Below are 144,179 nucleotides of genomic sequence, written 5' to 3'. Positions count from 1 at the left end.
AGACCCACAGAGAGAACGTGCAGCTAGTTCTCCAGAGGCTTAGAGAGAACCGTCTGTACGCCAAGTACGAAAAGTGCGTCTTTGAAAAGTCGTCTCTTCCCTTCCTGGGTTATGTAATCTCGGACACTGGCCTGCAGATGGACCCAGAGAAAGTGTCTGCCATCATCAACTGGCCTCCTCCTTCCGGACTGAAGGCTATCCAACGCTTTCTCGGCTTTGCGAACTATTATCGTCAATTTATCCCGCACTTCTCTGCCTTGACTGCGCCTCTCTCTGCCTTGACTAAGAAAGGAGCTAATCCTAAGGACTGGCCACCGGCGGCCGATGCCGCGTTCTGCTCCTTGAAACAGGCATTTGCTTCTTCCCCGGTTCTCCATCGCCCTAAATTGAACCGACATTTCACCTTAGACATGGATGCCTCCTCCTCAGGAGCCGGGGCAGTGTTGATGCAGAACTCCTCCTCCGGAAAGATGGTCACTTGTGGATTCTTCTCCAAGAGCTTCTCGGCACCCGAACGCAACTACACCATCGGGGATCGGGAGCTACTGGCCGTGAAGCTGGCCTTGGAGGAATGGCGCTACCTCTTGGAGGGAGCAGTATACCCTGTGATCATATACACGGACCACAAGAATCTGGAGTACCTGCGGTCAGCCCAAAGACTGAACCCGCGACAAGCCCGCTGGTCCTTGTTTTTTGCTCGATTTGATTTCCAACTCCATTTTCGGCCTGCGGATAAGAACGTGCGGGCAGACGCTTTGTCCAGGTCCTTCGTGCCCGTGGAGTCGGAGGAGGAGACGTTCCAGCCCATCATCAACCCCAGTAAAGTCATTCCGGTGACTCCTGTCGCTCTAACTCAGATACCCCCTGGGAAAACCTATGTCTCAGATACTGACAGACAGAGAGTCCTGCACTGGGGCCATGCCTCGAAGATCGCCGGCCATGCTGGTCAGAAGAAGACTTGGAGTACGATTGTCCATCACTACTGGTGGCCGTCCCTCCGTAAAGACGTCGCAACCTTCGTCTCAGCCTGTCCATCCTGTGCCCGGAACAAGACACCCAAGCACCTACCATATGGACGTCTTCTGCCTCTGCCCATTCCTTCCGTTCCGTGGCAACATATTGCAATGGACTTCATTACGGACTTACCCTTATCCTCCGGACACACGGTCATATGGGTTGTGGTGGATCGCTTCTCAAAGATGGCTCACTTCGTTCCCATGGCCGGCTGCCCTCTGCACAGGAGCTAGCTGACTCCTTCATACAGCACATATTCCGATTGCATGGCTTCCCCGCACACATTGTGTCCGACAGAGGAACTCAGTTTACCTCGCGCTTCTGGAGGGCTCTCTGCAAACATCTGGGAGTATCCTTGGACTTTTCTTCGGCCTACCATCCTCAGTCGAATGGCCAAGTGGAACGGGTCAATCAGATCCTGACCTCCTTCCTGCGCCACTACGTCAACATCCATCATGACGATTGGTCCACGCTCCTACCTTGGGCTGAGTTCTCCCACAACCAACACATCAGCGAGTCCACCTCCAGCTCTCCCTTCCAGGTCGTTTACGGACTTCAGCCTTCTGTCCCATTGCCAGTATCCTCGGCTTCCGATGTCCCCGCAGCAGATGCTCTGGTTCGGGACTTCTCAGCTATATGGAACTTCGTCAAGTCTTCCCTAGAACGTGCTTCTTTGCGGATGAAGAGACATGCGGACAAGAGGCGCCTGGATCCCCCGTGTTTCTCCCCAGGTGATCTGGTCTGGCTTGCATCCAGATATGTCCGATTGAAGTTACCCTCGTACAAGTTGGGTCCTCGTTACATCGGGCCATTTAAAGTCATCAGCAAGATCAATGCAGTCTCCTACAAGCTGCAGCTCCCGGCCACGATGCGGATACCCAACTCCTTCCATGTCTCCTTGCTCAAGCCTGTCGTCCTTGGTCCCTTCTCCGCTGCTGCCAGTCCTGCTCCTCCTCCTATCGCTGACGATGACATCTATGCGGTAAGGGATATCGTGGCCATGAAGACCGTACGAGGTCGGCAATACTTCCTGGTGGACTGGGCGGGTTATGGTCCCGAGGATAGGTCCTGGGAGCCCTGGGAGAATGTTGGCACTCCTCTGATTCGTGCTTTCCTGTCCCGGTTGCGGGGAGGGGAGCGTGGGGGAGGGGGTACTGTCACGCTTCCCGGTCCCCGTGCCCCGCTCTCCGGTCCCCGTGGCCCGCTCCCCGCTTCTTGGCGGCGTCCCCGACTCACCACCCCGGTCCCGGTCTCTTCCTCGCCTGCGCCCTCCATGCGTCCAGCTCCCCGCTCCCGGCGCTCCTCAGCGACGTGGGACACCCTGCCGGGCGCCCCTGCTTCCTCTGCACCGCTCCCTGGACTGGCTTCTGGCACTCGGGCCTCGCGCATGCGCATTAGGGCACGCGCGCGGTCATTGACCCTTTCTTAAAGGGCCAGCACCTTCTAACAGGAAATTGCATAGACAGGTACAGGGTATATTAAGATTCTCCTTCCTGGTGGGCGGGGCCTGTTCTACGTGTTTAGTAAGCTAGGAGTTTAGGTCCCCGTATTGCTTTGCCCTGTATTAACCCTGTCTGTCTCGCAGAGCCTGTCCTGCCACGCCAGCCGCTCCGAACCACGTCCATTCTGGTACTCTGACGGTGACTTCGGTGGATGTTCCACCACCTCTGCAGCTTCGCCAGTCTCCAGTCCCTGGCTCCGTTGGGTGACCCGTCCCATCGCTCAGCAGGTTCCGGATACCGCCTGACCCTTCAACCCGGCCTTGAACCCTGAGCCTCGTCACTCGGACTACCGTCCAGAACTCCGTGTGTTCAGCAACATCCACCTTTCCAGCTCCCCTACGGACTGTCTGGCTACCAATAGTGCTTCGGCTGCCGTGCATCAAGACCCTCCGGCGGGGTGACCGGCCTGGCTGCCTTCTCAGGGGAATCCGGTGTACGGTCCAGAGTTTCCACCACCCAGACGCAACAGCATTATGTGCATCTAAATATACACTGCTCAAAAAGTTAAAAGGAACACTCAAATAACACATCCTAGAATGAATGAATGAATGAATGAAATATTCTCATTGAATACTTTATTCTGCACAAAGTTGAATGTGCTGACAACAAAATCACACAAAAATCATCAATGGAAATCAAATGTTTTAACCAATGGAGGCCTGGATTTGAAGACACACACAAAATGAAAGTGGACACAAGTCAAAATGAAAATCAAAACAAGACAAAAGAAGACAAAACTAAAGTGGAAACAAGTCAAAATGAGGCTCAGTATTGTGTGTGGCCTCCACGTGCCTGTATGACTTCCCTACAATGCCTGGTCATGCTCCTGATGCGGTTGCGGATGGTCTCCTGAAGGATCTCCTACCAGACCTGGACTAAAGCATCCGCCAACTCCTGGACATTCTGTGGTGCAACGTGACGTTGGTGGATGGAGCGAGACATGATGTCCCAGATGTGCTCAATCGGATTCAGGTCTGGGGAATGGGCGAGCCAGTCCATAGCTTCAATGCCTTCATCTTGCAGGAACTGCTAACACACTACAACTACATGAGGTCTGGCATTGTCCTGCATTAGGAGGAACCCAGGACCAACGGCACCAGCATATGGTCTCACAAGGGGTCTGAGGATCTCATCTTGGTATCTAATGGCAGTCAGGCTACCTCTGGTGAGCACATGGAGGGCTGTGTGGCCCTCCAAAGAAATGCCACACCATTACTGACTCACTGCCAAACCAGTCATGCTGAAGGATGTTGCAGGCAGCAGATCACTCTCCATGGCGTCTCCAGACTCTGTCACCTCTGTCACATGTGCTCAGTGTGAACCTGCTTTCATCTGTGAAGAGCACAAGGTGCCAGTGGCGAATTTGCTAATCCCGGTGTTTTGTGGCAAATGCCAAGTGTCCTGCATGGTTTGGGCTGTGAGCACAACCCCTATCTGTGGATGTCGGGCCCTCATGCCATCCTCATGGAGTCAGTTTCTAACCGTTTGTGCAGACACATGCAGATTTGTGACCTGCTGGAGGTAAGGCGGAGGTAGCAGTCCTGGTGCTCGGTTGTTGCCCTCCTAAGGGCCCCTCCTGGTGTACTAAACTGTCTCCTGGTAGCACCTCCATCCTCTGGACACTATGCTGGCAGACACAGCAAACCTTCTTGCCACAGCTCGCATTGATGTGCCATCCTGGATGAGCTGCACTACCTGTGCCACCTGTGTGGGTTGTAGAGTCCGTCTCTTGCTACCACGAGTGTGAAAGCACAACCAAAATTCAGAAGTGACCAAAACATCAGCCAGAAAGCATTGGTACTGAGATGTGGTCTGTGGTCTTCACCTGCAGAAACACTCCTTTATTGAGTATGTCTTGAAAATTTCCAATAATTTCCATCTGATGTCTATTCCATTTACACAACAGCAGGTGAAATTGATTGTCAATCAGTGTTGCTTCCTAAGTGGACAGTTTCATTTCACAGAAGGTTGATTAAAGGGGTTATCCGGCTTCTTTGACTTTTTTTTTTATTTCCCTATTGGGCTACATTAGGGCAGGTAAGTAGATAGAGACCACTTACCTGCCCTGCTGTCAGCCCCTCTCCCCCCGGCTCAGAGCGGTCATGTGACCGCTCCTGCCGCGATTTTGCTGCTTCCGGTCATTTCATGTCAACATGGGCAGGGCCATGTTGACATGCAAATCTGGAAACAGCATGTCGCCGCCCTGCTGGGCTGTACAGTGCGTGAGTCCCCGCCCCCTTCCCTGCACCCTCCCACACATTCCCCCCGCACCTCTTTTACTCTCCAGTAACCTCCCCCTGCACTGCTGTGGGGTCCGTGACTTGGGGGCGGGGCCTGGCGGCGGCTGCCGTGGTGTCAGCGCCAGCACCGGGCCCCCTGCTCAGGATCACACATTCAAATGTACTGGCATCACAGATCACAGATGGCGGTACATTTGAAAGTGCTGATGAGAAGCAGTGCAGCGCTGCTTCTCCTCACTCTCCCTCCCGCTGTCTGTGCTCTCTTCAGCACAGCGGTGACGTCACTACTGTGCTGATATGGCCAGAGCACAGACAGCGCGCGAACGTGCAGGAGCGGCGGGGACCGAGGACGGGTGAGTATGTATTCCCTACATGTGTTTCCTATGGGGTTGGGGGGGTGGTGGTGCAGAGCCATATGTGTGCGTGTGCAGAGCCATATGTGTGCGTGTGCAGAGCCGTATGTGTGCGTGTGCAGAGCCATATGTGTGCGTGTGCAGAGCCATATGTGTGCGTGTGCGGTACAGAGCCATATGTGTGCGTGTGCGGTACAGAGCCATATGTGTGCGTGTGCGGTACAGAGCCATATGTGTGCGTGTGCGGTACAGAGCCATATGTGTGCGTGTGCGGTGCAGAGCCATATGTGTGCGTGTGCGGTGCAGAGCCATATGTGTGCGTGTGCAGTACAGAGCCATATGTGTGCATGTGCGTGTGCAGAGCCATATGTGTGCGGTAGAGAGCCATATGTGTGTGGTGCAGAGCCATATGTGTGCGGGTGCGGTACAGAGCCATATGTGTGCGGTGCAGAGCCATATGTGTGCGTGTGCGGTACAGAGCCATATGTGTGCATGTGCGGTGCAGAGCCATATGTGTGCGTGTGCGGTGCAGAGCCATATGTGTGCGTGTGCGGTACAGAGCCATATGTGTGCGTGTGCGGTGCAGAGCCATATGTGTGCGTGTGCGGTGCAGAGCCATATGTGTGCGTGTGCGGTACAGAGCCATATGTGTGCGTGTGCGGTACAGAGCCATATGTGTGCGGTGCAGAGCCATATGTGTGCGGTACAGAGCCATATGTGTGCGTGTGCGGTGCAGAGCCATATGTGTGCGGTGCAGAGCCATATGTGTGCGTGTGCGGTACAGAGCCATATGTGTGCGTGTGCGGTGCAGAGCCATATGTGTGCGGTGCAGAGCCATATGTGTGCGTGTGCGGTGCAGAGCCCGATGTGGGGCTGTTATGCAATGCTGTAGTGATACCAGGTCAGGTGCTGGGGAAGAATACTGACAGGGAATGTGTGTGCAGGGGGCGGGCAGAGGGTGGGGCTGGACACTGGGGTGGGGCTGGACACTGAGGCTGGGCGGTGACAGCTCTGACTGAGGTTTTGCACAGGAAGTGGTCATGTTTGCTGGATCTGAATGTAAACAAGAAGCTGCAGAGAATAAAGGTATAATTCAAGAGGAACAAAAGTTAGAAAACAAAAAATAACAATGTAGGGGTGATTTATATGACAATACAGCACAGATAAGCTTAACAAAAATGTTTGCGTTTATGTCGGACAACTCCTTTAACTGGAAGTTAAATTCAGTTGGTTAAGGCTGCTTTCACACATCCGGCTTGAGCTCTGCGGCTCAATCCGGCTGTGCAAGCTATGCAACGGATGCGGTGAAAACACCGCATCCTTTGCATAAGTTTTTCCTTTGCGGCCAGTCCGGTTTTTGCCGCTTGCGGCATGCTACTGAGCATGCGCAGTGGCAAAAACCGCATGCGGCGGCCGGATGCGGTTATTGCCGCATCGCGCCGCATCCGGCCGCCATAGGCATGCATTGAAAAATGCGCCGCATCGGCCGAATGCGGCGCGATGCGGGGTTTTTTGCCGCACGAAAAAACGTGCCAGGCAACGTTCCATCCGGCCGCCGCATCGGCTAAATCTGCCGCATGCGGCAAAAAACGGACGGAACGCAAGGCCATGCGGCACAATGCGGCACTAATTAAAGTGTATGCAGGAAAATCGCAACCGGCAGCAAAAAAAACCGGTTGCAATTTCCTGCAAAGTGCCGGATTGTACCGCATTGCAGAAACCGGAGGTGTGAAAGCAGCCTAAGTGTTCCCTTTAATTATTTGAGCAGTGTTTATATACATCTTGTATGTGTAGCACATGGAAACCATGCGGAATATCACCCTCAATCCTTCCAGCTGGTTTTATGTAGGAAGACTTGTACCATTAAATATACTGAAAATGGGGAAAATTCAAAGTGCAATGAAATGGTAAAAGAAACGAGAACATGGGGGAGGGGAAAAGAATAAGAACATGGGGGAGGGGAAAAGAATAAGAACATGGGGGAGGGGAAAAGAATAAGAACATGGGGGAGGGGGTTGATGTCTCCGATTAAGTACTGAGGCCTTAAGGTCCAGTCACACTAAGCAACTTACCAGCGATCCCAACAACGATAGGGATCGCTGGTAAGTTGCTAGGAGGTTGCTGGTGAGATGTCACACTGCGACGCTCCAGCGATCCCACCAGCAACCTGACCTGGCAGGGATCGCTGGAGCGTCGCTACACAAGTTGCTGGTGAGCTCACCAGCAACCAGTGACCAGCACCCAGCGCCGCGTGGAAGATGCTGCGCTTGGTAACTAAGGTAAATATCGGGTAACCAACCGATATTTACCTTGGTTACCAGTGCACGCAGCTACACGTGCAGAGAGCAGGGAGCAGCGCACACTGAGCGCTGGCTCTCTGCTCTCCTAGTTACAGCACACATCGGGTTAATTACCCGATGTGTGCTGCAGCTAAATGTGCACAGAGCAGGGAGCAGCGCACAATGCTTAGCGCTGGCTCCCTGCTCTCCTAGCTACAGCACACATCGGGTTAATTAACCCGATGTGTCCTGCAGCTACATGTGCACAGAGCAGGAGCCGGCACTGACAGTGAGAGCGGCGGAGGCTGGTAACAAAGGTAAATATCGGGTAACCAAGGACAGGGCTTCTTGGTTACCCGATGTTTACATTGGTTACCAGCCTCCGCAGAAGCCGGCTCCTGCTGCCTGCACATTTAGTTGTTGCTGTCTCGCTGTCACACACAGCGATCTGTGCTTCACAGCGGGACAGCAACAACTAAAAAATGGCCCAGGACATTCAGCAACAACCAACGACCTCACAGCAGGGGCCAGGTTGTTGCTGGATGTCACACACAGCAACATCGCTAGCAACGTCACAAAAGTTGTTCGTTAGCAGCGATGTTGCTAGCGATGTTGCTTAGTGTGACGGGGCCTTTATAGTGCGGAGAAGACGAGATGAACAATAAGTTGTGAGTGCAGAGCGTCCAGACGGCTCCATATAACATCACCCTGTGCAGGAGAGAGCGGAGCATTCCTTCATCTTCAGGAGGTCAAGGCCCTAAGAACACGGCTTCGCTCCGTACACCTCGTATACACACATGGCTCTGCTCAACACACATTGTACACTGGCCAATTTTCTCCATGAACGTCATATACACACGGCTCTGCTACATCCACACTGTAAACCCCTCCTGACCCCACACATAACCTTCCCCTCATCCAGCCCCATGACACCCAGCACAGCAGAGTCCTGCATGCACTGAGGAGCTGATCATGTGACCCTGACTCCTCCCCTCCATGTGACATCATCACAGGTCCTGGAAGCACAGAGAAGCCATATATCTAGTGTGCGCCGTGCGGTCCTGCAGCTGGAGGTAGGTGGAGAGTGGTTCCTGGTTCTCTTGGGCCCCAGGTGATAGAGTCTCATTGGGCCCCATGCACATACACAGCTACATACATACGTATATATATTTGAAGAGAAATTCACAAATACATAGAAACACACAGCTCCATATATATTAGGACACTCACATAAATTTAGGTTTCTTACCTGTTTACTAGAGATGGGGGAACCTGAGGTACGCTGTGCTCAGGTACGCCTGGTGCTCAGGTACGCCTGGTGCTCGGATATGCCTGGTACTCAGCACTGTGCTCAGGTACTCCTGGTGATCAGGTACATCTGGTATTAAGGTACGCCTGGTGTTCAGGTACGTCTGGTGCTCGGGTACGTCTGGTGCTCGGGTACGTCTGGTGCTCGGGTACGTCTGGTGCTCGGGTTCGCCTAGTGCTCGGGTTCGCCTAGTGCTCGGGTATCCCTGGTGCTCAGGTATCCCTGGTGCTCGGGTATCCCTGGTGCTCGGGTATCCCTGGTGCTCGGGTACGCCTGGTGCTCGGATATGCCTGGTGCTCGGGTACGTCTGGTGCTCGGGTACGTCTGGTGCTCGGGTACGTCTGGTGCTCGGGTTCGCCTAGTGCTCGGGTATCCCTGGTGCTCAGGTACACCTGGTGCTCGGATATGCCTGGTGTTCAGGTACGCCTGGTGTTCAGGTATGCTTGGTGCTCGGGTACGTCTGGTGCTCGGGTACGTCTGGTGCCACCAGACAGATCTACCACCAGGAGGCCTTTAGCAAGATTTCCCTTACACATGGATCAGATTACCTTCACTAACACAGAGCAGCACTTTTACGGCTTCAAATATCAGTGTGCGGCGTGCGGCCCTGCAGCTGGAGGTAGGTGGAGAGCGGCTCCTGGTTCTCTTTGGCCCCAGGTGATAGTCTTAGTGGGCCCCATTAACATACACAGTTACATACATGGAGATAAATTAGTAGGATTGTCCAGCAAACAGGTCCAAAATTTAAAAGTAAACATTTTTTTCTTTATTTCATCATCATAAAATTCCATCATATCAAGTACAAAAACATAGAGCAGGAGGACGCGTTTCGGGTATCACATCCTTATTCTGTCTCCATACAGACAAACAGCAAATCCTGCTATGCAGGCAAAATGTGCAGCCCAAATCCTGTAAATTGTAGTTGTATAGCAAGGATTAAAATATAACTTTTAGGGGGGCGTGGCTTGCTGATGGCCGAGTGAGCTGCACTTGCTGGGAGCTTTGTCCTGAACTTCCCCCATTAGCCTCCATTAGAGCACATTAACATCTCCCTGCTTATGGGCAGATCCAGGAAAGTCACCCGACACCGAGGTGAGATAAAGGAGACCGTGAGCAGCATGGATCGTTTCCTCAGCCAGAGCACCTCAGCAGCCGTCAGGAACACTAGATCAATGATGGCGTCTGCCTCCCTCATGGAAAACTCACAGCCCCGGGAAAGTCAAACACAGACACAGCAGGAGCCGGGGAAATCACAGCAGGACTTCTCCAGCGAGGAGGACAATGAGGGAGATCTGCCTAATCTACATGAGATAAGTAAATCTATCAAGGCTTTGCCTACAAAAAAAGATTTGGACAGATTTGCTAGCAGGCTTGAGAATACTTATAAGAAAGAGCTGCAGGCACTGAAGTCTGAATTCACATACAGGGTAGAGGAAGTGGAGAAGTCCCAGGAAGCCATCACTGCTGAGTTGTCCCTACAAAGGAAAATATTACTTAGCCACTCAGCAAAGATTGATGAGCTCACTTCAGGGCAAGAGGACTTAGAGAACCGCAATCGGCGAAATAATGTCCGTATCCGTGGCATCCCTGAAAGTATTGGCACGCCTGAACTGGAGGCCATGGCACAGAAGCTCTTTGCTCAAATTCTGGGAGAACAAAGCTCTGGGCCGATTGAGTTAGACCGCATACATAGGGCCCTGGGTCCCAAATCCCCTCCAGATTCACGTCCAAGGGACATAATATGTAGAGTCCACTTTTATAAGGTAAAGGACTCCATCATGTCCGCGGTGCGGCAGGCAGGATCCATCAACTACCAGGGGTCCCAGGTCCAGATATTACCGGATCTGGCTAGACGCACTCTGCAGCTGCGAAGAGCATTAAAACCCCTGCTCCAACACCTCCAGGACAGAAACATTCCATATAGATGGGGTTTCCCCTTCCAGCTGACAGCGCATAAGGATGGGAAATCAGCAATCTTTCGCAAACTCGGAGATCTGGCTAAGTTCTTGGGGACTTTCGAGCTTCCTATGGTAGCACTGCCGGATTGGCCCTCAGGCCCCCAACTCCCTGTGGAACCCCCAGTATGGCAGCCAGTCCGTCGCCATGGGAGACAAAGAGGTCCTGACAAGAGCAATCCGACAGGGTAGCGGTCCTGTGTAGCATCCCTGTTTCCTACTGGGGATAACCTTCATGGGCCCTTCCGGCATGATAGCCAATTATCCCTGGAGCCACAGGGGAGGGCCTTACCATGAAACTGCATCAAAGGCATCGTTGCAAGTTACTGTGATTTGTTGAAAGTCTTTCTCCTGTCACCTAATATTGCTTCTTTCCAGACTAGCATTGTGTTATTTCACAGGTGTTATCAGAGGTTCTGACATTGGGTCAAGTACTACTTAAACCTCATAGGAGGAAGCAGTAAACTGTTTGTGTTATACATCCACTTGGACCCTCCACCTGGTGGACCTGGTTTGGAGTGTCTTCCCCTAGCCTTTACTGACTGGACCCTGTGGGGCTGGACCGTCTAGAGGCGAAGATTTGGGCCTTTTGAGAAATAAGCCCGGGAGACCCATGTGATTTTCTTGTTTTTTACAATTACTAGAATCTTGTCCCTGATCTGAACACTTTGCTTACCTACCGGGAATGCTGATTGGGGTCAATGCCTAGAATAATAGCCTGTTATGATGTTTACTTTTCTTTAGATGATAAAGTTTTAGCGGGAGCATATAGTTAGTGCGCTTTATAATGATATATCATATTGTATTAGAGGCGGGGGGTAAGGAACGGACTCGCTGCCGTTCTTGGCTTCCTCTAACCCCCCTTAGTGCAAATGGCAATCCATTGCCATGGAAATTTTGCACCACTTAATACTAGGGTTCCTTACCCACCTTTTAGGTCCTTTGACCTAAACCTTGCTCTTTCTTTTCTCTGTCTTTCTTTCTTCTCTATCCTTCCCTCTCACCTGACTGGACCAGCCCCCAGATACCACATCATGCTTCCAGCTGACCTGCATTATGGATAGTGTCAAGTTTTGCTCCTTCAACGTTAAAGGTTTGAATGTCCCTGAAAAAAGAAAACAGATAGCATATTCCTGTCATAAGCAACGGGTGGCCATCTTGATGCTTCAGGAAACTCACTTTAGGTCAGATGCAATTCCTAAGTGTTCCTCGGCTTACTACCCGATTTGGCACCATAGCTCGAATCCTGATGCTAAGTCTAAGGGGGTTTCCGTGGCATTTCATAGGTCCTTCATACCAGAGGTGTTAGACTCCTGTATCGACCCCAAGGGAAGATATATTTTCTTAAAGCTTTCTTGGAAAACCAATATCTTTGTTATTGCTAACATGTACTTTCCTAACCAGGGGCAGGACAGATTCTGTGCAGACGGGAGGAAAATTCTGGAAGATTTTGCGGACTCCTCTCCGGTGGTATTAGGAGGCGATTTTAATCTACCAATGAACCCGGCCCTCGATGTGTCCTCGGGTAAGTCGTCCTATCCGGCCTCAGTCATACAAAGGGTCAAAAAGCACATGCATGGTCTGAGATTGGTGGACATATGGAGGATTCTTCATCCGGATACCAAAGATTACAGCTTCTATTCCTCGGTCCATTCTGTCTATAGCAGAATTGACTCCTTCCACATTTCTCATGCCCTCCTAGACATGACAGTAGAAGCGACCATAGGTAATATAATATGGTCAGACCACGCTCCCATTTACTTATCGATTCAGTTAGGGCCTCGTGTCAAATCAAATTTCACCTGGCGACTGAATGAAAACCTATTACAGGATCAGTTATGCAAAGCGGACCTTACCCAGTCAATTCATAACTTTATTAGAGATCATGAATGTGATACCACTTCTCCTGCAATCCAGTGGGAATCACTGAAATGTGTATTAAGGGGCATTTTGATCTCACATGGTACCCGCCTGAAAAAAGAAAGAGCCATTGAAATAACGCAGTTATCTAACCAGATTACCTCACTAGAAAGCAAACACAAACGGGACTCATCTCCTACAACCTACGCACAACTCTCTAAAGCCAGACATAAATTACTAGAGGTATTAGACCAGAAATCCAGGGGCTTAAGAGAACATCTCAAAAGCCGCTTTTATCAACTGGGAAATAGAAGTGGGAAGCTTCTTGCAAGGGCCCTCCATCCCCGCTCCATGAATACTTACATCCCTTTCATAAAAGACCCAGGAAGTGATGGTCATTTGCATAGCAACCAGGACATTTTAGCAGGCTTCCGCACATACTACAAGGCGCTTTATGATATTAGGGGACAATCTGGACACATAGCGACATATGGGACTCAAGATGATGTTAAAGCTTACCTGAAATCCCATAATCTCCCTTCCATCTCAAATGATACCTTACTGGAGCTGGAAGAGGACTTCTCCCTGGAGGAGGTCAATGCGGTAGTCTCAGATTTGAAGTCAGGGAAAAGCCCAGGTCCAGACGGATTCTCAGCGGGTTTCTATAAACAATTTTCAGAACTTCTAAATCCTCTGTTCCTATCGGTCTGTAGATATATATCTGCAGGGGGTGCGTTCCCTCCCCAGGCGTTGATGGCCCACATCACAGTTATACCAAAACCAGGGAAGGACGCATCTCTTTGCTGCAACTATAGACCGATCTCGCTCATAAATCTAGATATCAAGCTTTATTCTAAAATGATATCAAATAGGTTACGAGACCTTCTTCCCAGACTGGTAAATCCAGACCAGGTGGGTTTCGTGCTCAGAAGAGAAGCCAGGGACAACACCCTGAGGACCATCTCCCTGATTGACGGCGCAAGACGTCACAGGATCCCCATGTGCATCCTGTCGGTAGATGCAGAGAAGGCGTTTGACAGGGTGCACTGGGGTTTCATGTTTCAGGTCCTTAAAAACATAGGGTTGGGAGAGCACATGATGAACAGAGTTACAGCACTCTACTCTTCGCCCACAGCACAAATCAAAATAAATGGCTCCCTCTCAGATTCCTTTACAATATGTAATGGAACAAGACAAGGGTGCCCCCTTTCCCCATTATTATATATTCTGACCATGGAACATCTGGCTGTGGCATTGAGGAGCAATATATCAATTAAAGGGGTTACATTTCACAAACAGGACCATAAATTAGCTTTATTCGCAGATGATCTGCTCCTGTACGTTACCTCTCCACTCATTAGTCTACCCAACATAATGGCTGAATTGCGGAGGTTCGGATCTCTGAGTAATTTTAAAATAAATACTCATAAATCCGAAATACTGAATATATCTCTTCCTCCAATGCTGGTGACTCAGCTCAAAGCCTCTCTCCCCTTCAAATGGCAGGTGGATTCATTGACATACCTAGGAATTAAACTGACGGCAGATCCCCTTGACCTCTTTAAATCAAATCACCGCCACATTTCCAGGAAGTTAGAATTAGACCTCAATAACTGGAACAAACTCCAGCTTTCATGGTTTGGGAGGATAAATGCGATCAAAATGGACCTGTTACCGAAGCTGCTTTATTACTTCCAAACCATCCCCTTAGTATTGCCGGCCTCTTTTTTCTCACGTCTGAAATCTAGCATAACCAAATTTGTCTGGGCACATAAACGCCCACGTATTTCCCACAAAATATTGAGTAGATCAAGGGATATGGGAGGAACTGGACTCCCTAATCTCCTTTTGTATAGCTACGCCTCTTTAGGGACGTGCGTTCTGGATCTATTTAACTCAGGTGAAACGAAAAGATGGGTGGAAGCCGAAAGCGCGCAATCTGATGTTGATCCGAAGGTAGTTATTTGGACCAGAGCACCACCCAGCTCCAGCTCTATCACAGTACCCTTTATCACAAAGCAATTGCGGAATTTTATGTCCCGAGGTAATAAATATCTTGACTTGTCCTCCATTCCAGGCCCATTGACACCGGTCCATAGTAATTCAGATTTTCAGGCGGGTTTCCATAGATCAACATTCCTCCATAAAAGGAAGAGTGACCATCCTATTATTCGTGACTTTATCTCAGACACAGGTATTACACCCCTAGATAATTACTCTTCAGATATCACCAAATCTCAAGATATGTGGTTCTTCTTCGAACAGCTGAAAAGTTTTATAGTGTCTATGGCTAGGAGGGTAGACATCTATAGGGCACTCACACCCTTTGAGGCCCTTTGCCTAGCGAAGGATCCTCCAGGCCATACCATTTCGACCTTGTATGACTTGTTTCTCAGATGCAGAGGTGCGAGGGACGGCTTGCCTGGGTACTTTGGGAAATGGGAGAGAGAGTGGGGGAGGTCATTCTCGGCTGAGGAGCGGACCAAAATCCTTCTCTTTATTGGTAAAACTTCGCTGAATGTGATATCACAGGAGAGGTGCTACAAGATCCTATCTAGGTGGTATAGGTGTCCTGTGAGTATCCATGCTGCCTTTCCATCAGCCTCTGATGTGTGCTGGAGATGCCAAAAGGAGAGGGGAACCCTCACTCATATCTGGTGGTCATGTCCCCCGGTGAGATCATTCTGGGAGAGCATTTTCCAGTTACTCAATAAACTCTCCTCGAGGCAGATCCGGCCCACAAAAGAGTTAGCTCTCCTGTCCCTCGGGAATGTTTCTGCTTCAGGGTTTAGGAAAGGTTTATTAAGACATTTTTTAACAGCTGCCAGAAACCTAATTCCAAGATATTGGAAGCAAACTAGAATCCCATCACGGGATGAATTCATAGCAGAGTGCAACGAGATCTTCAGGATGGAGACCTTGATAGGTCAGACACTCGGCAACAAGGACAAAGTTGATGCTACGTGGGCCCCGTGGATCATGTTCAGGGACTCACCGGATATGGGTCTATGGATTCACGGGGGGGCAGGTATGTAGGTAATTTTCCATTCCCTTATTTCTGTACCTATAAGGTTAGCCTTGAAAATGTGGTTTTGATGTAGGAGGGCGCGTCCACTCGGGTGGGAACTCTTTGTACCCTTCCCCTTTCATCTTACTTTCCCACGTTTCTGTTGTCTTTACTGTCTCTAAATTCTTCTTCCACCTCCTCTTCTTTAGCTCTTTTTTTTTCAACTTGTTCTTCCTATTTCAAACACATACGAATTGTACTTGTTATTTTTGGTCGCCAGTGGCGCAGGTGTAGTCAAAGAACTGTTGTGTTTTTAGCAGCTAGCTTGGATATATACCCTCAACCTGCGCGCTGTGCAATTGTTTGATTATCTTCTTCTATTCTAATAAACTTTGATTTGAACAAAATATAACTTTTAATATTTGAAATCTAAAACAGACAATACATAATAGAATAATAAAGTGCAGTGCATTAAATTGTAAACAAAAGGATAGATCTCACCCGATTCTTCTCCACAAGTAGATCATACACCACCGGATATACAAAGGCGGAAGAGAGACAGCTTGAAAAAAGGGGGGACACGTTAGTAAATACTACCCCTGTCATGCCCATGCAGTAACTTCCGCCCTTACAAGGGCAGCACCCAAGTCAGATAGGCTACCCCAAACAGAATTAACCCCTCCAAATGCGTTTCCCTCTCCAAATAATCAGAGTGCATCAGGTGAGAATAGGGACGTATTCCCTGCAATGGCAGGTGTATACACACACAGCACGTTTGTAGTGTATGTGTTCACACACAGCTTGCTTTCTGCATGTGTGCTAGTGGCCAGTGGGACGTTGTACACTGCTGGACCCCAACCATATATACCTCTCAAGGGTCCCTCGCTATCAGTAATTAGCGGTGCCACATGTTCCAGCAGCCACCTCAGTCGAAAACCGATGCACCACAGATGCCTCATACTGCATATAATCAAAACGACATTCATTAATGCAGAATGCCATAAGTACTCACATATCCCCACTGTGCACGTGTGAGCAGCGATCGATCCATCTAGTCTGATCAGCCCCATTGCACTGCCGCATTCTATTGTGGAGAGCACACAGTGCTCGCAATATGCTAATAATGCCTGCACAATGTGAGCGGCGATCCATAGATCTAGTCTGACCAGCATCACTTTACTTCCGCGTTCCATCATGAGACGCACCCAGTGCTCATGCGCCACTCGCAATCGGCTAGTTATGTCTGCACAAAGTAAATTTTATTTATAAATCAAAGTTCAAACCGCTTAATAATATTCAAAAACAAGCGCATTTGAAATCAGTGGCCGATCCTATAGATCATAATACAGATCATGCTACATTATGAAATAATTTATTCAGTGGGGGATTACGCAGTGGGGGATTATAGTGTAATTAATACCTAGGAGGTAAAATATGTGACCATAATGATCCTGTATAGTTAAAGAGGTACCAAAAGCACCATACAGCATTAAATTAAATACCACTGCACATAAAGGGGATATATGAAAATATTTGGGACACATAAAACATATGTCCAATAGAAATTTATATTTATATGGGGGATTAGAATAAATTCAAGATACATAAAAACCCCTCATTGATATGATCCCCACGCCTAACAGTACAACATCCAATAATATGGTGTAGGCTCAGTCATAGTCAAACCGGGCTAGAAAATGAAACTTGATCAAATGGCTAAATTAATCTGACACATGAAGTGGACAGATACCCCCAAACCCCCCCCTAGCCAGGGAAATTTATATGAAACAACCAAAATTGATCTGGTCAATTAAACCTTCAGGGCGACATGTCCGTAATTTGAAAATCATTCTTGCCTCTTTCTGGAGTAGCAATATATCAAAGTTGCCCCTTCTTGGGGATGATCTCACTTTCAATATCCCCATGAAGGAAATTGCTTCTTTATTGGCATTGTGTTGTGAGTTCATATGTCTAAAAATGGGGGTATCACGCTCGTTTTTGATATCCCCCATATGCTCGCCCACTTGTCTGCGAAATTCCCTTATGGTCTTACCAATATATTGTTTTCCACAATGGCAAGTGGCTAGATACACAATACCTTTAGTTCTGCAATTTATAAAATCTCTGATGAAACATTTTCCTGTGACGGTACCTGTATATGTTTTGCCTGTCTGAATATGATCACAAGCCACACATGAGCCACACTTAAAGCATCCCATTGGTTTACTTGGGAGCCACGTTATTGATTTTCTTGGAGTTACAAAGTGGCTGTGAGTAAGACGTTCACGTAAAGATCGATTTCTCCGAAATGTCACAGACGGTTGTGCACCAATCACATCCACAATATCATTGTCCATTTTCAAGATCCCCCAATGCTGTTCCAAGTATGTGTCTAATTTGATTCGCCCCTTGGAAAAGGTGGTGATAAATCTTATTTTCTCGTCACTCTCTTCCACCCTTTGTTTGGGAACCAGAAGTTGATTTCGGTCCTGTTTTAGAGAGTGGTGATAGGCATCTCTCAGGATGTAATTCGGATAGCCCTTATCACGGAAGCATTCTCTCAGATCCTTTGCTTTTTCAACGAATTCCTCCCGGCTGGAACAGTTCCGTCTCAGGCGTAAGTATTGACCCTTGGGGATCCCACGCCTGAGGGGGAACGGGTGGTAACTGTTCCAGTTCAGGAGGGAATTCGTTGCAGTGGGCTTTCTGAAAATGGTTGTCTGAAGTCCCCCCTGGTGATCTGTCGAAACCAAGAGATCTAAAAAAGATAGTTGTTTTGGAGGAATCACATATGTAAATGTAAGACCTATGGAATTACAATTTAAATCCTGTACAAAGTTTGAAAACACATCCTTGGGACCCTTCCACAATAGAAAGCTGTCGTCTATGAAACGAGTCCAAATTTCGATCATACTGGTGTATTTAGACATCGCCTCGGAGAACACACAGGTGTCCTCCCACCAGCCCAGGAACAAATTAGCATAACAGGGAGCACAAGGGCTCCCCATAGCTGTGCCCCTGAGCTGGTGGTATACAGAACCGTCAAACATCAAAAAATTGTTATGCAAAACAAAGTGTAGAGATGCCTATCACCACTCTCTAAAACAGGACCGAAATCAACTTCTGGTTCCCAAACAAAGGGGGGAAGAGAGTGACGAGAAAATAAGATTTATCACCACCTTTTACCAAGGGGGCGAATCAAATTAGACACATACTTGAACAGCATTGGGGGATCTTGAAAATGGACAATGATATTGTGGATGTGATTGGTGCACAACCGTCTGTGACATTTCGGAGAAATCGATCTTTACGTGACCATCTTACACACAGCCATTTTGTAACCCCAGGAAAATCAATAACGTGGCTCGCAAGTAAACCAATGGGATGCTTTAAGTGTGGCTCATGTGTGGCTTGTGATCATATTCAGACAGGCAAAACATAAACAGGTAACGTCACGGGAGAATGTTTCAACATCAGAGATTTTATAAATTGCAGAACTAAAGGTATTGTGTATCTGGCCATTTGCAATTGTGGAAAGCAATATATTGGTAAGACCATAAGGGAATTTCGCAGACGAGTGGGCGAGCATATGGGGGATATCAGGAACGAGCATGATACCCCCATTTCTAGACATATGAACTCACAACACAATGCCAATAAAGAAGCAATTTCCTTCATGGGGATATTGAAAGTAAGATCATCCCCAAGAGGGGGCAACTTTGATAAATTGCTACTCCAGAAAGAGGCAAGAATGATTTTCAAATTACGGACATGTCGCCCTGAAGGTTTAAATGACCAGATCAATTTTGGTTGTTTCATATAAATTTCCCTGGCTAGGGGGGGGTTTGGGGGTATCTGTCCACTTCATGTGTCAGATTAATTTAGCCATTTGATCAAGTTTCATTTTCTAGCCCGGTTTGACTATGACTGAGCCTACACCATATTATTGGATGTTGTACTGTTAGGCGTGGGGATCATATCAATGAGGGGTTTTTATGTATCTTGAATTTATTCTAATCCCCCATATAAAATATAAATTTCTATTGGACATATGTTTTATGTGTTCCAAATATTTTCATATATCCCCTTTATGTGCAGTGGTATTTAATTTAATGCTGTATGGTGCTTTTGGTACCTCTTTAAATATACAGGATTATTATGGTCACATATTTTACCTCCTAGGTATTAATTACACTATAATCCCCCACTGCGTAATCCCCCACTGAATAAATTATTTCATAATGTAGCATGATCTGTATTATGATCTATAGGATCGGCCACTGATTTCAAATGCGCTTGTTTTTGAATATTATTAAGCGGTTTGAACTTTGATTTATAAATAAAATTTACTGTGTGCAGACATAACTAGCCGATTGCGAGTGGTGCATGAGCACTGGGTGCGTCTCATGATGGAACGCGGAAGTAAAGTAATGCTGGTCAGACTAGATCTATGGATCGCCGCTCACATTGTGCAGGCATTATTAGCATATTGCGAGCACTGTGTGCTCTCCACAATAGAATGCGGCAGTGCAATGGGGCTGATCAGACTAGATGGATCGATCGCTGCTCACACATGCACAGTGGGGATATGTGAGTACTTATGCCATTCTGCATTAATGAATGTCGTTTTGATTATATGCAGTATGAGGCATCTGTGATGCATCGGTTTTCGATTGAGGTGGCTGCTGGAACATGTGGCACCATTAATTACTGATAGCGAGGGACCTTTTGAGAGGTATATATGGTTGGGGTCCAGCAGTGTACAGCATCCCACTGGCCACTAGCACACATGCAGAAAGCAAGCTGTGTGTGAACACATAGACTAGAAACGTGCTGTGTGTGTATACACCTGCCATTGCAGGGAATACGTCCCTATTCTCACCTGATGCACTCTGATTATTTGGAGAGGGAAACGCGTTGGGAGGTGTTAATTCTGTTTGGGATAGCCTATCTGACTTGGGTGCTGCCCTTGTAAGGGCGGAAGTTACTGCATGGGCACGACAGGGGTAGTATTTACTAACGTGTCCCCCTTTTTTCAAGCTGTCCCTCTTCCGCCTTTATATATCCGTTGGTGTATGATCTACTTGTGGAGAAGAATCGGGCGAGATCTGTCCTTTTGTTTACAATTTAATGCACTGCACTTTATTATTCTATTATGTATTGTCTGTTTTAGATTTCAAATATTAAAAGTTATATTTTAATCCTTGCTATATAGCTGTCTCCATACAGAACATAATGAAACAAGCCTTTTAAAAGCACAAGTAAACAAGACATGAGGTCACAATTGCAGTAGCAGATTAGGTTAATTAATTAATTAAACAGCATATGTGTACAAAGGGGAAAAAAAACAAAACACAAACATTCAATACAGAAGCATTAAATCATTTTTAAGATTAAGACCCGGAGGTGATCTAGTTTTCATGTCCAGAATCCAATGTGCTTCTTTACGTTGTAAAATATTTTTTAGATTACCCCCTCTTTGCGTGGTAACAGAATTTTTTTCCAAAGCATTCACCTGTAAACCATCAAGGTTACCACCATGGACTCTCAAAAAATGTGCGCGTCTGAAGCCGGCGAGTGAACACCCGGAAAAGAAGCCTGCCGCAATGCGCGCAGGATAGAATGAGCGACGGGAACGTCACTCATGTAACTTCATGGTTATTACTTTCATATTATACAATTTTACCGCACAGGGATGGGTAGGGAGTAGAGTTGAGCGGATAGTGAAAAATCCGGGTCCGGCGGCTACCCCGCGGGTTGAGAAAGAAGTCCGGATACGATCCATCCGGAGTTTGGCCCCATATATGTCAATGGGGACGAGAGAGAGAGAGTGAGAGAGAGAGAGAAAAAAAACCAAAACCAGATCCGGATCGTGCACCCGGAATCCCGCGTCCGGGTCAGACTCGGATCTGCCGCTCAAACCGTGCGGATCCGGATTTTGCTGATCCGGGTCCACTCAACACTAGTAGGGAGGTGTAATTAGGGCACACATGCGTCTGCTGATAGGTCAGAGCGCATATTCTAGGTGACAGGTTCCCTTTAAGCAAATTTAATACATGTTTGCTGTCTTGCACAAAACCTGGGGACGCCCTAGCCCAAGAGCTGCAGATTGTAATCAAGCCACGCAGACAGGTGTTCAGTGATAGAACCTATTGCTGATACAATTGGACGGAAACTAGGAGGAAATTTTTTCTTGTGCGTTTTTGGTAACGCATGTAGCAGGGGAGTTATAGGATGAGAGGGAAAGAAATTTTTTTTTTGTTTAGTAGATATTAACCCTAAAGAAGCCCCCTCATCTAACAGAACGAGTAGTGATTTTTTTTATTTCATTAATTGGATCAATTTTTTTATATCTCACTTTCCTGCAACATATGACTCCACACATAAACTTCCCCTCATCCAGCACCATGACACCCAGCACAGCAGAGTCCTGCATACACTGAGGAGCTGATCATGTGACCCCTGACTCCTCCCCTCCATGTGACATCATCACAGGTCCTGGCAGCACAGAGCAGCCACATATCTAGTGTGCGCCGTGCGGTCCTGCAGCTGGAGGTAGGTGGGGAGCGGCTCCTGGTTCTCTTGGGCCCCAGGTGATAGAGTCTCAGTGGGCCCCATGCACATACACAGTTACATACAGTACAGACCAAAAGTTTGGACACACCTTCTCATTTCTAGAACAACTGTTAAGAGGAGACTTTGTGCAGCAGGCCTTCATGGTAAAATAGCTGCTAGGAAACCACTGCTAAGGACAGACAACAAGCAGAAGATACTTGTTTGGGCTAAAGAACACAAGGAATGGACATTAGACCAGTGGAAATCTGTACTTTGGTCTGATGAGTCCAAATTTGAGATTTTTGGATCCAACCACCGTGTCTTTGTAGAAAAGGTGAACGGATGGACTCTACATGCCTGGTTTCCACCGTGAAGCATGGAGGAGGAGGTGTGATGGTGTGGGGGTGCTTTGCTGGTGACACTGTTGGGGATTTATTCAAAATTGAAGGCATACAGAACCAGCATGGCTACCACAGCATGCTATGCCATCCGGTTTGCGTTTAGTTGGACCATCATTTATTTTTCAACAGGATAATGACCCTAAACACACCTCCAGGCTGTGTAAGGGCTATCTGGCTAAGAAGGAGAGTGATGAGGTGCTACGCCAGATGACTTGGCCTCCACAGTCACCAGACCTGAACCCAATTGAGATGGTTTGGGGTGAGCTGGACCGCAGAGTGAAGACAAAAGGGCCAACAAGTGCTAAGCATCTCTGGGAACTCCTTCAAGACTGTTGGAAAACCATTTCCAGTGACTACCTCTTGAAGCTCATCAAGAGAATGCCAAGAGTGTGCAAAGTAGTAATGAAAGCAAAAGGTGGCTACTTTGAAGAAACTAGAATATAAGACATATTTTCAGTTGTTTCACACTTTTTTAAGTATTTCATTCCACATGTTTTCATTCATAGTTTTGATGCCTTCAATGTGAATCTACAATTTTCAGAGTCATGGAAATAAAGAAAAGGTGTGTCCAAACGTTTGGTCTGTACTGTACATACATATACATATTTGAAGAGAAATTCACAAAAATACATAGAAACACACAGTTAGCTCCATATATATTTGGACACTGACATAAATTTCGCTTTCTTACCTGTTTACTAGAGATGCCCATCAGTGATTCTGAACCTCCTCGGGCAAGGTTCACACTCATGAACGCTCGGTTTGTTTGCTGCCAGCGAACCGAACCTCCAGTGGGTCACTCATCTCTACTGTTTACTGAAACATATTCAGGATATAGTTCAATAATGGACATAAAGTCCGGACTTTTCGCTTTGAGGGTATTCACATTAAAATTTGATGAAGGGTTAATGAGTTTCAGCTCTTCATATGTACCATCCTGGTTTTAAAGGGCCCAAAAGTAATTGGACAATTGACTCTCTGGCTGTCTCATGGGCCATTTGGGCAATTCCTTGGTTATTTCATTCTCAATTAAGCACATAAAAGGCTTGGAGCTGATTTGAGGTGTGGTGTTTGCATTTTGAAGCTTTTGCTGAGAAGTAAGCATGCGGTCAAAGGAGCTCTCCATACAAGAGAAACAGAAAAAAACCATCTGAGAAATTGCTACAATATTAGGAGTGGCTAAATCTACAGTTTGGTACATCTTGAGAAAGAAAGAAAGCACTGGTGACCTCAACAATGCAAAAAGTCCTGGAGGTCTACGGAAGACAACATTGGTGGATGATTTTTGAACAATTACCATAGTGAAGAGAAAGCCTTTCACAACATTATTATTTTAGTGCCAGTCATTCCATAGCTCTTTACATGTTAAAATGGGGGGCATACATAGACAAGTACAATAATTATGAACAATACAAGGCACAGACTGGTACAGGAGAAGACCCGGCCCATTAAGGCTCACAATCTACAAGGGATGGGTGAGGATACAGTAGGAGAGGGTACAGCTGGTCGGGCAGCGCTTTAGTGGATTGAGGGTTATGATATGTCTGATATGTTGTGGTATAGAGTTCCTGAGTATGGGGGAGGCACGGTAGAAATCTTGTATGCGATTGTAGGAAGAGGCGATAAGAAGGGAGAGAAGCAGATCTTGTGAAGATTGGAGGTTGTGTGCAGGTAGGAACTGTGAAACTAGGTCACAGATGTATGGAGGAGACAGGTTGTGGATGCTTTGAATGTCATTTTTAGTGTTTTGAAACCGAGTCTTTGGGTAATGGGAAGTCAGTGAAAAGATTGCCAGAGAGGAAAAGCTGGGGAATAGCGAGGGGACAGGTGGATTAGTCGGACAGCAGAGTTTAGCATAGATTGTAGGGGTGCGAGATTGTTAGAAGGGAGGCCAGAGAGCAGGAGGTTGCTGTAGTTAAGCCCTGACATAATAAGGGCATGAACTAGTGTTTTTGCAGATTCTTGGTCAAGGAATGTACGGATCCAGGAAAAATATTTTTGAGTTGGAATCGGCAGGAGGTGGAGCGGGCTTGGATATGTTGCTTTAAGAATAGAGCAAAGTCAAGGGTTATCCCCATGCAGGGTGAAACGCATGACTGGGGTTATTGAGCAGCCATCCACTTTGATGGACAGTTAAGGCCGGTTTCACACATCCGGCTTTTCGCCGGTTTGCCGGATCCGGCGCTCTCCCATACAGTGACTACAGTACAGTGACAGCGCAACAAGCGCCGGTCACGTGCTGTCATGTGACCGGCGCATGTGACCCGGAAGTTACAGCGCTGTCACGGTACTGTATTGTCTGTACGGGGGAGCGCCGGATCCGGCAAACCGGCGAAAAGCCGGATGTGTGAAACCGGCCTAAGATGGGGTGGCAGGGTAAAGATGATGAATTCTGTTTTGACCATGTCAGTTTAGAAATCGAGCAGAACAGGAGGATGAAATAGCAAACAGACACTGTGGGATTTTGGTTAGTAAGGAGGTGGTATCAGGTTCAGAGAGGTAGATCTGCATATCATCAGCATAAAGATGATATTGGAAGCCATGGCACTCTATGAGCTGTCCCAGGCCAAAGGTGTAGATTGAGAATAGCAAGGTTCCTAGAACTGAACCTTGGGGCAGGGTCGGACTGGGACTAAAATTCAGCCCTGGCATTTGGTGGTACCCAGGACCACTTTTCGCGTGGTGAATGTGTAATATATTTCTGCACTTGTATATGTGAGTACTGTATGACGCGATGTGACACTGTATGGCTCTATGTGACACTGTATGGCGCTATGTGAGTACTGTATGGCACTATGTGAGCACTGTATGGCACTATGTGACACTGTATGGCACTATGTGACACTGTATGGCACTATGTGACACTGTATGGCATTATGTGAGTACTGTATGGCACTATGTGACACTATCACTCTGTCACACTGGAGCTATGTGACACTATATGGCACTATGTGAGCACTGTATGGCATTATGTGACACTGTATGGCACTATGTGAGTACTGTATGGCATTACATGTGACACATTTTTGCAGTGTGTAGCAGACCTTGATGTATTTCCTGCTCTTTGCTTCCCTGATTTGTGGATTGTTCCGCCACATACCTGTGTCCCAATCATTCTACAAGCGCTGCAGTCACTACAGGGGATTCTACCTGTCGGACAGGTCCTGGACTAATATAACTGATATCCCACTAATTAGTCCTCGATTAATGACTCCGCGCCCCCCCCCCCCCACACACACACACACAATACAATGCACCCCCATTACCCCTACACACACACACACACACACTAAAATGCAGCCCCATTACCCCTCCCCACATACACACACATACAATACAATGCACCAACATTAGCCACACAGACACACACACACACACTACAATGCACGCTCCATTACCCCTCCCCCACACACAATACAATACACTCCCCATCACCCACCACACACACACACAATACAATGCACCCCCATTAGCCACACACACACACACAATACAATGCACCCCCCATTACCCCTCCCCCCACACACAATAAAATGTACTCTCCATTACCCCGTCCCCAGACATAATACAATGCACCCCCCATCACCCTCTACACACACAAATTACACTACCCCATCACTACACACTCCTGCCTCCCCCTCACCCTTCCTCGGAATACAGTACTCCCCCTCTGCCTGTCACAAAGCTGTGTTCCTTCACAAATGTTCCCCGTTATGTGTCTTCAGCCCCTCCCCACTCATCCCCATTAATTAAACCTGTCTATTTATCTCCTCCATGGAGCGCTTACCGCTTCCTGATGTCTCCTGTGTGTCGGCGCCCGCAGCACTGTGAAGACGTCGGCAAAGTGCTGATCTCATCACGTTGCTGCACGTTGGGGGCGGGGCCCAGTCCCGACGCACTGTTCAAATTTATTTACATCCGAAAGACGCAAATACATTTGCATAGGAAGGAGGAAGCTGTGGTCACCGGCACCGGCGCGCTCCTCAGCAGTGTGTGCATGCCGGGCCGGCACATCAGCACACAACAGGGCCGACACAGGACAGCGCTGCCTCCTGGTCCTGCTGCAGCTAGTGTGCCCGGCCTGCAAACACTACTGAGGAGCACGGCGGTGACTGCAGATACAGCAGCCCACTACAGGCACCGGCACACTACAGGGACCGGCTCATCTGGCATTTGCCAGAATTGCCCTATGGTCAGTCCGGGCCTGCTTGGGGGGACACAGACAGGGGGCCGGATGAGGCGGTAGTGTGAGGGTGGGAGACACTGAAAGTCTCATCCGTTAGATAAAAAAGTGATCCAGGATAGTGCCAAGTCTGTGATACCAAGAGATGAGGGAATCTGTAGCAAGAGGGAATGGTCCATGATGTCAAAAGCAAAAGACAGGTCTAGGAGGAGAAGAACAGAGTAGTGTCGCTGGCTTTGGTGGTTAGTAGGTCATTTGTGACTTTAATTAGAGTAGTTTCAGTGGACAGATGCCAGATTATAGCCAGTCATAGAGGGAGCGGGAAGGTGGGAAGACAGTTCAAGATGGACATGTTGTTCCAGTATTTTTGAGGCAAAGGGAAGACGTAATAAAGGCTGATAGACACAGGCTGTATCAAGGGCGAGCTTTTTGAGGATGGGTGTGATAGAGGCATGTTTAACCCCTTCACGACATTGGACGGATCTATCCTTATGGAGCGTGTGAGGTTAAGCCCCGCCCCCTGCCGCCGGCAGGTTGCGGCTATCGGCGCACATATCAGCTGTTTTTAACAGCTGACATGTGTGCCTGCATGTTCCGAGTAGAATCGCTTTCCACCCGGAACATTTAACCCCTTGCATCTCACTGCCAAAGTCTGGCAGTGAGATGTATATGCGCGCGGCCATGATTTTTACTTACCGCGGCCCCCACCGGAAGTCACGTGCGCGATCACGTGGCTTTCGGTGGTTGCCATTGTAGCACAGGGTCATGTGATGACGCCTGTAGCTATCATGACTCACTTCCTCTCAATGCCGGAATACAGCCGGCATTGAAAGTAAAGCACCGTATCTGCAGTTCTCAGCTGTGTAGCTGAGATCTGCAGATAGATCAGAGCGATCGGATTGCTGATCGCTATAGCCCACTAGATAATAAATAAAAAAAAGTTTAAAAAAAACCAAAAAAAACTAAAAGTTCAAATCACCCCCCTTTCGCCCCATTGAAAATTAAAGGATTAAAAAAATTAAAAAATATACACATATTTGGTATCGCCGCGTTCAGAAATGCCCGATCTATCAAAATATAAAATCAATTAATCTGATCAGTAAACGGCGTAGCGTCAAAAAAATTCCGAACGCCAAAATTATGTTTTTTGGTCGCCGCAAGTTTTGCGCAAAATACAATAACAGGCGATCAAAATGTAGCATCTGCGCAAAAATGGTACCATTAGAAAAGTCAGCTCAAGACGCAAAAAATAAGCAGTCACTGAGCCATAGATCCCAAAAAATTAGAACGTTACGGGTTTTGGAAAATGGCGCAAAACATGCGCCACTTTTTTTGGACAAGCTTGTGAATTTTTTTTAACCCCTTAAATACAAGTAAACCTATACATGCTTGGTGTCAACAAACTCGCACCGAACCTGAGGCATCACACAGATACATCAGTTTTACCATATAGTGAACACGGTGAATAAAATATCCCAACCACTATTGTACGATCACACTTTTTTGCAGTTTTTCCACACTTGGAATTTTTTTGCTGTTTTCCAGTACATCATATGGTAAAACTTATGATTTCATTTAAAAGTACAACTTGTCCCGCAAAAATCAAACCCTCATATGGCAAGATTGACATAAAAATAAAAAAGTTACGGCTCTCGGCAGAAGGGGAGCAAAAACGCAAAAACGGAAAGTGCCCGGGGGTTGAAGGGGTTAAAGCATGAGGGGAAGACACCAGTTATTAGAGAAAGGTTGAATAGATGGGTTTGGTGCTGGATGAAGACTGCAGTGAGTTTGGGATGGGATGGGAGTGGGTCAATTGCACAGGGGGTGAGATCCAATCTAGAGAGGAGAGATGATCTGTCATGGTGAAGAAGCTTGTTATGGAGGAGCATCGCTCAGTAGTTATGAGGAGGGGCTGTGGGGACTGTGTGTCAAAGCTTCCATTGATGTCTTCGATCTTCTGCTTGAAGAATGAGGCAAAGTCTTCAGCTGAGATTAGAGGAGAGGGTGGAGGTGTCAGGGAATGGAGCAGAGAATTAAAAGAGTTGAATAGCTGTTTAGGCATACCTCCCAACCGTCCCGGATACAGCGGGACTGTACCGGATTTGTGCGGGTGTCCCGGTGTCACGTTGGCGAGCCCTGTGTCCCGTGGCTCCGCCCACCCGCTCTCTCCCCATCTGACTTTCTCCCCCCTCCTATCCACATGAGCAGAGCCAAGCGCTGCTTCACTGCTCTGGCTCTGTGTGCTGCCGCTGTTATGGGTGGGCGGCAGCAGCACTTTCCTGGCTGCCGGCGCTTTAAATCTGGCACCTGCAGCCCAGTGCACTGCTCTCAGCTGGGCTGTTTGTGTACAGAAGTTCATCTGTGGGCGGAGTTACCGCCGACATGCTGAGCTCTGTCCACAGATGAAGAGACTGGAGGGAAAGGAGCTGCAGCACCAAGGAATGCTGTATGTGACCCCCCACCTACCCAGAGCTGTATGCCCCAGCCCCCTCCTCACCAGAACTATATGCCTCCAGTCACCCCCCTCACCAGATCTGTATGGCCCCCTCAACAGATTTGTATGCCCCCCAGCCCCCACACCAGATTTGTATGCCCCCCAGCCCCCACAGCAGATTTGTATGCCCCCCAGCCCCCACACCAGATTTGTATGCCCCCAGGCCCCCCACCAGATCTATATGCCCCCCAGCACCCCCCCAGCTCTGTATGCCTCCAGCCCCCTCCCACCAGATCTGTATCCCCCAGCCCCCCCTCACCAAATCTGTATGCCCCAGCCCTCTCCTCACCAGAGATATATGCCTCCAGCCACCCCCCCCACCAGATCTGTATGCCCCCCAGCCCCCCACACTAGGATTTTTTATGCCCCCTCACCAGATATGTTTGCCTCCATCCCCACCTCACCAGATCTGTATGCCCCAGCTCTCTCCTCACCACACCAGAGCTATATGCCTCCAGCCACCTCCCCCACCAGATCTGTATGCCCCCCAGCCCCCACACCAGATTTTTATGCCCTTTAGCCCCCTCACCAGATCTGTATGCCTCCAGCCCCACCTCACCAGATCTGTATGCCCCTATCCCCCTCCCACCAGATCTGTATGCCCCCCAGCCCCCACACCAGATTTTTATGCCCCTTAGCCCCCTCGCCAGATCTGTATGCCTCCAGCCCCACCTCACCAGATCTGTATGCCCCTATCCCCCTCCCACCAGATCTGTATGCCCCCAGCCCCTTTCATCGGAGCTGTATGTTCCCCCATAGCTGTATAAGTCCTAACACCAGAGCTATATACCCCTTTGTAATATCTATGCTACCAGTAATTTGTATGCCCCACAGTAAAGTGTATTTCCCCCAGTAATGTGTATACCCCTTAGTAACGTTTATGCCCCTCATTGAAAAACACAGACGTTCTTCACTGACGTGCATATGCCCCTTCATACTCCGTGATTCACAGCACACAGTGGTTGTCCATGTGCAATCTGTGATACGTGATCCGTTACTCCGTGATTGCACATGGACATATACTCACCTGCCCCCGCTCCTGCTCTCCGTGGTGCTGAAGAGTCCCGCGATTCAGCATCCAGCCACCGCTGTCTCACCTCTGCAGCTACTTCCGGGTCGGCTCTGGCTGCATAAATGAATATGCATGCCATAATGAACCAGGCAGGAAGAAGCAGAGAGCAGCTGCCGAACTCAGCATTGCTGGAGAAGGTGAGTTGAAAAAGCTTTTTATTTTAAATGTCCGTGTTTTTCTGATACGTGTTTCACGGATCACACCATAGTGTGGTCCGTGGGACATCAGTGATGCCAGAAAAAAAATGGACATGTTTCTGTGCGGCAATCACATACGCCGCACGGAGACACGGTCAGTGAAAAATCACTGATGTGTGTGCAGACCCATTGATTATGATGGGTCTGCATAGGACAGTGATTCTGGTACGTATATAAACTAGCACATACATACCAGAATCACTGACATCTGAAACAGGCCTAATATGTATGCCCCCTCAAGTACTGTCTATGCCCCAAAACCCTCCTCTGCTGTATATACTATAATCCCAGCCCCTCCTGTGCTGTATATACTGTAGCCCCCAGCACCTCTTGTGATGTATATACTGTAGCCCCCAGCCCCTCCTGTGATATATACTGTGTATGTATGTATGTATGTATATATATATATATATATATATATATATATATATATATATATAATTAGTATGTAGTATATAAAACCCCTTGTGATACATACACAGCAGTGTCAGTGTGCACTGTGCGTGGCTAGGTCTGTTAAAGTGATGCCAATTGATCACATGCCGAGGAGGAGCTGGACAGAGACGAGCGCGGGGTAGGTGAGTGCGGCTGCTGCCAGCTTTCCCGTATTATTACCTCCAATGTGTGTATATGTATGATGTATATATCTATGTATGTCAGTGTAGATGACTGTGTATAGATTTGTCTGTTTATATGTATTTTAGGGAATTTGTCTTCAAATATGTACCGTATATGTGCGTATGCCTGTACCCACGATCAAGACTCACTGTGTCCTGGAGGCAGCGGGTCCTGACCTGCGGGGCTGCACGTCTCCTCTGCAGGAGAACGCAGGAGACCGCAGCTGCCTGTGCCCATGATCAGGACTCGCCGTGTCCTGGAGGCAGCGGGTCCTGACCTGCGGGGCTGCACGTCTCCTCCACAGGAGAACGCAGGAGACCGCAGCTGCCTGTGCCCATGATCAGGACTTGCTGTGTCCTGGAGGCATCGGGTCCTGACCTACGGGGCTGCAAGTCTCCTCTGCAGGAGAACTCAGCTGCCTGTGCCCTCGATCAGAGTTCAGTGCGCTGCGGTCTCCTGCTGTGTTCTCCCTACGGATGACGCATGCAACTGCAGCAAACAATTGATATGCTGCAGTCTGGAAAGACGCTCCGCAGGGCAGTGTTTGCTGCAGAAAAAACAAACAAATCTAGAAATCCCTCCACTGTGCTTGTACTGTACAATGCAGCGTTTTGGACACAGCAAAAACACGCTACAAAATGCTGCAAATACTGATCGTGGGCACGCAGCCTTAAACAATGTGATCAGGAGTGCTGAAAAGGATTGGATGTGGGCGTTACAGATTGCAAAATGGGTGTGGTTAGGGGCGTGTCCTAAAATTGCCACGGCATCTTTAAATGTTGGGAGGTATGGTTTAGGGTTGTGTAACAGGGAGGATATGGGGGATGAGAAGTAAGTTTGTTTTGCAGCAGTGAGTATGGACTTGAAATTGGTGAGGGCTGTTTGTATGCGATGAAGTGTTCTGTGGAATGGCATCTCTTCCATCTCCATTCAGCCGCTCTGGAGGCCTGTCTCAGTTCTTTAGTCAGGCTGGTATGCCGGGGTTGTCTGTTGATTTTGTGCATTTTGGTATGCGTGAGGGGGGCAGCCAAATCAAGAGCTGTAGTTATTGTGGTGTTATCTAGAGTGGCAGCAGCATCTGCATCATGTAATGTCAGCAAGAGGGAGGAGGAACTCAGAGTGAATGTAAGTCAAGGATTTTAAGATTTCTGCGAGGGAGTGAAAGTTTCCAAAGTGGGGGTTGAGTGCTAGGTGAGGAGAGGGAAGAGAATGTAAATAGGTTGTGGTCAGATAGGGGGAGAGGTGAGTTTGAAAGGTTAGATAGGGAACAGAGGCAGGTAAAGATGAGGTCCAGCATGCGGCCATCTTTATGGGTGGTCAGGGCCGGCGCCAGCACCCGGCAAACCCGGTCAAATGCCGGGGCCCTGAGCTTCCGGGGGGGCCCACTCGCGGTAGCAGGAGTGGCGCATCGCTACTCAGGGGGGCCCGGTGGCCGTACTGTCACCGCCCCCCGCCGAGGATCGCGCTTTCAATTGCATCGGCATCGCAGGTGCCGATACAATTGAGAGCAATGATGAGAGAGTGAGCGGCGCGCTCCCTCTCTTATCATTCTCCCCGCTGTGACTGTCGGCGTTCTGACAGCTCTGCAGCAGAGCGCGGTGACGTCATCACTGCGCGCCTGCTGAGAGGTCAGAGCGAGCGACAGCAATGGACGACGCGCCGAGGAGACCGGATCAGTGGGGGAACGAGTGAGCCGCCCCTCTACTGACACTGGGCTCCCCTGACTCACAGGCCGGCCACTACACAGCGGCACTAGTACACATAGGGGCCCGGCAGCCGCTCTGCAGAGCCGGCTGCCGGGCCCCTATGTGTAGTGCCGCTGTGTAGTGGCCGACAATGCGACCGTCAGGGGGCCGGCCTGTGAGTCAGGGGAGCCCAGTGTCAGTAGAGGGGCCCCTGACCTGGAGAGGCCCACCAACCGTTTCTGAGCTGCAGGAGTGCTCCTGACCTGCACAGAAGACGGAATAATCCATCCTGCAGGACCTGCGATGATGTCACGCCCATGTGACTGTGTGGGAGGAGACACAGGATGCTGGGCAGAAAGCAAAGATACTGAATCCTGAAGGAGATTTGGACACATGATGACTGGTAATAAGAAAAGAGGGGACATGAGGGGAAAGGGGGCTGCAGGGTGAGTGGCATATGAGGGCTGCAGACTGTGACAGAAGGATGTGAAGGGGTGCAGAGTGTTTGAGAGGGGTAAGTTGGGGTACAGGCTGTGTGAGATATGGGGAGCAGGGTGTGTGAGATATGGGGGTGTAGTGTGTGTGATCTGGGGGGTGCAGGCTGTATGGGGAGCAGGGTGTGTGAGATATGGGGGTGTAGTGTGTGATATGGGGGTGCAGGCTGTATGGGGAGCAGGGTGTGTGACATATGGGGGTGTAGTGTGTGTGATCTGGGGGGTGCAGGCTGTATGGGGAGCAGGGTGTGTGAGATATGGGGGTGTAGTGTGTGATATGGGGGTGCAGGCTGTATGGGGAGCAGGGTGTGTGACATATGGGGGTGTAGTGTGTGTGATCTGGGGGGTGCAGGCTGTATGGGGAGCAGGGTGTGTGAGATATGGGGGTGTAGTGTGTGTGATATGGGGGTGCAGGCTGTATGGGGAGCAGGGAGTGTGACATATGGGGGTGTAGTGTGTGTGATATGGGGGTGCAGGCTGTATGGGGAGCAGGGTGTGTGACATATGGGGGTGTAGTGTGTGATCTGGGGGTGCAGGCTGTATGGGGAGCAGGGTGTGTGAGATATGGGGGTGTAGTGTGTGTGTGTGATATAGGGGAGCAGGCTGTATGGGGAGCAGGGTGTGTGAGATATGGGGGCAGGGGAGTAACTACCGCGGTCGCAGGGGTCGGAAGGAGAAGAGAGGTACTTGTTTTTTTATTTTGCTGGCTGCATGACACATGGAGGCCTGGGGGTGCTGGCTGCATGATACATGGAGGTCTATGGGACTACATAATAAACATGAAGGACACGTTATACATGGAATATAGGGGTGCATTATACATGGAGGAGTATGGGGCTGCATAATACAAAATGAAGGACACCTTATACATGGAATATAGGGGTGCATTATACATGGAGGAGTATGGGGCTGCATAATACAATATGATGATTTATGGCGCTACATTATAATACATATAGGACTATGGGGGCTACATTATAATATATGGAGGAATATGGAGGCTACCTTATACATGGACTATGGGTGTGCGTTATAAAACTGGAGGCCTATGTGGTGCAGTATAATATATGGAGGCCTATGTGGTGCAGTATAATATATGGAGAACTATGGGGTGAATTATAATACATGGAGAACTTTGGGGAAATGCATTGTAATACATGGAGAACTATGGGGGTGCATTCTAATATATCAAGGGTTATGTGGGACCCTTTATATTATACGGAAGGCTATGTGGGGGCCATTATAGTATTTGGAGATCTATATACAAGGGGGGACAAAGATACAAGTATGGGATGGAAATGTTTTGTCCTGAGGGAAAAAGGCTCTTTCCTCCAGCACCCAGCTTTCCCATGCTCTGCTGTACATCTTCTCTCAGCACCCAGCTTTCCCATGCTCTGCTGTACATCTCTCAGCATCCAGCTTTCCCATGCTCTGCTATACATCTTCTCTCAGCACCCAGCTTTCCCATGCTCTGCTATACATCTTCTCTCAGCACCCAGCTTTCCCATGCTCTGAAATGGGAAAGCTGTGTGCTGAGGGAAAGATGTATAGCAGAGCATGGGAAAGCTGGGTGCTGAGAGAAGATGTACAGCAGAGCAGAGCTGGGTGCTGAGGACAAGATGGATATCAGAACATGGGAAAGCAGGGTACTGATAGAGGGATTTCAGATCATGGGAAACCTGGGTGCTGAGGGTAAGAGCCAAGTGTCAGCGTCATTATCCTGTACCCCAAGTGTCAGTGTCATTATTCCGTACCCTAAGTGTCGGTGTACGTGGAGGGGGGCCCCGGTCCAAATTTTGCACCAGGGCCCATCAAACTCTAGTTACGCCACTGAGTATTAATCACTGTATTCTACATGAGGGTGCCTACTGCTATCTGGCTCTGCACTGTGCTGTATACAGGCTGTGCTATGTTATATAGCACAGCCTGTATATAGCACAGTGCAGAGCCAGATAGCACAATAGGCACCCTCATGTAGCATACAGCTTGTATATAGCCTATATACAAGCTGTATGCTACATGAGGGTGCCTATTGCTATCTGGCTCTGCACTGTGCTATATACAGGCTGTGCTATATACAAGCTGTATGCTACATGAGGGTGCCTAATGCTATCTGGCTCTGCACTGTGCTGTCTGGGTCTGCACTGTACTATATAGGTCTGTGTACTACATGAGGATACCTAATGCTATATGGCTCTGCACTGTGCTATATAGGTGCTGTGTACTATATGAGGGTGCCTAATGCTATCTGGCTCTGCACTGTGGTATATAGGGGCTGTATACTACATGAGGGTGCCTAATGCTATCTGACTCTGCAATGTACTATATAGGGGCTCTGCACTACATGAGGGTGCTTAATGCTATCTGGCTCTGCACTGTGGTATATAGGGGCTATATACTACATGAGAGTGCCTAATGCTATCTGGCTCTGCACTGTGGTATTTAGGGGCTGTATAGTACATGAGGGTGCCTAATGCTATATGTGTCTGCATTGTGCTATAAGTGGGCTATATACTACATGCTATCTAGGTCCGCATTGTGCTATATGGGGGCTGCTTAATGTTATATGGGGGCTGCATAGTGCATATGGGGGCTACATAATACTATATGGAGGACAATGGGGGCTTCATAACACAATATGGGGGCTGCAAACTACTATACCCCCAGAGTTGTATGTCCCCTCCACCCAGGTGCTGTATGCCCCCCAGAGTTGTATGTCCCCTCCACCCAGGTGCTGTGTACCCCCCAGAGCTGTATGTTCCCTCCACCCAGGTGCTGTATACCCCCTCAGAGCTGTATACCCCCAGAGCTGCATGTCACCCCCCACCTCACAGCTGTTTGTCCCCCCCACCTCAGTCACTGCCCTCTAGAGCTGTATGCCCCCCATTGCTGTATACCCCTTTCCTCAGTAATATATATTCCCCCAGTAATGTGTTTGTCCCCAGCCTCTCTTGTGATGTATATACAGCAGTGTTAGTGTGCTCTATGTGCGGCCATGTCTGTTAGAAAAGCCGGGAGGTGAGTGAGGCTGTTGCCGGCTTCCCAATATTAGAAATATATATACAGGATAAATATATAAAAATAATGTGTGTGTGTGTGTGTGTGTGTGTGTGTGTGTGTGTGTGTGTGTGTGTGTGCTGTATGATGTGTATCTATGTATGTCAGTGTATATGACTGTGTCTAGATTTATGTCTATTTATGTGTTTTTGTGAACTTCTCTTTAAATAAGTATACGTACATATGCCTGTATGTGTATGTATCTGTGCATGTCTATGTGTGGATGGGGCCCACTGAGACTCTTTCGCCCAGGGCCCACAAAAACCTGGAGCCGGCCCTGTGGGTGGTCATGGAGTATCATTGTGTGAGGCCGAGGGAGTAACTTAGTATTAAAAGTTTAAAGACATCCAACATCCAACCAAGTGGACAACACTCTCCAGGATGTTGGCGTATCATATCCAGATCAACCATAAAGAGAAGATTGCATGAATGAAAATACAGAGGGTTTACTGCACAGTGCCAGACACTCATAAGCCTCAAGAATAAGAAGGCTAGATTGGCCTTTACTAAAAAATATTAAAAAACCAGCACAGTTCTGGAAGAACATTCTTTAGACAGAATGATGGAAAGAAAAAAGTATATTGAAGGCATGGTACAGCTCATCATCCAAAGCATACCACATCATGTGTAACACACTGTGGAGGCAGTGTGATGGCCAGGCATGATACAGCTCATGATCCAAAGCACACCATATCATCTGTAACACACGGTGGAGGCAGTGTGATGGCCGGGCATGGTACAGCTTATGACCCATAGCATACCACATCATCTGTAACACACGGTGAAGGCAGTGTAATGGCCAGGCATGATACAGTTCATGATCCAAAGCACACCACATCATCTGTAACACACGGTGGAGGCAGTGTGATGGCCGGGCATGATACAGCTCATGATCCAAAGCACACCACATCATCTGTAACACACGGCGGAGGCAGTGTGATGATCGGTCATGATACAGATCATGATCGAAAGCACACCACATCATGTGTAAAATACGGCGGAGGAAGTGTGATAGCTGGGCATGCATGGCTGCCAGTTGCACTGTTTCCCTAGTATTTATTGATGATGTGACACAGAACAGAAGCAGATGTATGAATTCTGCGGTTTTCATAGACACTGTGTGCTCAAATCCAGCCAAACTGATTGGTCGGCGATTCATAATACAGATAGACCATGACCCAAAACATAAACCCAAAGCAACCCAGGAGTTTATTAAAGCAAAGAAGTGGAATATTCTGGAATGACCATCACCTGATCTAAACCCAATACAGCCGCATTTCACTTGTTTAAGATTAAACTTCAGGCCACAAACAAACAGCAACTGAAAACCGCTCCAGTAAAGGCCGGCAGAGCATTAACAAGGAGGAAAAACAGCGTCTGGTGATGGCCATGAGGTCAAGACTTCAGGCCGTCATTGCCAACAAAGGGTTTTCATCAAAGTATTAGAAATTTACATTTTATTTCCAAATATTTAATTTGTCCATTTACTTTTGAGCCCCTGAAATGAAGCGAATGAGTTTATAAAATGCTTTAGTTCCTCACATTTTTATGCAATCAGATTGTTCAACCCACGGAATTATAGCTGAAAGTCTGAACTTCACCTGCATCTGAATTGTTCAAAATCCATTGTGGTAATGTACAGAAGAAAAATGTGGAAATGTTGTCTCTGTCCAAATATATATGAACCTAACTATAAGTCTATACAGTCATATACACTTACATACATAGATACATATCGTACATGCACACACAGACACATTAGAGATACTTGTAATATGGGGAAGGCGGTAGCAGCCTCACTCACCTCCCCAACTTGTCTCCCGTCTTCCTCCGGCATGTAGCTGTGCGGGCTGACCCTGTGTGATGACCGTCACTTTAGCAGATATGGCCGCACACAGTGCACACTGAGGCTACTGTATATACATCACAGGAGACATGGGGACATATATATCACAGAGGAGGCTGGGGGCATAGACATTACTAGGGGGCCTACATTTTACTGTGGGGACATACACATTGCTAGGATGGGGATAGAAAGCTCTGTGGGGCGTGCATGTTGCTGGGGAGTTCCAGGCAGACAGCTCTGGGGGCATACATGTTGCTGGGAGGGGCAGAAAGCTCTGGGGCATACATGTTTCTGGGGGGCTGGGCAGACATCTCTGGATGGGGGATACATGTTGCATGGGAGAGAGCAGACAGCTCTGGGGGCATACACATTTCTGGGGAGGCAGGCAGCTCTGGTGGGCATATACGTTGCTGGGAGCAGACAGCTCTGTGGGGCATACATGATGCTGGGGCAGACTGCTCTCGGGGGGCATACAAGTTGCTGTGGGGGCTGAACAGACAGCTCTGAGGGATGCTGGTGCTGCGGCTCCTCTTCATCTGTGACACAGGAGTGCATCACGTACTAAGTCCGCCCACAGGTGAACTTCAATGCACACAGCATTCAGCAGCGATCACACAACTGCTGGTTTAAGGAGCTGTCACCCAGCAAAATGCGGCTGGCGACTCGAACACTGCGGTGCCCAGAAATTTGCCATGGGGCCGCAGAACTGATCACCGTTCTTTCCGATGGCGAGTGGGCCCCGTCTGTTCAGAGCCCCAGCACTTGCCAGTTACTGTCACCGGCCCAGGCAGAGAATCCCCATTACTGGGCTCAGGCTCCATACACATTAGATGCTGGGGGGAGAACAGTCGGTCGCTCGGTGGTTTCTCCCGTATACAGGAACGCTCGGCTGTCGGCTCCTGTGTTCTCTATTCTCTGCTGACAGAATCATGTGGAGAGTACACAGGGGGTGCAGCAGTTCGATTATATAAGTGCGGTTGTGTTGTTCTCGGGCTGATGCTCCTGTGTTTCCTTCAGTCTCTGATGACATCACTGCAGCTACGTCATTGGTCACAGCGGTGATGTCACTATGTATGACAACACGTGATCTCTGTTGCCCTTGATTGGCTGTAACTTTTGTGATGGTGACATCACTGTGACCTCAATCACTGAGGATTCGTCCTGACTGGATATTAACCTTATATTTCCCTCCACACACAATCTACATGTTCTGTCTCCTCATATGTTTCCCCTTATTATCTCCAGTAATTGCGTTATTACAGCGGATTCTTTATGATGTTACATAATCATATTCTCCCCATTCAGGTCCCTACAATATTGGATCCTCGCAGTGGAGATCTTCTATAGAAGAGAATTCTCCTGATTGCCCCGTGAAGGATAGATATGGACTGGGACAAGATGGCGGAGAGGATATTACACCTCACCCTAGAGATCCTCTTCCGGCTTACTGGAGAGGTGAGAGATTCTGATGACGTCACATTACATCATTCTTATCTATGGGAATAACAGATGGACAGAACTGCAGAGGTAAGAACTCTGGAAATGTCTGGAGTGAGATTTCTTACTGTGTCTCTCCATAACCAGGATTACACAGTAGTGAAGAAGACCTCTAGTGAGCGCTGTCAGGCCCCTGTGTCTGAGGGATGGGGAAGACCCCTGAGCCCAATCACGGGGCCTCCACCTCACCCCCCGATACATGAGGACATCAATGACCAGAAGATCCTAGAACTCACCTACAAGATGATTGAGCTGCTGACTGGAGAGGTGACACTGCTGGGAATGCTGGGACATTATACAGTAACGCTATGAAGGGATCGGGGGTGACGGTATCATTGTATGTGTCAGGTTCCTATAAGGTGTCAGGACGTCACCGTCTATTTCTCCATGGAGGAGTGGGAGTATTTAGAAGGAAACAAAGATCTGTACAAGGACGTCATGATGGACGATCCCCAGCCCTTCACATCACCAGGTAATAGACAGGACTAAATACACACGGCCTATAATTATCTGTATGTAAGGAATGAATTCAGTCCCTGTATGTGTCTCCTCCAGGTCTATCCAGTAAGAGGACAACACCAGAGAGATGTCCTCGTCCTCTTCTCCCACAGGACTGTAAACAAGAAGATCCCGATGTTCCTCAGGATCATCAGGTAGATGGAGAGAAGGTGCCATGAAATCCCCCTATGATGTGTAGACGCTGTGAAGGTCTTGTGCTCAGTCTTGTTTTATCCTCCAGTATTATATGTGTTATACTTGTGTAATGAGAGCGGTGGAGATGGCAGGATTAGAGCTGATCATAGATGTGACTTCTCCATCGGTCTGTGACTTTTACAATATTTGTTTCAGGGGGAAGATCTGACCCATATTAATACTACAGAGACATATGTGAGGGGTGATGAGCGGAGTAAAGAGGAGATTCCTACAGATAACCGCCCAGGTGAGTAGTGACCACTAAATGCAGAGAAGTCACAGATTCTTCTCAGTCACCGGCTGTGCCTGCTTTATCGGGGTCTTCTAAGAAGAAGGAACAAAACTTATTATCCTAAAAATAAGGTGTAAGAGGTTTCCCGTATATCCTAGACACGGGGAATGTGCAGTTTATAGTGGAATGAACACGTCCCATATAAAATGATGCCTTTTGAGTTTCCATATCCTGATATGGAATTAACATGAAAAAAGTGCAAACTATTGCAAAATGAACACATATTTCATAAAAATAGATGGACAGGTGCATCTCAATAAATTAGAATATCATCTAAAACTTAATTTATTCCAGTAATTCAGTACAAAAACACACATACATTGAGTCATAATATATTCTATAGAGTCATTACACACAGAGGGATCTATTTCACGTTTATTTCTGTTAATGTTGATGATTATGGTTTACAACCAATGAAACCCCAAAAGTCATTATCTCATGAAATTAGAATAATTACCACAAAACATCTGCAAAGGCCTCCTAAGCATTTAAAATGGTCCCTTAGTCTGGTTCAGTAGTCTAATCATTCATGGGGAAGACTGGAGACTTGACAGATATCCAGAAGGCAGTCATTGACACACTCCAGAAGGAGAGTAAGCAACAAAAGGTCATTGCTAAAGAAGATGGCTGTTCAGAGTTTTGTATCCAAGCATAATAATGGAAAGTTAAGTGGAAGGAAAAAGTGTGGTAGAAAAAGGTGCACAAGCAACCAGGATAACCACAGCCTTGAAAGGATTGTTAAGAAAAGGCCATTCAAAAATTTGGTGGCGATACACAAGAGCCACCACACACAGACGTATCTAGGACATGGGCTACAACTGTCGCATTTCTTGTGTCAAAAGCAACTCATGACCAATAGATAACGCCAGAAGCGTTTTACCTGGTTCAAGGAGAAAAAGAACTGGACTGTTGCTGCGTGGTCCAAGGTGTTGTTTTCAGATGAAAGTAAATTTTGCATTTCATTTGGAAATCAAAGTCCCAGAGTCTGGAGGAAGAGTGGAGCTGTTTAAGGGTTAGTGTGAAGTTTCCAGAATCAGTGATGGTTTGAGGAGCCATGTCATCTGCTGGTGTAGCTCCACTGTGTCTTATCAAGACTAAAGTCAGCACAATCGTCTACCAGGAAATTTTAGAGCATTTCATGCTTATCTCAGACCAACAAGCTTTTCGGAGATGTAAATGTCATTTTCAGCAGGACTTGGCACCTGTCCACACTGCCAAAAGTACCAATAACTGGTTTACTAACCACAGTATTACTGTGCTTGATTGGCCAGCAAACTGGCCTGACTTAAACCCCATAGAGAATCTATGGGGTTTTGTTAAAAAAAAGATGAGGGACACCAGACCCAACAATGCAAACAAGCTGAAGGCTGCAATCAAAGCAACCTGGGCTTCCATAACACCTGAACAGTGCCACAGGCTGATCACCTCCATGCCACGCTGCATTGATGCAGTAATTCATGCAAAAGGAGCCCCAACCAAGTATTGAGGCATTTACTGTACATGCTTTTCAGTAGGCGCCAACATTTCATGAGTTTAAAATAATTTTTTCAGTTGGTGTTATAAAATATTCTAATTTTCTGAGATAATGACTTTTGGGTTTTCATTGGCTGTAAGCCATAATCATTATTATTTATTATTATAGCGCCATTTATTCCATGGCGCTTTACATGTGAAATGGTTATACATTATAGGGACAAAGTACAATAATCATAAACAATACAAGGGACGGACAGGTACAGGAGGAGAGAGGTCCCTCCCCGCGAGGGCTCACAGTCTACAAGGGAGGATACAGTAGGTGAGGGTAGAGCTGGTTGTGTGGCGCTATATCAGACTGATGGTTACCGCAGGTTGTAGGCTTGTCGGAAAAGGTGGGTCTTCAGGGTCCTTTTGAAGCTTGTCAGGGTAGGCGAGAGTATGATATGTTGTGGCAGAGCATTCCAGAGTATGGGGGAGGCATGGGAGAAATCTTGGATGCGATGGTGGGAAGAGGAGATGAGAGGGGAGTAGAGAAGGAGATGCTGTGAGGATCAATGGTTATGTGCAGGTAAGTACCGGGAGACTAGGTCACAGATATAAGGAGGAGACAGGTTGAGGATGGCTTTGTAGGTGATGGTTAGGGTTTTGAACTGGAGTCGTTGGGCAATGGGAAGCCAGTGAAGGGATTGGCAGAGAGGAGAGGTCAAACAGTAGTGGAGGGACAGGTGGATTAGTCGGGCTGCATAGTTTAGAATAGATTGTAGGGGTGCTAGACTGCTAGAAGGGAGGCCACAGAGCAGGAGGTTGGAGGTTGCAATAATCCAGGCGGGAGATAATATGGGCATGTACTATGGTTTTTGCAGCTTCTTCGGAAAGGAATGTACGGATCCGAGAAATATTTTTGAGTTGGAGGTGGCAGGAGGTGGAGAGGGCTTGGATGTGTGGCTTGAAAGAGAGATCAAAGTCTAGAGTTACTTACAGGCAGCGAGTACGTGGGACTGGGAAAGTGAGCAGCCATTGACATTGATAAAATACCAGGTTTTTATCATGTAAGAAATCCTACCAAGATGAGTAATTTCAGAACTTTTTCCACCTGTAATGTCATCTATAATATCTAGAAATACTTGGAGAAACAAACTGAAATCTGTTTGAATGGAAAAATAAAAAGCTAAAATAATGTGGTTGCATAAGTTTGCAAAACCATAAACTAATACTGTCTTGAAATAACCTTTGAATGTATGACAGCATTCAGTGTTTTTTGAGCCAGAGCCCATCTCACGGCAGATCTACAATTGGCGATCTTTGACCACTCTTCCCTTCAGTAGCTCCACAGAACTCCCACTGAGTATTGAAGACCATTGAGACGCTAATCTTGCCACTGCAATAAGACAACCTTGGGTAGGTAAGGCAAACAGGTGGGAAAAGACAACAAAAAGCTCTCCAAGGTTTCTTCAGCAGGAACTTCGCAGCTGCAACAGTAACAACTCCACATCTCTGCAGAGTCAAGCTCCTTCAAGATGGACAGCATAGGAATGAGCTATAGCCAGCATAGGGAGGAGTGAGAAGCAGATATTTATAGCAGAATGGAGTGGCTGCAGCTGAGATTACAACTACCTTTTAAATACGTGTAGAATGGAAATGCACCTTAACCCCTTCAGTATCGGATGGCATTAAATACACTCCACCGCAAGGTAAACCATGAACAGGCACTAAAGGGGATCTGCAATCAATAATACGCTGTGAACTTCTGATCCCCTCTCGAAATCATATCAGGCTGTGACACACTTGTGACAAGGAATTAGGTATACGTTATGAGGTCAGAAGCTTCAACTTGTAAGAGACAACATTCATTTGTTTAAGAACCTTTAAAGGTCCAATGTAGCAGGGATCCAACTTGTAGGAAGGCACTTTGAGATGGATGTATCTTGATTAGAGCCATAGGTGGGTCCAGACATCTCATATCTGCATGCCTCTTCATGCTTTTGGGCAATTTCATCAGTGTGCCTCTGGTGTTTTCCCAGATTTTGGAGAAACTTTTAGCGAAGTTGGTAACCACAGGGATCCCCAAAGTAATGCCCACAGGGAAAGGGATGTTGGGTTGATGACCATACACAATGAAAAACGGGCCGATGCGTTGCTCAAATGGTTGTTGTACGACAACTTTGGCCAAGGCAAAAGCTTGACCAGTCCCTGTGGTGAGAAGTGACAAAGTGGCGCAGGAAGTAGGTAAGGACTTTGTTGACACACTCCACTTGACCGTTGAATTAAGGTTGGTAGGCAGTAGTCCCAGGAGACATTCAGCAACTTGCAGGTAGCCCTCCAGAACCGAGAAGTAAACTGGATGCCTCTGGGTGATATGCTGTAGAGCGGTAGACCACGCAGGCGGCAAATATGCTGAGTGAACTTCTCAACGAGTACTAGAGCAGATGGAAGACCAGACAAGGGAGTAAAGTGGGCCATTTTAGAAAATTCATCTACCACCACCCAGATGATGGAGTAACCGGAGTATACCAGAAGGTCTGTGATGAAGTCCATTACAATATGCTGCCAGGGAGCGGGCAGCACAGGAAGTGGTAGTAACTGACCTGATGGAAGCCCAGCATGAGCAGCCAACTTAGACGAGTGACCCCACTATAGAGCTAGCTTCCTGTTAACCTCTAGCAGAAAAAGCTCATGCATAAAAGGCGCGCAACCCAATTATATAAATAACCAATGACTGGTCCATATACTAATCTAAATACAATTTTATTAGGTCCAAAAGCACACACAACACAGAAATATCATAAAACCAATTAAAATGTGCAGAATAGCACAGGTGCAAACACGTTCCCCCTGGGATCAGGTGAGAAAAATATTGCCACACTTAAGATCATGCAAAGAACTGAGCATAATATTCACAGAGATGATTGTCTATACCTCCTGTTTTATATCAATGATAGCTGGCGTAGCGAAAATTATCGCTACGCCAGCTTCACATGCACTCACCTGCCCTGCGACCGTCGCTCTGGCCGGCGACCCGCCTCCTTCCTAAGGGGGCGGGTCGTGCGGCATCATAGCGACGTCACACGGCAGGCGGCCAATAGCGGCGGAGGGGCGGAGAGGAGCAGGATGTAAACATCCCGCCCACCTCCTTCCTTCCGTATAGCCGCCGGCGGCAGGTAAGGTGAAGTTCCTCGCTCCTGCGGCGTAACACACAGCGATGTGTGCTGCCGCAGGAACGAGGAACAGCATCGTACCTGTCGCTGCAGCATAATTATGGAAAAGTCGGAGAATGCACCGATGATACGATAACGACGCTTTTGCGCTCGTTCATCGTATCATCTAGCATTTACACACTACGATGTCGAAAGTGACACCGGATGTGCGTCACTTTCGATTTGATCCCACCGACATCGCACGTGCGATGTCGCAACGTGCAAAGCCGCCCTATGCCTCTGCAGGACCTGGTTGACTTTCCTCCTGTGTGTGGACAGATCAGGGGAGAACACCAAGATGTCATCAAGGCATACTACCACACGAGTAGATAAGATCACAAAAAATGTAATTTACAAATTCTTGGAAGACCTCAGGGATATTGCTGAGCCAAAATGGCATTAATAAATACTCACAATGACCGTTCCTGGTGTTAAAAGCGGTCTTCCATTTGTCCCCCTGGCGTAAGCGGATCAGGTTATACGCTTCTTGAAGATCGAGTTTAGTCAAACTTATGGAGCCTCTGAGATTATCAAACAATTCTGGTATTAGGGACAGCTGATATTTATTCTAGATCATGATTTCATTGACATCCCTCTAGTCAATACAGGGCCAGAGAAAGCCATCCTATTTCTTTACAAAGAAGAAACCAGCTGCAGCTGGGGTGGAAGATTTCTGGATAAATCCCCCACTATATTTTCTTTGATGTACTCAGATATGGTTTGGGTTTCTGCCTGGGACAGAAGGTAGATATGACCTTGAGGAGAAGAGGAGTGGAACTGGGAAGTAGATATATAAGACAATCATATGGTCTTCAGGAGGTAGAGTCTATGCTTCCTTCTTATCAAAGACATCCGTGTAAGACCAATAAGCAGGTGGCAAGCTCAGTAGTTTGACGGAGTAGCCGGTGGTCGAGGAGGACGGTGGGAACAAGACATTTTTTGTGGCAAGACTGGACCCCATGAAGCACTTCTTCGGACCTCCAATCCAAGATTGTCTCGTGCCATGGCAGACGCAGAAGGAAAGAATGGGACAGGAAGGGTAGCACATAGGTGATCTTTTCCAAATGCAACATTGAATGCACCTGAAGTTCCACCAGCTCAGTAATGAATTGATCTTTCTCAGACAAAGCTTTCACGTCAACAGATGACCACACCAAGGGACTTTGGAGACATTTAACAGGAATCTGATACCCGTTCAACCCCGCCTGTTGCATAACGTTTCCTGCGGATTCAGAATCCAGATAAAACTCAGATAGGTGAGCCGGGTGTTACCACAGGAAATGGCCACTGACACAGGCGGAGAACAGATTCTCTTGCCCAGGGTAGCCTCTCCATCAGACCCTAGGCTTGGGAGTTTCTCGATTTCTTTGAACAGGAGTGGATTAGATGTTCAGGACTGCCACAGTAGAAGCACTTTTCTTCGAGGCGATGGACCTCCTGGCGATGTTTTAGCCAACTTCATTTGGTCTACTTGCATAGGTTCAGGAATAGCTATGGAAGATGAAGTCTAACAAGAAAGTAGCACATCTGCAGCACCACCCGGCAGCCAAGGGTCTCACTCACCGCAATCCTGACTGCTCCGCAGGACTTTCTGGATGCAACTGGAGGTGCTCTGCTTGTCAAACTCAGGAATGGGTAAAGCAGTAATCCAGGAACACAATACAACAGCGGCACACTTCAATCGTAAAAGTTTTCTTCTCTTATTGATCTAGGCGTGTGAAAACAGCAGCCACAGATGGTGCAAGCAGGAGCACTGAGCAGGAGGACGATAACTTTGTGCCGATCGGTGCTTCTACGGGTCCACCTCTAGGCTGACGTGCTCAATACAATTCAATACCTGACAAAGGTGAGCACTTCACATGACTTCAATGTGATACAAATACTGACAACCATTAAAATAAATGAACAAACAAGTCTTCTATCGGAGGCAATTAATTTACATATGTAAATAGCCATGATAGTTTTTTTCCTTTTTCTGCGGCCTGAATAAAAATGGCCAGAAATGATCTATCATTTAACCCTAAGGGGCCTTATGCATTTGAATTTATTATCCAGAATGCCTCTTTTTGTAAAAGTGCTTTGTGGCCATCTCCACATCTCGAGAGAGGTTTCAATACTTCAAGACCAGCAAACCAAAACATTTTTGGGTCACCTGAGATTTATTAATCTAGTTGAACTTTAAGGGCAGAGTCACTCGCACAAGTGCAATGTGAGAATCTCACATTGCACTCAGCCCTATTTAAGACAATGCTGCAGCTCAGATATGTGAGTTTTTCCTCAGCCCTAACAGACTGAGGAAAAAATCTCAGCATACTGCGATTGTCTGCGAGAGCCGTGTTACTCATACCCATACAAATCTATGGGTGCGAGAGAAACATCGGACTGCACTTGGATGTTATCCAAGTGCAGTGCGATATACGCACAGACTGACAAAGGAGGAGATTAATCCCTCCCTCTCCACTGGAGCTGTCATTTGATCTCAGAAACAGACCACATTCGCGTGAAACTCGGCTCACACACGTAGCAGATCAGGAGCCGAAGGTCATTAGCATATCGCATCTGATGCTCTCACATCAGAAGAGATATGCAGGTGTGAATCTGCCCTTACCTGTAGTCACTGAACGTGTATGCTCTCTAAAACGTACAAACATGGAGCACATATCTGTCGTTCTTTAGTTTTAGCCAAAATGTCTTTCTGACTTAATAGATTACCGTATTTTTGATTTTATAAGACGCAATGGATGATTATAAGATGCACCCCAAATTTAGAGAAAAAAATATGGGGTCTGTCTTATAATCTGGTGGTATCTTATGTCTTACCGGGGGGTGGACGTAGCAGTGATGGATTGAGGTCTCAGGAGGCTGGGGTGGTGTTGGAGTAGGGTGATGCTGCAGGCGGTGCCGCTGGTGTCCCGGATGCTTGCTGTGGGAGCTGTGAGGCAAGTGTATCCAGAAACTGTTGGCGGTGCGGGCTTCAAAGAAATGACACCCAGAGTCGGTGCGTGCGCAGATTGAGCTATTTGCTCAATGACGAGATCTCATCTGCGCACGCACCACTTCCGGGCACCATTTTCCGTAAATTCTCCGCTGGGAGATCAATGGACTGGTAGGTGGAGTGTGCACGGATTAGTTCTTGAGGCAAGAGTTCAATCTGCGCATGCGCCGAGTCCTGGCTCCATTATACTTGCAAAAGAGGCCAAGAGTAAAGTAAGAGGATTTGGGGGTATGTCAAAAGCAAAAGAAAAGTGAAGGAGACCATTGCAGTCCTGCAGAATCAAAAAGGTGAAACAGTCAACAAGGTGGAACAGCAGGTGGAACTACTAAATTTGTATTTCGTATCTGTTGTCTCCCAAAAAACTAATGCAAGCATCAATGATAATCATGATAGAAATGATGGTCAGGAGGAGTCCAAGTTGACAATAAGCAAAGAATTGATATTAGAACACTTAGCCAAGTTAAAGGAAACCAAGTCCCCAGGTCCAGATAATGGATAATTACGCCCTAGAGTCTTGAGATACCTAAGGAAGTAATAGTACCACTGCCATAATTGTCAATATGTCACAGGAAACTGGAGTGATCCCTCTAGATTGGAAAAGGGAAAATGTCGTTCCTATCTACAAAAAGGGGGAAAAAGGAGGATCCAGGAAATTACAGGCCAGTAAGCCTGACCTCTATAACAGGAAAATTCTTTGAGCAACTTGTCAAACAACATTTACTCAGGTACCTGGATGGGAAGGCATTAATTACCCAGAGCCGCACAGCTTTATGACTAATAAATCTTGTCAGACCAACCTGATTTCCTTCTATAACAGTCACTGAATGGTTGGACTAGGGGAATGCTGTGGATTTAGTATACCTTGACTTCAGTAAGGCATTTGATAAAGTATCACATGATATCCTCATTGAAGAAATAATCAAGTATGTAATCGATAAAAAATCAGATGGATTCACAACTGGCTTAATCATCGGGTGCAATGAGTAATACTAAATGGATACACATCAACCTGGAGGAAAGTCAAAAGCGTGGGCCGCAAGGCTCTGTCCTGGGCCCTGTGCAGTTTAACATCTTTATAAATGATCTGGAAAATGAAATTACTGGGAAACTCCTAAAATTCGCAGATGATACTAAGATAGGAGCAGTACACTACACTATAGGAAAGAAATTGTATTCAAAAGGATCTAGACACACTCGAACAATGGGCTGAGGAGAACAGGATGGTGTTTACCAGGGACAAATGCAAATTCCTACATCTGGGTAAGAGAAATGTAAAAAACATATATACTATCGGAGGAATAGAACTAGGTGATAGCACAGGGGAAAAGGACTGGGGCAGAGTATTGGATCCTAGATTCAACATGAGCCAACAATGTGGAGATGCAGCTAAAAAGGCCAACAAAATTCTGGAATGTATCAAGATAAGCATTGAATCTAGATCAAGAGAGGTAATTATTCCCCTATACTCTGCCCTGGTCAGACCCCACCTGGAATACTGTGTACAGTTCTGGGCATCCCAATTCAAGAAAGACATCGATATATTGGAGCAAGTCCAGAAAAGAGAAGCCAAGATGATAGAAGGTCTGCAAACCCATGTCCTATGAAGTTTGGCTAAAAGATCTAGGAATGTTAGTTTGCAAAAAAGTTGGCTCAGAGGAGACTTAATAGCGGTCTACAAATATCTGAAAGGAAGTCACAGTGCAGAGGGAACTACCGTATTCTCAGCACAAGGAAGTCCAAGAAGCAATGGGATGAAACTAAAAGGAAGGAGATTCAGATTTGACATTAGGAAAAACTTTCTGACAGTGGGGGCAGTCAGGGAGTGGAACAGGCTAAAACTGGAGGTAGTGAGGGCATTCAGAGAGTGGAACAGGCAGCCACGAGAGTTAGTGAGGACAGTCAGAGAGTGGAACAGGTGACCACGGGAGGTGGTAAGCTCTCCATCAATGGAAATCTTCAAGCGGAAACTGGATAAACATATAGCTGGGATGATTTAAGAATGCCTGCACTCGCAGGGGGTTGGACCCAATGGCCCTTGAGGTCCCTTCCAACTCTACCATTCTATGAGTCTATGATATGAAGGGCGCACCACCGACATTTTTAGGATGGCCCTTGCCTCACCCCCTGCAGCAAGCACAGCCCAACGCAGCCTCCTGTAACCCCTCTCCACCGTACCCCGGTAAGCTACATTCGACTTCTAAGATGACTCCCTCATTTTCCTCCCAAATGTTTGGGAGGAAAAATGTGTCATATAATCCGAACAATATGGTAGTTTGATCATGTGCTTCATTTAATAAACATTTGAGATACCTGCATTTAAATTTCTTTTTCAATTGTTGCGCCTGTCTTTCGAAACTTCTATATGTACAGATGATCTTTTTTAGGCGTAATAATTGGCTATATGGTAGCGCTTTTTTGGGAAATTCTGGATGTGCACTTTTATAATGTAATAATGCGTTTTTTGCAGGTTTTTTTCTAAATGTTGTCTGGGTGTCATTGTTCTTAGTTTCTATATTTATATCCATCAAATTCAGTTCGTGTCCCCAAAAATAGATGTAAAATTCATATTCATTTTGTTGATTTTGTTCTAATAGTGTACAAAATCATTGAATTCAACTGCTGAACCTGACCAGACAGTACAGATATCATATATAGTATATAACGGAGGAAAAGTTTGATATATTTTAAGAAGGGATTAGATGTCGTATAGATGACCATTCCAACAAAAAGAAAACAACGTTTTGTTGGGTCCTGTATCAGGACCTGACGAAGCGGCGCTGTAAAGGCTCTCTGCATGAATTGATGCTACAGAAAATACCTCTTGCCACTCAAAATCCTGCAGGGTTAGTAAGGAATCACCTGTGTCTTTTATGAAAGATGGCATTGTACTCAGAGCAGGTTTTAAAGGGACTTAGTTAGCAGGTGTCTGCAGTGCACAATGAAAACCGTATGCTGCAAGGATTAAAATAGAGACTTCAGCCCAGTGTCTGTTATCTCAATCTTACCTGCAGCACAATTTACCTGCAATGTTAGCTTAAGCCTCTCATATTTATCATTAGTGGGTCTCAGCAGCATATGAGCTCAAGTCCGACTCAGTTACACAGATTGAAAAAAGACCTTCGTCCATCTTGTTCAACCTTCATCCACCAATTATATATTTTGTCATTAAATTATTTCTAACTGACAATGTTGTGTGTACTGAGGAAATCATCCAGCCATTCTTTAAAAGTTGTTATAGTATCTGCCATTACTACCTCTTGTGGTCGGCATTCCATAATGACTAACTGTAGAGAACCCTTTCCTATATAGCTGCCCTAATCGCCTTTCTTCCACTCGCAGTGTATGCCCCCTGGTCCTTAGTGTTGCTTTTGGAAGGAATAAGTCATGTGCCAGTCCTTTATATTGATCACACATGCATTTATACATATAAATGAGATCTCCTCTGAGATGTCTTTTTTTTTCTAAGCTAAACAAATCCAACTTTTTCAACCCCTCATCATATGGGAGGCCTCCATTCCTTGCAATAATCTAGTTGCCCTTTTTGAACTGACTCTATCTTCTTAACCCCTTCACCACCGGCCACTAAAACACCCTAATGACCAGGCCATTTTTTGCAATTCTGACCAGTGTCACTTTAACAGGTTATAACTCTGAAACGCTTTAACGGATCCTAGAGATTCTGACATTGTTTTTTCAGGACATATTGTACTTCATGTCAGTGGTAAATTTAGGCCAATATTTTGTGCGTTTATTTGTGAAAATTTTACGAAAATTTCGCAATTTTCAAACTTTGAAATTTTTTGCTTATAAATCTGAGAGATATGTCACACTAAATAGTTACTAAATAACATTTCCCATGTGTCTACTTTACATCAGCACAATTTTCGAAACAAATTTTTTTTTGTTAGGATGTTAGAAAGGGTCAAAGTTCATCAACAATTTCTCATTTTTCCAACAAAATTTATAAAATCATTTTTTAGGGACCACATCACATTTGAGGTGACTTTGAGAGGCCGAGGTGACAGAAAATACCCAACAGTGACCCCATTCTAAAATCTGCACCCCTCACACTGCTCAAAACCACATCCAAGAAGTTTTTTAACCCATCGGGTGTTTCACAGGAACCAAAGCAATGTGGAAGGAAAAAAATGAAAACTTTACTTTTTAACACAAAAATGTTACTTTAGCCATCAAATTTTCCATTTTTACAAGGGAGAAAAGAGAAAATGCACCATACAATTTATTATGCAATTTCTCCTGAGTACACTGATACCCCATATGTGGTAAAAATCAATTGTTTGGGCTCACGGCAGCGCTCGGAAGGGAAGGCGCGCCATTCGAATTTTTGAGCGCAAAATTAGCTGGACTCATTAGCGGACGCCATGTTGGGTTTGGAGAACCCATGAGGTGCCTAAACAATAGAGCTCCTCCACATGTGCCCCATTTTGGAAACTATAGCCCTCAAATAATTTTTCTAGATGTTTGGTTAACACTTTGAATCTCTGGGGGCTTCACAGAAGTTTATAACGTTGAGCCGTGAAACGATATCAGGAAAAACTGAGTACGCAGATACCCTATATGTGATGGAAAGTAATTGTTTGGGCACATGGCAGGGCTCAGAAGAGAAGTAGCGCCATTAGACTTTTCAAGCGCACAGATGTCGTGCTTCACTGATCGGCCACAGCAGGACGCACGGTCGGATGAGATACAAAAAGCGTCGGGGATACGGAAAAAAAAAAGTCATGCCAAAAATTGGCCGATTCGTTATGTGCATCTTTGATCAGCGCTCGGCCGCTGCAGGACACACACTCAGATGAGATGCAAAAAAACGACGCAAGCTACGGACAAAAAAAAAAGTCCCGCCAAAAATTGACCACGGATGCAGATACGTTATCTGCATCACTGATCAGCGCTCGGCAGGACGCACGGACGAATGAGGTGTAAAAACGGACAGGGGATACAAAAAAAATAAATAAAAATATTATACTCGCAGTGCCCAGAAGATTTGCAGGAGGATCACTGACCAGAGGAACTGCAGGAGGAATACAAGGCAGAAGGTGGACAGCTTCTTACAGAAGCAGGAGGCAAGCAGTTGGACAGCTCATCAGAAGACCCAGGAAGGACCCAGCGATGGAGGAAGATGTGATCGGGCCAGTGCAGACCTCGGACGACCCGGTGGAGGCGAGTAGGGGATGTCTGAGGGAGACCAGATGGAGAGGGGGAGGGGGAGACCGGAGAAGCAGAGGCAGAATGAGAGCAGAGTAGAGATCACGGCGGGAGGCAGATCGCGGCAGGGGGCACATCGAGGCAGGGAGCAGATCGCGTCAGGGAGCAGATCGCGGCAGGGGGCAGATCGCAGCAGGGGGCAGGTCCATCACGGGAGCGCGCAGGGACCATCAGGGGGAGCGCACAATACTCACGTGGAGCAGGAGCGGCGGTGGCGGCAGCAGCGGCGGTGTGGTACAAGTACCAGCCGGTGCACGCTGCAGACATGTTGGGGGAGGGCTTCCCAGACCACCATAAGCTTGGGAAGGGCGGTCACCTCCAGATCAGACCGCCCCACTGCACGCTGATTGGAGCGATTGCGCGTCATAGCACGATTGCTCCAATCAGTGCTGCAGGGGCTGGGGGGCACCATGTTTGAGCTCCAGCTATGATGTGCTGCAGCTCCTCATAGCAGGATCTCACGGTATCGCACTGGTTCAGGCATTGTTTTAGCCGAAACCAGTGCGAACAATGTGGTTGGCGGTTCAGATTTGAACAGCCAATCACAATGATCGTCGATGGGGGGTTGCGATGCCACCCCCATGGGGTCAAGCAAACATCTCCTGCTGTAAGAAACAGGGGACATTATTTGAAAGCCGTTGCTATGGCTACGGCATTCAAATGAATTTTAGGCAGTAAAGTTACGTCTCTGGTCGTTAAGTCACGTAAAAATAGCACGTAACTTTACTGCCCGCGGTCGTGATGGGGTTAATATCCTTTTTAAAATGTGGAGCACAAAATTGGATTCCATATTCCAGATGTAGCCTTACAAGTGATGTATAGAGGCGTAACAACACATTGGGATCACGGGATCTAATCTCTCTTTTTATACACCCTAAAATCTTGTTTGCTTTAGCAGCTGCTGCCTGACATTGAGTGCTGCTGCTCAGCTTATTTGTAATCAGAATACCCAAGTCCTTCTCCTGTTCTGTAGTCCTGAGTTTACTTCCATTTAATTTATACGCAGCTATAGGATTACTCTGTCCTAGGTGCATTACTTTACATTTATCAACATTAAATCTCATTTGCCAAGTATCTGCCCATTCCGATATCTTATTCAGATCATTTTGTAATATTGTACTATCACGGTCAGTTTTTAATATCCTACATAGTTTGGTGTCGTCAGCAAAGACTGACACTTTACTACCAATCCCATCCACAAGGTCATTAATAAAGAGATTAAAAAGAATCGGTCCTAGCACAGATCCCTGCGGTCCCCACTGCTGACTATAGCCCATTCAGAAAACATACCATTTATGACTACTCTTTGTTTCCTATCTTTTAGCCAATTCCTTACCCAGTTGCATATAGTTTCCCCTAGTCCTTGCTTCTGGAGCTTCAGTATAAGGCTATTATGTGGTACAGTATCAAATGCCTTTGCAAAGTCCAAATCACATCTGCTGAATTACCAATATACAGATTTGCGCTTACCTCCTCATAGAAATCCAACATGTTGGTTAGAGATGATTTATCTTTCATGAATCCATGTTCTCTGTCAGTTATTATATTATTCTCTCTAATATATCGTTGCATGTCATCCCTTAAAATGCCCTCAAAAACCTTGCACACCACTGATGTCAGACTTATCGGACTGTAGTTGCCTGGATCCACCCTCTTACCTTTCTTAAATATCGGTACCACGTCAATCATTCTCCAATCCTGAGGAATCAACCCTGTTACAAGATAAGATATAGCAGTCTGTCAATTACTGAGCTCAATTCCCTCAATATTCGTGGATGAGTGCCATCTGGCCCGGGGGATTTGTCAGTGTTTAACTTACTCACACGTAGGCGTACTTCTTCTTGTATTACATTAGTTATATTGGGGGGGGGGGTGCTTTGATTTTTTGACTTGTTGAATGATTTCTGGAACTGTCAATTCCTTGGTGAACACAGACGAAAAGTACCTGTTTAATATCTCAGCCTTTTCTATATCCTCTATAATAATCCTGCTATCATCTTTTATGCAGTCGATACAATACATTTTTTTTCCCTTTGGCATTGATATTTATAAAAAATTTTGGGTTTAGTTTAATGTCTTTGGCGATTTTTGTTTCAGTAGCTAATTTTGCTAGTTTTATTTCAATTTTACATTTCCACCCCCTTTTGTGATTAGCAGCTCCTTTCTAGGTAAATGTGCACTGACAGTCTGGTGTGGACGGGCTGGTTTCTGGCCCAACATTATCCTGCTAGCGGGCCAGGCTTATATCTAACAAGGAACTGGTGGCAGACTACCGAAACGGAAAAATCCTGTTTCACTGGAGCTAATAAAAATGGTCTGTCGGCCTGTCCAGGTTGTGAGCGAGCAGGGTGTTGCATCGGTGGTTGCACAACCCACTCTCTCTCCCATCCTGTTCCTCTCTGTGCCCGCGTGCACAGGGTGTGTCAGTGCCAAGCAGACTTTACATACACATTGCAGCCACGGAACATCACGTGTTGGTGGAAGTGACGAGGTTATATCACGTAGCTCTGACGTATTAGAGACGTCAGGGTGGGGCTGTGAGGTGTACACACGGGTCGCTCCATAAACACACGAGTCCGCTCCGTACAGACACAGCTCTGTACATCTCCCACACACGGGTCAGCTCTGTACACACACAGCACTGCTATGTACATCTCGCACATACGGCTGCGCTTCACACACACACATACGTACATATACATATTTAAAGACAAACTCACAAAAATACATACATAGATACACATCATACATGCATACAGGCACACACAGCTCTGCTGCATACACACAGACACACACACAGCTCTGCTGCATACACACAGACACACACACACTTCTGCTGCATACACACAGACACACACAGCTCTGCTGCATACATACAGACACACACACAGCTCTATTGCATACATACAGACACACACAGCTCTGCTGCATACATACAGACACACACAGCTCTGCTGCATACATACAGACACACTGCTCTGCTGCATTCACAGACACACACAGCTCTGCTGCATACAGACACACACACAGCTCTGCTGAATACATACAGACACACACAGCTCTGCTGCATACAGACAGACACACACAGCTCTGCTGCATATACACAGACACACACACACAGCTCTGCTGCATACAGACACACACTCACACACACACAGCTCTGCGGCATACATACAGACACACACAGCTCTGCTGCATACAGACACACACACACACCTCTGCTGCATACATACAGACACACACAGCTCTGCTAAATACATACAGACACACACAGCTCTGCTGCATACAGACAGACACACACACAGCTCTGCTGCATATACACAGACACACACACACACAGCTCTGCTGCATACAGACACACACTCACACACACACAGCTCTGCGGCATACATACAGACACACACAGCTCTGCTGCATACAGACAGACACAGCTCTGCTGCATACAGACAGACACACAAAGCCCTGCTTCATACAGACAGACAGACACACTCGGCTCTGCTACAGACAGACACACTCGGCTCTGCTACAGACAGACACGTGGCTCTGCTACAGACGGACACACGTGGCTCTGCTACAGACGGACACACGTGGCTCTGCTACAGACGGACACACTCGTCTCTGCTACAGACGGACACACTCGTCTCTGCTACAGACGGACACACTCGTCTCTGCTACAGACGGACACACTCGTCTCTGCTACAGACGGACACACTCGTCTCTGCTACAGACGGACACACTCGTCTCTGCTACAGACGGACACACTCGTCTCTGCTACAGACGGACACACTCGTCTCTGCTACAGACGGACACACTCGTCTCTGCTACAGACGGACACACTCGTCTCTGCTACAGACGGACACACTCGTCTCTGCTACAGACGGACACACTCGTCTCTGCTACAGACGGACACACTCGTCTCTGCTACAGACGGACACACTCGTCTCTGCTACAGACGGACACACTCGTCTCTGCTACAGACGGACACACTCGTCTCTGCTACAGACAGACACACTCTGCTACAGACACACTTGGCTCTGCTACAGACAGACACACGTGGCTCTGGGTGGCCCACACACGCGGCTCTGGGGGGCTCACACACGCGGCTCTGGGGGGCCCACACACGCGGCTCTGCGGGGCTCACACACGCGGCTCTGCGGGGCTCACACACGCGGCTCTGCGGGGCTCACACTCGCGGCTCTGCGGGGCTCACACACGCGGCTCTGCGGGGCCCACACACGCGGCTCTGCGGGGCCCACACACGCGGCTCTGCGGAGCCCACACACGCGGCTCTGCGGGGCCCACACACGCGGCTAGGCGGGGCCAGGCCATACATCTCAGCGGGGGGGAGAAGCCCATACAGCTCATAGGGGCCCATAAACCGGGGGCGGGAAGGGCACATACCACTCAGGTCACGGAGGAGAGGGGGCCCACAGTCACACAGCGCCGTGGTGGGGGTCGCTGGCTGGCAAAGCGCCTCCTGGCTCCTTCATCTGTGGGACTGAGCAGGACGCCGGGCGGTAGCTCCGCCCACAGATGAAGTTCAAACCAGGAGGTCTGCGTGCCTTAAAGGGACGGCGCTGCAGATTACTGCCGTGTACTGCGGTCCCCGGAACTCGGCCTGGGGGCAGCAGAACTGACAGCGAGTGGGCCCCGGCCAAGGGGCAGCAGAACTGACGAGGCCGAGTGGGCCCCCCCGGCTCTCCGGGGCCCCGGAATTTGCCCGTATGTGCCGCGTGTTGACGCCGGCCCTGTCCACACTGTAAACCCCTCCTGACCCCACACATAACTTTCACCTCATCCAGCACCATGACAACCATCACAGCAGAGTCCTGCATACATGGAGGAGCTGATCATGTGACCCCTGACTGCTCCCCTCCATGTGAGATCATCACAGGTCCTGGAAGCACAGAGCAGCCATATATCTAGGGTTGTGGCTAAATCCCAGTGGGTAGAAGGACCTTGGGCATGACAGGCTTGGTTGGTTGGCATGGTGATGTTTCCTCCCATCCACTATACTGATGCAAGGTGGGGCTTCACCCCCCCATCTGGAGCTCTTACCTCCAGACCCCCGATTCTATTATAACCAACTCCATGCGAACGTGGACTTTAAAGAAAAATGTATCTTCCTGGTATCAGCTATGTCGGCGGAGGTCCCGCCCCTTCTGGTCACATGGGCGTGACATCAGCAGAGGTCCCTTTGGCCACTGGGATTTAGCAGTTACCATATATCTAGTGTGCGGCTCTGCAGGTGGAGGTGTGTGGAGATTCCCCGTTCTTCTCTATCAGGTTTGGTCATTATTCACACTCGCCTTCATTCTGTTTCTCTTTTCTTTTGTGAGACATTAGTTTTTCATGGTGATTAAAAAACTCTAATTTCTAGACATATGAAGTTCTCTACCAGATTTATACTGATGTCATCACGTTAGGATTTTTTCTTGTACTTTATGTTTTTACATCAGCTCATTTGCTTCTCATTTCAATTATTATTACATGAGATACTGAAAATTAATCTATATAATTTTCAGAACTATCATGGATGGATATGGACAGAAACAAGATGGCGGAGAGGATATTACACCTCACCCTAGAGATCCTCTTCCGGCTTACTGGAGAGGTGAGAGATTCTGATGACGTCACATTACATCATTCTTATCTATGGGAATAACAGATGGACTGGAGAGGTGAGGACTCTGGAAATGTCTGGAGTGAGATTTCTTACTGTGTCTCTCCATAACCAGGATTACACAGTAGTGAAGAAGACCTCTAGTGAGCGCTGTCAGGACCCTGTGTCTGAGGGATGGGGAAGACCCCTGAGCCCAATCACGGGGCCTCCACCTCACCCCCCGATACATGAGGACATCAATGACCAGAAGATCCTAGAACTCACCTACAAGATGATTGAGCTGCTGACTGGAGAGGTGACACTGCTGGGAATGCTGGGACATTATACAGTAACGCTATGAAGGGATCGGGGGTGACGGTATCATTGTATGTGTCAGGTTCCTATAAGGTGTCAGGACGTCACCGTCTATTTCTCCATGGAGGAGTGGGAGTATTTAGAAGGACACAAAGATCTGTACAAGGACGTCATGATGGAGGTTCCCCAGCCCCTCACATCACCAGGTAATAGACAGGACTAAATACACACGGCCTATAATTATCTGTATGTAAGGAATGAATTCAGTCCCTGTATGTGTCTCCTCCAGGTCTATCCAGTAAGAGGACAACACCAGAGAGATGTCCCCGTCCTCTTCTCCCACAGGACTGTAAACAAGAAGATCCCGATGTTCCTCAGGATCATCAGGTAGATGGAGAGAAGGTGCATGAAATCTCCCTATGATGTGTAGACGGCTGTGAAGGTCTTGTGCTCAGTCTTGTTTTATCCTCCAGTATTATATGTGTTATACTTGTGTAATGAGAGCGGTGGAGATGGCAGGATTAGAGCTGATCATAGATGGGACTTCTCCATCTGTCTGTGACTTTTACAATATTTGTTTCAGGCTGAAGATCTGCCCCATATTAATACTACAGAGACATATGTGAGGGGTGATGAGCGGAGTAAAGAGGAGATTCCTACAGATAACCGCCCAGGTGAGTAGTGACCACTAAATGCAGAGAAGTCACAGATTATTCTCATTCAGCAGCTTCTACAATGTGGGACTAAGGCTGTGTGCGCACGTTGCATTTTTCACGCGTTTCTGCAGTGTTCTGAGCTGCAGCGTTTTAATGCAAAATTGCATGCCTTTTGATTTCCAGGCGAAGTCTATGGAAAATAGGGCTTTCTTTTGCGCACGATGCTTTTACAAATGCAGCGTTTTAGTTGCTTAAAATTTGTCAAAAACTCTGCTTGAAGAAGCAACATGTCAATTGTTTTTGCCATTTTGGCAGCGTTTTAATAGCATTGAAGTCAATGTGAAATGTCAAAATGCATATTTTTCTAGAAAGAATGCGTTTCCCTTGCTTTTTACTAGCGATCTGCATGTGTTTTTGACATAATAAACGCAGGTCTTTCGGTCTCTCTCTCTGTCTCTGTCTCTATCTCTCTCTCTGTCCATGTCGGTCTCTCCCTCCCACCCCCTATCTCATACTCACCGATCCACGATCACCGGCGTGGTGCTACACGGCGTTCACACTGTGGCGGCTTCTCGTCTTTTGAAAATGCCGGCCGCTCATTAATCCATCTAGTATTCACTGCTTCCTCCGACACGGCGCCTATGATTGGTTTCAGTCAGACACTCCCTCACGCTGAGTGACAGCTGTCTCACTGCAACCAATCACAGCCGCCGGTGGGCGTGTCTATATCAAGTAGTAAAAAAATATATAAATAATTAAAAAAAAACACGACGTGCAGTCCCCCCCCCAATTTGGATACCAGCCGTGGTAAAGCCACACGGCTGAAGGCTGTTATTCTCATGATGACGAGCTCCACGTTATGGGGAGCCCTCCAGCCTAAAAATTTCAGCCAGCAGCCGCCCGGAATTGCCGCATCCATTAGATGCGACAGTCCCGCGACTCTACCCGGCTCATCCCGAATTGCCCTGGTGTGGTGGCAATCGAGGTAATAAGGAGTTAATGGCAGCAGCCCATAGCTGCCACTAAGTCCTAGGTTAATCATGGCAGGCGTCTCCCCAAGATACCTTCCATGATTAACCTGTAAGTTAAAGAAAATAAACACACATCCAAAAAATCCTTTATTTGTAATGAAAGACAAAAACACACCCTCTTTCACCACTTTATTAATCCCTCAAAAACACCACCAGGTACGACATAATCCACGCAAGGTCCCATGACGCTTCCAGCTCTGCTACATCAGAAGCTGACAGGAGCGGCAGTAGAACACCGCCGCTCTTGTGAGCTCCATGCAGCAACTGAAGTGAGTCGCGCGATGAGCTGTGCTGTCACTGAGGTTACCCGCGGCCACCGCTCTCAGGTGGAGGACTGCAGCTGTGGCCGCGAGTAACCTGAGTGAATGCACAGCTGATCGCGTGGCTCACTGCAGTCACTCAGGGGATTTGCGAACACAGATGAGTCCTTCACGTGTGACTGCAAATTCAGCTGCCACACAGAGAGAGACGCGCAATGTCATTGAAATCGGGTGAAGCTATGACGTCACTGCTGCGGACTCCTGTGTCCTGGCACTGACCTCAGAGGTTCATCTGAGTTCATGAAAGCACACAGAGACAGACCCGCGGGATGACAATGAAGTCGGGTGCAGTTCATCCGAGTTCATTCTCATCGCCCAACTCTGTCTCTGTCAGCGGGCATGTAGCAGTGCAGAATTGCCGGGGGAACGCACTGACAAAAATGCATTCAAAATGCATGTAAAATGCTTCCAAAATACATGCGTTTTGTATGCATTCTTTTTGTCAACATGCAGCGTCACGTCTGCCAGAGGGTGCGTTCTTTTCCGCACTGGTCTTGACGCAACGTGCGCACACAGCCTAAAGGCCCTGTCACACGCAGAGATAAATCTGCGGCAGATCTGTGGTTGCAGTGAAATTGTGGACAATCGGTGCCAGGTTTGTGGCTGTGTACAAATGAAACAATATGTCCATGATTTCACTGCAACCACAGATCTGCCAGAGATTTATCACTGTGTGTGACGGGGCCTTTAAAAGAAGGAACAAAACTTATTATCCTAAAAATAAGGTGTAAGAGGTTTCCCGTACATTCTAGACTCGGGGAATGTGCAGTTTACGGTGGATGAATACGTCACATATGATGCATTTTGAGTTTCCATATCCTGATATGAAATTATCATGGAAAAGGTACAAACTATCGCAAAATGAACACGTTTCATAAAAATAGATATATAAAGTGGATATATAAAGTCTACACACCCCTGATAAAATGCCAGGTTTTTATCATGTAAGAAATCCTACCAAGATAAATAATTTCAGAACTTCTTCCACTTGTAATGTCGCCCATAATATCTAGAAATACTTGGTGAAACAAACTGAAATCTGTTTGAATAGAAAAATAAAAAGCTAAAATAATGTGGTTGCAAAGGCATAAACTAATATTTTGTTGAAATAACCTATGAATGTATGACAGCATCCAGTCTTTTTGGACCAGAGCCCATCTCACGGCATATCTACAATTAGCGATCTTTGCCCACTCTTCCATGCAGTAGTCTGGCTAGTCTCGCCACTGCAATAAGACAACCATGGGTAGGTAAGGCAAACAGGTGGGGAAAGACACAACAAAAAGCTCTCAAGGTTTCTTCAGCAGGAACTTCGCAGCTGCAACAGTAACAACTCCACATCTCTGCAGAGCCAAGCTCCTTCAAGATGGACAGCATAGGAATGTGCTATAGCCAGCATAGAGAGGAGTGAGGAGCAGATATTTATAGGAGAATGGAGTGGCCGCAGATGAGATTACAACTACCTTTTAAATCCCTGAAGGATGGAAATGCACTTTAACCCCTCCAGTATCGGATGACATTAAATGCACTCCACCTCGTGGTAAACAACAAGCGGGCACTAAAGAGGATCTGTGATCAATAATACGCTGTGAACTTCTGATCTCCTCTCAAAATCCCATCAGGCCGTGACACACTCATGAAAAGGAATTTGGTATACGTAACGAGGCCAGAAGCTTCAACTTGTAGGAGACTGCTTTCATTTAAGAACATCGAAAGGTCGAATATAGTGGGGATCCAGCTTGTAGGATGGCACTTTGAGACGAATATATCTTGATGAGAGCCATAGGTGGGTCCTGATATCTCATATCTACATGCCTCTTCATCCTTTTGGTCGATTTCACCAGTGTGGCTCACGTGTTTTTCCAGATTTTGGAGAAACTTTTAGCTAGCTTGGCCACAGGGATGCACAAAGTAGTGCCCACAGAAAAAGGCATGTTGGGCTGATGACCATACACAATGAAAACAGGCAATTAACTGACGCTTCACTCAAATGGTTGTTGTACGACAACTTTGGCCAAGGCAAAAGCTTGACCGAGTCCCTGTGGTGAGAATTGACAAAGTGCCACAGGAAGCTGGTCAGGACTTTGTTGACCCACTCCACTTGACTGTTGAATTGAGGATGGTAGGCAGTAGAGAAGTCCCAGGACACATTCATCAACTTGCAGGTAGCCCTCCAGAACTGGGAAGTAAACTGGACTCCTCTGTCTGATACGCTGTGGAGTGGTAGACCGTGCAGGCTGCAAATATGCTGAATGAACTTCTCAACGAGTACTGGAGCAGATGGAAAACCAGACAAGGGCGTAAAGTGGGCCATTTTAGAAAAACTGATAGGTTTGTGATGAAGTCCATCGCAATGTGCTACCAGGTAGCAGACGGCACAGGAAGTGGTAGTAACTGACCTGACGAAAGCTGCTTTGGAGTCTTATTTCGAGCACGAGATGGACAGTCAAAGACCAAAGGCCGCTTTGTCGCTAGCGATCGCACCCGCCCCCGTCGTGCGTGTGTCACAGGCAAATCGCTGCCCGTAGCGAACAATATCGCAGGTACACGTCACACGAAATTACATTCCTAATGACGTCGCTGTGGCTGGCGAACAACCTCTTTTTTTAAGGGGTACATAAATACAACAAGGAAACGCAGAATAGAGGACCATTGCCAACTATTATAGGACTAAACCCAGTGCACTATCATATCACTAAACAAGAGGAAAAACTGGGAATCATAGTCCACTTTATCAAAAAAATGAGTCATAAACTAGTTACTTGCAAAAATATATATTTTTTTATTATTGCATATTTTTATAGCAAGCAATAGGTCATATCAAATAATTTACATATTCATAGCACAACAGGTTTTACAAACAGGGGGTCCTAATGGTTAAACACTAAGGTCCAACCAAACAACCATGAGGGTTAAATTTCAGGTCCAGATCTGTATATATTTAGCGCATCGCAAAATAATCACATATGCTGATATACAGCCATCAAAAAACATAAAATTGTATGGAGATTGCATCAAAGAATTTTGTGCTTCCAAGTGGATACATGAATAAAAAGATGGACCTGAGTACTGCCAAAGATTGGGGCCATAATGTGCATCAACTAGTCATTTCACAGAGAATATGAGTGCCCCAGATCTAATACACAGTTAAACCCAGGCAGTAACCACTTACCCATTGTGGTATGAATGCCAGTTGAAAAACATGCCCCGACTCACACGTTTCGTTAGCTTCTTCGGGGGGGCCGTGGTGTGATCTTTTTTAAGGGGGCAGTTCGTGCGGTGTCACAGCGCTGTCACACAGCAGGCCACCTATAGAAGCGGAGGGGCGGAGAGCAGCCACATGAACGTCACTCCCACCACGTTGCCGGAGGACGCAGGAACGCTGTTGTTCGTCGTTCCAGGGGTGTCACACGTAGCGATGTCTGCTGCCTCAGGAACGACGAACAACCTGCGTCCAGAACGAGCAACGATATTTGGAAAATGAACGACGTGTCAACAATCAACGATTTTGTGAGTATTTGGGATCGTTAGCGGTCACTCGTGTCACACGCAACGACGTCGCTAACGAGGCCGGATGTGCGTCACAATTCTGTGACCCCAGCGATATCTCGTTAGCGATGTTGCTGCGTGTAACAGAGCCTTAAGTCCTCGATGTCTTTGTGCAGCGATGGGCACCAATAATGCCATGAGATTAGAAGAGCGATCTTCTTATGACCAGCCAACCTAAACGAGTGACCGCATTATAGAACTAGCCTCCTTTCAACCTCTGCGACAAAGGTCTTTCTGGGAGGAACACAAGATAAATTTACCTGTGTCACATTAAGTGTCCTGGAGTGCTCAATGATATGTTGAGGTTCCTCGTCTTGGTCAGTTGACAAAAAGGACCTGTAAGGCACATCCGCTTAGATGTTCTTGTCCACTGGCTGAAAATGGAGGATGAAGTCAAAACGAGCAAATAATAACGACCACCTAGTTTGGCATGGATTCAGCATATGTTCTTAATTGGGGAATATAACAACTGGATGGACAGCCCCTTCTTGTACATATCGACACTCCTCCAAAGCCATCTTAAATCGTCAACAACACTCGGTCTCCAATCGAATAGTTGCGATCTGGTGAAGAGAAGGCCATGGAAAAGAAACTGCAGGTTACCATTCTCCAGGTAGATGATTTGTGCATAAGGACTGCCCCTGCCACAGAGAAACATCCACTTCCAAAAAGAACTGTTTATTAGCCTTAGGTCTATGCATGCCTGCTTCAGGGAGATAAAGGCGATCTCAACCTTCGGAGTCCACGCCTTCAGACAGAAATCGTGGTCGTTTGGCATAAAAAATGTGGTATAAAATTGACGGTAGTAATTAGCAAAACCCAGAAACTGTTGGATAGCCTTCACACCGTCAGGACGGGGCCACTAAAGGGTACTTTACATGCTGCGATATCGGTACCGATATCGCTAGCGAGCGTACCCGCCCCCGTCAGTTGTGTGACACGAGCAAATCGCTGCCCGTGGCGCACAACATCGCTTACACCCATCACACGGACTTACCTTCCCTGCGACGTCGCTCTGGCCGACAAACCGCCTCCTTTCTAAGGGGGCGGTTCGTGCGGCGTCACAGCGACGTCACACGACAGCTGTCCAATAGAAGCGGAGGGGCGGAGATGAGTGGGACGTAACATCCCGCCCACCTCCTTACTTCCTCATTGCCGGTGGACGCAGGTAAGGAGATGTTCGTAGTTCCTGCGGTGTCACACATAGCGATGTGTGCTGCCGCAGGAACGACGAACAACATCGTACCTGCAGCAGCTACGACGTTAAGGAAAGGAGCGACGTGTCAACGATCATCGATTTTGAACGATTTTGCGATCGTTGATCGTCGCTCCTTGGTGTCAAACGCTGCGATGTCGCTAACGGCGCCGGATGTGCGTCACTAACGACGCAACCCCAACGATATATTGTTAGTGATGTGTAAAGCACCCTTAAGAATCACAGTCACCTTCTCAGGATCCATCCTCAGTCCAGAATCAGAGATTATGTAATCCAGGAAGGGAAGTATGCTAGAACACGTGCTTCTCAAACTTGGCATAGACATTTCTCCCTAAGCCTCTACAGGACCTGGCTGACTTTCTTCCTGTGTGAGGGGAGATCAGGGGAGAACACCAGGATGTCGTCAAGGTATACCACCACAGGAGTAGATAAGATCACAGAAAATGTAATTTACAAATTCTTGGAAAACCACAGGGACATTGCTGAGCACAAATAGCATTACTCAATACTCACAATGACCGTTCCTGGTGTTTAACCCCTTAGTGACGGAGCTAATTTTCACCTTAATGATCAGACCAAATTTTGCAATTCTGACCAGTGTCACTTAATGAGGTTATAGCTCTGGAACGCTTCAACGGATCCGAGTGATTCTGAGATTGTTTTTTCGTTACATATTGGACTTCATGTTAGTACCAAATTTTGGACAATAGTTTTTGCGTTTATGAAAAAAATAGAATTTTGACAATTTTCTTAAAATTTATCAATTTTTAACGTTTTAATTTTTATACCGTTAAACCAGAGAGTTCTGTGACACAAAATAGTTAATAAATAACATTTCCCACATGTTTACTTTACATCAGCACAGTTTTGGAAACAAATTCTTTTTTTGTTAGGAAGTTTATCAGCAATTTCTCATTTTTACATCAAAATTTACAAAACCATTTTTTTAGGGACCACATCACATTTGAGGTGACTTTGAGAGGCCTAAGTGACAGAAAATACCCCAAATTGACACCATTCTAAAAACTGCACCCCTCAAACTAATCAAAACCAAATCCAAGAAGTTTATTAACCCTTCAGATGCTTCACAGGAACTAAAGCAATGTGGAATGAAAAAAGCAAAAAATAAAATGTTACCTAAAAATGTTGCTCTACCCCAAATGTATTCAATTTTACAAGAAATAACACAACAAAATGGACCCCAAAACTTGTTACCCACTTTCTTATGAACGCGCCGACACCCCACATGTGGTCAGAAATCTTTGCTTGGACAAATGTGAGGGCTCGGAACAGAAGGAGCAATATTTGAATTTTGGAAAGCAAATTTGGCTGAAATAGATAGCGGGCACCATATTGCATTTACAGGTCCACTAAACAGCAGAAACCCCTCACAAGTGATGCCATTTTGAAAACTAGACCTCCTCTCAAGGCTTCTATCTAGGGGTATAGTGAGAATTTTGGACCCACAGGTACTTCACAGATTTTGCTAACGTTATGTTGTCATATTGAATATTTATTATATATTTATAATTATTTTCTCAAAAATGTTGCTTTAGCATCAATTTTCTCACTTTTTCAAGAGGTAATTCCAAAAATTTGACCACAAAGTTTGTTACCCACTTTCTTATGAGCGCAGTGATACCTCACATGTGGTCTGAAACCTTTTGTTTGGACAAATGGGAGGGCTTGGAATGGAACGAGCAATATTTGAATTTTGGAAAGAAAATTTTGCTGAAAAAGATTGCGGGCACCATGTCGCATTTGGAGGGCCCCTGAGGCCCCTCAAGGAATTTATCTAGATGTTTGGCGAGTACCCTGAATCCCCAGGTGCTTCACAGACGTTTATAACGTTCAGCCATGAAAATAAAAAAAACAATTTTACCACAAAATTGTTACTTCAACCAGATAGCTTTTTTTTCACAAAGGTAACAGGAAAAAAATCACCATGAAATTTATTGTGCAATTTCTCCTGAGTTTTTTGATATCTTATATGTGGTGGAAATCAACTGTTTGGGTGCACAGCAGGGCTCGGAAGGGAAAAAGTGCCATTTGACTGCACAATTGGCTGTAATCATTAGCGGACGCTATGTCGCATTTAGAAAGCCCCTAAAGTGCCTAAACAGTGGAGGTCCCCCACAAGTGACCCTATTCTGGAAACAAGACGCCTCAACGCTTTTATCTAGGTGTATAGTGAGCATTTTGAATCCACGAGTACTTCACAGAATTTGATAAGCTTAGGTCGCCATATTGAAAATTTTCATTTTTTTCACAAAAATGTTGCTTTAGCATCAAATTTCTCACTTTTTCAAAAGGCAACCACAAAAAAGTGGACCCCGCAGGTTGTTATCCAATTTCGTATGAGCGCAGGAATACCCCACATGTGGCCAAAAACCTCTGTTCGGATAAATAGGAGGGCTTGGAATGGAAGGAGCACCATTTGAATTTTGGAAAAGTTGAAGTAAATTGCGCGCACCATGTCACATTTGCAGGGCCCTTTGGGTACCTATACAGCAGATACTCCCTACAAGTGACCCCATTTTGGAAACTGGACCCCTCAAGGATTTTATTCAGGCATACAGTGAGCATTTTGAATCCACAGGTACTTCACAAAAATGTTGCTGTAGCAACAAATTTCTCACCTTTAGGCTATGTGGCCATGATCCAGCGACACGGCTCGAGTGCACAGTATCAGCCTTCCTGCAGAGATGTGAGTGTTGTCCACGGGAGAACGCAGCTGCCCATGCCCATGATTTGGGTTCAGGTTGCTGTGGACTTTAGTTCTATTCTACCTGCAGAGAGCACTCTCGTCTCCGCAACATAAATTGACATGCTGAGGAAGCTGCACTACAGGTCGGTTTATGCTGAGGAGAAAAGAAGCACAGTGGGTATGGGATTTCTAAAAATCCTTCCACTGTGCTTCTACTGCACAATGCAGCGCTATGGATGCAGAGAAAACACTTTGCGCTCAAAACGCTGCAAACCCGGATTGTGGGCACACAGCCTAAAATGCTACAATGGATGCATGGATAGATGTCAAACATATATATAACGTCCCACCACCCTGCATATTCTAAGCTGGCACCTTTTAGTGCATTTCATCGTGGCACTAAAGGGTGCTTAGTCTTGTATTTAGCCCAAAAAAATAAAAAATTAAAATAAACAACTTGGGGTCCCCCCTATTTCTGATAGCCAGCTAGAGTAAAGCAGAGAGCTGTAGCCTGCAAACCACAGCTGACAGCTTCACCTTGTTTGGTGATCAATTTGAAGGGCTCCCCAAGCTGTTTTTTTTTTTTATTATTTATAAATAAATAATTTTAAAAAAACAAACAAACATGGGGTCCCCCCAAATTAGATCACCAGCCAAGGTGAAGCTGACAGCTGAGGTCTGGTATTCTCAGGGTGGGATGGTTATTGGATTCTTCCCAGCCTAAAAATAGCAGGCCGCAGCCGCCCCAGAAGTGGCGCATCTATTAGATCTCATCCCGTTGCCCTGGTGCGGTGGCAAATGGGGTAATAAATGGGGTTGATACCACATGTGTAATGTCACCTGGCATCAAGCCCAGCAGTTAGTGACGTCATGGTGTCTATCTGATACCAGACTTAACTAATTGACAGTAATAAAAAAATATTGACAAAAAAAAACTTTATTTGAAAAAAAACACTCCCCATAACATTCCCTCTTTCACCAATTTATTGAAAAGAAAAAAAAAATCGGGTCCTCTGTAATCCATTTTGGAAGTCCCACGACGATTCTGGACCTTCTAGAATATGGGGGGCATGCTCAGGGAACGTATCCCCCATTTTCTAGGAGTGCAGACCCTCCTTTTGAGGAGAGTGGGTGCAAAGAATCTGCACCTACTCTCCCTGAATCACTGCAGCAGAGTGCGAGCAGCCAGCCAGCGTTTCTGAAAGCAGGAAGCTGAGCTATCAGCTGTTCTGCACATGTGACCAGTGTTTATTATGAAGGAGGAGGAATCGTGGGGGATGAAGGCTGTAAAAGGTACAGGGAACACCACGGGGGGTGGGGTATAGGGGGTGACCTGGCAGGACCTGGGCAGGAGTTTTCTGTCGCATGTGTCATGGCACATGCGACAGAAATCAGAGGAAGAGTGTAAATGCGGCCGGCGCGCTAATGTGCGCGCCGCCATCTTGGATTTTTGGGAGCGGGTATGGGGTCGGGGGGGGGCACTTTGGCGACACTGGGGGACTGGGGGGACTGGGGAGGAGATTTATCTCGCATCTGACACTCTCTGACATGTTTGATCATGCCAGGTGGGAGATAAATCATTTATTACCGGTGCTGTCATTTACTATAACGTGATCATCGGTATACGGTGTATACCGGTGATCACATGACTGGGGACTGGAAAAACCGGCCCGAATCATGATCTCCAGGGTCTCAGCTATCCCCGGTAGCTGAAGCCCCGGAGATTTTGCAACGCTGGGGGGCGCTATTTACCTTTTTCTGACTGCCATTTTAAAACGGCAGATCAAAATAAGTACCCTTTTTTGCTGTCCTTTTAATACGTAAGGCAGTCGTAATAGGGTTAAAGCAGTCTTCCATTTGTCCCCATTGCGTAAGCACATCAGGTTATATGCTTCTTGAAGATCGAGTTTTGTCAAGATCCTGGAGCCTCTGAGATGATCAACAATTCTGAAATGAGGGGCAGCTGACATTTATTCTTGATAGTGATTTCATTGACACTCCTGTAGTTAAGACAGGGCAAGAGAGAGACTTCCTTTCTCAACCACAGTGTATTCGTGGAAACAGGGGGAGAGGGAGCAAACAAGAGCACTGAGTTGGACCACAGCCGTTTCGTGCTGATCGGTGCTTCCACGGGTCCGCCTCTAGGCTGACGTGCTCAATACAATTTAATACCTGACACAGGTGAGCACATCACACCACTCAAATGTTATACAAATACTGACAACCATTAAAATAAATGAACAAACACACAAGTCTTCTATCAGAGGCAATTAATTTACATATGTAAATAACCATGAGACACAGGTTTTTTTTTTTCCTTTTTCTGAATAAAAATGGGCATACTATTTACCAAAAATTAAAGGAACATGAAGTATGTGATTAAGTGAAAAAATAGATAAGAGAAGCATTACTCGCCAGCCACAGCCCCTGCTGCTTCGGTGCTTATCTTCAGCCTTTCTGTACTTGACTGCAGCCATTATGTGCCACATACAACATGTGAGCGCTGCAGCCCATCACTGTCCTCATAGTATATGTAATGCAACGGTCATGTGTGATATTGGGCTCATCATCACAGCAGCCGAGTAGGGTAAGACCAGAGAAGATCTCTAAAGTGGTAGGCCTGAAGTGGTAATGGATTCAACAGACAAAAAAATGTTTATTTCAATTATTTATCACATTCTCACTTTACCCTTCTATTTTGTCAGCTCGAGAAAACCACTTTACAAGTTAATTTGCAATTCAAGTTTTATCTTTCCTACAAAGTCAGAGCTTCTTCATACATAATCACACTGCTCCGTTCTGCTCTAAAATGCATGTGGCTGTGAGGGATTGTGCCGGACAGACCCCCCCTAATAGTACTGACTGACAGGCTCATTTATGATTCTCCACTGAGGGTCTTACTACAAAATAGTGGTGACCGACACTCTGAGACATGAACCTAGGAAGATGCAGAATTTAACACTGAATTGGAAGACAGAGCCGATCTCGGTGGCCTGCCATCATTGATATAATTGATCAGCGGTCATTGCTCTGTGGTTTACTGTTGGAATGTGAACTATTTGGTCACCAGTAGAGATGATGAACCTCTTCGATAAAGGCTTGCCAAACTCAGGTTCGGTACAAACCTGAGCTTGTTCGTTCGTGCTCAGCAAACACAAGCCCTGCCCCCGAAATTCAGTAATATTTGATTTACGCCCCTTATCGCTGGCAGCGTTTTATGAAATGCTTTTTTAATAGCACTTTCTGGTCTTCGATATGATTGTGGTACTATTTGATGTATTGATGTTTAAAATCAGTGGAGGGGCGGGGACTCTACATTGGGACGTGAGGAGCCATGTTTTGGGTTTTTTTTTCCTTAACTTTATTTGCGGATGTTCCTGCAGCCATTCCCGGTGTAGCAAACATTCTCAAGATGGAGATAGGAGGGCTTCTGTGATTGGCTTGCTAAGTCACATGTCAGAGTGCATATAAATAGCAGCCATTTTACGTGTGCTCCATTTTGTGAATGTTGTTCATCAGGGAAAGTGCTGCTGGTAGACAGTGAGATTAGGGGTTTAATGCTAGGCAGTTGAGCTTGATAGGCCAGCGATACTTTAGAATAGGGACGTGTACTGTAGACAGAGGTGTTGTGCCACAAATCCGAACATTAAATTATAGAAATAGGGATTACAGGTACTTGTAGTGTGTGAAAAAACAGTTGCCAGTGAGGCATCCAAATAGGTGTTGGTGCCTGCTCCAAATTACACAGACCAACACATTAATAGGTATTGTTATTGCAGTATCTACACACTGCATCCTGACAATTTAAATTACCTTTAGATAATTAAAAAAAACAGCTCTCTGGGTATAACCACGTATTATTGGTGGCCCTAATAAAGTTTTTAGTGCAGTATCTAAATAGTGGGTCTGCTGTAAATTACGCACTGAAATAAATTTATAGAAATTGGTAGTGGTGCCTCCTGAGAAATTGCTATTGAACAACGTAAAGCCGTTCTCTGCTAACTTGTAGCAATTAAATAATTTATCTTTTGTGTCAGGTGTCTGACAGGTGTGGGTGTAGGGTTGTGAAACATCTGTTTAAAAGGGGAAGGGTACATTAACCATGAGTGGTAAATCAGGACGAGGTTGTTGTAGAAAGAGGAATAAGCGGCGTTTTGTAGGTGTGGAAAATTCTGTTAGTGACAGGTCTAGTGAGCAAACACCGGCTCAGTCTGTCACAAGAGAAATGAGAACAACTTACGTTAGTTGACAGCCTACTACACTAGATTTGTTTGCCAGCCATACATCGATTGAACTTCGAAATGAAGCTCATCAACATCAGGTGGTAGAGTGCGTTTTAAGCACTGTATCAAATAGCCTCTCCTCCTCTTCCTCCACCTGCACATCACACACAGTTCATTCCTCAGTGGTGCCACCTCAGTTACACTTATTTGCGCCCGCGTAACAAATCTCAAACCTCCAACCGGCAAACTGACTGTGGGGAGCCACACGTGGTTGAGTCTGCAGAACTGTTCACACATTCTACCCCATAGGCATCACACGTCCGCTGAAACGATTCACAGACTCTTGAGGAGGAAATCATCTGCACCAATGCCCAAAATCTTTGTGAGTTGGATCCTGGCTCGGACAAAGTAGGGTCCCAGCAGAATCCCGACCCTTGTCAACTGATGATAAGCCCCGTGCATGGAGGTGATGATTAGACTCAGATACCTGAGACGCACACTGTGCTGTGATGTCAGGTCAGGAAGAGGGGGACAACATAGAGCATGATGACAAAGTTGAGATCCCACTTATTCTCAACCCACAGGCTCGCAGCTGAGTAACTCGGCAGATGATTCAGGAGGAGGAGGAGGAAGTTGAGGATGTTACAGTGGCGATTCCCGCACAAACATGTAGTGATGAAACCATGAGAAGCACTCCATCCTCCATAACTCTAGCTTTGGCCAGCAATGGTTGCGGATCTGCAGTTCGCAGGAAGGTATGCATAGCCTGGGCCTTTTTAGAGACCGCAAAAATGACCCAACTTTCGTTATCTGCCTGCGTTGTAAACAACGACTGAGTAGAGGCAGAAATTGTAAGGATTTGACTGCTACAGGAATGAACAGGCACATGTTTAACCAACATGCATTACTGTGGGAATTTCACTGCGCTAAAATGCGGACTAATGGGCCTAGTCCGCCATCGGCCCCTAAATCAACCTCGTCTGCCTCTTCTTTCTCCTCCTGCATCACCGGTGAAAGTATTATAACACAGGTCTCTGACCGCAGAACATCCTCTTGTGTACCCACCACAGTGGGGGTGAGTGAGGGACCATCAGGTGTTACGGAAGTGACCATGCATGCTGTTTTAGATCCATTTGTGACATCGAGCACACCCATGGTTCTCAATCCAGTAATACATCTACCCCTCCTGCACACTCCACCAGTCGGTCATGCACACCTTCCTCCACCCTCTCTCCGCACAGCAGCCAGCCCTCGGTCATGCAGTTTTGATCACTTAAAAGACCATTTCTTCCCATACATGAGAAAGCAAAGTGCTTGAACTTAACCATAGCAAAACTGTTGGCCACGGAAATGCTGCCTTTCCGGCTGGTGGATACAGACGGTTTCCGAAACTTCATGGCCATTACAATCCCCCAGTACCAGTTGCCCAGTCGCCATTACGTTTTAAAAAAACTGTGCCTGTTCTACACCATCAAGTTACAGCCAAGATAACCTTTTCCTTGGAAAACTCTTGTCTCCCAGGGTGCATTTCACCACTAACACCTGGAGGAGCAAGCATGGGCAGTGGCGTTACATCTCGCTAACTGGCCACTGGGTTACTCTAGTGGCTGCGGGGGAAAGGGCTACTTCCCAAGTGTTGAAATCCCCAGGGCTTGTGGGCCAAAGTTCTGGATCTACCGCTTCCTCTTCTGGTTCCTCCACCTCCTCTAAAGCCTTCAATCAACATCTCCCTTAATGTAACACACATTCCAAGAGTGCAGAGAGAATCCCCTCCACACCACCATACAGCTCAGCCAGGGTTCAACGCAATCAGGCAGTGCTGAAATTAATCTGCATCAGAGAAGGCAGGGCAGCATGGTGGCTTGGTGGTTAGCACTGCAGTCTTGCAGCACTGGGGTCCTCGGTTCAAATCCCATCAAGAACACTATCTGCAAGGAGTTTGTATGTTCTCCCCGTGTTTGCTTGGTTTCTTCCGGGTACTCTGGTTTCCTCCTACACTCCAAAGACATACTGATAGGGACTGTGCCCCAATGGAGACAGAGTTCTTTATGTATGTAAAGCGCTGCGTAATATGTTAGCGCTATATAAAAAATAAAGATTTATATTTTTTTTAAGGCAGTCAGACAGCTGCAGAGTTGTGGACTGCTATCTGGGCCGAGTTTAATCAGTGGCTGTCTCAACTGAACCTGGAGCGCATGTGCTACAATGGTACAAACCTCTTAGCGGCCATACACCTGGGTAACATCACACATGTACCTTGCATGACTCATGTTCTGAACCTAGTTGTACAGAAATTTCTAACCCAGTATCCTGGGCTGGATGCGCTGCTTCAAAAGGCACGGGCGGTGTGTGCTCACTTCCGCCGTTCACACCCTGCGGCTAAATGACTGGCAACGATACAAAGGAGTTTCAGCCTACCGTTTAATCAGTTGATATGTGATGTGCCGACATGGTGGAATTCCACTCTGCACATGTTGCAGCGACTGCCAGCAGCAGCAAGGCCTGCTGCAGTACTCCTTGAGGTATAACCTTGAACAACACAGTACGGATGTGGGGAAAATCACGTTTGCAGAGTGGGCACAGATCAAGGCCCTCTGCACCCTCCTTGACAGTTTTGAAATGGCTACAAACTGTTGAGGCTGCCTCCAATGTATAGCCGTCTTGTCGGTTCAGAGTCAGGGTGCCCACTGGCTCTCCTTTGACTGTTGTCTCCCCTTTGCCTGAGGCTTCCCCTGCGAGCACAGCTCCTCCTCGGCATCGTTCTTAGTGTCTGCTCAATCCTCTGCAGTATTGCAAGCGGTAGTACAGCCGCGGGTGTGGAAAGCGGGTATGTGCGTGATGTGTCATCTCCGGATTGGCTGTAGCCTGCCTTGTGACATCCGCTACACTGATTTGAGCATGATGTGGCCATTGCCCACCTGTGTGACGTCTGTTGTGCTGATTGGAGCATGAGCTGAGGAGGCGGGGCTTAACTGATAAAAGGACGATGCCGGATGACGCCCAGTCTTTACTTGCATTGCGGTGAGAGGGTCTTCTAATCTGATCTTTCTAATAATCAACTACCTAATGTTTGTGGTTGGTGTCAGCACCTGTAAAGTGGACTGATAACCACTATCCTCCCCTTACTACTCTAGTAACAGCACTGGCTAAGCGTGCTGTTGCTAGGCCTCTACTTATCAATAGCAGTGTCAGTGTGGGTGTAGCCACTGTGACCTTAGGGTCTGCCTCACCTCTAACTGCTATCATTATATTATACTATATTTGGCGACAGCACTAGTCAAGTTTGCTGTTGGCCTGAACTTTATTATTTGTAGCAGGCGATACAGTGTAGTGTGCATGCTGTGGCTCTACTCCCTCTATTTCAGTTTGCTTATTGGCGCTTCTTCATCTACATGTTTGAGTAGACTTTGAATAGTCTGCAGGAGGAGGTTAGGATCCCAGTGAAAGCGGAGGAGGATGAGGAAGGGATAACATTCCTGTAAGGTCCGGACAGTTGTTGCAGTGGCGAGTGTCACAGGAGAGTGTAGGCAAGAAAGTGAATTCAGAAAACCTCAGAGAATATGGTAACATGCGCTTCAAATCTGGAGATTATGAAACAGCACTGTCACGTTACACGAAAGCGCTGACGCTGTCCACAGATAAGAAGGATGAAGCCGTACTACACGGGAAGCGCTCCGCCTGCTACCTGAAGCTAGGGGGATTACACAAAGGCAGAATAAGATGCATCAAAACCTATTGAGGTGGACGGCGGTGACCTGAAGGTTTTGTTCAGGCGCAGTCAAGCCTTGGAGAAATTAGGAAAATTTGACCAAGTTATACTTGATCTTCTGAGATTTCTCACTCTGGAACCAAAAAATAAAATGTTTCAGGATGCTGTGAGGAACTTAGCAATCCGCACACATAAGAAGGTTCGGCTCATGTACTCTACAGACTCCTGCGGGGACCAAATGTTGACTACTGGGTTGCCACTCTGTTAGATCCACTTTACCAGAGTCAATTTACCAAGATGCTTCCACTGCCGGAAAGGGACACGCGGATGCTGGAGTATTGAAACAAGCTTGTAGACCATCTTAACAATAGTTTTCCACAAGACCGCAGGGAGGCATACAACGTGCATGGCAGTTCTATTATTCCAACCATGGGAACGTCGCGTCCTCAATGCAGAAACATTAGCAGCAGTTCAAGTGTCAGAACCAATTTATATGCTTCTTGGAACACCTTTTTTACACCATCATATGCACCAGCAGAACAGGGGAGAAGTCTGATACATAATCCAGCACCAGTTTCTAGTCGTTGACTATCTAGAGCTCAATATCGATGCAATAAGAGGGGAATTGGACCCTTTTGCATTTTGGTGTTCAAAAATAGAAGAGTGGCCTGAGCTCGCCAGTCACGCCTTGGAAGTTTTTGCCTGCCCGGCTGTCCGCGTTCTCTTAGAATGTGTCTTCAGTGCTGCTGGTGGTGTATTACGGAACAAGCGCAGCCGTCTTTCCCCTAAAGGCGTAAACCGCCTAACGTTCATAAAGATGAACAAGTTGTGGATGTGTATTGACTTTGCCACCCTAGTCCCAGACTGTGCAGATTAGGCCATGGTGTAGTGTCAGGCTTCTGTGAGCAAGAGGCCTACGCCTGTCTGTCACCTTGCTTGCTCTGTTGACTAAACAAATGCAGTTTTAGGCCTTGTTCCGGTGCCGGTCCCACACAGCCATGTTGCTTTGTTGGCCTTTCGGTATTGTGTGCCAATTGTGGCCACTTTTCCTGTTGCCTCATGTTAATTTTTGGAAATATGGAGACACCAAGTAGGGTTTCCAAGTTTGCTTTGGTCTGTACTTCTAGTCTTCTGGGGGTAAGAGGTCTACATCTGGAACTTAGGCATGTCTTGATTTTAAGAACTGAAATGCCCTGCCACAGCCTGTGTGTTGCATGGACCGTAACTCCCTGCTGTTTTAAGGCTTTATTTGGAGGGTGCAATTCCCTATAGTGAAGGGGCAATTGATGTTAATGTACTGCTGTTTTGGAAGGAAGAGACTAAAATGCGTATCAAATGTTGTGTAAAGGTTACTGCCAGTGTTGTTGGAAACAGGCCTACATGTGCCACTGGCCAACTATTGCATGTGTTGATTTAAAAAAACAAACAGCCCACAGCCTGTGTTGCATGGACCTCTCTTGGTTCTTTGTTGACCGACTTTGATAAATGGATGGCTCCACCGAATCTGTAGATAGGGAAGGCCATGCGTGTGCAAACCTAGTGGCGACACTATGGCTGGTTGACATCACATATGCACTGCATGGATCAATCTGGTTTTACAGAAAATTCTAGGGCACGATTATGTCCTGGATGCACTTCGGCAGAAGGCACGGTCACTGTGTGCTCACTTTTTTAAATTCAAATTAAAATGCTGGCCCACAGCCTGTTTTGCATGGACCGTAACTCCCTGCTGGTTTAAAGCCCTATGGGGAGGGGGCAATTGATGGTACTATACTGCTCTCCTATCTGCCTGAAAGGTTTTTGAATCTAGAGGCTCCAAATCGGTCTGCAAGTTGGGTCTTGTCTGTAGTGGCATGGGCAGGGGAGCACCAGCCCTACACCTGTCTGTCATACACCTCCAGATTTCCTGTTATCTGCCAACATTGTGGAAAAACAACTCAGTAGAGACAAAAATTCAATAAATTTGACTACCACAAATCTCACTGCGTTAAAATGCAGACTACCATCCCTACCTGGCCACTAAATCAACTGCATTTGCTGCTTCCTTCTCCTGTCATCAACACCTCATTAGTCCAGTAGTTGGGTGTCCCACTCAAAGTTGTCATTAATGAGCTTTTGCCAAAAATTTAGGACTACCAAAATCTGTGATCTTTACTAGAAATGAGAGATGTTCGAGGTTCGCCAATTTCATGTTCGAGTGATTTTGGGGGGGCGGGGGGGGGGGGAGTTCGAGTCATTCGATGAACTCGAACGTTTTGGTAAAAGTTCGGAAGTTCGCGTTACGTTCGATCAACATAAAGCGTAGCTAGTTACTAGCTGGCTTCTCACTGTAATAGTGAGTCACTGTGAATCATGAGATTATCAAAACACAGCGTATAGTGTGCGGGGGGAACGGGGTTTAGATCAGTGCTGCTGCTGAGTGCTGAAAGAATGCTGATCGCTATTTTTTGTTTTTCTTTCTAACCGCGCGTACAGTGGGGCGGGCCAGGCTGTCAGCAAATCACAGACACACACACACAGCAAAGTGGATTTTTGCCAGACAAGCAAGGGCGTGTGTCATAGGCTGTTCATGTCATATGTCCTTGCCCTATAAGACACGGCCATTTTCCCCGTCGCCGCCATTATCTCTGCTGCGGGTGGGTGACAGTCACTGCTCCCGCTGCTGCTGCTATGTGCGCTATAGACAGACAGTGCAATTTACACAGCGCTTTAGGCATTAGGGACTACTTGTAATTTCAGCCCTTTTCAGGGCTACATTACAGCCGTTCATAGGCATTGTTGCTAGGCAGGTCCGTGCCAACGCTGTGCTGGGCTTTAGATAGCGTCTGTCTACATCAGCTCAGGCAGTTCCTTGCTGCATTTTTTCATTGGCAGGGATAGAAACTGAGGCTTTCTTTGCTGTCCTGCTACCTACAGCAGCTCTGCATTGTACACACCTGCCCATTTTTGCTACGCAATTTTTATAGCAAACAGTGCTGACACTGACACTTAGTGGCATACTAAGTGTCTGGGATGCTAATTTAGTGTTCCTCTGGTGCCACGCAAGGTACACCACCTCTGCATTCTACACACCTGCCCATTTTTTCTACGCAATTTTTATAGCAAACAGTGCTGACACTGACACTTAGTGGCATACTAAGTGTCTGGGATGCTAATTTAGTGTTCCTCTGGTGCCACGCAAGGTACACCACCTCTGCATTATACACACCTGCCCATTTTTTCTACGCAATTTTTATAGCAAACAGTGCTGACAGTTTTAGGGGCATAGTTTCATTGTCTGGGATAGTCAGTGTTGGTTCTTCAGCTGTCAATAAAGCTAGACCACCTCTGCGTTGTACACCACCTCTCCATTTTTGGTACGACATTTTAAGTGTCCAATCTGGTCACAAACAAAATGAGTAGCAAAAGGACAGATGCTGGTGAAAAAGGGAACAGGCGTGTTGGAAAGGGAAAAAAAGTTTGTGTACGTGGGGGAGGTGATAAAGCTACAGTAACATCTGCTGATGAAAGGCCATCTTCAAGCAAAAGTAAGTTGTCTACTACTTTCCGTGGACAATCCGATGTGCTCCCTTTTTTACGGAACCGAACTACTGTAACAAAGGTAGATGATGCACAAAAAAGAACATGCTTGAATGGATGTCAACTGCTGCAACAAGTGGCCTCTCCTCCACCTCAACTTCAACATCCAAAAAACAACAGTCCTCTGAGTTGTCACCCCAATCGCACTTGCTTTCTCCCAGCTCTCAAGTCTTCACCCGCCCTGCAGAGTATGGTGTAACAGAGATGGGTGACTCTGCAGAGTTGTTCAGTCACACTATAGGCTGGGAATCGGAGGTCTGCTCCCAAGCTACAGTGAGTACAGACCAAGAAATGATATGCAGTGATGCCCAGAAGCTTTGTGAGTCTGATTCAGGCCCTGATGAACAAGTTTCTGAGCAAAATGTAGACCCTCATTCACAAACTATAACACCTCTTGGTGGAGACAATGAAGAACATACTGATGACGATGAGACTCAGATACCAGATTGGAATGACAACTTAACTATTCAGTCAGGGCAGGAAAAGGTTAGGTCTGAGGGTGAGGGTAGTGCAAACACAACGGTTGATGATGACGTTCTAGATCCGACTTACTGTCAACCCACAGTCAGGCAATCGAGGAGGTCAGCAGAAGCGGTGGAGGAGGATGAGACTGACGACGAGGTTAGCTTGCGCCTTCCTGGACAAAGACGGAGTACTGGAAGCACGTCAACAACTGCATCCTCAGCCACAACTCTGCCTCTGAGCACAAGTCGTGGTGGCTCTGCAGGTCGCATGGGCTCTAATAGTTGCATTGCCTGGTCCTTTTTTGACATCGCAAAGGATTACCCAACTCGTGATCTGTAGGCTTTGTCGGCAATCTGTAAGTAGAGGCCAAAAACTCACTAGTTTGACCACTTCGTCCATGAACCGTCACATGAATAACAAGCATAAGTCCCAGTGAGAAGCTCATTGTGCTACAATGCGGCCTAGCGGAGCGGGCCAACCACCGTCTGCCCCTTCAACTGCATCCGCACGCTCTTCATTCTCTATGACTGTGGGGACAGCTGTCACACATGTTTTTCTACGCAGACCTTCCACCTCTTTAACCGCAACAGGCAGTTTGCTTGGCAGGTCATCATCTGTTGTTTTGGGAGGGGAAACAGGTGCTGTTGTAGAGCTCTCTCAGACATCGAGAGCACCAACTTTGGATGAAGGCAATATCATGTCTCTGCCTGCACTTTGCTCACAGACCAGCAGTTTTCCAGGGACACCCTACTCCACACCGTCTCCGCACAGTAGCCAGATCTCGGTCCCTCAGATGTGGACAATTAAAAGGTCATTTCCTCCGAGCCATGACAAAGCTGAGGTTGACTTTCACCCTCTGCAAGCTGTTGGCTACAGAAATGTTGCCTTTCCGCCTGGTGGACACAGAGGATTTTCGAGATCTTATGTTCGTCGCAGTGGCCCAGTACCAGATGCCCAGTTGCCACTACTTCTCCAAGAAAGGCGTGCCTGCGCTACACCAGCATGTCGCACACAACATCACTTCTTCCTTGAGAAACTCTGTGTGTGACAGGGTACATTTCACCACCGATACTTGGACCAGTAAGCATGGACAGGGGCGTTACATGTTGCTGACTGGGCACTGGGTAACTATGGTGCGAGATGGAGAAGGGTCTGCTGTACGAGTCTTGCCGTCCCCACGACTTGTGAGTCAATCCTCTGTATGTGGAAGTTCCTCCACCGCTTCTGCATCCTCAACCTCGTCTGGGTCCTCCACCTCCGCCCCAAGCCTGCCTGGTCAGGCCACCCGCGTTTTAACTGCGCACAAGGAATCCCACACATCTCCTTACTATGCTGGCAGCAGAGCTCAATGGCATCAGGCGGTCTTTACGTTGAAATTTCTGGGAAATAAGAGTCACACAGCTGAGGAGTTGTGGTCAGCTCTGGAGAGCGAGTTTAGAAAATGGTTATCTCCACTCAACCTGTAGCCAGGGAAGGCTGTGTGCGACAATGCTGCAAACCTGGGTGCGGCCCTACGCCGGGGCTTGTGTGGCTCATGTGTTGAACCTTGTTGTCCTGCAATTTTTTACCCACTATCCCAGCCTAGATGGTCTTCTGCCCAGGGCACGGTCACTCTCTGCTCACTTGCACCGTTCAACCGGCGCAGCTGACCGACTTGCATTGCTCCAGAAGTCTTTCGGCCTACCGGTTCACCGCCTGAAATGCGATTTGTCGACACGCTGGAATTCGACTCTCCACATGTTGCAGCGACTGTGGCAGCACTGCCGAGCCCTGGTGCAATACGTTATGACGTATAGCCTGGGCTAACGAGATGCCGAGGTGGGGCAGATCACGCTGTTGGAGTGGTCTCAGATCAAGGATCTATGCACCCTTCTGCACAGTTTCGACATGGCGACGAATATGTTTAGCGCTGACAATGGCATTATCAGTATGGCAATTCCAGTCATTTACATGCTGGAGAACACTCTAAACACTATTCGGAGTCAGGGGGTGGGACAAGAGGAAGGGGAGGAAGTACAGGAGGATTCATATGCGGGAGGGCTACCAAGATCTGCAAGGTCCAGATGTTCAGCATCACCAAGGCGGCAGGCATGGGACGGTGGGGAACAAGGATTAACAAGGGCGCATGGTAGCAGCCAAACTGTTGAGGAAGGTGCAGGAGACCAGGAAGAAATGGAGGATGAAGTGTCGATGGGCATGGACGACTCAGCAGATGAGAGAGACCTTGGTCAAATTTCGGTTGAATGAGGTTGGGGGAGATGTCTGAGGAAGAAAGCACGGTTATCACCTCGCCGCCACAAACACAGCAAGGACTTGGTCCGCATAGATGCGCAAGACACATGAGCGCCTTCTTGCTGCACCTTGAACATGACCCTCGGATTGTCCGAATTAGAAGTAATGATGACTACTGGGTTGCCACACTATTAGATCCCCGCTACAAGTCCAAATTTGGCAAAATAATTCCAGCCATAGAAAGGGACGCACGTATGCAGGAGTATCAGCAAAAGCTGTTACTCGATCTTAGCTCGGCTTTTCCACCAAACACCAGTGGTGCACGGAGTGAATCTACCTGTTGTAACTTGCCAAGCATAGGACTGTCTCTTCGTCATCAGTCAAACCATACCAGCAACACCGTATCTGGTGCTGGTAACAGCAATTTTATGCAATCGTTTCATAATTTTTTTAGACCATCCAATGCAAGGCCACAAGAGACAAGAAGTCTGACACATAGTCAACGGCTGGAGAGGATGATACAGGAGTATCTCCAAATGAACATCGATGCCATGACTTTGCAACTGGAGCCTTGCTCATTTTGGGCTTCAAATCTTGAAAAATGGCCTGAGCTCGCCACTTACGCCTTGGAGATCTTGTCGTGTCCCGCAGCCAGCGTTGTGTCGGAACGTGTCTTCAGTGCTGCTGGGTGTGTGCTGACAGATAAGCGCATGCGTCTGTCCAGTGACAATGTGGACAGACTAACGTTCATCAAGATGAACAAGTCATGGATCCGCAAGGACTTTACTACCCCTGTGTCATCCTGGGGAGAGTAAAGGCTGGCGTATTTTTGAACGTGCTTGATGCAAATCAACCTGTCCAGTTTGCAACTGGGGCACAAGTGATGCCACTGAAGTGGTGTGTGTGGCCTAATTTTTGGAAAAAAGGGAGACTCTGCTTGGAGTCCCCTTGCTGTGTTTTTAACAATGAGCCAAGATGAACAAGTCATGGTTCAGCAAGGACTTTGCTACCTATCCCGGTGTCATCCTGGGGACAGTTAAGGCTGGCGTATTTTTGAACGTGCTTGATGCTAATCAACATGTCCAGTTTGCAACTGGGGCACAAGTGATGCCACTGAAGTGGTGTGTGTGGCCCAATTTTTTGAAAAAAGGGAGACTCTGCTTGGAATCTCCTTGCTGTGTTTTTACATGATTTTAGAAGGGCATGACATGCCTATATCTGTGTCTCCACCTCTTTCTACTCATCCAGTTCTTTTGTTTTCGCATGAGTATATGTCCTTGTCACTTTCCCATGTGTTTGTGATGTCTTGGGAGTTGTTTGTCACCTTTTGGACACCTTTGAAGGTGTTTTCTATGTTTGTGTTTGCCCCCCATTGTTTTCAATGGGGTTCGAGTGGTTCGTCGAACGGGGCCTCCGTTCGACGAACTGAACTCGAACGCCAGGGGGGTGGCTCATCTCTAATCTTTACACATCATTCTTCATTACTGGACAATATTGTAATGCATGTCTTCACTGTTTAAATTTTTTTAAAAAAAAATACCGACCCACAACCGGTGTTGCGTGGACCATAATTCCCTGGTGTTTAAAACCCTATGGGGAGGGGGGCAATTCTCTAAGGAGCGGGGGCAATTTATGGTATTGTACTGCTGTTTCGAAGGCAGAGACTAAAAGATGTGTCTTCAAATGTTGTAGTGAGATTACTGCCACTGTTCTTGGAAACAGAGGCCTACGCCTGCCACTGGCCCAGTAATGCACGTCTTGATTGTAAAGAAAAAAAATACCGCCCACATCCTGTGTTGCCTGGACTGTAACTCCCTGGTGTTTTAAAGCTTTGTGGGGAGGGGAGGCAATTAATGGTATTGTACCGCTGTGTCCCTGGAAGGATTTTTAATGTCCAGACTACAAAATGGGTGTGAAACTTATATCTTTTGGGTAGTGCCAGGATTCTGTGAGCAAGAGGCATAGACCGGTGACTGTAGCATGTCTTCCTTTTTCTATTTCTAATGCCGACTCACAGGCCTGTGTGTTGCATGGACCACTCTTGGTACTTTGTTGACCAACTTTTAAAAACGGCTGGTTCCACAGAACCTGAAGATGGGGAAGGCCAGGCGTGATTAGGCTGCAAACCTAGTGGCGGTACTACGTTTGGATGACATCACATATGCACTGCATGATGGATCAACCTGGCAGTATTATGTCCTGGATGTTCTGCTGCAGAAGGCATGGTGGCTGTGTGCTCACTTTTTCGAATTAAAATGCTGGCCCAAAGGCCTGTGTGTTGCATGGACCGTCTTTCCCTGCTCTTTTAATGCCTTATGGGTAGGAGGCCAGTTGATGCTACAGTGCCGCTGTGTTCCTAGAAGGATTTTAAATATCGAGACTACTACATAGGTATCTAAGTTGTGTCTTGTCTGTACTGGCAGGAGTATGGGAGCACCAGCTGTACACTTGTCTCTCATCCACCTTTATATTTCTTCTGCCATTAGCCTAGGAAGCAAATGGCTATGGCTAGGTTCAAATTTCCGTTGTTTTGCATCAGTCACATGCGTTGCTTGACGCATGTGACTGATGCGTTGTACAACGGATGACAAAGAACAGAATTCATTGTCGGACTCCGTTATGTGCGGGGGGCGGAGTGCGAGGTGGGTGGAGCCGAGCAGGGCCGTGGAGCTGAGGACGTCAGTGCCGCGGTCTGCATGGCTGGGGACAGGTGAGTGTTGTGTGTGTGTGTGTACATGCGGAGTGCGGGAGGGGGCGGAGCCGAGCGTGGAAGTGTCGGCCTCCCTGCACACGTGTAGCCATGCTAAATATCGGGTAAGCAAAGCACTTTCCTTGGTTACCCGATATTTACCTTGGTTACCAGCTTACACTGCTTAGCGCTGGCTCCCTGCACACGTAACCAGGGTAAATATCGGGTAACTAACCAAAGCGCATTGCTTAGTAACCCGATTTGTATCCTGGTTACGTGTGCAGGGAGCCAGAGTGAGCATGCGCAGCGAAATCCTACGGATTGCGCTGCTCAAAAAACGTTACAGGCTGCGTTCCTTCCGCCAGGCGGTCATTCGTTCCACGACTGATCAGTCGGGCGGAGGGTGCAACTCAGCATCATCAGTCACAATCCGCCGCTCATACAAGTCTATGGGAACAACGGAATCCGCCAAACGGATACAATTTAACGGAAGTGTGAACCTAGCCTATGCCAAAACAGTGGTGCTGGACTGTAAAATATATTTTTGCTGTTTTGGAAGCTTTTCGACTCCCCAAAGGTGCTTTCTGTGCCTTACATCTGGCCTCCCATTGAATTCAATGGGATTCGGAAAGGTTCAGTAAAGGTTCGAAGTTTGGTTCGATAAAGGTTTGCGAGCGCACCCTCTGCTCAGCGAGCCGAGCTGCGGGTGATTTCCTCATCTCTAGTCACCAGTAACTTGGTAAATGATCGAATTTTGCTGCAGGTTGCAATTTTAAAGGGAACCTGTCATCAGAAATCTTGCTTTAAACCTAAACGTTTACCCCTCTGCAGATCCTGGGCTGCATTCTAGCAAGGTTCCTGTACTTTTTGTGGCCCCTTTTAAACCAAATTAAATACTTTATAAACTTGTACCTTTTGCTATTTAAATTTTGTAAATCGTCCATGGGGGCGGGCTCTCTGCTGACCGTTGCTGTTCCTCCAGCAGATTTACGCCGCCCCACAATGCTGAATTTCATATCTCAGGACGCCGCCCCTGGGCGCCCGTGGTCCCGCGCATGCGCTGTGCGACTGTAGCGGGACTGTGCACTGTGTGCACGTGTGACCGCTGGTGATGTTTTGCGCAGGCACGAGGTTATGGGCGGCACTGTGAGTGTCATCAGCAAGTGCCGCCCATAACCTCGTGACCGCACTTTCCCCTCTTCCTCCAGCGTTCTGCGCAAGCGCTTGCTGGCCAGATGACCCGACGTCACTTCTTTCCCATCTTGCCCTGCTGCAGGGTAAGATGGGAAGGAGGTGACGTCGGGTCATTTGGCCGGCGAGCACTTGCGCACAACGCTGGAGGCAGTGGGGGAAAGCGCGTCCACAAGATTATGGGCGGCACTTGCGATGCAATCACAGCGCCGCCCATAATCTCGTGCTTGTGACACACGTCACCAGCGATCCTGGCGAGGGCGGCACCTCGGGCGCAGTGGTTGGCGTCCTGATGGATGAAATGGAGTGTGGGTGGACGGCGTCAATGTGCTGGAGGAACAGCAACGGTCAGCAGAGAGCCCGTCCCCATGGACGATTTACAAAATTTACATCGCAAAAGGTACAAGTTTAAAAAAGTATTTAATTTGGTTTAAAAGGGGCCACAAAAAGTACAGGAACCTTGCTAGAATGCAGCCCAGGAGCTGCAGAGGGGGAAACTTTTAGGTTTCAAGCTAAATTTCTGATGACAGGTTCCCTTTAATGAACATTTGCTATAATTATTTTTTTTTTCAAAGTTTATATTATTGAAGAAATAATAAGTGTTATTCTTCACAGGTGACTGTATTACGAGATCAGAGGGACGTCTTACTTCTTCAGACTTTCAATCATATGATCTTGGTGTGCCACAAGACACATATAAAGAACATTGCGTTATCCCAGCTGTATCCTCAGTGATTTACGGCAAGGATCTATCATCTGATCCTATTAAACAGGTTGTATCTTCTAATTCATCACAGACTATTAAGGAAAATAAAAGTCACAGAAGGAATGTTAGAAGTTCTACAGCAAAGAAGACATTTTCATGTTCAGAGTGTGGTAAAAATTTTAATAATCAATACAGACTTGTTAGACATGAAAAAACTCACAAGCCATTTTCATGTTCAGAATGTGGGGAATGTTTAAACGGCAAATCTGCATTTATTAGACATCAGAGAACTCACAGAGGGGAGAAGCCATTTTCATGTTCAGAATGTGGGGAATGTTTTAACTGCAAATCTGTATTCATTAGACATCAGATAACTCACACAGGGGAGAAGCCATTTTCATGTTCAGAATGTGGGAAATGTTTTAAACATAAATCCTCTGTTGTAAAACATCAGAGAACTCACACAGGGGAGAAGCTATTTTCATGTTCAGAATGTGGGAAATATGTTAATTCTAAATCAAGACTTGTTGAACATCAGAGAACTCACACAGGGGAGAAGCCATTTTCATGTTCAGAATGTGGGAAATGTTTTAACCACAAATCTGCACTTATTAGACATCAGAGAACTCACACAGGGGAGAAGCGATTTTCATGTTCAGAATGTGGGAAATGTTTTGTAGATAAATCAAATCTTATTGTACATCAGAGAATTCACACAGGGGAGAAGCCATTTTCATGTCCAGAATGTGGGAAAGATTTTGCAGATAAATCCAGTTTTGCTACACATCAGAGAAATCACACAGGGGAGAAGCCATTTGCATGTCTAGAATGTGGGAAATGTTTTGTAAGAAAATCAAAACTTGTTGTACATCAGAGAAGTCATGCAGGAGAAAAACCATTTGCATGTTTAGAATGTGGGAAATCTTTTAATTATCAATCAAGACTTGTTGTACATCAGAGAACTCACACAGGGGAGAAGCCATTTTCATGTTCAGAATGTGGGAAATGTTTTATAGATAAATCAGTTCTTGTTGCACATCAAAGAACTCACACAGGAGAGAAGCTATATATATGTTCAGAATGTGGGAAATATTTTGTAGGTAAATCACATTTTGTTGCACATCAAAGAATTCATACAGGGGAGAAGCCATTTTCATGTTCAGAATGTGGGAAAAGTTTTGCAGATAAATCAGTTCTTGTTATACATCAGAGAAATCACACAGGGGAGAAGCCATTTACATGTCCAGAATGTGGGAAACGTTTTGTAACAAAATCAGGACTTGTTGTACATCAGAGAACTCACACAGGGGAGAAGCCATTTACATGTTCAGAATGTGGGAAACGTTTTGCAACAAAATCAAGACTTGTTGTACATCTGAGAACTCACACAGGGGAGAAGCCATTTACATGTCCAGAATGTGGGAAGTGTTTTAACTACAAATCTGAATTTATTATTCATCAGAGAACGCACACAGGGGAGAAGCCATATCCATGTTAAGAATGTGGGAAGTGTTTTGCACATAAATCACATCTTGATATACATTAGAGAAATCACACAGAGGAGAAGCCATTTTCTTGTTCAGAATGTGGGAAACGTTTTGCAAAAAAATCAATACTTGTTATACATCAGAGAATTCATGCAGGAGAAAATCCATTTGCATGTTCAGATTGTGGGAAATCTTCTAATTCTCAGTCAAGACTTGTTGTACATTAGAGAATTCACACAGGGGAGAAGCCATTTTTAGGTCTAGAATGTGGGAAATGTTTTGCATGTAGATTACCTTTTGTCAAACATTAGAGAACTCACACAGGGGATTAGTCACATTCATGTTCAGACTGTGGAAAAACGTTTTCTGTGTAAATCATATTTGGTTAAACATCAAAAACGTCACAAAGGAAAGAAGCTATATCTATGTTGAGATTGTGGGAAATGCTTTTCTTTCAAAACAACTTGTGTTAAATATTAAAGAGCTCACATAGGCGAGAAGCCAATTTCATATCCAGAATGTGGAATGTTTTATTTTTGAAATATTTTTTTTTTTTTTATCAGAAATTAAGACTTGTTACTCATAAAGGAATGAAGCCATATTCATATTCTGAATTTCAGTAAAGTTTTCCCCTCGTAGTAAAAATGTAAGATCCAAAAAACTTAGAAAGTAGCAAATTTTTTAACCAATTTACCCCAAAACCTGTTTTCACCTTACTGTCCAGGACAAACTTTTCAATTCTGACCAGTGTCACTTTATGTGGTAATAACTCTGGAACACTTCAACACATCCCAATGATTCTGAAGGGTTTTTTTGAGCACACATTGTACTTCATGTTAGTGGTAAATTTTGGAAGTTTAATATTAGGGATGAGCGAATGTATTCGCCACTACTATTCGGTATCCGACGGATAATGGGGTATTCAAGGTATTCGCTATCCAACTGCTAATATGGTATTCACTCCGATACTTTCATTTTCATTTCTGGACTTCCTGGTTTCCTGGCGCCTTTTTTCAGCCAGTGAACACATCTGATGTTGCTTGCCCTCACAGTAACGCCGCAGCCATCTTTGTTGTGGTGTTACTGTGATTGGCTTGGCCGCACAGCATCATATTGGCTATATAAGCCAGCGGCCATTTTGGTCAGCCGTTCTCTCCCTCTCTCTTTCTTACTCACCGATCACGGGCGTGGCGCTGCACGGCTGTCACACTGTGGCGGGTTCTCCAGGTTTTGAAAATGCCGGCCGCTCATTATTTCATCTCGTATTCCCTGCTTCCCCCGCCCACCAGCGACTATGATTAGATGCAGTCAGACATGCCCCCACGCTGAGTGACAGCTGTCTCACTGCAACCAATCACAGCCGCTGGTGGGTGGGTCTATATCGTGTAGTAAAATAAATAACCAGCACCATGGAATCAATGGTGCTCTATAAGTAAATAATAATAATAAATAATGTAAAACACCGACGTGCGTCCTCCCCCCCCCCCCCCCCCAAATGATACCCAGCCGAGGTAAGCACATAGCTGCGGGACGGTATTCTCAGGCTGGGGAGGGTGAGGGCCATGGTTACGGCCCCCCCTCTTGCAACCGAGAATATCAGCCCGCTGCTGCCCCGAGAATGTTGCATCCATTAGATTCGACAGTCCCGGCGTGTCACCGTCTCTTCCCGATTGCCGTGATGCGGTGGCAATCGGGGTAATAAGGAGTTAATAGCAACCCATAGCTGCCACTAAGTCCAAGATTAGTAATGGCAGCATCTATGACACACAATCACTAATCTGTAAGTAAAGTAAATAAACACAACACCGAAAAATCCTTTATTTGAAATAAAATACCAAAAAGCCCCTCTGTCACCACTTTATTAACCCCCCCCCAAATATCCAGGTCCGGCGTAATCCACACTGATTCAGCGACGTCTGTGAGCAAGTGCTTAATACAGCCTCATTCCGTGAACGATGCTGCAGGGGTAACTCCAGTTCATTTCTCACGGTCAGTGATGTCAACACAATACTGCTCGCGAGAACTTCAGTGCTGCTGTAAAGCACAACTCAGAATGACGTCACTGACCAGCAGTGACCCTGCGAAAACTCAGATCCAAGCTCTCGCAGGGTCACTGCTCCATCACATATACTGTTGGGGGGGAAACACAAACATCACAAATAAAAGCTGTAACATCATCCATCCATCCATCCATCCATCTATCGGATAGATAATGGATAGATAATAAAGAGATAGATATAGGGATAGATAGATGGATAGATAGATAATGGATAGATAGTGGATAGATAGATATATAATGGATAGATAGAGGGATAGACAGAGAGAGATAGATGGATAGATAGATAAATAATTGATAGAGGGATAGATAGATGGATAGATAGAGGGATAGATAGATCATGGATAGATAGATAGATAGAGGGATAGATGGATAGATAGAGGGATAGATAAAAAAGGATAGATGGATAAATAGACAGGGAGACCGATGTCAAACACATATATAATGTCTCACTTCCCTGCATATTCTAAGCTGGCACCCTTTAGGGACTTTCATGTGGCACTAAAGGGTGCCTAGCCTTGTATTTAGCCAAAAAAATAAATAATTAAAAAAAAGCAACGTGGGGTCCCTCTCATTTTTGATAGCCAGCTAGGGTAAATCAGATGGCTGCAGATTGCACCCCCATCGTGCTCCATCCCCCATGCTGCGCACCCCTCAGAGAGGAGTATAATAGGAGGATTATAATAGGAGGAGTATAATGGGAGGAGTAGTCCTGGGGAAAGAGGAGTATAATGGGAGGAGTTGTCCTGGGGGGAGGTGTACAGGTGCCCAACGTGTGCGGGGGGCGTGGCCTAGCGGGCATAGTGTGAGGGGGCGTGGCCTAGCGGGCATCGCGTGTGGGGGCGTGGCCTAGCGGGCAGCGCGTGCGGGGGCGTGGCCTAGCGGGCATTGCGTGAGGGGGCGTGACCTAGCGGGCATCGTGTGCTGGGGCGTGGCCTAGCGGGCATCGGGGGCGGGCCTAGCCAAACGGTTAATCCACGTGGGGGGCGGGGCCAGCCGAGCGGCCAATCCATGTGGAGGGGCGGGGCCAGGCCGAGCCCAGCGGCCAATCCGACGGTTGTCACTGTAAGGACACAATAACTATAAATGAGAACAGTTGCACACTGAAAAAAGCCAAAAATGTACTAGGAAAAATATGGCACTGCATTACCGCAAAAGAGAGATATTTAGTTTATGTATTGGCCAATGCATGTAAGCCCGGAAACCAAACGGTTTCCAGGCTTTTTTTCAGTGTGCAACTGTTTGCATTTATAGTTACTATATTTTTTCAGTTAGCACCTGTTCACATTTGTTGGATGTGCGGGTCAGTTTTTTGATATTTCTTGTAAGGACACAATGTCACTGTAACGACACAATTTTGGAGCAAGACAGACAGACAGACAGAATAAGGCAATTATATATATAGATTGGGTATATGATTGCAGTAACTGATGACATTTATGCTCTGTATCCCACCTGGATTTATTATTGTATGGTACATCTAGTATAGTGGTATTCGGAATTTTGGTGTCAGGTTCCTGACATGGAACCATGTATTGGGGTGTTCGTTGATTATACATATTTTAAATGTTCTTAACCCTATCACTGTCTTGTGTGGATTCTATGTATGCACAAATTTTTGTACCAATAAAATAATTTTTTGAATTGAACAAAAACGCATTGGTTGATCCCTATATACAGCAACTCTTCTTCTCCTGTCTTAATTCTTCCGAGTGGAATGCGATTTTTTTTTTTTTATCTCATTCCACTAGGCCTATTTTACTCGCTGTGCGTCCTAGGGCTTATAACTACACTAAACCATTGCATGAGATGTACAGACAGCAGTGATGCAATGTAACGTATGAGCTGAGGTGAGCGGACCTGTACTTTAAAGTTCAGTGTTTGTATCAAAAACCGACTTTACAAAAAAAATATCAGTGTTTGAGTTCGGATGTTTTATGTATGCAGACCACCCAGTCGAGCATCACTGTGCTCGGCTACATTTGGTGCGCAGCCCAGTATGAGCTGCTTGCAGTGTTTGATTGGATCACACTGGGGGTAATAACAGCGTGATCGGATGTTGTGTGCAACAAAAAAAAAAAAAATGGAAAAAACCCGCTGATTCTCTCCCAGAAATGATCAGTTTATGGCTGGCAGCATGTGGGTGGAGAGCCCAACTGTCCAATCAGTGACTCCAATGAGGTTTGTGTCAAGTCCGGTACAGATCAGAGCTGTATCTAAAGTCCGGCTGAACTCGCCTAACCGAACTTCCACGGGTCTGCTCATCTCTATGTAAGAGGTTACAATGTTGTTTTGCCACAAGATAAGTAATCGAATAGCTGATTCCTCCTGCACGACCCCCGGATGGGCATCTAAGTTTCCATTGGCCGAATTTGGTATAAACAATCGTCACCAGGAATTTACTGGCAAGTCACCGTTTTTTGGTGCAAACGGTTTTCATCTGCAGTTTGGTACCTTCATAAGCAGGCAGGCTTCAGGGGTTCCTGAAGAGGAGCATTTTGACTCATCACTCTCTTCTGTATGGCAAGGGGTCCAGCGTAATTTGAAGCTCATAGGGGACAGATAAAAATGTATAGCTGTTAGAAGACGCTAGCCAGATCCAGACCTAGGTGTGTATGTGTGGTTGTCTAACAGGAATATTAAGTTGATAGTTCCTTCTTGGAAGCTGGGCCCTAGGTTTATTGGTCGCTATAAAGTTTATTTCCATCATTAACCCAGTGGCATGTCATCTGGAGTTACCTCAGGCTCTTAAGATCCACAATGTGTTCAACATATCACTGCTCAAGAATTATTTTATACCTTTGGAGCCATCCCCCTTGCTGCTGTCCTGTTCATGGTTGATGGTAATTTGGAAATCCGAATAGGTAATTGTGGCGCCCTGGACAAGCCAGTACGTCACAGGTACTACAACAACAACACACCCCACACCCCGGCTAGGCACACCGAAGTCAAACACAAATCCTTGTTGCCTCCCTTCAGGGGCTGATGTCCACACCAGGGGGTGGGCCAGGCAGTTGGCCCCGCCCACCGAGGAGTTCACAGTCCTGGAGGCGGGAAAAGGAGTCAGTTTAGTTTGGGAGAGTACAGTGGTAGTAGAGGAGACTGACTGTGTCCGGGTGCGTGGCCCGGGCACATACAGCAAGGTTGGCAGACGGTGGTGACCGTCTGCAGGAGAGGCTGATTGGAGTGAACCGTAAGGACCGGGGACGGGCGGTGGCCCAACGGTACTGGATTGGGGAGCAAAGAGAAGGCAGCACCATTCGGCAGGGCTTACGGACCCCGACCAGGCTAGGAGTCGCCGTAAAACTGGTCAAATCCATTAGCGAAGGGAACCTCCGGGGTTTCCCAGCAGTCAAGACCCGATTGAAGGCAACAGCTCACACCGTAAAGGGAAATACAGTCACCGCCAAGGCTACAGTTCCCAGGGCCAGAGCCTGCGGGCAAAAGGGGCTCCCTCAGCATCCATCCAAGCTGGGGAGCGGGTTACCGGTGGGAAGCCATTGGAACCGTAAGCACAACACAGGTGCAGGGAAAGGCAGTCACCATCAACCTACCGGGAGAGCTACTGCAGCCGTCTGTGGGACCCGTCCATCCAGCCATTTGTTTTACCTGAGACTTTGCATTCATCATTGGCTGAATGAGTACCACCGTGCCGTGCGGCACAGCACTGCCCCCGCGACCCTGCACCTCACCAGGCCCCTTAACCCGCCTGCCATCCATCCCTACCCCTCACCGGGTCCCGGGACAATCAGCCCCCTGACCCACGGAGGGGAGAACCAACATCCAAGCTGCTCCCTGTCACCGCTCCCGGGATCCCCGTCCAGAGCAGCGGTGGTGTCACAACCTCACCACAACCGTGGGTGGCGTCACGGACAATATCCCTAAACCCAAACCACCCCCTTTCACTCACGGGTGAGGAACGCCGCTCGAGTCCCCGGGATCCGGCCCACTGCTCGAGCCACCACCGAGCAGCAGCAGCAGCATCCGGACCCGAGCAGTGGGTGAGCGCAGCGTCCCCTCCTCCGCCCGCGACAACTTGGCATCACGAACAGGATCTTACCGCTCTGCCGTCTGGTAGAGGTGCACCTTGTGACCGCCGGAGATGTCCGGCCGAAAATTTGGAGAAGCCGCCATTTTGGGCGCGAAAAGTCCCCGCTCGAGCGTCTTCTTGAGTAGTGGAGGCGCGAAAGCTGAAACCCCGCCCCTGTAGAGGAGGAGCCGGAAAAGACTAAGGGGGGCGGAAACAAGATGTCTGCGCCCGACGGAGCCGCTGGAGGAGCGGCGGTCGCAGCCGCAGTGGCACCCGCGGATGGGAATGGGCCCGCCCAGGTCCCGGCCGCACTGGCGGGAGGTGCCGTGGCCCCAGCTCTCGCTCAGGTGATGCCGTTCTCCTTGCCCTATGTGCCCGGAGCTACCTGGCTGCCGCAGTATGATGGGAAGCCTGATGCGTTGCAGGTCTTCCGGAAGAAGCTTAGCCCGCTACTGGAATTGTACCCCCTAACTGATAAGCAACGTGCAGCGGTAGTGCTGGGGCAGCTAACCGGCGCGGCTGAGTAGGAGGCGGAGACCTGGGCCGAGGGGGACCGGTCCTCTGTAGCCACCATCTTTGAGAAGCTACAGACTGCCTTTGAGACCCGTACCGAATCCGAGCTGCGGATGCAGTTTTACCAATGCCGGCAACGGCCCGCGGATAGCATTCGGGACTACGCCTTGCGTCTACAAACCGCCCTCCGCACACTGAAGCGGGTAGACACCATCAACGATGCGGACAACAACAAAATGCTAGTGGAGCAGTTTGTACAGGGGATGAGGTCCTCGTAGGACCGCAAGCAACTCCGGCTATGGGCCCTAGAACACCCTGATGTGGGCTTTGCCGTGTTAAAGGAACGGGCCATTAAAGCTCTGCAGCCTCCAGCATCGGAAGTCCCTGAGGCAGCCCCATGGCCAGCTGAGACGGCTCCCGTCGTGGTGGCCCCTGTCCTCCCAACACCTCGGGTACCTGCAGCCCCAAGCGGAATGATGGAGGAACTGGCTGCACAGGTCCGCCGCATGGATGGGGACCTCGCCAAGATCCTCGCCGCACTCCAGCCTCCGACCAGGTCCCAGCCCCCGGGGAAGATGCAGCTCGCCAACAGCCCCGAGGACGTCCCCTGGATGCAGCGGAGAAGGGCCAATGACTCACGGTATGGACCTCCGATTTGTTACAGGTGCAGCAAGTCCGGCCACTACTCCCGACGGTGTCCGTTAAACGAGCAACCCCTGGGGCCACGGGCCAATCCTTAGGAGTAGAACCTAGTGGCCCCCCCGACTGGCGGGACCGGTACATCGGAGCCCGGCCCATCATCCCCGTGGCAGTGGACGGTATCCCGCTGATGGCTCTCCTGGACACTGGATCGCAGGTAACCACAATACCATACCATACACACTGTACCAGCGGTATTGGGGAAAGGACGAACTAGCCCCCCCAGATGCCAGTATGACACTAATTGCCGCTGATGGACTCCCGTTGACCCAAGTGGGGTACAAACAAGTGGCCATGACTGTGGGACGAGCTGAACTGCAACACCAGGGTTTGATTGTGATAATGAATGAACCCAGTGATCATAACCCGAAGGTGGTGCTGGGGACTAATGTGATGGAGCACTGTATGAGTGACGTGCTGACCCTACTGCAGCAGCTGGCCGCCACAGCAGCGGGGAGCCGACAGAGAGCTGTGCAGCGTGAGATCCGGGCCCTGATGTATCGCCAACATGTGAACTCGACAGGAGGAGAGATTGGTGGAGTGAGAGTGATGGATGCGGCCCCTTTGACTGTGCGTCCCAGGAGCGAGATGATGATTTGGTGCAGGGCAGCGGTAGGGCCCCAAGGGCGAGACTACCCCGCCATGATAGAGCCCATGTCCTCCGAACACTGGCCCACAGTAATGGCCGCCCGAGGGGTGGTAGATGTCAAAAAAGGGAGAGTGCCCGTGCGAGTACTGAACTGTGGGGAGGAAGAGGTTAGGCTTCCCCGGTACGCTACCCTTGCCAAATTGCTCACTCTAGATCCGCACACCATCCATGAAGCCGTTCCCCCGATCGCACCGCCTACTGCCAGTCCCCACCCATCCCTGGGGGAGTCAGACGAATGGTGTCGAGAGCTACACGTCGGCACTGATGATACCCCCACACACCACAAGGAAGGGGTATACCGGGTGGTACAGGAGTATGAGCGAGTTTTTAGCAAGCACCCACTAGATTTTGGGCAGATTAAAGGGGTCCAACACTACATCCCTACCGGTACCCACCCCCTATCAAGGAGAGATACAGGCCTATTCCCCCTGCGCACTACCAATGCGCCAAAGACATGTTGAGGAACATGAAGGAGGCAGGGGTTATTAGGGACAGTTGTAGTCCCCGTTGGTGCTGGTTAAGAAGAAGGATGGCACCATGTGGATGTGTGTGGATTACCGGAAGATTAACCAGATAACGCATAAGGATGCTTACCCTCTGCCCCGCATTGAAGAGTCCCTGGCTGCGCTGAGAACCGCTAACTACTTCTCCACCCTTGACCTCACCAGCGGGTACTGGCAGGTGGCCGTGGCGCCAGAAGACCGAGAGAAGACTGCCTTCGCCACTCCTATGGGACTCTGCGAGTTCAACAGCATGCCGTTCGGGCTGTGCAATGCCCCCGGAACCTTCCAACGGCTGATGGAATGCTGTCTGGGACACCTAAATTTCGAGACCATCTTGCTGTACTTGGATGATGTGATTGTGTACTCACAGACGTATGAAGCCCACCTGGAGCACCTAGCCGAGGTGTTCACGTCCCTTGCTAAGTATGGGATGAAGTTGAAGCCCTCCAAGTGTCATCTGCTGAAGCCCAGAGTGCAGTACCTTGGACATTTGGTGGGTGCGGAGGGTGTCACCCCGACCCCGAGAAGATCACCGCCATCCAAGACTGGCCGAGACCGACCACGGTGGAGGGAAGTGAGGCAGTTCCTGGGCCTGGTGGGGTATTACCGTCGCTTCATCAAGGGGTACACGAAGATGGCTGCCCCCATGCAAGACCTCGTGGGACAGACCAAGGGTGGTAGACCCCCTAGGAGCCCCACTGGTGTGGGAAGAAAGGCATGAGGAATCCTTCCGCCAGCTGAGAGCGACCTGACCGGAGAGGAAATCCTAGCGTACCCTGACTACAGCCACCCATTCATCCTCTACACCGATGCCAGCAATGTGGGCTTGGGGGCTGTCCTATCCCAGGTCCAAGACGGAAGGGAGAAGGTGATTGCTTATGCTAGCCGAAAACTCCGACCGACTGAGAGGAACCCTGAGAACTACAGCTCTTTCAAGCTTGAGCTCCTGGCACTGGTGTGGGCTATCACCGAGTGGTTCCGCCTTTACCTGGCAGCAGCCAAATTCACCGCTTTCACGGACAATAACCCGCTGACCCACCTGGACACAGCCAAGCTGGGCGCGTTGGAGCAGCGGTGGGTGGCCAGGCTAGCCAACTTTGATTTCACCATCAAGTACCGGGCCGGCCGTGCCAACGTTAATGCCGATGCACTCTCTCGGATGCCCCACCTGTCGGAAAAAGGGCCCGAGGATGACGACCTCGAAGAGATTGAGTTGCCTGCGTTTCACCGGCCGTTAACTGAGAAGGTGCATGTCCATCAACAACGGGTGAACCTGGACCCGCTGCCCAGTCAGGAGTGGCAGGAAGCTCAGGACCAGGCACCTGCTGTCCGCCTGGTCAAGACCCTGGTGGAACAGGGCTCTGCTGGGATAGACCCTGCCGCCCCTGCCGAAGCCCAACGCCTGTGGCGAGAGTGGACCCGGCTGTACCTACACCAGGGGAAGTTGTATCGTGAGCTGATTAATCCGAAGACCCACGAGAAGATCCGCCAGCTGGTGATTCCCCCGGCTACCGTGCCCACTGTCCTGCAAGCATACCATGATGGTGCTGGGCACTTCGGGTGGAAGAAGCTGGAGATGTTGTTGAGAGAGCGGTTCTATTGGAGTGGAATGCGGGAATCTGTGGAGGCCTGGTGCCGAGAATGTGGCCCCTGCGCGTTGAGAAGGAAGGACGAGGCCAGCCAGAAGGCACCCCTACACCCGATCATTAAGCATCAACCGCTGGAGCTGGTTGCCCTTGACCATGTAAAGCTCACCCCCAGCCAAAGTGGGTACACCTACGCTCTAACCATTGTAGACCACTATTCAAGGTTCATGGTGGTTGTCCCAGTTAAAGACCTAAACGGCCGTACCACCGCTAGAGCGTTCCAGGCTTATTTCTGCCGACCACATGGGTCCCCTCCTCCACCCGCGACATAATATTCTTAACTCTCACTTTCTACTTCGTTCCCTTCTATACCTGAGAGGGGTTAGGGACCAGAGGAGAGGATGTGGGTTCCAGCATCAGATTCGAATGCCACTAGGTTAGTTCTTTCATTTCATGCATACACTCTGGATAAACCTGATCCTGAGTGCCGAGAGGTGACTTGTAGAAGGGGGGTACTGTCTCAGGTGTGTCATGGTTGACAGACAACCCTGTGGTATCTAGGCGCAGAAGACTGCTGCATTTGGCTGCACAAACTGTTCCTTGATATTCCATTCATTCTTCCTTGGTGTATATGGAGTGCTATGTATCTTAAATCTTAACTCTTTCTCTTTTGGACGCTATGGATATCTTGTGTCCTGTGCTATCCGGTTCCACACATGCGGATTACTACTACAGTGTCAGACTCTGTTCACATTGCAGAGTCTGACATGCAGCCTGGTCTCTCTTCAGTGCTCAGCTTGGCTGGGCGTTGGCTGAATTGTTTCAACTCATCTGAGAGCCAGGTTGCTAATTACCATCTCCAGCTGGCCTCTTCCAATTTAAGGCTGGGGAGTGTAGTAAGAGGCTGGCGAAGATAGCGTCAGCGATCCCGGTCTCAGTGGGTCTCAGTTTATGGTGAACAACAGTTGCTTTGTTGCGTGGTGTGAATGTTCCCCTATTGTAAGTTTTTCCTTACCCTTTTCTTGATTCCCCAAGTACACACATTGTCTCTCTTTTGTGTGTGAGTGCAGTGTGTACGAGGTTTCGTTCTCACTTGTCCAAGTCTTTTCTGTGAGGTTTTGTTGCTGGGTTTCTAGCCCACTCCCAGGCTTGAAATCTCCTGTTGAAACACATTGTTGTATGTTGCTGTCCTTCTCCCAAAGTCATCTTGCAGATAAGTTCAATTTGCATTACCCTATTTGTTTTCCTTGTGTGTTCTCTAGGTCTTAGGGTACCTTCACACTTTGGCGATGCAGCAGCGATCCGACCAGCGATCTGACCTGGTCAGGATCGCTGCTGCATCGCTACATGGTCGCTGGTGAGCTGTCAAACAGGCAGATCTCACCAGTGACCAGCCCCCAGCCAGCAGCGACGTGCAAGCGACGCTGCGCTTGCACGGAGCCGGCGTCTGGAAGCTGCGGACACTGGTAACTAAGGTAAACATCGGGTATGGTTACCCGATGTTTACCTTAGTTACCAGCGCACACCACTTAGCGTGTGCAGGGAGCAGGAGCCGGCACTGGCAGCGTGAGAGCTGCAGAGGCTGGTAACGAAGGTAAATATCGGGTAACCACCTTGGTTACCCGATGTTTACCTTGGTTACAGCTTACCACAGGCTGTCAGACGCCGGCTCCTACTCCCTTCACATTCAGGATTGTTGCTCTCTCGCTGTCACACACAGCGATGTGTGCTTATCAGCGGGAGAGCAACAATAAAAAAACGAACCAGCACTGTGTGTAACGAGCAGCGATCTCACAGCAGGGGCCAGATCGCTGCTCAGTGTCACACGCAGCGAGATCGCTAATGAGGTCACAAAAAACGTGACTCAGCAGCGATCTCAGTAGCGATCTCGCTGTGTGTGAAGTACCCCTTAATGGAGTTGACAAGTGCTTATCCAGTCCGGCTCCTACCTATGGCCTATTTCAGGGTCAGCCAGGGCCTAAGTATCCTGATTGGCGTATATGTGTGGAACCTATCTACGGACATCAGGAGAACCAGGGGCAGTGGTTGGTTTTACCAGGGGTCACCATCTTTCTCCTTCATTAGAGACAGGGCTTCCCTCTCCCCCCTCTACCTTCTCGCCGTTTGTTTGTTATTCCCTTATACCAATCGTGACAGGCATTTCATGCAACAGGCCTTGGTGGATCAGTACCAGATTCCCATTCAACGTCTTTCAAGTCCTTTGGTAGTGTCTGTTGATGGGATAGCCCTGTCTGAGGCCGTGCATTTCATCACAGAGCAAATAGAGCTTCAGGTGGCAATGCTGCATTCTGAAAAGATCGCCTTCTATCTGCTACCGGGCATATCCCATTCCCTGCTCCTGGGACTGCTGTGGCTATGAGTGCATCAGCCCATTTTGGACTGGAGGTCTGGAGAAGTGCTTTGTTTGGGACAGGCCTATCACGAGAAATGTCTCGTGTCTGACCTTCCAGCCACCCACCTATTGGTTCTATGCCGATGTCGTTGATAAGAAGGAGGCTTAGATGTTACCACCACACAGGCTGTATGACTGTCCAATAGACCTATTGACATGTTCTTTTCCTCAAGACTGAATCTATCCTCTGTCACAGGCAGAGACCGAAGCCATGTCAGAGTACATCAAGGAGAATCTGGCAAGGGGATTTATTCAGAAATCCCCTTTTCCTGCTGGCACTGGGTTCTTCTTGTGAAAGAAGAAAGATGGCTCCCTCAGGCCCTTTATTGATTATAGGAGACTCAATCAAATTACGGTGAAAGTTAAATATTTGCTGCCACTCATTCCAGAATTATTCGATCCTCTCAGAGGTTGCAGAATCTTTTCCATATTCGATCTTACATGAGCATATAATCTGATCTGTAGTCGCCAAAGATACTTATAAAAGACCTTCAATTCCTGGGACAGTCACTACGTATATTTAGTAATCCCTTTCGGTCTCAGTAATGCCCCTGCAGTTTTCCAATAGTTTGTAAACTATATTTTCCGGGACCTTCTCTACTCGACTGTGCTCGTGTACCTGGAGGACATCCTGGGTGTTCTCTCCCAACCTGCCCACATACAGGAATAATGTGCACCATGTCCTGCAGGGACTGGGGGAGGACAGTCTGTATGCCAAGTTCGAGAAGTGCATTTTCGAACAGACCTCCCTTCTTTTTACATGATCTCCAATACCAGACTGAAGATGGATCCAGAGAATTTGTCACCAGTTCTGAAGTGGCCTTGTCCTGATAGTATGAAGACAATTTAGCGATTTCGAGATTTGCCAATTAATTCCACATTTCTCATCCCAAACTATTCCAATCTCTGCCTTGTTTGGCAAAAGGGTGAATCTGAAGATGTGGACTCTGGAAGATGAGAGCACATTTATCTCAATGAAGCAGGCCTTCCCAGTGCTGCATGTGTGAAGGCCTAGGCTATGAATCGTTTGTCCAGTATGATATTATATTATAATAAGATTAATCTGTATTTTCTATGTTTTATATATTGCTTTTTACATATACCTGAATGAAATGTTGCAAGGATTGTAAACGTAAACCAACTATGCTTAGGGCTAAGTAATGAGTTTGCAGTCTCATAAATAAGTAAAGTGACATTCTTCAATGTCTTCTTCCAGTCTTGGAAAACCGGTTAGACTCATGATTAAGCAATATTCTTGAATAGACTTTCCTCTCTTCCCAGACACACCTGAATGCCTTAAAGGAATGTTGTTTTACAGGACTGTCCAAAAAGCTGTATAAAATGTTATGCTTTTGAATACACTGGCAGAAGGCATCCACTTCTCCCAAATAGAGACACGTTTCTCTGTGTGGTCATTTTCCTTATTCATATACATCTGCGCAGTTCTGATTTGAAATCCACTTCCGTGACCCTGAGAGACCGGGAGGTCTCCCCCAACAGTTTGGCGCCCAAATCGTGGGGCCCCCATAAGGAGCACCCCGATACCTAGACACCCCGATACCTTGGACGTCACGGACCAGGACCTCCCTCCGCTCCAACAGGCCTGATCAACCAACAGCCCCGGTAAGTGTTACATACTGTGTATTCACTGCCGACAAGGTTGTTTTTGGAGAGGAGGGGGTGACAGGCCTTGTGTCCCCATCGGAGTTAAAGGTAACCGATAGTGACTCGGTGGTGATGCCCGCTGGGGGCCCAGTAGCTCGAATCCTACCCTGTGGTGTGGATTTCAAATGTCACAAGGGATCCGGAGGATGGATTGTAGGGAGTAAGACGGCAGCAGTTGGATATAGCTGGATAGACTGACCCGATCCGTAGTTTGAGGATACGGGGGAGATACCCGTGATCGAAGATAGGGATTAGGACAATAAATTGGTACAGCTGACCAAGTCCGGAGGGCGGGACATTCTTGTATGTGACATTTTTGTACGTCCTCCTCCTTTCACGGGACACCTTTGTTTTTACTTAGCTGAGGGAGCTAGAGTAAGGGTGGAACGCCCCAGTGCCGGCCGGACTGTAGCGTGCACCATATAGTCTTGAATTAGTGTAATCCAACTGCAGTCAAGACAGCAACAATGCTTAGGTGGAGAAAAAGAAAGTTGAGAAGGTTTGCAGAATGTTATAGAACTAGTGACAGACAGAGAGGAAAAGAAAGTTGTGCGCCTTGCCTCAGAGATTTCTAAGGTGTTAGGTTTGCCTAGGAGCGGATGGCTATAGCCGTCACACGGAATGCGGCGCTGAAGGGAAAGAAAGTGAACTTGAAAGATAAAGGATTGTGGGAAGATGCACAGGTGTTTGGTAAAGTGTAGCGCAGATGTTGCAGTCAGAAGGATAGGTTGAAATAGAAGAAGAAGGTGCAGGAGACAGGGGTGTATGTTAACCCAGCTAATTCAAATTTACATCATGCTGGGGGAAGTTGCCCAGCAAATGGTTTTACAAGGTGGTCAGACGATTCAGGAAGAATGAGAGGAATATGTTGGATAGCCTGGTGAGAATAGAGAGTTTACAAGTACAAAATTTGTTACTTTGAGTCCCTGAAGTGTCGACCCCTTATTGTACAAATAAGTGAAAATTTTGAACAATTGGTGTTGTAAAAGTGTGGCAGCATTATATCTTAAAATAGAATAGGGGCAGGTAAATACATATTTTTGCACCGTGTTAGCTATTCTAAAAATTCATAAAGACTTACCCCAATAATGTTGGAAGGTATTATATCAATTTAGAAAAAATAGATCCAACAGAAACGTGTATTATGGAGAATTAGATTTCTTGAGATACAGACTGCAAGTATTTCATTAATATTTTGATTTTCCTTTCTTTCATGGATATTAGTGTACAGTATATACGAACTGTGTTATCTATTGTAAGGTCTCAAAATTCCCCAGCAATGTATATTGTTGCAGAGAACTTTGCTAGATTAGTACACAAAAAAAAAAAAGGTGTTTTGAAAAACAATGCATGGGGAAGGGTTTCTAAAAGTCTATATAGTGTCTATATAGAGAGAATTGGGTAGAAGGGGAAAGGGAAAGAAAGACAGAATTTTGAGTTATGTATATAATAAAAATGTACCTTGTGAGCGACCAAAAATGGCGATGGTGTGGTATGGGCCTATTCTAGCTATCACTGGAAAAATCCGGATGAGAGTGAACTTTGTTGTGGATGTGGAGACTCTAGGCCGCAATACTATGATAAACCATGTGCTATTTTAGGTCAGATCTAAAAATGGTGGATGAAGCACATGGTGGTCGAGGCATGGTTATTACAAGTTATTACAAAAGAAGTGAGATGGGGATGTGTGAAGAAGACCATGTAAGGTGTAAATGTTTAAACAACAGATTGGGTGGACTACTACATACTCAGACAGAAAAAAAGGTGTTTTATCTATAATTAGACTAAGATCATGGTTAAATATATATAAAGTAATATTTGGGACTTGGGTCAGTCATAAAGAGAGTGTCAGGTTAGTAGGAAATTGGATTTAATGAGTATTTGCAATGTGAGCCTCAGGGATCAAAATGTTAACATCCATTGCTATATTGAAAATATTAAATTAAAGCTGTTAGTAAAAGTTTATAATACTGAAAGATTTAATATGAATGAATGAATGAGTGGTTGTGCTGGAGATGGCAGTGGAAGACATTTACGATATATCCAGTGTGTAGGTTGGATTGAGTCAGCACAGTCATAGGGGGAATGCCTTATTAATTAGTAAGCAATAAACTAAGAGGAAAAAAAAACCTTAAATAAACGTACCTTTGAAACAGAGATGATGGAAGGTAAGAAGAAAAAAATGAAAGGATGTATTCCAGTTGTGGATGGGATAGGTGAATTTTGAGAGTTGCATGTTTTTTTTTTTGTTTGGTTTTTTTTTTTTTTTTTAAAAAAGAAATAAATAAAGGAGTAGATAGATTTTTAACCCAACAAGGGGAAGACAAGCCCTGTTTGCTATTGGCTTCAGGGTGTGGACCCAAAATACAGGTATTTCCAGTTTGTGGGTCAAACAACTAAAGTTTCAACTTACAGGGGGGGGTAGTCCTATTGTTTGCTATAAAAAAAGGAGACTTTTCTCTACTTTAGCAATGCATTGTAAATTATATTGGAAAAAGTAATTGACAATAGTGTTTTATTTTACTGATTCTATCTAAACAGAATAAATTGAATTGTGGACATGTTTAGATTTATTGGCAGATATTGGAGCATAGAGGTCAGGCTGTGTACAATTAGTTAATTATTATAATCTTTATTAATAATCTAATTTATTAATAATTATAATAATTTGGTTTACGGTGGATGATTTATGGCATTCTGTGTTTGATATATAATGTATTGAATAATCTGTTTTTTCTTTTTATAGAAAGATTGTAATGCAGATTTCTGTGTTTCAAGCAAAGGTTGAAAAGTCATTGAAATCGTTTTCCATTATAAGGCTACACATAACATATTTATGGTGTTCCCGGTTAGGTATGATCTATACAATGTGACTTTTGTGCCTAAATGTAGAGCTCCGGTGACACACACTTTTTGAATCTAATTATGCTTTGGATAATGGATTCAAAAAGGGGGGAAAGACCTATTTTTAAGTTTTTTTAATTTGTTAATCAATTGAGTTTGTCTATTAAGTTTTCTTTATATTTTTATCTGTAATGGAGGATACAGCAGACAGACATATATCTCATGATTGCTCTGCTGTAACAAGAATTGTCAGATTTTGAACATGTCTCAGATGAGCCCATTGCTAATGCAGATTTTAAGTTTTTTCGTAGATGGATCCAGATACCAAGATGCTGGTTGATTTTGCACTGGATATGCTGAGGTTACACAACATGAGGTAATAAAAATCGAACCACTTCTCTCCCATCGGAATAGGAGAACGAGATGAAGATTTGCGATTGCTGTGGTTTGTAGAGCGGAAAGGGGTAAGATAGTCAAATGTGGCTATAGGCAGCAGATCTTTTCTAGTGTGACGTGAAAACCCTATAAAGACCGTAGAGTGCATATGAGCCCAGGTGGAGGCTCTCGCACAGGTGCAGACAGCAAAGAAGCAGTGAATGGGCCTAGAGTTGAGAGTCATTTACCAATGCAGACCAGTACCTTGGTGGCTCCTGTCACGTCCGTGACATTGGTCACTACTTGTGTTTTTAAATCCCTACAGAAACAAGTGATTCAGCAAGGAACGGAGTGTGAGACGCAGGGAGCCAGCTGACTGAGGAAGGTCTGTGGATAAAGGGCGGTAAGCTTTCTCTGCCATGAGTGCTCTACTCAATAATGGCCCAGGTAACCCATGAACACATGTGACAAAGATCATTATAAGTGTGGTGGTGGACAAGATATGGGCGGCACCATTGCTCAGTACCCAGGTGGCCAGACACACCAAGTCTTGTAAGACCTGTGCTTAATACAAAGTAGAGAAACTAAAAAGACCTCGTAGAAACACTCCCCTCATCTGCTCTACTGCTCCGGTGATTGCAGATTAGTCATATACATCTACCATGAGTAGGTTTATGTGAGTTTGTGCGTGTTGTGTAAATTTCTTTCCAGGTTTGGTCAGAGGCATTCCAGTGCAGAAAGCGACGTTATTGCAGAAAAGCACATGATGAAGGTGGTATGTAAAAAATGGGCTTACAGAAGTAAAGAAAGTGTATATTTTTATAGAAAGGTGGAAACTTCTTTTCGTGATAAACAGGTCTATTTTTAAGATATTTTTTGGTTTATCTCAGGCATGTACAATTTTTTTTTTTTATATGATTGACTAAATAGTGTGATAAACAGGTGTATTCTCCAATTCCAGATTTTAAATCAGTGTCAGGAGCACGTGGTCTTCAGTCAGGGGACTGATTGATCCTAAAAGGACAAGCGAGAATGAGCCATCCAGCCACAGACATGTCAATAAGCACGACGGCAGGGCAACATGGATTCACATGTCGCATTGCAGAAGGGTCGGCCCACCGAAGCTACACTGAGCGTCTTGCTTGTATTTATCCTTTTTAAAAGACCTGTACAGTGTCAGACCATCATTGCCAAAATACGTAGAAGAGAGGACTTAGAGAACCTTGAGACATGGGAAAGTCCAACTACAAAGGGTGAGGACTCGTCTAGGAGTCTTTAGTCTCAAACCGGTGAAGAAAACCCTTTCCCCTCTCCGCCCATGCCTCAACGTTCAGTCAGGCAGGTTTTCCCAACAGATCTCTTTCCCTCTCTTCCTAAGGGAACACAGTACCCTTAGTATTCGGAAATGGCAGAAATAAGTCTTTAGGGGGGACTGGCACCATAAGAATTGAGTAACCTGAAATACTTAATTCAGCCATTTCACAGACCCCTATACGTAGTTTAGTCGATGTAGCCTAATATACATATTTATGAATGCTTTTGTTTTCTTCTAACACATATATAAATATATTCGTTGATTTGCCTTAATACAAAATGCCAGCTGTTAACCCTCTAATCCTGGGAAAAGTTTTGGGAGAGCCCATCCCACCAGGCTGATGTCTCCCCGGCCTAGTCTGCTGAGCACTGGCAGTGACACGCGAGTTAACAGCTTCGCCTCAGAAACCAATGGACCTAAAACAACTGAAGCAGAGAGCGGCTGCCATTCCACCCATTATCTCAGAAGGCTTCTCTGAGTCAACGCCTCAAACTGTTCACATGAAGCCTCATCACGCTTTGGATCTTTATCAAGAGCAGATCACCAAGGTTCACGAGTCGGCCCTGGACAGGACTAGCACCAACCAAGTATCCTCCTTCTCATTTAACATCTGGAAAAGACCACAGACAACGTGTAGCAAATGTTGTTTTGTTATGTGCTAACCTCAAGATAAGATCTAGACTCAAACTTCCTTGGTCAGGATAATGTGCCCTAATGAAAGTGTTAATGCCGATCCTAATAAGCCCTGTAAATCATGGAGTTACCCTTGAGCAGATAAGAACAAGTAACCAAGGTAGAACCAGGCCCCGTAGAACTGTGTCAAACAATGACCTATTGGAAGACCCCCATGTATATATTGATGTAATTGGAGTCCCAAGGGGGGTCCCAGATGAGAATAAGGCCAGAGATGAAGTAGCAGCAGGATTTAAGTCCTTACTTCCCATTATTACTGTGAATAAAAATGTTGCATGGATCAATTATCTCTATTATAATCAACAGAGATTTGTTAATTACTTCAGGAACTCCTTAACTGGGTTAGCTACTCAGTTGGGTCAGACTACTCTGCTGGCCAACCAGAACCGGATGGCTCTGGATATGCTATTAGCAGAAAAAGGAGGTGTCTGTGCAATGATAGGAGAGGCCTGTTGTACTTATGTCCCAGATGAAACAGGCCCAAATGGTAAGGTTACCCAGGCCCTGAAATAATTAAATTCCCTATCTAAAGAATTGAAAGAAAATTCAGGGGTAACCAATCCTTGGGGTGACTGGTTTAGTTGGATGACCTCTCTGAAAGGGATACTAATTCATATAGGGATTATAACCCTTCTAGTGTTGTTTTTTGCTATAATTATTGTTTACTGTATTTTGCCTTGCTGTAAGAAGATTTGTAATAAGGGGACAAACAAGGCTATAGCCATGGCAACCTTCTCTTCAGTATTACATACACCAGTAGCCCCCTCCAAATCTGACACAATGGTTACCATCAAAGCTCAACAACCCAAAGTCAAACTTAGCAGGTTGTTATAGAAGGGCACCATGGGGCCCGGATCCCCTCTGTGGGAACTGAGGTGAAGATGCTAGGAAAGAGCGTGATAGCACGCACCTATATACCATATCTATAAGACACTGTAGTCTCTGGGTAGCCCTCATGGAGTAAGTAGACAGATAATCTTATTAAGGGGGGACTGTGAAGGCCTAGGCTATGAATCGTTTGTCCAGTATGATATTATATTATAATAAGATTAATCTGTATTTTCTATGTTTTATGTATTGCTTTTTACATATACCTGAATGAAATGTTGCAAGGATTGTAAACGTAAACCAACTATGCTTAGGGCTAAGTAATGAGTTTGCAGTCTCATAAATAAGTAAAGTGACATTCTTCAATGTCTTCTTCCAGTCTTGGAAAAACCGGTTAGACTCATGATTAAGCAATATTCTTGAATAGACTTTCCTCTCTTCCCAGACACACCTGAATGCCTTAAAGGAATGTTGTTTTACAGGACTGTCCAAAAAGCTGTATAAAATGTTATGCTTTTGAATACACTGGCAGAAGGCATCCACTTCTCCCAAATAGAGACACGTTTCTCTGTGTGGTCGTTTTCCTGATTCATATACATCTGCGCAGTTCTGATTTGAAATCCACTTCCGTGACCCTGAGAGACCGGGAGGTCTCCCCCAACACATGGATCTGAAATCAATAAACAGTTTTTCTTGGCAGTAGATGCTTCTTACTCTGAGGCCAGTCCGGTTCTCATGGACAAATCTCCTACTGGCCAAATGGTAACATACGGCTTTGTTTCCAAGGCCTTCTCTGCCTTAGGCCCGTTTCACACGTCAGTGAAAAACATTGACGTTCTTCACCGACGCATGCAGCACTGGGGCCGATGAGAAGGCCTGCTTCATTGAGATAAATGTGCTCTCATCTTCCGGAGTCCACATCTTCAGATTCACCCTTTTGCCAAACAAGGCAGAGATTGGGATAGTTTGGGATGAGAAATGTGGAATTAATTGGCAAATCTCGAAATCGCTAAATTGTCTTCATACCATCAGGACAAGGCCACTTCAGAACTGGTGACAAATTCTCTGGATCCATCTTCAGTCCGGAATTGGTAAAACATGCACATGTCCCTCCGTGTTCCGTGATTCACGGCTCATGTGGGTTGTCCATGTGCAATCCGTGATTGCACAGGGACATTACTCACCTGCCTTCGCTCCTGCTCCATGGTGCTTACTAGCTCAGCAGCGTCCGCCCACCACTCTCAGCAGCTACTTCCGGGTCGGCTGTTCCTGCTTTCATGAATATTCATGAGCCGGGAAGGAGCTGCTGAGAGAGGAGGCTGCCCAGCGCGTCGCTGGAAAGGTGAGTGGAAAATGTTTATTATTTTATGTCAGTGTTTTTCTGGTACGTGTTTCACGGATCACACACAGATCACACCATAGTGTGGTCCGTGGGTCATCAGTGATGCCAGAAAATAACGGACTTGTCTCCATGCAGAATCACGGACACGCATTATGCTGCCCGGAGACATGTTCAGTGAAAAATCACTGATGTGTGAGCAGACCCATTGATTATAATGGGTCTGCGTATGTCAGTGATTCTGGTACGTATAAAAAAAAAAGCACATACGTACCAGATTCACTGACGTGTGAAGGGGGCCTTAGAGCGCAACTACTCGTTTGGCGATGGAAAGTTGTTGGCAATTAAGATGGCTTTGGAGGAGTGACGTTATCTACTTGAAGGGGCAGTCCATTTATACTGACCATAATAATTAGGCCTACCTACAGTCTGCACGGAAATTAAATCAGCACCAGGCTAGGTGGTCACTATTCTTTGCCCACTTTGACTTCGCCTTTCATTTTGACCAGCAGACAAGAACGTCAAGACAAATGCACTTTAAAGGTCCTTTTTGTCAACAGACCAGGAGCTGTAGCCTCAACTAGTGATGTTTTGGGGGTGAGCTTCCACAGTCCTGGGAGTGCTAGCTGGCATCTGCTTCAGTAGGCACTTAGTCAAGCCCCTACCACATCTGAGTAAGTCCTGGTCCCCCCTATGGTCCAGTGAATCCACTCCTGCTCGCCGCCTCATCACCAGTGGTGAGCGTGACATATACAGTTCTGGAAAAAATTAAGAGACCACTGCAAAATTTTCAGTTTTTCAGATTTTTCTTTTTATAGGTATATTTTTGAGTGAAATTTAAATTGTTCTTTTATTCTATAAAACTACTGACATGTCTCCGAATTTCCAAGGAATAAATTTTGTATTCATTTTCTGAAAAATGGTCAAAATAACAAAAAAAATGCATTGCTTTTAGACCTCAAATAATGGTGTCACTTTTGGGTATTTTCTGTTACCTAGGCCTCTCAAAGTCACTTCAAATGTGATGTGGTCCCTAAAAAAATGGTTTTGTAAATTTTGATGTAAAAATGAGAAATTGCTGATAAACTTTGAACCCTTCTAACTTCTTAACAAAAAAAAATATTTGTGCAAAGAAAACAAAGTTCATAATCATTTAGAAACAACAATACTAATGTTTTAACGCAGGAAGAGTTCAGAAATCGATATTTTGTGGAATAACCATGGCTTGTGACTTTCCCTCTTCCTTTTGATTACATTCCAGAGGTTTTCAATGATATTCAGGTCTGGGGATTGGGCTTGCCATGACAAGGTTTGATGTGGTAGTCCTTCATCTACACATAGATTGACCTAGCTGTGTGGCATGGCACACTGTGCGACTGATGTGCTGAGACTGCAGAGCACAAGAGCAGGATGGGAGGACGCTCTGACCGGAGCAGCGGGGGAATGAGGAGAGGACTTTTTTTTAAATTAGTGAGTACACGGTGGCAAGAGGCTTATGGGGCTGCATTATACATGGAGGTCTATGGGGCTGTATTATACATGGACAGCTATGGGGCTGCATTATACATGGAGGTCTATGGGGCTGCATAATACAACATGAAGCACACCTTATACATGGACTATAGGGGTGCATTATACATGGAGGAGTATGGAGCTGTATAATACAATATGAAGGTCTATGAGGCTGCATTATAATGTGGCACCCCTGACCTGGTCAGGCACCACTGAGTACTGCACCCATGCTGGGGGCAGTACAACACAGGTAATCCAGAAGGCTGACCGGGGTGTGGTTACACAGGCGCATAGTAGCCAGGTCTCCCACATGGACCTTTGAAGGGAGCCCTGGGGAATCCAGGAGGGGGAGTAGCCTCCATCTCCACTCAAGGGGTGTGGTAGAGAGCCTGGTTGCTAAGTTGCGGAGGCAGGCACAGAGGGGAGGAAGTAATGAGCCAGTCAGTCAGTGAAGCTCAGGGAGAGCAGTTGCAAAGAGGGACCCTGCAGGCTGTCACTAGTCAGACACCGCAGGTGCAGTGGTTCCTGACGGGGGAGAACGGTCACCTGGTAGTGCCGCCCGAAATCCACCCAAGGCTGGAGTGCAAAGGGGTGGCTGAGTACGGGGACTGCCAGGAGAGAACCAGGCCCGTACGGGGTTACGGGTCCCCAGAGCAGGGGCCCATTCAGTTGGCCTGCTTAACCTGCAGGTGGGGGTATTCCATACCCTCCACAACGACACCACAGAGTCCGGAGCCACGTAGCAATGAGAGGGCCCATAGTTCACAAGAGGCAAGCAGCCAGAGTGACCTGGTCCAGGCTACAAGCAGATGGGCCAAAAGAAGGGGAGAACAGGCAGAAGCAACATCCCTGGGTGACCCCATAGGACTCCAAGTCTGGGTCACCACAAAATCACAAGGGCTAGGAAGGCGAGTCAGTAGCCACCCTCACAAGTAAGCCTGCAGGAATTCCTGGTTCCACCTGGATATCAACACATTGCCCGGGTCACTCACCCATGCCACCTGAAAGTGCGTAAAAACCATGAAAGACATTCTTGCTGTGCGTGTGAGTCATTCTGCGACCTGTGGTTCCAGACACCTACACTTGGTCCTGGGGCTAGCCTCACTCTCGGGAGGCCACTACATCTAACTGCACCCACCATCAGCCCCAGGTGTCCCCTAATCTGCAGTGGCGGTCGCCCTGACCTTAATACAGAGAGTGGCGTCACGAATTCTGAAGAAATCAACCTACCTGTGACCAGAAGACTGTCCTGTGGAGTCCCTGAAGACCCTGAAGGTAATCCACACCTGGGCTCCACAATAATGCATATACGACTATGGGGGCTGCATAATTATATATGAAGGTCTATGGGGGTTACCTTATACATGGACTACGAGGGTGCATTATAAAACATGGAAGACTATGGGGGTGCATTATAATATATGGAGGATTATGTGGTGCAGTATAATATATGGAGTACTATGGGGTGCATTATAATATTTGGAGAACTATGCGGTGAATTTTAATACATGGAGGACTGTGGGAGTTACATTATAATAAATGTAGTGCTATGAGGGCTACTTTATACATGGAGGACTATGGAAAATGAATTATAATACAAGGAAGACTATGAGATTGCATTTTAATACATGAAGGGTTATGCGAGACCTTTCTAAACTATATACGAGGGGGGACAAAGATACAAGCATGGGATGGGAAAGTTTTGTGCTGAAGGAAAAAGGCTCTTTCCCTCAGCACCCAGCTTTCCCATGCTCTGCTATACCTCTTCTCTCAGCACCCAGCTTTTCCATGCTCTGCTATACCTCTTCTCTCAGCACCCAGCTGTCCCATGCTCTGATATGGAAAAGCTGGGATGCTGAAGGAAAGATGTATAGCAAAGAATGGGAAAGCTGGGTGCCAAGAACAAGATGGATATCAGAACATAGGAAAGCTGTGTGCTGATAGAAAGAGGGATTTCAGATCATGGTAAACCTGCGTGCTGAGGGAAAGAACCAAGTGTCAGCGTCATTATCCCGAGCCCCGAGTGTTGATGTACGTGGAGGTGGGGGGGGCAGGTCCAAACTTTGCAACGGAGCCCATCAAACTCTAGTTACACCACTGCGCACTGTTCTCACACCTGGAAAAATCTCTGGTGTTCACACTGCTCTCTGCTCAGAGTAGTGCTGCAGTGGTGACTGTCTGACAGTAGTACAGTAAGATTAAGTCCATACATATGATAGGATTAAATGTGATGCATCCTGCTGAGCAGTGTGTATCTACTCCTACCATATGTGATACTGACTGTTGAACTGAGTTTTTACTGCAGCTGCAATGTTATGGCTATGTGTGCACGTTGTGTTTTTCATGCGTTTACGCAGCGTTTTAAACTGCAGCATAAACGCATGCATTCTGCGTCCCCAGCAAAGTCTATGAGAATTTAGGAGATTCCGTGCGTACGTTGCGTTTTAAAACGCAGCATTTTCCATGCCAATTTTTTTACACAAACGATGCACTCTAAAGAGCAACATGTCACTTCTTTTGTGCGTTTTGGATGCTTTTCCTACTCTGTCTATGGGAGAGCAAGCATCCAGATCGCATGAATTCTGCATTCATTCTGCATTCAAAATGCATACAAAACGCAGCGTTTGGCTGCCTTTTCAAACTCACATGCAGTGACAAAACGCTGCAGAATATTTGTCACAGCAGAACGCAATGTGCACACATACCCTAAGACTGCCCCGCTCAGTTCCAGAGTTATTACCACATGAAGCGACACTAGTCAGAATTGAAAAGTATGATCTGGTCAGAAAGGTGAAAACAGGCTTTGGCTGAAGGGGTTAAAAAAAACCCTATTTTTTAAGTTTTTTGGATCTTACATTTTTATTACAGGGAGAAATTTCACTTAAATTCAAACGAAGAATATGGCTTCATCCCTTTATGTGCAACAAGTCTTAATTTCTGATAAACAAAGTAAATATTTAATAAAACATTCCACATTCTGGATATTAAAATTGCATCACCCGTGTGAGCTCTTTAATGTTTAACACAAGTTGTTTTGAAAGAAAAGCATTTCCCACAATCTCAACATAGATATGGCTTCTTTCCTTTATGACGTTTTTGATGTTTAACCAAGTATGATTTACACACAAAACTTTTCCCACAGTCTGAACATGAATATGACTTTTCCCCTGAGTGAGTTCTCTGATGTCTGACAAGAGTTAATTTAAGTGCAAAACATTTCGAACATTCTAGACATGAAAATGGCTTCTCCCCTGTGTGAATTGTCTGATGTAAATGAAGGCTTGACATCCTATTAAAATCTTTCCCACACTCTGAACATGAAAATGGCTTTTTTCCTGTGTGAATTATCTGATGTTTAACAAGATCTGATTTACTTACAAAACATTTCCCACATTCTTGACAAGAAAATGGCTTCTCCCCTGTGTGAGCTCTCTGATGTGTAACAAGAGTTGATTTATTTGCAAAACATTTCCCACATTCTGTACATGAAAATGGCTTCTCCCCTGTGTGAGTTCTCTGATGGATAATAAATTCAGATTTGTAGTTATACCATTTCCCACATTCTAAACATGCCAATGGTTTTTCTCCATCATGAATTCTCTGATGTATAACAAGTTTTGATTTTTTTGCAAAATGTTTCCCACATTCTGAACATGAAAATGGCTTGTCCCCTGTGTGAGTTCTCTGATGTGTAACAAGAGTTGATTTATCTGCAAAACGTTTCCCACATTCTGGACATGAAAATGGCTTCTCCCTCGTGTGAGTTCTCTGATGTGTAACAAGAGCTGGTTTAGCTGCAAAACATTTCCCACACTCTGAACATGGATATGGCTTCTCACCTGTGTGAGTTCTCTTATGTACAACAAGTCTTGATTGAGAATAAAAAGATTTCCCACATTCTGAACATGAAAATGGCTTCTCCCCTGTGTGAGTTTTTTTATGTCTAACAAGGCTTGATTGATAATTTAAATTTTTCCCACACTCTGAACATGAAAACGTCTTTTTTTCTTTTGAACTTCTAACATACCTTCTGTTACTTTTATTTTCCTTAATAGTCTGTGATGAATCAGAAGATATGTTCTGTTTATTAGGATCAGATGATACATCTTTGCTATGAAGCACTAAGGATGCAGGTGGTATAATGCAATGTTCTTCATTTGTGTCTTCTGGCACACCAGGATCATATGATTGAAAGTATGAAGAAGTCAGAAGTCCCTCTGATTTAATACAGTCACCTGTCAAGAGTAAAACGTTTATTACTTTTTCAATAATACAAACTGAGAAATAGTTTTTTTTTCCAATTATATCAAATTTCCATTAAAATTGCAACTTGTTGCAAAATGATTATTCACCAAGGTACTGGTGAAAACACAGTTCACATTCTAACCATAAACCACAGAGCAAGGACCACTAGATAATGATATAAGGCCACCTGGATCGCCTCTAGCAGATCCCAATTCAGTGTTGGATTCAGCATCTTCCTAGGTTCTTGTCTCACAGTGTCAGTCACCACTATTTTGTGGTAAGACCCTCAGTAGAGAATATTTAATGAGCCTATCAGTCAGTACTATTAAGGGTGTCTGTCCAGCACAATCCCTGACAGCCACATGCATTTTACAGCAGAATTGAGAAGTAATGAGAATTTTTATGAAGAAGCTCTGACTTTGTAGAAAAGGTAAAACTTGAATGGCAAATTAATTTGTAAAGTGGTTTTCTCAAGCTGACAAAAAAAAAGTAAAGGGAGAATGTGATAAATAATTTAAATTTTTTTGCCTATTGAATCCATTCCCATTTCAGGGCTACCAATTTAGTAATCTTCTCCGATCTTAGCCAACTTGGCTGCTGCGATGATAAGCCTGATATTACACATGACCGTTGCATCACATATACTGTGAGGACAGTGATGGGCTGCAGAGCTCACATGTTGTATATCCCACATTATTACTGCAGTCAAGTACAGAAAGGCTGAAGATAATCACAGAATCAGCAGAGGCTGTGACTTGTGAGTAATGCTTTCATATTTTTTCTCTTAATCGCTTACTTCCCCCAGTCTCAGAAGGTGGTGAATCAATGACTAAGGTAAAGGTTCAACTAGTAATAAATCCTGTAAGAGAAAAACACGCAGGCGACACGAAAATCTTATGGTTTGCTGGTTTGAAGTATTGAAACCTCTATTGAGAGGTGGAGATGGGCACACAGCACTTTGACAAAAAGAGGCATAATGGATAATGATTTCAAATGCACAGGGTCTCTTAGGGTTAAATGATAGAAAAGATTGATCAGTGTTCCTTTAATATTTGGTAAATAGTATGCCCATTTTTATTCAGTGAGCAGAAAAAGGAAAAAAAACCTGTCTCATGGTTATTTACATATCTAAATTAATCGCCTCTGATAGAAGACTTGTTTGTTTGTATATTTATTTCAATGGTTGTCAGTATTTGTATCACATTTAAGTCATGTGACGTGCTCGCTTGTGTCAGGTATTGAATTGTATTGAGCCTTGTCAACCTAGAGGTGGACCCATAGAAGCACCGATCGGCACGAAACGGCTGTCGTCCAGCTCAGTGCTCCTGTTTGCACCCTCTCCCCCATTTTCCACAAACACACGATGGCTATTGTTTTTACTCTCCTGGATCAATATAAGAAGTAAACTTTCACGATTGAAGTGTGCCGCTGTTCTTCTGTGTTCCTGGATTTTCACTTTACCCATTCATGGGTTTCACAAGCAGAGCACCTCCAGTCTTATCCAGAAAGTCCTGCGGAGCAGTCAGGATCGCCGTGAGTGAGATCCTTGCCAATCGGGTGGTGCAGCATATATCGTTACTTTCTTACTACACTTCATCTTCCATAGTTCCTCCTGAATCTAGGCAAGTAGACCGAATGAAGCCAGCTAAACATCGCCAGGAGTTCCATCGCAGGAAGGTGCTTCTACTGTGGCAGTTCTGAACATCTAATCTGCTCCTGTTCCAAGAAGTTGGGAAACTCCCAAGCCTAGTGTAAGGTCCCTGGTTTCCATAGAACTTATTATGTGCTCTTGCCCTCGATGGAGTCTGTTCCTGTCTGCCATGCTGACAAGTTCTGTCCTGGGATTTATTCCTTGCCTGACTATTTTGTGCTGCTTGCTCCTCAGTCACTCCTGGCTTGTTTCTAGACTTCCTGCTGCTGCATTTTAGTTATGTACTCTGCCTCATTACTGTTCAGCTGCCTGCAGTCAATGGTGCACTACCCTGATCCTGGTTTTGGTTCCCTCCCTTCAAGACTCCTAGGAGAAGAGGTCTATACTGCTTGACTTCCTTGGTCTGTAAGAACTAGCTTCTCGGTTAGTGATCAGTGTTCTTTATCCAGGACTCTATCTTTACAGGCGATCTGCTGGACTTGTGTGGGATGTTGTTCAGCCCTAGGAAGTACACTGAAATAGTTTGTTCGCGGTGCACACTTCTGCATATAATTTCTGGACTCATGTTTTACTGCTGTGCACACACCTGCATATTACTACTGGACATTCACCACTTTGCTGTACATATTATGCTGGACACTTACCACTTGTTTGCTGTGCGTACTCCTGAATATTATTCTTGACTTTCACATATTTGTTTGCTGTGCACAATATTGCATATACAGTATGATCACATATTAGTACAATTTGCTCTTATATTTAATTTGTAGTTGCCTTCTGTTATTCTCTGTTATTTACACTGTGTTTATTATATGTTAAAGACAGAGTGTTTACCCAACCATTGCCTCAGTTTTGTTATATTCCATGCTATCAGATTCCAGAGTATCTACATAATTGTTACACCTAGGGTCTGATAGAGAAACTAGCCTGGGCAAGAGCAACTCCTCTCCGCCTTGGACTTTGTCAGTGACCGTTTCCTGTGGTAACCTGTGACTCACTGAGTCTTATCTGGATTACAGATCCACAGGAAACCTCATGCAACAGGTGGGGGTGAACCAATATGAGATTCACATTAAACATCTCTAAAGTCCTTTGGTGTTGTCATCCGTTGATGGAAAGGACTGTCTGAGAACGGTCAATTTATTACTGAGTTGGTGGTACTCAGGTGGGAATGTTAAATTTCAAAGAGATGAACGTCTATGTGCTACCATGCCTCTCCCATTCTTTGCTTCTGGGTCTGCCGTGGCACGAGACAATCTTGGATTGGAGGTCCAAACAAGTGCTTCATGGGGTCAGTCTTGTCACGAAAAATGTCTTGTCTCCACTCATCCTGCTCGACCGTTGGCTACTCTGTCAAACCTACTGAGCTTGCACCTGCTAATTGGTCTTATATACATGTCTTCGATAAGAAGGAAGCATAGACTCTACAGGCCCCGTCATACCAGAGATAAATCTTTGGCAGATCTGTGGTTGCAGTGAAATCATGGACATATTGTTCCATTTGTACACAGCCACAAACTTGGCACTGATTGTCCACAATTTCACTGCAACCACAGATCTGCCGCAGATTTATCTTTGTGTGTGACAGGGCCTTACCTCCTCAAGGCCATATGATTGTCCTACAGATCTACTTAACCAGCTGCACTCCTCTTCTCCTCGAGGTCGTATCTACCCTCTGTCCCAGGCAGAGACCCAAACCATGTCCGAGTACATCAAAGAAAATCTAGCTAGTGGAATTATCCAGAAATCTTGCTCCCCAGCTTCAGCTGGGTTCTTTTTTTTTATAAAGAAAAAGGATGTCTCTCTCTGGTCCTATATTGACTTTAGTGGTGTCAATCAAATCACTATCAAGAGTAAATATCAGCTGCCCCTCATACCCGAATTGTTTGATCATATGAGAGGCTCCAGAATCTTGACTAAACTCGATATTCAGGAAACATATAACCTGATTTGCTTATGCCAGGGGGACAAATGGTAGACTGCTTTAAGCAACAGTGACGGTCATTGCGAATATCGTGTAATGCTGTTTGGGCTCAGCAATATCTCTCCGGTCTTCCAAGAATTCGTAAGTGACATTTTCTGTGATCTTATCTACTTGTGTGGTCGTATACCTTGACAACAACCTAGTGTTCTCCCCTGATCTGAGACATGTCTGCCAGGTCCTGCAGAGGCTGAGGAGAACGATCTGTTCGCCAAGTTTGAAAAGCGTGTGTTCTCGCAGACTTCTCTTCCCTTCCTGGGTTACATAATCTCTGATTCCAGGCTGAGGATGCATCCTGAGGTTTCTGCGATTCTAAAGTGGCTCCATCCTGACAGTGTGAAGGCTATCCAACAGTTTCTGGGTTTTGTCAATTATTATCGTCAATTTATACTGTATTTTTCATCCCAAATGGCCACGATTTTTCTGCCTTGATCTGCTTGAGTGGTAATCCAAAAGAGTGCACTCTAAAGGCTGAGATCACCTTTATCTCCCTTACGCAGGCCTTTTCATCACCTACCGCACTGCATAGACCTAAGGCTAATAAACAGTTCTTTTTGGAAGTGGATGTTTCTTCCTCTGGGGCCGGGGCAGTCCTCACGCAGAAATCACCTACCTGGAGAATGGTAACCTGCGATTTATTTTCCAAGGTTTCGCCAGAATACAGCTATTCAATTGGAGACCGAGAGTTGTTGGCGATTAGGATGGCTTTGGAGGAGTGGTGATATCTACACGAAGGGGCAGTCCATCCAGTTGTTAGATTCCCCGACCATAAGAACTGAGCCTACCTGCGGTCTAAACATAGGCTGAATCCATGCCAAGCTAGGTGGTCGCTGTTCTTTGCCCGTTTTGACTTCATCCTCCATTTTTGGTCAGCAGACAAGAACATCAAAGCGGATGCGCATTACAGTTCCTTTTTGTCACCCGACCAAGAGGAGGAGCCTCAACATATCATTGAGCACTCCAGGATACTTACTATGGCACTGGTAAATTTATCTTGTGTTTCTCCAGGAAAGACCTTCGTTGCAGAGGTTGACAGGAAGCTAATTTTACAGTGGAGTCACTTGTCAGAGTTGTCTGACCATAAGAAGATGGTCTTTCTCATCTCACGGCATTATTGGTGGCCATTCCTGCACAAAGACATTGTGGACTTAAGGCCCCGTCACACACAGAGATAAATCTTTGGCAGATCTGTGGTTGCAGTGAAATCATGGACATATTGTTCCATTTGTACACAGCCACAAACCTGGCACTGATTGTCCACAATTTCACTGCAACCACAGATCTGCCGCAGATTTATCTCTGTGTGTGACAGGGCCTTTAGTCTGTACCTGTCTATCTTGTGCTCTGAATAAGACTCCAATGCAGCTTCCATCAGGTCGGTTACTACCACTTCCTGTGCTGTCTGCTCCCTGGCAGCACATTGGGATGGACTTTTTCAAAGACCTTCCGGTGGCCTCCGGTTGCTCGTCATCTGTGTGGTCTTTGATCTTTTTTATAAAATGGCCTACTTTACTCCCTTGTCTGGTCTTCCATCTGCTCCAGTACTCGTTGAGAAGTTCATTCAGCATATTTTCTGCCTCGACAGTCTACCACTCCTCATCGAATCAGACAGAGGCGTTCAGTTTACTTGCTGGTTCTAAACGGCTACCTGCAAGTTCCTGAATGTGTCCTGGGACTTCTCTTCTGTCTACCATTTTCAATTCAACGATTAAGTGGAGCGAGTCCACAAAATCCTTACCAATTTCCTGGGGCACTTTGTCAATTCTCACCCCAGGGACTTGGTCAAGCTTTTGCCTTGCGTGGAATTCTGGTACAACAACTATGTGAGCGTAATATCAGCTAATTGCCCATCCTTTATTGTGTTAGAACATCAGGGCAACATCCCTTTTCCACTGGGCAGCACTTTGGGCATCTCTGTGACCGCCAAATTAGCTAGGTTTCTCCAAAATCTGGGAACAGACCCGAGTCACATTGGTGAAATCGTCCAAAAGGATGAAGAGGCATGCAGATAAGAGATATCTGGACTCACCTATGGCTCTCATCAAGATATATCCTTTCGAGGTTCTTTTTTAACTATAAATTTTTAATAAAGTTTAGTAATAACAGACATATGCGCATTACAAATGCATCCAAATAGTAATTAATCATAATGAGCATACAAAACAAATATAAAAGTTATGATCAGTGAACTGTAACAACTATAACTATAACAATAACAAAGGCAACACACAATTAAGACGTGCAATGACAAGACGGGAAGGGTGGGTTGATGGGAGAGAATGCGGGGATAAAGGTGGTGGAAAAGTTGGAAGATAAATGTAAGTTCAGTAAACCTTAACCCTATAGGTCCTCATCAGCTGCAAAGTAATCCCAGGGCGCCCAAACCACCAAGAAACGGTCAGTTGAGCAATTTAGTAGCGCGGTAAGGTGTTCCATCCTCCTGACATCCAGTATTCTAATCTTGAGGTTCTGGAGGGATGGAGCCCTCGTCTGTCTCCAACAACGTGCAATCAGGCACCGGGCCACTGTAAGGATGTGGAGAAGTAATTTGGAGGCAAATTTGCCCATGCCCTTCACCCACAATCCCAAAAGGTAAACTAGTGGATCTAGATCTACCACTACATACAAGATTTTGTTTATCAGGACTTTAACTTGATCCCAGAAGGGTACTATTTTTGGGCAGGACCAGAAAATGTGTAGCAGGGTCCCCGTACTCCCCCCACACCTCCAACAAGTGGGGATAAAAGGATCCACCTCATGAAGGAAGGCCGGCGTGTTGTACCAAGACATCAAAATTTTGTAAATAGTTGAAGCTTCTGGCCTTGTTACGTATACCAAATTCCTTGTCACAAGTGTGTCACAGCCTGATGTGGGGAGGGGATCAGAAGTTCACAGCATAATATTGATCGCTGATCCTTTTTTGTGCCTGCTCGTCGTTTACCCTGAGTTGGAGTGTATTTAATGTCATCCGATACTGAAGGGGTGAAGGTGCATTTCCATCCTGCAGGGATTTAAAAGGTAGTTGTAATCTCAGCTGTGGCCACTCCCTTCTGATATAAATATCCGCTCCTCACTCCTCCCTATGCCGGCTATAGCTCATTCCTATGCTGTCCATGTTAAAGGAGCTTGGCTCTGCAGAGATGTGGAGTTGTTACTGTTGCAGCTGCGAAGTTCCTGCGGAAGAAACCTTGGAGAGCTTTTTGTTGTCTTTCCCCACTTGTTTGCCTTACCTACCCAAGGTTGTCTTATTGCAGTGGCGAGACTAGCGTCTCAATGATCTTGACTAGTCAGGGCGAATTCTGTGGAGCTGTTGCAGGGAAGAGTGGGCAAAGATCGCTAAATGTAGATATACTGTGAGATAAGCCGTGACACAAAAAGACTCGATGTTGTCATACATAAAAGGTTATTTCAACACCGTATTAGTTCATGCCTTTGCAGATTTATGCAACCACATTATTTTAGCTCTATTTTATATTTTTCCATTCAAACAGATTTCATTTTGTTTCTCCAAGTATTTGTAGATATTATGGGCCACATTACAGGTGGAAAAAGGTCTGAAATTATTCGTCTTGGTAGGATTTCTTACATGATAAAAACCTGGCATTTTATCAGGGGTGTGTAGACTTTTTACATCCACTTTATATAAATCTATTTTTATGAAATATGTGTTCATTTTGCGATAGTTTGTACCTTTTCCATGTTCATTCCGTATCAGGATATGGAAACTCAAAACGCATCATTCTATATGTGACGTATTCACTCCATTATACACTGCACATTCCCCGTGTCTAGGATGTACAGGAAACCTCTTACACCTTATTTTTAGGATAATAAGTTTTGTTCCTTCTTAGTCCCACATTGTAGCAGCTGCTGAATGAGAAGAATCTGTGACTTCTCTGCATTTAGTGGTCACTACTCACCTGGGCGGTTATCTGTAGGAATCTCCTCTTTACTCCGCTCATCACCCCTCACATATGTCTCTGTAGTATTAATATGGGGCAGATCTTCCCCCTGAAACAAATATTGTAAAAGTCACAGACAGATGGAGAAGTCCCATCTATGATCAGTGCTAATCCTGCCATCTCCACCGCTCTCATTACACAAGTATAACACATATAATACTGGAGGATAAAACAAGACTGAGCACAAGACCTTCACAGCCGTCTACACATCATAGGGAGATTTCATGGCCCCTTCTCTCCATCTACCTGATGATCCTGAGGAACATCGGGGTCTTCTTGTTTACAGTCCTGTGGGAGAAGAGGACGGGGACATCTCTCTGGTGTTGTCCTCTTACTGGATAGACCTGGAGGAGACACATACAGGGACTGAATTCATTCCTTACATACAGATAATTATAGGCCGTGTGTATTTAGTCCTGTCTATTACCTGGTGATGTGAGAGGCTGGGGACCCTCCATCATGACGTCCTTGTACAGATCTTTGTGTCCTTCTAAATACTCCCACTCCTCCATGGAGAAATAGACGGTGACGTCCTGACACCTTATAGGAACCTGACACATACAATGATAGCGTCACCCCCGATCCCTTCATAGCGTTACTGTATAATGTCCCAGCATTCCCAGCAGTGTCACCTCTCCAGTCAGCAGCTCAATCATCTTGTAGGTGAGTTCTAGGATCTTCTGGTCATTGATGTCCTCATGTATCGGGGGGTGAGGTGGAGGCCCCGTGATTGGGCTCAGGGGTCTTGCCCATCCCTCAGACACAGGGGCCTGACAGCGCTCACTAGAGGTCTTCTTCACTACTGTGTAATCCTGGTTATGGAGAGACACAGTAAGAAATCTCACTCCAGACATTTCCAGAGTCCTCACCTCTCCAGTTCTGTCCATCTGTTATTCCCATAGATAAGAATGGTGTAATGTGACGTCATCAGAATCTCTCACCTCTCCAGTAAGCCGGAAGAGGATCTCTAGGGTGAGGTGTAATATCCTCTCCGCCATCTTGTCCCTGTCCATATCCATCCTTCACGGGGCAATCAGGAGAATTCTCTTCTATAGAGCGATTGTTCTCCCCCAGCATCTAATGTGTATGGAGCCTGAGCCCAGTAATGGGGAATCTCCACACACCTCCTCCTGCAGAGCCGCACACTAGATATATGGCTGCTCTGTGCTTCCAGGACCTGTGATGATGTCACATGGAGGGGAGGAGTCAGGGGTCACATGATCAGCTCCTCAGTGTATGCAGGGCTCTGCTGTGCTGGGTGTCATGGTGCTGGATGAGGGGAAGGTTATGTGTGGGGTAGTGATGGGAAATCTAGTTCATTTGGTTGAGTATTTCTCTGGAATCTTCTGCTGAGAAGAGATTGATCAGTTCTAGTTGTTTGCACAGAAGTTGTGGCTCCTAGGATGAGTTATAGTTTTGTTAAAATGATCAGAAATAGTTAATACATCTGATCATTATATAACAGACTCTTGGTAAAGGGGTTCTCTGGAGATAAACATTCAAAACTTATTTATTCAAGTTAGTAATTTCCTTTTTTCTCTTCTCAGCTGCTGTATGCCCACAGAATGTCATGTTGGAAGCAGCTCTGTGTCAGACTGGGCAGATGACATGGCTTCCGGCATACAGCAGCTGATAAGTTACTTTTTTTTTTTTAAATGTATAACTTTCATCATTCTCCAGTTGATTTGAAAACCTTTTCTTTCAGCCTATCGGCCCCCTCTGACCAGATATCGGTGGCCTATTGGGCGTAGGCCATTAATATTCAGATTTCACATACCCCTTTTAAAGGGGTCAGCCTGGATTTAAAAATGTTATGAATATTGGTGTGGGTAAACAAATAAACTGAACTTGCTGACCCCGGTCCCCCATAGCTCCTCTAGTTGCATCCAGGACAACCTGTCTCAGAAAGACCTGCCTACTCAGCAAAACAATGGCCACTGAGTCTAACCTTTTGGCAAGGCCCTGCTTTGATGTGTTGTCCCAGATAAAGCTAGATGTTAGGGACAGCAAGTTGCTAGATTGAGGGCTGCAGGGACCATGGTAAGTGCAATAGATTTTTTGCTTTTACCCCCCCACCCCCCACCTACATACATAGATTACATTTTTTAATCTCAAACACCCCTGTAACTTTACTCGGCACCTGCAAATACCTGTTTTCATACCCTCTACACAATATTACCCTGTTTAACTATATTTATGTCTGAGTGGTGAGCTCTGAGATCCTAAATGTTATCATTTGATCTCAGAGCACATCAATCTGCCCACAGGTACAGTATACACGTATAGATTTATCTATCTGTCTAAGACAGTGTGATACCAATGTGATATGACTGAAGAATTAATGTGATTAGATAGGAATCCTAATCAAAAGATAGTGATAACAGGTATTATTTGATCCATCCAAAATTCAGTATCAGAGAGATGTCCACTGGCTGACCCTATTTCACTATGACCAAGCGTACGTGTTAGTAGATCATGAGCAAATCACTTATGAGGAAGGAACGCTTACAGTTCAACTACAGGAAACTTGTGGTTAGCTAAAAACATGTGTAAGGAAACTGGCATGTAAAATTCACGGCTCATTGCAATATCTCCAGGAAACTGTGGTCGGCCAGTGGTCTACCTAAAAAAATGTGCAGGAAGCTACTGGTGCCCACAGCCGCATGTGGTCAGGTTACATGACCAGGACTCAGCAATCACATGCTGGTCACAATTGCAATATTGCATTTGCACACGACTACAAATTTTGTATAAAAATACAGGATTTGATTAGTGAGATTAGGGACATTTCCAGGACACTCAAGTGGACGCACTGTTCCTGTGATGTAGAGGCCGGGTTGTATTCCTTCTCACTAATCGAGTCCCTCCGATAAAGAAGGAAGTGCTACAACATACGGTAAAGTTGATGCATGTTTCTGTTATTGTATAAGATTCTATGACTAGAAAGTAGTTCTAATGCCTATGTACCATTGATTATTCATGTGCTATTAAAATAAATAGTATCTTGCTATAAAGAATCTTAGTATTCGTGCCTGATTAGGATATCAGTAAGCGCTCCGTAAGTACGGGCTTTCAGCCCCCTTTTCTTAGGAGAATTTAGCAAGACAGACAGAAACTGTCTAGTTTTGCCCACAGCAACCAATCACAGCTCAGCCGGAGTCTGTTAAGATTTGAAAGCTGATCTGTGATTTGTTGCTATGGGGCAAAGAAAATCTTCCTATAAGGCTAGGTTCACATTTCCGTTGTTTTGCATCAGTCACATGCGTTGCTTGACGCTTGTGACTGATGCGTTGTACAACGGATGACAAGAATAGAATTCATTGTTGGATTCCGTTGTAAAATGTGAGAGAGAAATTGCGATCAGCTGATCATTCAAAATAGCCAGCCGCCGGCTTTTGAGAGCAAACAGATCATCTCCCGGTGGCCGGCTAATGAGAGTGATCAGCTGATCGCTCACATTAGCTGGCCACCGGGCGATCAGCTGATCACTCTCAAAAGCCGGCGTCCTGGCGATCAGCTGATCGTTCGGCTGCCGATGAGCAGGGCATCAGTTGCAATCCGCCGCTCATGCAAGTCTATGGAAAACAAAGGAATCCGCCAAATAGATTCCGTTGTTTACCAGAGCCGCGGATTGTGACTGTTATAAATTGATGGAAGTGTGAACCTAGCCTAAGACAGCCTGATAATTCTCCACCCTATCCTATGAGGAGCTGATAGGAAATGCATCATGTGACCTGTGCACTAAATGAACTATATGAACTGCTGAACTAAATGTTCTATTGAGAATGAATCAGAGCAGCCTAGTTCAGTCTGATGCATCTCACTGAGCCCAGCAGTGGTAGTGTAGAGTACTGACTCATAATGAATGTGTATGAGGGAGCCCAGCACCGCCCCCTGTGGTAGTGTAGAGTACTGACTCATAATGAATGTGTATGAGGGAGTGAGAAGCAGCTCAGCATCCACCATTTTGAGAACAGAACAGGAGCCAGTGGTAAAGATTTTGGCAAGACTGATCTTCTAGGCTACAGGAGGCTGCTCCTCTACAGGAGGCTGATCCTCTACAGGAGGCTGATCTTATCACAAAGACGGGTGAGGGGCATGCACCACACACACAAACATTCTCTTTCTCTCATACACACATATGAGCTGTGTCTGTCTACTGTGCAATTTCATTTTTTAGTAATATTATTATTACTATTATATTTGTATTTGATGTGTGGTCTAGTGTTTTACTACCTTCAAGTGTGAGAGCAGAAGCCTCCTGGAGCTGTAGAGGGATCACTCTCTGTCTCCTCACATTGCTGTTTAGTTCATAATGAACTAATCTCTGTCAGGATGGTGACTACATGAACTAGTTCACTCTGAAGATTAGTTCATTTTGAAGTACTCACTCACGAACTACCCATCACTACTTTTTAGCCCTTCAACCCATTGACTACATTAACAAAAACGTATGGCACCAAAATGTACAAAACGCATGTGTTTTTTGGTGCATTTTTCTGTCAGAAGGTGCAGATTTCATGGAGAACATTTCTGCACCCATTCTGCAACATGCAAACAGAGCGCAGCCAACAGAGTCGCCACAATCTACAATATTGCATTGTAACTGATTTTTTGAGGACCTCATTTTAGCAACTCCATTCTAGATGGTTCACTAGTGAGCCGGCTAAATTGGAGTGGATTTTTTGAGGACCTCATCGTAGACTCCACTCTGGACAGGTCGGTGCTGAGGTGACTAGAATGGACTTCTTTTGAAGATTGGGTGAAGCCTAAGGAGGAGAAGTGTATCAGAGTGCAGCAGAGTCATAATAATTTACAATATTGGATCATAGTTGATTTTGTGAGGACCTCATTTTAGCAACTCCATTCTAGGTGTTTCACTGATGAGCTGGCTAGATTGGAGTGGATTTTTTGAGGACCTCATCGTGGCCTCCACTATGGACAGGTCAGTGCTGCGGTGACTAGAATGGATGTTTTTGAGAAGATTGTTCAGAGCCTCACAGGGAGGAGCGTAACAGAGTGCAGCGGAGTCATCACAATCTACAACATTGGATTGTAGTTGCTTTTTGAGGACCTCATTTTAGCAACTCCATTCTAGATGATTCACTAGTGAGCTGTCTAGATTGGAGTGGAGGCAGGCCACTTGACCGTGAGTCACTGGGGCCCGATGCCAGCGCATCGGCCACCCTCCCGCGGGCCCCCTGCCGAGGATCACACTTTCATTTATATTGGCATCACAGATGCCAATACAATTAAAAAGAATGATGACAGAAGGAGCAGAACACTCCCTTTCTCATCATTCTCCCACTGTGTGTCTGTGACACTTCTGTATCTGTACAGAAGAGTGTGGTGACGTCACTACTGCGCGCCACTGTGCTAAAATGTCAGAGTGGCAGAACAGTGGACACACGCTTAGGAGACTCGGGCAGTGAGGGAATGAGGAGAAGTGAGTATATTTGTGAATTTAATCAGGATGGCCAGAAGACTATGGGGAAGCATACTACTACTGTATATGGGGGGTTGCAAAATAGTATATGGGGGCTGCATATAACTATATGTTGGGCGCACAATATTATATTGGGGCACACAATATGGTGGTGCACTATACGGGAGATGCATACTAATATATGGCGGAATATAAGGGGTGCATACTATTATATGGAGGAATTTTTAAATTTTTTTTATTTTTAAATAATTAATTTGCATTTTATTGCAGGAAATAAGTATTTGATACAATAGAAAAACAGTACTTAATATTTGGTACAGAAACCTTTGTTTGAAATTATGGAGGTCCGACGTTTCCTGTAGTTCTTGACCAGGTTTGCACACACTGCAGCAGGGATGGGTTTTTTTTTGTTTTGTTTTTTTAAGCAATGCAATTTTTATTCAAGAAAGTTTTAAGTTTACAACCATAAAGCAAAAGTAATATTCCCATCTCACCATTACATTGCTGATCATGTAATCAATTTTTCAATAACATGAACCAACTAAACAATAGGAGTAGAAGACATGTAAAGAAAGGAAAATAGAAAGAAAAGAGAAAAAGAAGAGCAGCATTCCTGTGACCTACGAAAACCTATGCCCTGCGGACTTATAAATCGATATCAGATTCAGCGGATTGTCAAGCCAGGGACCCCAAATCTGAAGATATGAGTGGATCGAGTTGTTTGTGTATGCAAACATTTTTTCAAAAGAGCAAGTAGAATTTATGTCTGCTTTTATGTCATCTAATGTTGGTAATGTTGAGGTCTTCCAGTGTCTCGTTATAGCTAGTTTGAGCGCTGTGACAAAATGTGCTATTAATGCTCTCTTTTTAGGTAGGTTTGCTTGATTATTTAACAGCTATAACCCTAATGCCGGTGAGGGGTGTATCTCCTTTCCCATAACTGAGGACAAAAGATTAAACATCGATGTCCATATTGGATGTATCTTTGGACAATCCCAAAATATATGCAGTAGTGAGCCCCTACCTCCACAGTCCCTCCAACAATGATCTGAGACCTTGGGGAAGAATGTATTAAATTTTTATGGAGTATAATACCACCTTAGTGTTGTCTTCATATAGGCCTCTATGTGTGAACTGCAACGTAAAGTTTTATTAGCCAACGCTAAAGCACATTTCCAGTCTTCCTCTGAGAACTTTATTCCCAGGTCCTCCTCCAACGAAATAAATGGAGCCGATTTCACAAACACCTCCCTACCATTCATAAAAAAATAGATCGGTTTCAAACCTTTCATTGAGTTGCTTTGGTTGGCTAGAATTTGGGAAAAACCTGTGTTAACTCTCACCCGTAAAAGTGGGAAGGGAATTGCAAATAGTGTCTGATATGGAGGTATTTGTAAAACGCGTTATTAGGAATTGAGTATTTCTTATGTAAAGCTTCAAAGGAGTGAATCCCCGAGTCCGCCAGCTAAAGCGATGTGTCTGTGAGGCCTTTGCTTATCCAGATCCCCACATCCATATCCTGAATTAAATACTCCAAAGTCTCTAGTGGGGCTATTTTGTACAACAGGGTGCTAGGATGGTTTCCCTCTTTATGCATGGACATCCACAACGCTGCAGAGTTTACTGTAGAGATCAAAGGGGAAATTTGTTGGTCAATGGATAATAGGGATGCCAAAAGAAAGGCTTTCAGATTTCCCGACCTAAGATAAGCTGCTTCTAGCTGAACCCACCCAGATGTTCCTTCATCGCACCACCATTTCCTAATTTGATCTAATTGAGTCGCACAGAAATAGTCCCTCAAATCTGGAAGACCCAATCCCCCTAATTTCTTTGTTTTTTTAAGTAACAAATTGGATAGCCAAGGTGTTTTCCTCTTCCAAATGAACTTATTAATTGTTCAGTGAGTTTTCTGAAAGAAGGATTTTAGTATCTTTATTGGCAAGGTTTGGAATAAGTACAGAAACTTTGGTAGAGTAAACATTTGAAAGGTGGCCACCCTTCCCACCAACGAGATTTCCTGTTTCGAAAAATCTGCTAACTCCCTCTCCACTCTTGCTACTAATGGAATGTAGTTCGCTTGATATAGGGAATCTATTCTTGCTGTGAGGCGAATAACAAAGTATGATATGTAGTCCTCCCTCCAGTCAAAAGGGAATTGTTGCTTTAGACTAGTCAGCTGCTGATTAGGCACGTTTATAGGGAGTATTTGAGATTGGTCTGTATTTGTCTTGTGTAGCGAAAGTGACCCATAATACTCAATCACCTTCATTACCTCCATCAGAGAAGTCACTGGGTTTTCCAAAGACAGAATGATATCATCTGCATAGAGCGAGATACAATGAGATGTCCCCTTTACCAAAATTTACTCTATAATAGGATTCTGTCTTATTGCTTGTGCTAAGGGTTCGATGGACAATATGAAAATCAGGGGGGATAAAGGGCAACCTTGTCTTGTGCCATTTGTGATCAAAAACTCCTCCGAGAGGGCACCATTATCATTAACCCTCGAGGAGGGGGCACAATATAATGCCCGAATTGCGTCAACTATTGGGCCTTTAAAACCCATCCTCCCCCAAAACTTCAAAAACAAAGGACCACCTAACTCTATCAAACACCTTTTCGGCATCTAACGCTACCAACAGTGTTGGGCGTTTTCTTGTATTCGCTATTTCAATTAAATGTATTATTCTCCTTGTGTTTTCCGCCATCTGTCTGCCCTGGATGAATCCAGACTGGTCTGATGAGACAACCAAGGGTATAATGTCTGCGAGGCGTGTCGCTAAGCATTTTACATTAATCTTAAGGTCCGAATTTAGCAAAGAGATTGGTCTAAAATTTTGCGGGACAGCTGGAGATTTACCTTCCTTTGGGAGCGTTATAATGGTAGCTGCCAACATTTCTTTCGAAAATGAACCCGACTTCATGGCTAATTGGAATGTTTCCTTCAAATGTGGGACTAGCAAATCAGCAAATCCAAAAAAGTTTTATAATAAAAATGTGTTAATCCATCTGGACCTGGAGCTTTATTAACTGAGATGGACTTAATTGCTGTTACTATTTCTGCACTAGTTAACGGTACATTGAGAGGGGAGATTTAAAGTTTTTGGAACCTTCGGTTCCCAGCACAGACCTGGGACGCATGCGTGTTTCGTTTTTTTCCCACGCTTCTGCCCGATAGTAAACTGCGGTCTTGAATCTTGATTCCTGTAGAATCCCTCCTGGGTTTTTTCCTTGTCTGCTCGTTTCCACGATATCACCTGCACTTTGTGCTGATATAGTAAATCACAACCCCCCCTTTTTCTTTTTTTTGATCAAAACCGTGCACTCCCGGGTGGCGACACACACTATTACAGTGTTTCCCCCTCGATATTTAATTCAATACACACCTATTAGTATATTCCTTTGCGCCCTCACTACCCCGGGTTTGATCCCGGTGTATTCCACATTCAGTATTTGCATTATCAATTGTGAATCAACGGATATTCGTACGTTGATGTATACTTTTTTAATGCACAATTTGTGTGCTTTATTCCTGTGTTTTTTTGTTTTTTTGGTTTTATCATTGGTCTTTTTTTCTATGAGAGATGTCTATGTTTACGATCTTTTTACTGTTCTAATGTTATGTTTTTTGTATATATCCACAAAATCTGTTTAACACGTCATAACTGACAACGTGGCATCTTGTTCCCGCCTGTTTTTTTCTTTAGAGGGATGGCCTTATGACGTCACTATGACTATTTATTGTATGTCTGATCTTTTGTGAGACAGATTTGATGTTATTTGTATACTGACGGTCCTGAGGAAGGGAGCAGGTGCTCCTGAAACGCGTAGACCTGGATGAAAATAAAGTGACATTGGTCTGACTATCTGAGCAAGTGATCCTTTGGCGCGGCATCAAACACCCCTCTCTATTGTCCTCTGTTCATTGCCGTGCTAGGAAGAGGAGGAGCCGCCGAATTCTGCTGCAAATTATACAGGGTTGAGTAATATTTCCCAAACTCATTAGCTATATCTTTTGGGTCGTAGAATTTTTTACCTGGCTGACTCCTGTCAAGTATGTGAGAAATTTTCGAACGTCGGTTAAGCGTCTTCAGCCTTCTAGCCAGCAGCTTCCCTGCCTTGTTGTTCTGCCAGTAATACAGCGCTTTAACCCTTTCATATTGGTCCAAGAGACAGTCTTTCAGTTGAATTCTAAGGTGCCTATGTGCTGCCATATTCTGATCTGAGGGTGACATTTTATTCACTCCCTCCACCTCCTTTATTTTAGAGAGTAGGTTCCCTATTTTAGCTTCTCTTTCCTTTTTAACTCTATGTCCCAATTTAATAAAAAGGCCCCGTACAAAAGCCTTATGTGAGTTCCACACAGTGAAAAAATTAGTTACCGAATTAGCGTTCAATTCAAAGAATTCTTTCAAATTCTCTTTAATGAATTCCTTGCTCTGGTTTTTGGCGAGCAGTAGCGGATTAAGTCTCCATTGGGAAAGTTGAGAGCTGTTATGCGACTCTTCTACAGTTATACTGCTTGGAGCATGATCTGACCATGTTATATGTTCTATAGAGATTGAGTAGTAATATTTAGTAGTTATTAGTGATGAGCGAGTACTAAAAAGCTCGGGTGCTCGAAGCTCGGGCTGAGCCTCCCAAGATACTCGTGTACTCGGCCCGAGCAACGAGCCCAATGTTATCCTATGGGAGACCCGAGTATTTTTGTGAAATGACCCCCCGGCAGCATGGAAAAACCCTAAAAATGTCACAAAAGTCTCAGAAGAGTGCTCAAATGACATGGCAACAGCATGGGGAAGACCCCTTGAAGCATTTATCACTCAAAAGTCACAGCTGTGAACAATTTTGTCCGCGTTTCACGCCATTTTTACGGACTCACCAGAAAACCTTCCAAAATGACCCCAAAATGATTTTTCATGGCAGAAATGTTAAGGGCACATACCCTATAGTGAGATAGAGCTGGTGTATGTTACTTTTTGAGATTAATACATGAAAGATTTTACGTGAAAACATTGTGTGGCACTCCGATGTCCCTGAGAAGAGACGTACATGAAGGCCTCTTGAGTCTAATGTGCCCATTTTGAGGAAGTGAGTCTTTGTAGTATTTTCCTTTGCCAGGGCAGTCCAAAATTGTGAGGTTCACCAATGCCCCTGCATACAGACGTGCATGATGGCCTGTAAACCTGAAGTGCCCATTGTAAGGAAGTGGGTCTATTTCAGTATAGCCCTTTGCCAGGGCAGCCAAAAATTGGGAGGCTCCACATTGTCCCTGGATAGAGACGTGCATGATGGCCTGTAAACCTGAAGTGCCCATTGTAAGGAAGTGGGTCTATTTCAGTATAGCCCTTTGCCAGGGCAGCCAAAAATTGGGAGGCTCCACATTGTCCCTGGATAGAGACGTGCATGATGGCCTGTAAACCTGAAGTGCCCATTGTAAGGAAGTGGGTCTATTTCAGTATAGCCCTTTGCCAGAGCAGCCACAAATTGGGAGGCTCCACATTGTCCCTGGATAGAGACGTGCATGATGGCCTGTAAACCTGAAGTGCCCATTGTAAGGAAGTGGGTCTATTTCAGTATAGCCCTTTGCCAGGGCAGCCACAAATTGGGAGGCTCCACATTGTCCCTGGATAGAGACATGCATGATGGCCTGTAAACCTGAAGTGCCCATTGTAAGGAAGTGGGTCTATTTCAGTATAGCCCTTTGCCAGGGCAGCCACAAATTGGGAGGCTCCACATTGTCCCTGGATAGAGACGTGCATGATGGCCTGTAAACCTGAAGTGCCCATTGTAAGGAAGTGGGTCTATTTCAGTATAGCCCTTTGCCAGGGCAGCCAAAAATTGGGAGGCTCCACATTGTCCCTGGATAGAGACGTGCATGATGGCCTGTAAACCTGAAGTGCCCATTGTAAGGAAGTGGGTCTATTTCAGTATAGCCCTTTGCCAGGGCAGCCACAAATTGGGAGGCTCCACATTGTCCCTGGATAGAGACGTGCATGATGGCCTGTAAACCTGAAGTGCCCATTGTAAGGAAGTGGGTCTATTTCAGTATAGCCCTTTGCCAGGGCAGCCAAAAATTGGGAGGCTCCACATTGTCCCTGGATAGAGACGTGCATGATGGCCTGTAAACCTGAAGTGCCCATTGTAAGGAAGTGGGTCTATTTCAGTATAGCCCTTTGCCAGGGCAGCCAAAAATTGGGAGGCTCCACATTGTCCCTGGATAGAGACGTGCATGATGGCCTGTAAACCTGAAGTGCCCATTGTAAGGAAGTGGGTCTATTTCAGTATAGCCCTTTGCCAGGGCAGCCAAAAATTGGGAGGCTCCACGTTGTCCCTGGGTAGAGACGTGCATGAGGGCCTCAAAACATTAAGTGTCCATTTTAAGGAAGTGGGTGTATTATAGTATAGCCCTTAGGCAGGGCAGCCAAAAATTGGGAGGCTCCACGTTGTCCCTGGGTAGAGACGTGCATGAGGGCCTCAAAACATTAAGTGTCCATTTTAAGGAAGTGGGTGTATTATAGTATAGCCCTTAGGCAGGGCAGCCAAAAATTGGGAGGCTCCACGTTGTCCCTGGGTAGAGACGTGCATGAGGGCCTCAAAACATTAAGTGTCCATTTTAAGGAAGTGGGTGTATTATAGTATAGCCCTTAGGCAGGGCAGCCAAAAATTGGGAGGCTCCACGTTGTCCCTGGGTAGAGACGTGCATGAGGGCCTCAAAACATTAAGTGTCCATTTTAAGGAAGTGGGTGTATTATAGTATAGCCCTTAGGCAGGGCAGCCAAAAATTGGGAGGCTCCACGTTGTCCCTGGGTAGAGACGTGCATGAGGGCCTCAAAACATTAAGTGTCCATTTTAAGGAAGTGGGTGTATTATAGTATAGCCCTTAGGCAGGGCAGCCAAAAATTGGGAGGCTCCACGTTGTCCCTGGGTAGAGACGTGCATGAGGGCCTCAAAACATTAAGTGTCCATTTTAAGGAAGTGGGTGTATTATAGTATAGCCCTTAGGCAGGGCAGCCAAAAATTGGGAGGCTCCACGTTGTCCCTGGGTAGAGACGTGCATGAGGGCCTCAAAACATTGTTCCCATTGCAAAGGAGCGGGTCTCCTGTCGTTGTAATGTCCATTCTGCAAAGAATGGGCGAAAAAATTTACCACTGGGGGTATACCTGAAACAAAGGCCTAAGTATTGCAATTTGTAACGGTCATCATCATGGTGGCGCATGAGGAGAAGGAGGAGCAGTCCAGCGATTATCCAAAGTCCAGAAGTGTGTACCCATGGGTGAGTGGAGGTACATGGCAAACTTTAAATTCCGCTCTCATTTGCTGGTGGTGTGGTGAAGTCTGGCCCAATCCAACCCTTGTTCATCTTGATCAGAGTCAGCCTGTCAGCATTTTCAGTTGACAGGCGGGTGCGTTTATCTGTAATGATTCCACCTGCGGCACTAAAAACACGCTCTGACAAAACGCTAGCAGCAGGGCAGGCCAGGATTTCCAAGGCGTAGAGAGCCAATTCATGCCACGTGTCCAGCTTGGATACCCAATAATTGTAAGGCACAGAGGAATGTCGGAGTACAGTTGTTCGATCTGCAAGGTACTCCTTCAGCATCTGGGCAAACTTAGGATTTCTTGTGGCACTACCCCGCACCTCAGGGGCTGTGGTACGTGAGGGGCTGAGAAAACTGTCCCACATCTTAAAGACTGTTCCCCTACCTCTGGCGGATTGGACTTGTGCCTCTCTCGGCTGTACGCCTCGGTTGTCCACTGATTCCTGACCTATGCCGCTAGCGTTTTGTGAGGGGAATGCTTTGCCTACTTCCGTGAGTATGGCCTTCCGGAACTGCTGCATTTTGGTTGACCTCTCCTCCACGGGAATAAGAGACAAAAAGTTCTCCTTGTAGCGTGGGTCTAACAGTGTTACCAACCAGTAATGATTGTCGGCCAAGATGTTCTTAACGCGAGGGTCACGAGACAGGCAGCTTACCATAAAGTCAGCCATGTGCGCCAGACTCTTAACAGCCAGGACTTCAGTAGCCTGACCAACAAGATGACTGAACATGCTGTCCTCCTCCTCCTCCTCCTCCTCCTCATCTACCCTGTCCTCTGGCCAGCCACGCTGAACCGAGGATATGACTGGTGTGCATGTCATATCCTCAATTTGGCCGGAGAGTTGCTCCATGTCTTCATCCTCCTCCTCGTCATAGTCCTCCACTGCACGTTGTGATGAGACGAGGCTGGGCTGTGTGTTATCACCCACACCCACTACTGTTTCTTGCTGCAACTCATCGCGCTCCACCTGCAATGCATCATGTTTGTTTTTCAGCAGAGACCGTTTTAGAAGGCAGAGTAGCGGTATGGTGACGCTAATAATGGCATCATCACCACTCACCATCTTGGTGGAGTCCTCAAAGTTTTGGAGGATGGTACATAGGTCTGACATCCATCTCCACTCCTCAGGTGTTATGTGTGGAGTTTGACCCATTTCCCGACGGCTTAGGTGATGCAGGTACTCAACAACTGCCCTCTTCTGCTCACATATCCTGACCAACATGTGCAGAGTTGAATTCCAACGCGTGGGGACATCACACACCAGTCTGTGAGCCGGAAGATGCAAACGGCGCTGAAAGCCGGCAAGGCCGGCTGAAGCAGTAGGTGACTTTCGAAAATGTGCAGACAGGCGGCGAACTTTTACCAGCAGATCAGACAGCTCTGGGTATGACTTTATAAACCGCTGAACCACGAGGTTGAGCACATGGGCCACGCATGGAACATGTGTCAGCTGGCCTCGCCTCAAAGCCGCCACCAGGTTCCGGCCATTGTCACACACGACCTTTCCTGGCTTTAGGTTCAGAGGTGTGAGCCAGTGATCTGCCTGCTGTTTCAGAGCTGTCCACAGCTCTTCTGCATTGTGGGGTTTGTCACCTATGCAGATTAGCTTCAGCACAGCCTGTTGCCGCTTCGCCGAGGCAGTGCTGCAGTGCTTCCAGCTTGTGACTGGTGTGGAGGGCACAGTGGATGAGGATACGCAGGAGGAGGAGGAGGCTGAAGAGCATGACATTCCGGAGCTGTAGAGTGTGGGTGAAACACTGACTGAGGTAGGGCCTGCAAACCTTGGTGTGGGAAGGACGTGTTCCGTCCCTCGCTCAGACTGGGTCCCAGCTTCCACAATATTAACCCAGTGTGCCGTCAACGAGATGTAGCGGCCTTGCCCACAAGCACTTGTCCACGTGTCTGTGGTTAGGTGGACCTTGGGTGAAACAGCGTTGTTCAGGGCACGTGTGATGTTTTGTGACACGTGGTTATGCAACGCCGGGACGGCACACCGGGAGAAATAGTGGCGGCTGGGGACCGAGTAACGTGGGACAGCTGCCACCATCAGGTCACGGAATGCTTCTGTCTCCACCAGCCTAAAAGGCAACATTTCCAGCGCAAGCAGTCGCGAAATGTTAGCATTTAGAACTGTGGCATGTGGGGTGTTGGCAGTGTATTTGCGCCTGCGTTCAAAGGTTTGCTGAATGGATAACTGAACGCTGCGCTGGGACAAGGACGTGCTTGATGATGGTGTTCTTTCTGCGTAGGCAACTGCAGGTGCAGGAGTGGAGGAGGCTTGTTCGCAGGCAGCATGGACAGGGGATTGGCTCGCATGCATAACCAGCGAAGACGTAGCAGTGACATCAGCAAGCACTGCTCCTCGACTCTGTTGTACTTCCCACAAAGTCGGGTGCTTGGCTGACATGTGCCTGATCATGCTGGTGGTGGTCAGGCTGCTAGTTTTGGTACCCCTGCTGATGCTGGCACGGCAGGTGTTGCAAATGGCCTTTTTTGAATCATCTGGATCCAACTTAAAAAACTGCCAGACTCGGGAAGACCTAACATTTGTACAGGCACCTTGTGTCGTCGTGTTGTTCCGGGGAACGGTTGCCTGACTTCTGCCTGGGGCCACCACCCTGCTTCTTACTGCCTGTTGTGATGCTACGCCTCCCTCCCCCTGTGCACTGCTGTCCTCGCTCTGCATATCCTCCTGCCAGGTTGGGTCAGTTACTGGATCATCCACCACGTCGTCTTCCTCTTCCGCACCCTGCTCCTCCTCCTGACTTCCTGACAATTGTGTCTCATCATCGTCCACCACTTGTTGAGACACGTTGCCAACTTCGTGAGAACGTGGCTGCTCAAATATTTGGCCATCTGTACAGACGATCTCCTCATGACCCACTTCAATATGAGCTGGCGAGAGGCCAGAATGTGTGAATGGAAACGTGAACAGCTCTTCCGAGTGTCCAAGTGTGGGATCATTAATGTCCGAGGAGGACGTGTACTCAGCCTGGTGGTAGGAAGGAGGATCAGGTTCAGAAATGTGCGGTGCAGTATCACGGCTACTGACACTTGACCGTGTGGAAGACAGAGTGTTTGTGGTGGTGCCAATCTGACTGGAAGCATTATCTGCTATCCAACTAACAACCTGTTGACACTGGTCTTGGTTCAAAAGCGGTGTACTGCTGCGGTCCCCAAGAATTTGGGACAGGACGTGCGAGCGACTAGATGTGGCCCTTTGTTGTGGCGAAATTAGAGCTTGCCCACGACCTCGGCCTCTGCCTGCACCACCATCACGTCCACTTCCTTGTTCCTTGCCAATGCCCTTGCGCATTTTGCAATGCTGTGCACTGCTGACGTGTATATTCACTACTTGTGCGTTATATTAAAGTTTCTGGAAATTGCACACAAGTGCACCTGTACGCTGCCACCAACAGGCACACACGTGCGGTTTTAAAAACCAAGCACGGACGCAATAAGAACCTAACAGGTTTTTTTGGGGAGCGACAATTACAGACAAGTCAGACACTATCTGGACTGTTTTACACTGTGTACACCAGCCCCAGATATGATGAAGGCTGGTATACGGTCACCACTACCCTGCCTGCCTGCCTGCCTGTATACTGGTACAATAGTCCTGACAAGGACTCTTTTGGTCACTAGCCTGTATTCAGACCTGGCTATACCCTGCCTGTATATAGCAACAGTAGTCCTGAGAAGGACTCTGCTACTGTACTCCGACCTGGCTATACCCTGCCTGCCTGTATACAACTAGAATAGTCCTGAGAAGGACTTTTGGTCACACTGTTTGCAGCCCTGCAACTGAAAAAGCTATAAAGGGCCGCAAAGCTTTCCCTGAATCAGCGACACTCTCCCTGCACTGACAGTCTGGATAGCTGTGAGCAGAGCACAGCGCGCCGGCCGATATAAAGGCTCGGTCACGCTGTGCAGGCCGGCCAATCACTGCAATTCCACAACTAACAGGGCTGTGGCATTGCAGTGGTCTGCCAGCCAATCCCTGCATGAGGGCTGGCTCTCAAAAGAGCGCCAACATGCAGAAATGAAGACCACGAGTACAGCACGAGTATCGCGAGATTACTCGGTCCCCGCCGAGCAGCCCGAGTACAGCGATACTCGTGCGAGTACCGAGTAGTGACAAGCATGCTCGCTCATCACTAGTAGTTATGTACTTACACGAAACAAGTCAATTCAAGAATAAGATTTGTGAACGGCAGAGAAAAAGGTATAGTCCCTTTCTACATCGTGTTGAATTCGCCAGATGTCATATAGATCCTCTGTATGGATAATTTTGGCTAGTGGGATATACTGTTTTCGTTTTGATGTTGTCGAGTCTAAAGGTACCGTCACAATAAGCGATGCTCCAGCGATCCCACCAGCAACCTGACCTGGCAGGGATCGCTGGAGCGTCGCTACACGGGTTGCTGGTGAGCTGTCACACAGGCAGATCTCACCAGCAACCAGTGACCAGCCCTCAGCCAACAGCGACGCGTGGAAGCGATGCTGCGCTTGGTAACTAAGGTAAATATCGGGTAACCAACCCCATATTTACCTTGGTTACCAGCGCACACCGCTTAGCGCTGGCTCCCTGCACTCCTAGCCAGAGTACACATCGGGTTAATTACCCGATGTGTACTCTGGCTATGTGTGCAGGGAGCCGGCACTGACAGCGTGAGAGCGGCGGACGCTGGTTACCAAGGTAAATATCGGGTAACCAAGGAAAGGGCTTCTTGGTTACCCGATATTTACATTGGTTACCAGCGTCCGCAGAAGCTGGCTCCCTGCTCACTGCACATTTAGTTGTTGCTCTGTCGCTGTCACACACAGCGATGTGTGCTTCACAGCGGGAGAGCAACAACTAAAAAATGGTCCAGGACATTCAGTAACAACCAACAACCTCACAGCAGGGGCCAGGTTGTTGCTGGATGTCACACCCAGCAACATCGCTAGCAAGTTGTGCCTCAGCAGCGATGTTGCTAGCGATGTTGCTTAGTGTGATGGTACCTTTAGTCCCCGTCATAGATCACATTGAAGTCCCCGCAATAAATTAAGTGACCTTGTTTTATCTTATTTACCTGCTTACTTAGTTTATACAAAAACCCAGTCTGGTTGTTATTGGGCGCATACAGTCCTACCACCATGTACATAACATTGTTAAGTGAGGCTATCTGTATGATGTATCTCCCTTGCGTGTCCCGGACTGAGGTGATGGTGACATATGTCACTGATGAACAAAAAGCTAGCAGCACCCTCCTCTGTTTCTTTTTATAGTCTGACTGGATTATTTCTGGAAAAAGAGGGTGGTGTACTCTGAATGCATCCCTTCCAAAAGATGTGTTTCCTGGACGCAAAAGACATCACAATGACTAGACACTGCATCTTTCCATGTAAAAGACCTCTTTTGGGGAGTGTTCAATCCGTTAACATTCAAAAAACCAAACGTAAGAATCATTGTTGTTTATCCTTTTCCTTTGTCCTCTCATTTCAAGAAATTCATCTAGTCGTGTAGGGAATATGGTAACTGACCGGGTCATATCTGCTGAAAGAGCAAAACCCTGATTGTCACAGGAATGGGAAAAGAGGAAAAACATAGTCTCAAGAGAAACACAATTAGGCTATGTGCGCACGTGTGCGCTCTGCACCGCACCTAAAAGGTGTGCTTCAGTGCGCAGCTGAAAAGCTCCGTTCTGAAGCGCATGGTGCCGGCAGAGAAAATTTTGCTAATAACGTATCTGTTGACATATACAATCTGTATCTTAATGTTATTTAAATTAACCATTGTGAACTATATGTATTATGAATGCCATGTTTCTGCCTTCTCCGCCATCTTTCCGCCTTCTCTGCCATGTTTCTGCCTTCTCTGCCATGTTTCTGCCTTCTCCCCCATGTTTCCGCCTTCTCTGCCATGTTTCTGCATTCTCTGCCATGTTTCTGCCTTCTCCCCCATGTTTCTGCCTTCTCCGCCATGTTTCTGCCTTCTCCGCCATGTTTCTGCCTTCTCCGCCATGTTTCTGCCTTCTCCGCCATGTTTCTGCCTTCTCTGCCATGTTTCTGCCTTCTCCCCCATGTTTCTGCCTTCTCTGCCATTTTTCTCCCTTCTCTGCCATGTTTCTGCCTTCTCTGCCATGTTTCTGCCTTCTCTGCCATGTTTCTGCCTTCTCACCCATGTTTCTGCTTTCTCCACCATGTTTCTGCCTTCTCTGCCATGTTTCTGCCTTCTCTGCCATGTTTCTGCCTTCTCCCCCATGTTTCTGCCTTCTCTGCCATGTTTCTGCCTTCTCCGCCATGTTTCTGCCTTCTCTGCCATGTTTCTGCCTTCTCCGCCATGTTTCTGCCTTCTCCGCCATGTTTCTGCCTTCTCTGCCATGTTTCTGCCTTCTCCGCCATGTTTCTGCCTTCTCTGCCATGTTTCTGCCTTCTCTGCCATGTTTCTGCCTTCTCCCCCATGTTTCTGCCTTCTCCGCCATGTTTCTGCCTTCTCCGCCATGTTTCTGCCTTCTCTGCCATGTTTCTGCCTTCTCTGCCATGTTTCTGCCTTCTCTGCCATGTTTCTGCCTTCTCACCCATGTTTCTGCTTTCTCCGCCATGTTTCTGCCTTCTCTGCCATGTTTCTGCCTTCTCTGCCATGTTTCCGCCTTCTCCCCCATGTTTCTGCCTTCTCTGCCATGTTTCTGCCTTCTCCGCCATGTTTCTGCCTTCTCTGCCATGTTTCTGCCTTCTCCGCCATGTTTCTGCCTTCTCCGCCATGTTTCTGCCTTCTCCCCCATGTTTCTGCCTTCTCCGCCATGTTTCTGCCTTCTCCGCCATGTTTCTGCCTTCTCCGCCATGTTTCTGCCTTCTTCCCCATGTTTCTGCCTTCTCTGCCATGTTTCTGCCAACTCTGCCAACTATATGTATTATGAATTATACGTGTTTCTAATCATGAGAGGATTCAGTAATCTCTGTAATCTCTGCTTCCGGCTGTTACTGTCCCCGTTTTTTTTATATTTTTTTTTTTGTTTTTTAAAAAAAGGTATCCAGACAAATTCATATCTTTTTGTCGGCTATCCATCCACGCTTTTGATCATCTACTATCAATTGTCAAAACGGACCTAACATACAAGGACACTGTGATGCGAAAGTCTATCTCAGCTGAGGAAAGGCTGCTGATCACCTTGCGGTAAGTTGTAACGTAATATATACAAAACAATGTTTTTGTTTTTTTGTGTGTCTGCTACAGGAATCTGCACCCTTGCATGTTGAATCTCGACATTTTGGCCACACTCCTCATGTGACACTGGGAATTACGTAGATTATGTTTTGATGGGAAATGTTCATGTTGCACTTTAATTTCTCAAAAAACCTGGCTACATTAAAGTCAATATAGCTGTTACGCAATG

The 144,179-nt window shown here is 46.5% G+C and overlaps 3 protein-coding genes across 3 annotated transcripts; 2 read left to right on the top strand and 1 right to left on the bottom strand.

Annotated features, from left to right (window-relative positions):
• The first annotated feature begins 39,430 nt into the window (after positions 1–39,430).
• LOC142313014 (uncharacterized) lies at positions 39,431–59,457 on the top strand. The gene is made up of 7 exons (XM_075352002.1): positions 39,431–39,576; positions 39,706–39,885; positions 39,967–40,090; positions 40,174–40,271; positions 40,468–40,558; positions 59,020–59,108; positions 59,233–59,457. Exons 1-7 carry the CDS (start codon positions 39,505–39,507, stop codon positions 59,455–59,457), a joined length of 879 nt encoding a protein of 292 aa, XP_075208117.1. The 5' UTR covers positions 39,431–39,504.
• A 56-nt stretch (positions 59,458–59,513) lies between these two features.
• LOC142312323 (uncharacterized) lies at positions 59,514–93,121 on the top strand. Its single transcript, XM_075351252.1, has 4 exons — positions 59,514–59,617; positions 59,701–59,798; positions 59,995–60,085; positions 87,594–93,121. Exons 1-4 carry the CDS (start codon positions 59,533–59,535, stop codon positions 89,180–89,182), a joined length of 1,863 nt encoding a protein of 620 aa, XP_075207367.1. The 5' UTR covers positions 59,514–59,532; the 3' UTR covers positions 89,183–93,121.
• A 21,982-nt stretch (positions 93,122–115,103) lies between these two features.
• Positions 115,104–133,690, bottom strand: LOC142313013 (uncharacterized). Its single transcript, XM_075352001.1, has 4 exons — positions 133,513–133,690; positions 124,277–124,374; positions 123,989–124,079; positions 115,104–116,426 (listed from the first exon to the last, which is right to left on the bottom strand). The coding sequence occupies exons 1-4, from the start codon at positions 133,688–133,690 to the stop codon at positions 115,252–115,254; spliced, it is 1,542 nt and encodes a 513-aa protein (XP_075208116.1). The 3' UTR covers positions 115,104–115,251.
• Positions 133,691–144,179: the final 10,489 nt, after the last annotated feature.

Source organism: Anomaloglossus baeobatrachus, chromosome 5 (genome assembly GCF_048569485.1).
Source record: "Anomaloglossus baeobatrachus isolate aAnoBae1 chromosome 5, aAnoBae1.hap1, whole genome shotgun sequence".
Lineage (NCBI taxonomy): Eukaryota > Metazoa > Chordata > Amphibia > Anura > Aromobatidae > Anomaloglossus > Anomaloglossus baeobatrachus.
The sequence above is the reverse complement of the archived record's forward strand: the minus strand, read 5'-3'. Positions and strand labels throughout refer to the sequence as shown.

Coding starts and splice junctions, on each gene's coding strand:
- LOC142313014 (XM_075352002.1), top strand. CDS start 39,505: ATGGACTGGGACAAGATGGCGGAGAGGATATTACACCTCACCCTAGAG. Junction 39,886..39,966: donor TTGAGCTGCTGACTGGAGAG/GTGACACTGCTG, acceptor TGTATGTGTCAG/GTTCCTATAAGGTGTCAGGA. Junction 40,272..40,467: donor ATGTTCCTCAGGATCATCAG/GTAGATGGAGAG, acceptor TATTTGTTTCAG/GGGGAAGATCTGACCCATAT.
- LOC142312323 (XM_075351252.1), top strand. CDS start 59,533: ATGGAGGAGTGGGAGTATTTAGAAGGACACAAAGATCTGTACAAGGAC. Junction 59,618..59,700: donor CCAGCCCCTCACATCACCAG/GTAATAGACAGG, acceptor TGTCTCCTCCAG/GTCTATCCAGTAAGAGGACA. Junction 60,086..87,593: donor TCCTACAGATAACCGCCCAG/GTGAGTAGTGAC, acceptor TATTCTTCACAG/GTGACTGTATTACGAGATCA.
- LOC142313013 (XM_075352001.1), bottom strand. CDS start 133,690: ATGGCAGCACATAGGCACCTTAGAATTCAACTGAAAGACTGTCTCTTG. Junction 124,375..133,512: donor ACTTGACAGGAGTCAGCCAG/GTAAAAAATTCT, acceptor TGTCTCCTCCAG/GTCTATCCAGTAAGAGGACA. Junction 124,080..124,276: donor ATGTTCCTCAGGATCATCAG/GTAGATGGAGAG, acceptor TATTTGTTTCAG/GGGGAAGATCTGCCCCATAT.